We start from the raw sequence: 127345 nt of genomic DNA, 5'->3' as shown, positions 1-127345 counted from the left end.
CTACTCACTGAGCCACAGGTGCCGCCCGGACACACCATGTTATTAGCCCAGTGAGCAAAGTTAATGTTACTATAAATGAGAGAGTAACATTATGGACCCACTGTTAGGATGCAGTGAGAGCACACAGTACCTCGGTGGGATTCCTGCCCAGGATACACCTCGGTGTAATCATGATCTAGTCTGTAAGACAGACCCAAATTGAGGGACATTCTACAGAACAACCAGCAGGACTCCTCAAGAGTATCACTTAAGACAAACTGAGGAGGGCTCAGTGGTTAGGGCACCCGCCACATGCACCGGGGCTGGTGGGTTCAAACCCGGTCGGGGCCTGCTAAACAACAATGACAACAATAGCTGGGCATTGTGGCGGGCGCCTGTAGTCCCGGCTACTTGGAGGCTGAGGCAAGAGAATGGGTTAAGCCCAAGAGTTTGAGGTTGCTGTGAGCTGTGACACCAAAGCACTCTGCCAAGGGTGAAATAGTGAAAAAATCTCTCTCTCTCTCTCTCTCTCTCTCTCTCTCTATATATATATATATATATATATACACAGTTAAAAGAAAACCATTCCTACTTCAAGGGGTTGTCAGGAGGGTTAAGTAAGGGAATGCAGTTAAAGTTCCTGCCATAGAAGAAATGAGGTAAGAATTCTAAATGTCAGCTGTTGCTCTCACTCAACTAAAAACTACAGAAGGAAGTCATTGTTTTGATCACAAATTGTTTAAAATTTCAAGAAAACACCAATGGCCGTGTCTGGAGGGTCAAGAATTGAGCTGGTGTTCCTACTTTTTCTTGACTAGAAAAAAACAGAATCCACAGAGAATATGTTGTAGGTAATCCTTAAACCGGGCTTTGTTGCACCCTTTGAGGAGGCAAATCACTCTATCCCCCAGCTGTGGAGGGTAAAGGGGTCTCACTCAGGGAAGTGAGAAGGAAGCTGGAGGAGCTGACTCCTGTAGACAAGAAGTCCAGGCTGGGTGCCTTTCTACATGAGATAGCAGTCTGTTCTAAGAAATTTCTTCTCCTTGTGGATGGCTTCCCTGCATTAGAAATTGCTTCCATAAGGTGGGTGATCACAATGCCATCCTGTTCTTCTGGTGTTGAACACAGCATGGTTCCACAGTTGGAGTCCCCATTTCCCCACCACTGTGTCCGACCTTTAGCCTGTTACTGTGAAGTATGCAATCTGTGACCAGGCTCTGCTGCTAACAAGGTATTTCAGTTGTGAGCTGTTGTAGTCTCCTACTGAACACAGAAAGGTTTATTATGTCTGTGTGTTTTCCTTCCAGAAAGACTTTGAGCCCCAGGCCGATTTTGTTTTTCCTTTTTGCTTAAGAAGAAACAAAAACAAAAATAGCACACTGAAGGGATTAAAAGAAAATAAACCATCATTTCAAAGATCCTGCTTTCCAATCATGACATGAAGTCTAGCAGGCCTAAAGGAAAAGATGTGATCATATGAGTATCACAGACTTTTCCTTGGTCAAGATAACATAAATGGGGGTGGATGTAAGTATTAAGGGGTAGAGTGATGGAATTCCTTTGTGGTGAAAAACCAGTTCTTTATCTCCATTGTGGTAGTTACATAAATCTAGCTGATAATGTGGGATAGAAACACACATTCACATAAAAGAATGCATGTAAAAACTGGTAAAATCCAAATAAGGTCCTGAGTAGGGTTAATATATATATACATATATATATATATTTTTTTTTTTTTTTTTGAAGAAATGAGGTCTCACTACATTGCCTAGGCTGGCTTAAACTCCTGGGCTCAAGGCATCCTCTCACCTCCTCCTCCCAAATGTAAAGATGTGCACCAATGCACCTAGCAACAGTGAGATTAATTGTATTGTTCCAGTGTCAGTTTCCTGGTTTTGGGAATGAGATGCTAGCATCTGGAGAAAGCTTGATGAAAGGATGTTGGGCTTTTTTTGTTTTATTTTTGCACTTCTTGTGTATCTACAGCTATTTTTTAAAAATAACATAAGCCTGGGCAGCACCTGTGGCTCAAAGGAGTAGGGCACCGGCCCCATATGCCAGAGGTGGCGGGTTCAAACCCAGCCCCGGCCAAAAACTGCAAAAAAAAGCCATAAGCCTGTTTGAATGTAGAGGAAACGGATCAATACTTGGAATTACACTCCTTTCCTAGACTTAATCAAGATGAAATAGACTTTCTGAACAGGCCAATTTCAAGCACTGATGTCAGAGAAATGAAACAAAAAAATCTCCCAACAAAAAAAATGCCCTGGTCCGGATGGCTTCACACCAGAATTCTATCAAACCTTCAAAGACCTTATACCTGTACTGCAGAAATTATTCCAAAAAATTGAGGAGGAAAGAATCTTCCCCAACACGTTCTACGAAGCAAACATCACCCTGATACCAAAACCAGGAAAAGACCCAATTAAAAAGGAGAACTTCAGACCAATTTCACTAATGAATATAGATGTAAAAATTCTAAATAAAATCCTAGTGAATAGATTACAGCTTATCATTAAAAAAGTCATATATTGAGTGGTGTCTGTGGCTCAGTGGGTAGGGCACCAGCCCCATATACTGAGGGTGGCAGGTTCAAACCAGGCCCCAGCCAAACTGCAACAAAAAAATAGCCAGGCATTGTGGCAGGCGCCTATAGTCCCAGCTACTTGGGAGGTTGAGGCAAGAGAATCACCTAAGCCCAGGAAACGGAGGTTGTTGTGAGTTGTGACACCATGGCACTCTACCAAGGGCAATAAAGTGAGATTCTGTCTCTACAAGAAAAAAAAGTCATACATCACGATCAAGTAGGAGTCATCCTAGGGATGCAAGGCTGTTTTAACATATGCAAATCCATAAACATGATTCATCATATCAAGAGGAGTAAAAACAAAGACCATATGATCCTCTCAATAGATGAGAAAAAGCATTCAATAAAATTCAACATCCTTTCCTAATTAGAACACTGAAGAATATAGGCATTGGTGGCACATTCCTTAAACTGCTTGAAGCCATCTATGACAAACCCACAGCTAATACTATACTGAAATGGAGTAAAAATGAAAGTTTTTCCACTCAGGATTGGAAGAAGACAAGGGTATCCTTTATTACCACTACTATTCAACATAGTGCTGGAAGTTCTAGCCAATACAATCAGGCAAGAGAAAGAAATTAAAGGCATCCGGGCGGCGCCTGTGGCTCAGTGAGTAGGGCGCCAGCCCCATATGCCGAGGGTGGCGGGTTCAAACCCAGCCCCAGCCAAACCGCAACCAAAAAATAGCCGGGCGTTGTGGCGGGCGCCTGTAGTCCCAGCTGCTCGGGAGGCTGAGGCAGGAGAATCGCGTAAGCCCAAGAGTTAAGAGGTTGCTGTGAGCCGTGTGACGCCACGGCACTCTACCCAAGGGCGGTACAGTGAGACTCTGTCTCTACAAAAAAAAAAAAGAAATTAAAGGCATCCAAATGGGGGCAGAGGAAGTGAAACTCTCCCTCTTTGCCGATGATATGATTGTATACTTAGAGAACCCCAAAGACTCAACCACTAGACTCCTGGAAGTGATCAAAAAATACAGTAATGTTCCAGGATATAAAATCAATGTCCAAAAATCAGTAGCCTTTTTATATGCCAATAACAGCCAAGATGAGAAGGAAATCAAGTCCACAATACCCTTCTCAGTAGCGCCAAAGAAAATGAAATACCTAGAAATACACCTCACAAAAGAGGTAAAGGAAACTATCAACCCATAAGAAAAGAAATAGCAAAGGATATTAACAAATGGAAGAACATCCCATTTTCATGGTTGGGAAGAATCAACATTGTTAAAATGTTTATACTTTCCAAAGCAATCTACAGATTCAATGCTATCCCTATTAAAATACCAACATCATACTTTCAAGACTTGGAAAAAATATTTCTTCACTTTGTATGGAACCAGAAAAAACCTGGTGTAAAAACAAAGCCGAGGAATCAGCTGGCTTTACGCTGTACAACAAGGCCATGGTGATCAAAATAGCGTGGTATTGGCACAACAATAGAGACACAGACATTTGGAACCAAATAGAAAACCAGGGGATGAAACAAACATCTTACGGCCACTTAATCTTTGGTAAACCAAACAAGAACATCCACTGGGGGAAAGAATTCCTAGTCAATAAATGGTACTGGGAGAACTAGATATCCACACGTCCACTGAAACTGGACCCACACCTTTCTCCACTCTCAAAAATTGATTCAAAATGGATAAAAGACCTTAATCTAAGGCAAGAAACAATTAAAATCCTCAAAGAAAGTATGGAGAAGGACTTTATGAGGAAGACTTCTGTGACAATCACAACAAGAAAAATAAACAGGCTCGGCGCCTATGGCTCAAGTGGCTAAGGCGCCAGCCACATACACCTGAGATGGCAGGTTCGAATCCAGCCTGGGTCCACCAAACAACAATGATGGCTGCAACCAAAAAATAGCTGGGTGTTGTGGCAGCTGCCTGTAATCCCAGCTACCCAGGGTGACAGCTTGAGGCTCTGTCTCAAAAAAAAAGAAAAAAGAAAAGAAAAATAAACAAATGGGACTTAATGAAACTGAAAAGTGGCTCAAGCGGCTAGGGCGCCAGCCACATACACTGGAGCTGACAGGTTCGAATTCAGCCCGGGCCTGCCAAACAACAATGACAGCTACAACCAAAAATTAGCTGGGCATTGAGGCGGGTGCCTGTAGTCCCAGCTACCTGGGAAGCTGAGGCAAGAGAATTGCTTAAGCCCAAGAGTTTGAGGTTGCTGTGAGCTATGACTTCAAAGCACTCTACAGAGGGTGCCATAGTGAGACTCTGTCTCAAAAAAAAAAAAAAAAAAAAAAACAACCTGAAAAGCTTCTATACAGCTAAGGCAACAACAAACAGACAACCTACTCATTGGGAAAGGATATTTACATATTTTGATTCAGACAAAAGCTTGATAACTAGGATCTGCAGAGAACTCAAATTAATAAACATAGGCTCGGCACTTGTAGCATAGTAGTTACGGCGCCAGCCACATACACAGAGGATGGCGGGTTTGAACCCGGCCTGGGCCAGCTAAACAACTACAACAAAAAAATAGCTGGGTTTATGGCAGGCGCCTGTAGTCCCAGCTACTTGGGAGGCTGAGGCAAGAGAATGGCCTAAGCCCAGGAGCTGGAGGTTGCTATGAGCTGTGTGACGCCACGGCACCCTACCAAGGGCGATAAAGTGAGGCTCTGTCTCTACAAAAAAAAAAAAAAAAAAAAGTAAAAAACAAATGGTTAACAAACATATGAAAAAATGCTCATCGTCTCTAATCATTAGAGAAATGCAAATTAAAACCACTCTGAGATATCATCTAACCCCACTGAGAATGGCCTTCATCACAAAGTCTCAAAACTGCAGATGCTGGCGTGGATGTGGGAACACTTTTACACTGCTGGCTGGACTGCAAACTAATACAACCTTTTTGGAAGGCAGTATGGAGAACTCTCAAAGAACTCAAGGTAGACCTCCCATTTGATCTTTCAATCTCATTGCTGGACATCTACCCAGAAAAAAAAAAAAATCCTCTTACCACAGGGACACTTGCACTAGACTGTTTATTGCAGCTCAATTTATAATTGCCAAAATGTGGAAATAGCCTAAATGCTCACCAACCCAGGAATGGATTAACAAGCTGTGGTATATGTACACCATGGAATACTATTCAGCCACTAAAAAAGATGGAGGCTTTACACCCTTTGTATTAACCTAGATGGATGTGGAACACATTATTCTTAGTAAAGCATCACAAGAATGGAGAAACAAGAATCCTATGTACTCAATTCTGATATGACAATTAAAGTCCTAGTACATGGTGGGGGGTCGGGGATGGCGAGAAGTGAGAAAGGGAAAGAGGGAGGGGGTGGGGGGACAAGGGGTGTAGTACACCTTTTGGGGGTGGGACACAATTATAAGAGGGTCCTTATCTAACAAAGGCAATCAATGTAACCTGGTTCTGTGTACCCTCAATGAATCCCCAACAACAAAAAAAACATAATCCAGTTTGAAAGGCAAATGACAAACCAGGAAAATATCTGCAACTGATAATGACATAGATGGGCTCTTGCCAGTTAGAGAAGAGATTGAGTACTTCCAACAGGAAAGGAAACAGGCCCGTAGCACAGTGGTTATGCCACCAGCCACCTGCACTGAACATGGCGGGTTTGAGCCCAGCCCAGGCCAACTAAACGACGACAACTGCAACAAGAAAATAGCCGGGTGTTGTGGCAGGCACCTGTAGTCCCAGGTACTTGGGAGGCTGAGGCAAGAGAATTGTTTAAGCCCAAGAGCTTGAGGTTGCTGCGAGCTGTGACGCCACAGGACTCTACCAAGGGCAACATAATGAGATTCTGTCTCAAAAAAAAAAAAAAAATATATATATATATATACACACATATAGGAAAAGAATCATACCTGTGAACAGGCAGAGGGCCCTCTCACTACTTGAATCCCTTGCAGCAGTAGAGATGTCAAGGGGCCCATCTATTAACTGGGAAGAAATGCCTCTCAACCTGTCCACTTCCAAAACCTGAGGCCCTCTGCTAGAGAACATCCATCCTTTTGTAACTGCCTAGCATGCCTCTTCCCTTCCTGCTGGCTGGGGTGTTAGGGACAGGAATATGAGCAATGGATACTGTCTCATGACAATTTGAATATTGACTAAGTGGGACAGGACAGAAGGTTCTGGTGAAAGTTGCAGGTTTCCAGCTACCAAGCCTCCTGGGGCAACCCCACTAACCCCCCTTCCCACCAGTTCTGTCTCTCTGTGCTCTTTGCCTTCTTTAGCCAGAGCCAGATTCTGAGGCTTATGGCTGGTCCCCTGCTGCACTTAATTTTACAGTGGATTGAGGGAACAACATTTTCTTATTCCTGAATGATTTTAAATATTCAATGGCTGAGCTTCCTACTAGTATAATATATTGAGACTGGAAACACATTTCAATTTGCTATGTGTATGACAAATGACTGATTTCCTTCATATATAAGAGCATCCTCAAATCAATGAGACCAAGTCAAAAGAAAGGTGGGCAAAAGACGCGAACAAATGATTACAAGAAAACAGATGACTTAAAATGTGAGATCTCCCCATGTAAGAAAAATGAGTTAAAATTGTAGTGAGATGCTACTTTTCACCTGTAAGATGGGCAAAGAAAAAACTATTTGATAACACATAGTATTGGTGAAGCAACCAAGAGAACAGGCACACTTTTCTCTTGGTAGGAGTGTACTTTGAGGCACTCTTTATGTAAGGCAATTTGGTAATATTCTGCAAAATTAAAAGTGAATATGCCATTTGCTAATTCTAGAAATTTAACTGATAGTTGTATATATATGTCAAGTTTTATATATATATATATATATATATATTTACACACACACACATATATATACATACACATTTGTTGCAAGATCCTTATACCAGGGGTTGGTCAGTTATATATAGCCTGTGGGCCAAATATAGCCAGCTGCTTGGTTTTGTAAATAAGGTTTTATTGGTACACCTATTTATTTACATTTTACCTAAGACTGTCTTTGTGCTACAATGGAAAAGTTGAATGGATAACACACAGGTTTGTCCAAAAAAACCTACATTTACCATCAGAGGCTGGATGGCTCACACCTGTAATCCTAGCACTTGGGAGGCTGAGGCGGGTGGATTGCCTGAGCTCACAGGCTCAAAACCAGCCTGAGTCAGAGTGAGACCTCGTCTCTAAAAATAGCCAGGCATTGTGGTGGGTACCTGTAGTCCCAGCTACCTGGGAGGCTAAGGCAAGAGAATAACTTGAGCCCAAGAGTTTAAGGTTGCTGTGAGTTATGACGCCACAGCACTCTACTCAGGGTGACAAACTGAGACTCTGTCTCGAAAACAAAAAATAGTAAATATTTACCATTGGGTCCTTTACATAAATGTTGCTGAGTCTTGCTTGTACCAACCAAAAACTGCATAATTGTCTGTTTATTATAAGATTGGCAAAATAAATCACAATACATACATAACAGAATAAAATGCAAACATTAAAAAAAAAAGGCAAATCTAGCACAACAGCATGATACAGCTACCAAGATACATTCAGTGGGAAATTTGGTACAGATGAATACACATTGTCACCTACCTGCATGTGGACATATACGCAGAGACTATTTTTTTTTTTTTTTTTTGAGGCAGTCTCTCAAGCTGTCACCCTGGGTAGGGTGCCATGGTGTCACAGCTCACAGCAACCTCAAACTCTTGGGCTTAAGTGATTCTCTTGCCTCAGCCTCCCAAGTAGCTGGAACTACAGGTGTCCGCCAGAAAGTCCAGCTATTTTTTTTTGTTGCTATTTGTCTGGGGCCAGGTTTGAACCTGCCACCCTCAGTATAGGGGGCCAGTGCCCTACTCACTGAGCCACAGGTGCTGCCCTGCAGAGACTAATCTTGATACACACGATGGGGGGTTATCTCTAGGGAGGAAGAGGGTGTCTTGCCCTTAAATATTCTTTTATACTATGGTTTTCCTTAAAAACCATTTTTTTTTTTCAGTTTTGGTCGGCGCTGGGCTTGAACATGCCACCCCTGGTATATGGGGCCGGCACCCTACTCCTTGAGCCACAGGCGCTGCCCAAAACCCATTTTTTTTTTAAGACAGAGTCTCACTTTGTTATCCTTGGTAGAGTGCCAGAGTGTCATAGATTACAGCAACATCAAACTCTTAGGCTTAAATGATTCTCTTGCCTCAGTCTCTAAGTAGCTGAGACTACAGATGCCCACCACAACACCCGGCTATTTTTAGAGATGAGGTCTGGCTCTGGTTCTGGCAGGTCTCGAACCTGTGAGCTCAGGTAACCCACCTGCCTTGATCTCCAGGAATGCTAGGATTATAGGCATGAGCCACCGCCTAAAACCCATTTTTTTTTTTAAAAAAAGGGGGTGCTTCTCAAAGCAGTGAGAGGGTGGATCAAGCAGGGCAGTCTATCCCTGCTGTTGGAAACACAGCCTGCATGCCCTGAGCGTGGTCAAGGTTTCCCTTGTTGGTGTCTTGGGTGTTAAGTATGAAAAGGGGCTTAGCCTGCCCCTCCTGGCTAGCATCTCATGATCCTGGAAGCACAGAGACTCACGTACAAAAGGAAGCATTAGCAACTGGAGCATTAAGCATGAAAGAAGCTACGATTTGGGTCATGTTGTGTGGCCAAGCAAGGCCACACCTAATGTCCTGTGCTGGGTACCTATAGAACAATTGATCTTTCTGGACCTCTGAGGACAAGGACTGCTCTCATAGCATTAGGTGATACCGTCCTCCCTGGACCAGTTTGATCAGGGGTGGGCATCTTCCAGCCAGGTTGGCAGGACACCCCACTTGGGCTCATCCCAGGGTAGCCCCAGGTCTCCAGTGGTCCCTGGTAACTGGCAAGACCACAGAGATGGCAATAGCTGGTCTCAATCACTCTCTTGGAAGCCCCCTCCCATTCAGAGAAGCCCCAGGACTCAGAAGGAACCTCAGGCAGGGGGCAGGTTTCCATGTGGAATCGTTTAATGAGTCTACTTTCTTACACACATAATTATAAAAGAATAAGAATCGACAAAAATATTTTCTTTCCATAATATGTTAGAGGTGGTTTGTTTCTGTTTTTTTTTTTTTTTTTTTTTTGGCCCACCCCTGGCAGAACTCTTCATGGGAGGGAAAGGAAGGGGGAAGTATAACCCTGAGGTGGGGATGGTTCCAACTCTCAACCCTGGAACCCCTGGTGGGTATGGGCCAGGCAGATATGTGCGGCTGGACAGCTGGGCTGGGGAGGGGACAGCAGCCGCTGACCAGCAGTGCGCTGAAGCTCAGTGAGTTTCAGTGCCTGCCTGAAAGCTCAGGGAGAGGTGGGGGTGGGAGAGTGCAGAGCCCCCCAGCAGGCCTTGGCTGTTCCTCCTGCTGGGCCCTCATGACTTTCTACTCAGGCTTTGGGGCTCACCAGGGGCTGGGTTGAAACCCCCACTGCCTGGTACAGACTACGAGTCTAGATTTAGGCACCTCTTTGCCGTCTTTTAAATAGTTATGAAAAATGCCCCCCAAAACAAAACACAAACATGAAGTGGGGACCTGATGGGGAGGATAGGCGATTGCATGCTTCTGTGCTGGGGGTGGTGGCCAGGTTAAGAGATCAAGAGGCCATGGGGAGCCACGGTGGAAGGCGTGCAGCTCCTCCGAGTCTCTTCGGGCCAAGGCAGCCTGAGCTCTGGTCTCTCTGGTGCCCAGCAGGGTGTGGCCTCCTTCTTTTAGAAGGTGGGGATGGCCTGAGGCCATGCCTTGTAGGAATTGGCCATCATCTGTCTGTCCTGTCAACCAAGAAGCAGCAGGCAAAACCCCAGGAGCATTAAGAAAATGATAAAAGGCGTTGGGGTGGCAAAGGCAGCGGCTCCTCAGGGCAGCAGGGCTGGCCAGTGGGGGTAGGAGAGGCACCTCGTATGGGCCTGAGGGGGTGCTCGGTCCCTCCTGCCTGGTCCCCGGGTGGCAGTGCAGCCTTGAAGCCACTTGTGCTCTGCTGTGATGGCTCCGGGTGGCAGGCAGGGCAGCCGAGATGGCCCACGACTGACTCAGAGGTATTCTTGTAGAAAGTGCAGCAGTGTGACTTCATAGTGCTCACCTGACTCTGGGCAGCGAATACTGTGTCTCTCGTTGGGGTAGATCTGTAGGGAGAGACAAGGCAGGCTAGGGCACCATGGGGCCACCCAGGACTCTCCCCTTACCAGGCACATGGTGCAGACAGGAAAGACAAATGAGCTCTGAAGCCCATAGATCTGGCTTCCTGTCCCACCTCTACCACTGACTAGTGGTATAACTAGGCCCTTCTCAAAAAGGGCATGAATGCAGACCTTGAAAGCTTGTTGGGAGGGCTTGGTAAGATAAAGTCTATAAAACCACGTACTTGCCAAGCCTGCTGAAGAGGGACAAACCCAACTCTGCAGAAGAGGCTGAGGCTTCAAATCTCAGAGACACCTGGTACTCTCACCCTAACTTCCACTTCACTGAAAGGCTACCTTTGAACTGCACACAATAAGCTCTAGATAACAGGATGGCCACTCTCTCCTCCAGACTTTGTGTTTTCTGGGTCCTGCTATTAACCAAGGGCTATTTAGCCAACAAAGGGACAGGGACAGGGAACTACCCAGTCTCCTCAAACCTGACTCAGCCGATTCCCAGGGCCTTGGGTGGACAGACATAGAGTGTACATCTTGCCTCTGGCTATGAAGTGGGGTCTCCCATGGTGTTGATGGATATATCAACAGCTCCCCATTGCCCTCTGAGGGCTGGCAGGACAGACTCTCCCAAAGAACACTGGGGTTGGCTGGCAGCAAGGCAAGGTGGCTCATTCCTTGCCACCTCCTGCCAACAAGATGGATTTCCAATCATCTTTTCCTCTCCAGGACCATGCTGCCACCCTGGTCCATTAGCTTGAGAATGCACCAAACCACCTGTTAATCTCCCCTCTTTTACCCTTGCCTTGGATGAATCATCAGTTGGACAACACGGTTCCAACTAGGTTCTTGCAGCCTAGACCTCTGCAAGACCTTGCCAGCCTGACAACAAAAGCAGCCTTTGGCCAGGCATGGTGGCTCACGCCTGTATCCTAGTACTCTAGGAGGCTGAGGCAGGTGGATTGCCTGAGCTCACAGATTCAAGACCAGACTGAGCCAGAGCAAGACCTCGTCTCTAAAAAAGCTGGGCATTGTGGCAGGTGCCTGTAGTCCCAGCTACTTGGGAGGCTGAGGCAAGAGGATTGTTGAGCCTAGGAGTTTGTGTCTACAATGAGCAATGATGATGCCATGGCACTCTAGCCTGGATGACAGAGCGAGACTGTCTCTAAAAACAAAACAACTGGCCTCTGGGTCCTATAACCTGTCAGCTCCTGGGCCCCCCTCCTGTTCTAGCTCAGGCTCTGGCACCACCTGGGACAGGCCCAGCTGACCCCACTTCCAGCCATCTGCACATGCTATGCCCTTGCTGTCACATCACCCTGGGTCCTAGTCACTTGGTTCCTCCCCCTTAGCTGGGAGGACAGGGGGAGGGTCTGTTTGGTTGTCTACTGAACTCCTAGCCCTTTCAGCAACCTCATTCCACCACTCCAGGCCCTGGCATGTGGCAAATGTGATTTGTGAATAAAGAAGGCCTGTAGCTACCAGCTACTTAGTCCAGCCATTTTGGGGGTGTCTGAAACAGAAAGTGGGGTGTGGTCCATGCATCTCCCAAACACTGCCCTACTCCCAGCCCTGGGGCAACCTTGCATGCTAAGTGCTTTTCCTGAGAGAATTCACATGAGATCGCACAGGATCCCAGGAGGCAGAGTTTTCATGCCCATAGTGCAGATTGGGAATTGAGTCCTGAGGCTGAATGCTACCTCAGCCACCCAGCCTCTGGGAAGGCAGTGGGCTCAGGGTTTCAGGCTTGGAAGGGCCACCTGAAGTTCTATCACAGTCCCTCCTGACTCTGCACCCACCTATAGCTGCTTGAGACTGTTGGTGAGGAACATGTCCCAGGTCAGCTTGGAATGTGGGGGCTGGGGAGGTCCTGCCAAGAGGTCAGCTCTTCACCCCACAAGGGAGCCTGGCCCCTTTACAGAAGCCCTATCCACCTCTACTGAGGCCCTGCCATTCCCTGAGCTCTCCCCTTTACAGAAGCCCAGGCCTCACTGAACCCTGCCCCTCACTGCAAAGGCCCTGCCTAGCTGGCTCCCGCCTGCCCTGGTCTCCTGTCCATGCTACTCTCTCCTACATGTTTCTGTGTCCACACAAGGGCCTCCCACCCCTGGCTGCCTCCTTACTCATGCCAGCACCCTTAAATGTTTCCTGCCCAGGGAATTCTTAGGCCCCCGATCCTCTTAGTAAGGGACTGCTGGATGCTTTCAGCACTCTGTGGTTGCTTCTAAGCAAGTTTCTATGTCTGTGTCAAAATCCCAGTTTCAGAAACCTCCTTCCACCAGGCTCTGAGCTGGGGAAGGTGTGTACCCCCTGCCCTACCCCTAGGAGTGACAAATGCTTGATGGATGTATGGACAATGAACACTGGGAACCAGGAAGCACAGGGCGGGCAACAGCATGAATGCAGGGAGGGGAGTGTGAGCCCCAGGTCCTCCAGAGCCTCTGCTTCTGGAGGCAAACATAGTGGGAGGCAATCCCATCAGACCCCACTGACCACACGGTATTGGGTCCCCAAGCTCTCCTGACTCCTGGGGAGGGATCCTGAAGCACCCAAGAGCCACTCACCTGGAGCTGGTAAGGTTTTCCTGCCCGGATCAGCTGGGAGACGAGGAAATTTGTGTGGAAAAAGTGCACGTTTTCATCCAGGAAGCCGTGGAGGATGAGCAGGCGGTTGGGCCTGGGAAACAGGGTAAAGGATGTGAGGCCAGGAATTGAGACTGGTGGGTCCACGCCTCTGCATGCCCTGGGCTGGTCCAGCCACTGTCCATGACCCAACTAGTCTGAGTCTCTCCCAGCCCCAGCTTGATGTTGGGAATAGACCCATAAGCCCAGCTTGATGTTGGGAATAGACCCATAACTGGTAAGCCTGGAAGACCCGTTTGCTCCCAGGCAGGGAGGGAACAGGAGCATGCATCTGTGTGGGCAGGGGGCTTCTGCAGCACACTGCTCCACACTGCAATGTACAAAATAACGTTCTAGAACTGCACCACCCAATACTTAAAATGTAACAGGAATGACTGAGGAACATAGTTTTTTTTTGAAGACAGGGTTTCGCTCTATTACTTAGGCCAGGGTGCTGTGGCCTTATAGCTCACAGCAGACTCCAACTTTTGGGCTCAAGCAATTTTCCTCCCTTGGCCTCCTAACGTGCTGAGACTACAGATATGCAGTACTATGCTCAACTAGAAAATATTTTTTTGTGGTGAAATTCACATTAACCTAAAAGTAATCATGCAAAAGCACACTATTCAGTGGCATCTGATGTACCCACAATGCTGTACAACCATTCTCTCTCCCTAGTTCCAGAACATTCCATCATTCTGAAGCCAAGTCCTGTTCCCATTAGCAGTTACTACCATCCTGGGACAGCTGCTAATCTGTGCTCTGTCTTGATCTATTTATTAATTTAGTTAATTTGAATGTAAACTTAAATTTCAATGGCCATGTGTGGTGACCAGCTCTCATATTGGAGAGCAAAGTCCATAGCTGTGATTTTGGCAGTATGTGCCGGCCCCTACTCCAGGCCCCAGGAGCAGCCACCCTGGGAGAGCAACACAGGTGGATTTTAAACCCCCTCCTATCCCATATAGCTGCACAGAACCCTGGTGAACACTAACCAGATGGACACACCAGAAAGTGGCAACTCCATTTTTTCTCCATGAGAAAGTAAGGCCAAGGCCAATGTCAAAAGTGTGAAATGTGAACTGGTCCCACAGCCCTGGATGCTGTCACCGTTTAGGACACTATGTCCTGTGTCAGAGTGTCAAAACCCAGAAGACAGAGGCTATTTAATGTCTTTACTGATAGAGAGGGCCCAAGGCTGACACTTGCTCACAGGGGCTTCTTTTGAGGAGCAAGGGAAGCTGAATGCATGAAAAGTGCTATGACTCTAGTTCCTTCTGCCTCTCTGAAGGCGGGGCTATGCACCTCCCTCCCTCCATGAGCAGCCCTGGGTGCCCCTTCCTTCGAAGTGTGGTAAGGAAAGAGAGCTGGCAAGAGAGTGCTTCACAGCACACACAGGTAGATACCAGCTTTGCCCAGGCCACAGGGGAACAGGAGGGGTGGTAGGATAGACAAAGAAACAGCAGGTGCCAGAGGGATGGCATCATGTGGCAGGAGAGCACTTGGGAGGAATGTAGGGTGCAGGGTGCAGTGTCCTTACTCATTGGGGAGCTTTTCCACGTGCAGGGCCACGGAGCCTGCCTCGTAGCCATGCTGGTTGTTCTCTGGGATGTCCATGTAGCGCTCTGTGTATCCCGTGTCATATGCCATCCAGACTGTGACTGGGGCACCCGCAATGGCGACCTGGGGACGGGAAGGGGAAGAGAGAGAAAGGGAAAGAGAGGCGTTGGTCAGGGAGCCTGTGCCCGCCAGCCGTCCCGGGGCCTCCCCGGAGCACAGGAGCCGTCATGCACTTGGGGCTGGCAGAGAGGGGCCCTCAGACCGTGTGTTCCTGTGGGCCATGTGCTGCTCCAGGGTGGGCAGGGCACCACGGGTGGGCGGGTGAGGGCCCTGCTCCCCCTGCCCTTCCGCCGCCTCCTCCTCCTCATGGCCGCGCCCCCACAGCGCCCTGAGGTGCCACCGGCCTGGGGGCCCCTCCCGCCGCTCTTCACACCATGCCCCACCTCTGCCCATCCGAGGCCGGGGTCCCGGGCTCAGCCTCCCACAGAGAGCTGCTGGCAGGGTTTTGTGCAGCCGGATGCCATCCTGGGGTCGGCGGCGGGCAATGAGGAGGGGGGCTCGGCCCCGTGGGGCTGCTGCAGGGAGAAACAGCCACGTGGCAAGGCCCCTGCCGAGATGCCTCCGGGGGGTGGCGGGCGGGTGCAGACAGGGGAGTGGGGAGGTGCAGGGCATAGTGGGTTGGCTGGGGGAAGGACCCACCTTAAATACCTGGGGCTTGTGGATCAGCCCCATGAGGGAGAGGAAGCCACCATAGGACCAGCCGTGGATGGCAACGCGGCTCAAGTCGATGAAGCCGTACTTCTCGGCCACGAACTGCAAGCCCTCCACCTGGTCCTCGATCTCCACCTGACCCTGGGGATGAGGCCGGGCACCTCTCAGCAGCCTCCTTCCAGGTGTGCCCCTGTGGTCCCACTTCTATCTTTTTCCTCTGGGAGCACAGCTGGCTTTCTGGGGACCACCTGTCTCCTGAGGCTACCCCCAACCTGGCTCTGGCCCTACCCTGCCACCTCCTAGGCCTCAGTCTGCTCACCCCACAGCGGGGCACTACTGGTGCCATCACTGACACTGTCACCACCATCACTGCTGTTATGGTTTGGGTGTCTCTATCCTCTCTAAAACTCACACTGAGACCCCCACTGAGGCCTTCTAGGGGTGGCTGGGCCATGAGGGCCCCACCCTCAAGTGTTGGGACCAGGCCTACTAGAGGGTGTCGGCCCCCTTTCTGCCCTCTCTGCTGTGTGAGAAGGACACAGCACTCTGTCCTCCAGGGCCTGCACTAACAAGGCACCATCTCTGAAGCAGGGAGCTGCCCTTACCAGACATCAGCCCTACTAGTGCCTTGACTATGGACTTTTCCAGCCTCTAGAACCATGAGAAGTAAGTATCTCTTCTTCATAAATGCCCCAGCCTATGGGACTTTGTTATAGCAGCAGAAACGGACTGGGATGACAGTCACCACCCAAAACTCACTGCTAACGCTGCTTCCTGGGCTACCAGCCCCTGCCATGCCCAGCCCTCAGTACTTCTAGGAACCGAGACTGTGGGGCAGTCTATGACGCTTCCAGGCCATGAATTCAGATGCCAGGTAGTATGCATGTGTCCCCACAGAACATGGCTTAGAGCTGAGCAGCAAAGTGGCTGTCTCCTTTAAATCCAAAAGACCAAATCACTGTGCCCAGGTCATTGAGGCCAGAACTGCCCTCTGCTGCCCCAAGCTGCCCAAGATAGGAAGCGTTCAAGCAACCGGAAGGGAAGTTACCATCTGGTTCTTCAAGGCTCCTTCGAACCGAAGGCCGCGCTGACACGAGCCCCTGCCATCGATCACAACCACGGCATAGCCCAGGGATGCCAGAGTATTGAGCCGAAGGTATTTGATCCCCTTGAAGGAGTTATTCACCAGCTGTACCTGTGGGAAGCAAGGCATGGATGCGGTGCTTGGGGTTCTGGGTCAAGTCTAGTCAGAGTCACCAGCAGGATAGGGACAGGTACAGCATGGGGACCCAGAGCCTAATTACGTGCCTGTACTTTGTCAGGAGGTGCTGGGCACTTGAGAGTGATAAGGTCAGACATGGCAACTGTGCCTTCCCAGGGAAGACCACTCTGCTACTACTGTAGTAAAGGACTGGTCTTCTTCTAGGGTAGAGCCATCCTGGGCCCTGCAGAGTGCTGAACAGCATCTGTTTCCACTTGCCCCATGCCTGGAGCACCCCTTCCTCAGCTGTGACAACAGCAAATGTCCTCAGATGTCAGCCAGTTTTCCCTGGGAGGGGGCCAAGGCTGCCTGGGTGAGACATCCCACCTTAGATGGATCCACCTACCCATCTATCTGCCTGGCCCTGACCCCTGCTCAGGGATTGGGTGCAGGGTCCCCTTTGTCCCAAGCTGGTGACCAGGGAGCTTCCCAGAGGGATAAGAAAGAGAGCAGGCAAAGGCAGAAGGGGAGGCTGTCTGGAGGGAGGGAGGGAGGATTGTGGGAGCAGATGCTGGGGCAGGGGAACAAGTCCCCTCCCCAAGCCCTGCATGTCAGGATCAAGCAGCAGAGAGGTAGAGGGCACTGGGAAGGTGGCTATGGGCCTCCCACTGATCCGCCCCTACCGGGCACCCACCTGGGGGCCTCCGTACACAAAGAGGACAGTGGGATGCTTCTTCCCCGGCTGCACGGCATGCGGCTTGTAGATCATGCCGTAGAGTTGCACGTCAGCACGTGTGTGGAAGTGGAAGATTTCTGGGGGCACGTAATCCGGGGGGCAGCCTGCGGGAGATGGACTGGCTGTGGCTGTGGGGCTGAGGGTGCCCGGCTAGCCAAGGAAGCCACGACCAACCAAGCTACATCCAGCCGACACCCTCACTCCAGGCCCAGAGGGTAGAGCCTGAGCACCCCTCTTGTCCTAGGCTTTCCAAGGTTGAAAGGGCAGAACTTTGCAGCACTCGGAGGGCCACCAAGTGTGGATGAGTGTGGAAATTCAGACAGCAGTTCCTATGGTGAGAAAGTGACACACACACCCCCCCCACCTCCTCCACCCTCTGCTTACCCTCAGCAGGTCAGCTATGACCACAACCATCATTAGCAGCCCCAACACCTGCCAGACCCCCCGGATGTGTCCACAACTCTGAAATTTGACTATGAGCTAATCTGACGGCCCATTTCTCATAAATTTTTCCTTAAATAATTTTTAGGGGGTAAATTTAGGTGAGTCAATTTATAGGAAGATAAGTAAAGGGTAATTTAGATCTGTGGTTGGGACGGATTTGCTGTAAAGGGACAGAAGGTGAACATTCTCTGCTTGGTGGACCAGACCCAGTGTCACCTACCACTGTTGCGCTAAAGCAGCCATATTCCATGTAAATGACTGTGTGGCCAGTGTGCCAACTCCTAATAAAGTTTGCCTTCAAACATGCTACATTGTAGGAGTTCTGTGAAACCCAGGGCACCCAGGTTTTTATCTCTGGCCCTTGGACTCAGTTTCCTCACCTGTAAAGCCAGGGCCCAAGTGCCTGCCTATCTCAGGACAGATGGAATAATTGTCATGGAGTTTGTGGAGAGAAAGCTCTAGGTTTATTTCTGTTCCGGGGGTTATGGATCACAAAATGCTTTCTGGCCCACAGAATACCCCACATATGCCAGAACTGTTTTCCAGAATGTTCTAGAAACCCACCAATACAGCTAGGGTAGGTCATCCTATTTACTGAGTGATTTCAGAGCACCAGGCAGTGTGCTGGGGATTTAGTTTTCATTCTACATACTTGCACATATTTCATTGATAAAGAACTTTTTCTTTTCTGTCACCCAGGCTAGAGTACAGTGGCCTTATCATAAGTCACAGCAGCTTTGAACTCAGGGCTCAAGCAATCTTCCTGCCTCAGCCTCCCATTAAAAACATATTTTTTGTAAAGGCAGTCTTGCTATGTTGCCCAGGCTGGACTTGAACTCCTGGCCTCAAGGGGATCCTGCTGCCTCAACTTCTCAGAGTACTGGGATTGCAGGTGTGAGCCACTGCACCCAGCCCAGATAAAACATTTAAGGGTGAGAAACTGAGGCCTAAGGCCTTGCATCCTTTGTGTGATGCAGTACAGAACTAGAACCTAGGGCCACCAAGCAGTGTCCTGCCCGACCTGTAGGCTCAAGGAGACTCTTTTGTGACTGGCCTCTCACTCCTTTCTCAAAAGGTTTAGGAATGTCTGCTCTGTGTAGGCTATAGTGGCCAGCCACTTGGCACACAAAGACACCAGTGAAAGGCTCTCTAAGTGCTGCCATGGCCAGGATGCCAGAGTCAGGGAGGAAGGTGAGACAGAAGCCTGAGCACTAGGGCAAGTTCTGGGCTGGCCTGGGCAGACACTGGGTCTCCATATGCACTGACTGTCCTCATTCCAACTGTTTTTTTTTTTCTGTTGTTGTTGTTGTTGCAGTTTTGGCCGGGGCTGGGCTTGAACCCACCACCCTCAGTATATGGGGCCAGCGCCCTACTCACTGAGCCACAGGCGCCCTCTCTTTCCAACTGTTTACTTGCCACCTTCTGACTGGCCTGGGGGCTCCCCAAGGACAGACTGTATCTCGCTCATCACAATTAGGCAGATAGCTGGCATAGAGTTAAGCCACTGTCCAGTGACCTGTGAGCTCTTTTAGTGCCACTCAGACTTGAGACTGCATTAGGGTGCACAGCCTCAGATGCTGAGGCCATTGTGTATAACTCAAGTTGAATTCCTAGGCTTCTGGGAGGCCATGGGTGCTGGGGGAGAGGGGGCCCCAGCTGCTGCCTCACACACCAGTGGGGCTCCGTGTACCAGTACAACTGGACCATGTCCCACTTTATAGATGACCCAGCTGAGGCTCCCGAGGGGAAGGGGCCTGGGGTTACTCACTGGCTGCCTCCATCATGCTGGCCCAGAACCGGGGCTGCTTGTGCAGAGGATCACCATCAGGGCCACTCAGCTTGTAGACGTGCACGCACGGTGGCGTGCTCACACTGCTGTAGTGGCTGACGAACATGTCAAAGTTCTGCAGGCAGAACAAGGGAGCACTGAGCTCTGCAGGATGCCCTGCTCCTGGGTGGCTTCCTTCCCCTGGCTCTGACCCCTCTGCTTGGGCCTCCATTACTGAGTTCTGTCTCTTTATCACACCTACTCCACACTCTGTTACTACAATCTCAAAGCTCCACCCACTTACGACAGGTGGGTGCTGCTGCTGTTACCCCCATTTTGTATATAAAGAAACTGAGGCCAAAAGAAATCCATTCCGTGGCCAGGGGCCCACAGGCCTGCCTACCTTGCTGATTCTGCAGCCTGCAAACTGCTACTGACTCTTGCCCTAGACTAGTGTTGGCCCTCTACATATCTACTTGCTGAGGTTCTAGGATGTTCTGAGAGGCTAAGGGCCACCTCCCACCTCACATGGAGTGGCAGCAGCAGCCTAAGTGGATAGCCTCCAGGGCTCCATCACTCTACCTGGGGGTGGCAGTGGGCACACCACCTCCTTCCTCCCCTTACCTAGGAGGTGTGTGTGTGGGATGCTGTGGGGTACCTGTGGACGTAGGGAGGGGCCCACCTGGCTCATGGAACAGCTGTGGGAGAAGCCGGGTGTGGTGAGGCGCACAATCTCCCCAGCCGACTCGTAGCTGACCACGTAGAGGTGGTGCTCCAGGGGTGTGTCCTTTGTGCCTTGGAAGTACACCAGCTTGGTCTCCTCATTGACCCAGATCTGCAAGGGGAGAGGGAGCACCTGTGACACATCCTGCCCTGGGCTTCCTGAGCCTCCCTGTCCCATAGTAACTGGGCCCGTGCCCCTTGCCCTGCCCTGGAGGGTGGGCCTGGCACTTTGTGGATGGGGGAGCCATCCTCCCCCAAGTCTGGCTGTAGCCCACTGGCCAAGAGCACACCCTGATCTAACTGAGCAGGTTCTCTCCCTGACCTCAGATGTCTAACTCCAAGATGAACTGGGAGGCCCTTTCCAGATCCAGGACAGGAAGGCAAGAGCACAGCACTGGGATAGAAGCTGAGGGAGGGCCTGGTCAGCCCATCCCTCCAAACAAGTGCTCAGGGCTCAGAAGTGGGGATGTTCCTAAGAGGTGCAGAATGATTCTCAGGTAGGGTCCCCAGGAACAAAAGGAGGAAAGCTTGAGCTGCTCAAGCAGCTGCAGCTTTCTCTAATGTGTGCCCCACCATCACCTTCTCAGAAGCAAGTGCTGCCACAAAGGTGAGGTGAGACCTGACTTTGACCAACTGCAAAAAGACAGAACCAGAAGGCCACAAAGGTCTGTGGGATTGAGGACCTGCTCTTGCCCTCTCTCGTGGATAGGACATCACCCCATTGCCAGGGCCCAAGAAGCCAACAGAGGTGGCTGAAGGGACTACAAGAGATATAAAGAAACTGAGGACAAATGGACTTCTGGGTGGGAGGCAGTAGAGACAGACTTGCAAGTTTGGGTGCAGCTTCAGCAGGGCTCACACGCTGCTGGGGGGATGTGACCTACAGCCACTTGTCTAGTGCCTCCCTGGAAGCTTGGAGGCCAAACACCTAAAAAGAACACATCCTTTGACCTAAGAATTATACTCCTGAGAACTGTTCCTGACAAAATCACAGCAAGGTGTCAAAAATCTGGGTATAAAGATGCTTAACTTGTTTTTCTTTTTTTATTGTTGGGGATTCATTGAGGGTACAAAGAACAAGGTTACACTGATAGCCTTTGTGAGATAAGGACCCTCTTATAATTGTGTCCTGCCCACAAAAGGTTTAGCACACCCCTTGTCCCCCATCCCCTCCCTCTTTCCCTGCTTAACTTGTTTTTTAAGACTAAAAAAATAACAGCAAGTTCAATCTCAAAGAGATGGGACAGGTTCTGTCATTCCAGCAAACTTGCTGTGGCCACATAAAACAATACTTTTGGAAAAACCCAATCACACTCCTTAAAGCAAGAATACTGTGTATTTTCCGCAGAGACCTGTCCACACAAGAAAGATGACAGTGGTTATCTTGAGGGAGTCTCAGAAAGGACTCCCACTTAAGTTTCACCAGGAATGAGTGAATCTGTTCCTGATGTATTTGTTGTTACCTTTCTAGAAACAGAGGATGTTGGTGGAAAATCCAAAACCCCATGTGATGATGTCCTGGTTTTGCCACAAAGACAACATGGAAAGATGCACAAACAGGGGACACTTTCCAGGTAATGGGACCCCTAAGAGTGGCTCAGAGCCACTCACTGTGCTGTTGAGGCTCACTGCATCTCATCCTCCAGGAAGGCGTGGCTTAAAAGGTGGAGTGCACAGTCCCAGACAGGGACTTCAAAGGACAGGTCATATCTTTTTTTTTTTTTTTGCAGTTTTTGGCCGGGGCTGGGTTTGAACCCGCCACTTGCGGCACATGGGGCCAGCGCCCCACTCCATTGAGTCATAGGCACCACCCCAGGTCACATCTTTTTTAATTTTTAAAATGTATCTGCTTATGTTTTTCTCAATTTCAGGATAGAAAGATAAGGTGTGCAGAGGGCAAAACATTCAAAATGACACAGGGAGGTAATAATATTAGTTCATATGTGTGGCAGACACCATGCTGAGGGCTTCAAATTAAAGTACTTTAGGGCCAGGCCTATAAACCCAGCACTTTGGGAGGCTAAGGCAAGAGGATCACTTGAGGCCCAGAGTTCGAGATAGGCCTAGGCAACATAGTGAGACCTCATCTCTACAAAAAAATAGAAAAAATAGCCAGGTGTGGTGTGTGCCTGTAGTTCCAGCTACTTGGGGTGTTGAGGTGGGAGGATCTCTTGAGTTCAGGAGTTCAAGGCTGCAGGGAGCTGTCCCACTGTACTCCAGCCTGGGTGAAAGAGCAAGACCCTGTCACAAAACAACAAACAAACATAAAAAAAATACCTCCCCAAATTACAGTACTTCAAAGTAGGGTCCTCACAGATATGTGTGTGTGTGTGTGTGTGAGAGATAGAGAGAGAGAGACACACACACAGACAAGACTAGGCTGGAAAGGTGGAAAGTTTGGAGCCATTTAATCCCCATTTTACAGGTGAAGAAAGTTGAGTCTTAGCCAACCAGCCAGCCAACCAGGGCCTGATCCAGGCTATGAGATGGGGCAGGTACTCCAGGGCCCAGCTGCAACCACAGCACAGCAATGGGGAACAGGTGACCACCAACCACCCCTTCACTTTTTGGGAACCAACCTTCTCACCCCGAGTCATGCACAAAGGTGTGGATGTGAAATTGTACAAAAAGGAAGCTGTGCTATTGATTTATAACTTGCTTCTGTTCTGGGAGTTCAGTGATGCCAAGTCTGTGATAGGCATTTGAACAAGCCCAGTTGTACCATGATCTATATGACTGTCGGGTTGACATAACCCAGACCCAGCCACGGCAGCCTCTGCTTGCTGGCCCAGGTTTTTACAGACAGCCATCCTACTGTGTGATGCATAGTTCTGGGCACACATCACACAAGGGCTCTGGGCTGATCTCGTAGGGTCCGCAGCTCATCTACCAGATCAGATGAGATGCACACTGACACTATAGTAGGGGCTGTCTCTGCCCCCAGAAAGGCTAAGCCATGCTGTCCCAATGTGCTACATGGGGGTCCTTGGCTCACCTTCTCCTGCCAGCCCTGGGCAAGGGTCTGTTGGCTTCTCCACCTCCAAACTACGACAACACCCAGCTACATCTCCTACCAGCCATTTGCTCCATTTTCTTCTTCGTATCTAAGTCTGTGGTCTAGGAGGCATTTGTTTTGGTGTGAGAAAGAAATTCAGAGGGTGTGATTAATAAGCCCCTATTGCAAAATTTGGAACTTAGTAGAACCAGCCCTCAGTAAAGACATTGAGGGCACAAGTCAGGCCTGTCCATATTTTTTATGATGCTGTTTGGGGCCAGGAAAGAGACACCTCTCCTCTCTGCAGCTGCACCTCTTGTTTGACAACCTCCTGGGAACTGACTGGCCAGGGAATGGCTATGACCAGAAGCTGAGTGTCCCTCCACAGTAAGCAGGAAATGTCCCTGCTAATTGCGCTCCTGGGGAGAAGTGAAATCACAGAGTGGAAGGAAGATAACTGAACCCCTAGGCAGCATGGAGAACAGGTGAAGCCCTACCCACCAGGGTCCTGGCTGGGGTGACCACTGAGGGTAAGGACAGGCCCTAACTTTACCGGCAGCTGGCTGGACCTCCAGCCCCCAGCCTAGGTGCTCACATGATGAGGAAAGGGCAGAGCACAGTGCAGGGAGTAGCCAGGAGGGAAGACAGTAGCCATAGGGAACTGGAGGGTGTGTGCATGTGTGCCTGTGTGTCACACACGTGCAGACTGAGCAGACTCTGGTACCTTGGAGCCGTGCCTTGCCAAAACCTCCCATTCACCGCTGGTCAGAGCGATTTCCTCCTTAATGGGGCACTTAAATTCACCTGGAAGTAAGGAGAGGAAGAAAGGTGAAGGGACGCAGGGACCCACAGACCAAATGTCACCCAAGCAGACTTGCCAAGAGCCACTGAAACCCAGGTTTGTGGCATGCTTGGATGCCAACTCAGGCCATGGGGGATGGGAAGGGTAACTGGCTGGGCCCAGGCCATGGTATGGGGTTGTGAGGCCAGTTTGTGTCCTGAGGATGGCTGACCCGGTATTTCCCATGCAGAACCAGGAATCTAGATTTTATCAGAATTTACCAGTTTTAGGACCCTTTGAAGGCCAGCATCTGTGTGTACAGCCACCTTCTGGGCCCATGACTTAAGACATTTGGGATTCTATAGAACAAGACTTTGATTAAAGCATGGTAATTAATAATACAGCACAGATGTGTTTTGATACATATCATAAGTACATGAGACCAATTTGCAGGTGAAGGCTCATTTTTCCTTCTTAACTTTTTAGGTCTAAAGCAAAGTGTCACAAATGTTTCTCTCAGGAGGGACAATGGCCCAGGAAGAGCAATGGCAGCTTCTTCTGGAGCCACTTGTGACAAGGCTGGTGGGGAGAAGTTGCACCCCAGGGCCCTGCCACAGAACTCCAGCCTGAACCCCTACACTATTGCTTGGGATCCGGTGATACTTCAGTCTCCTCCCCACCCTGCGACCCCATCTGGGATATGCATGGCACAGATGCAGTCCCTGAGCAAGTGCTGGGAAACCTGGGTAACAACCTCAAAGTCTGAGAGGTCACCTGAGGGCACCATGGCACCCTGGAGAGTTAGTACCACCACCCCCCAAACCCCCACAGCCAGCTACTGCCAGCTCCACCCTGAGACTACCTGGCCCATTATGCAAGGGGAGGCAGAAATGACTTTTAAGCAAAATCCCAGTGTTAGGGGGCAGTGGCTAAACCAGACAGACCAGAAAGTAAAACACTGACCAACCAAATCAAACTCCCTTCTCCCTTCAGTCTGCGACAGCCACATTTAACCTAAGGGAGGAAAGTCGCTCCTCAGCCCATGCCTGACTCAGATCCTCAGGGGCTTGAGGAGATGGCAGCTACTTGGGTCTGGTGTGTGTGCTCTGTCACTGTGCTGAGAGCTCACTTGGGGTGGTCCTGCCCACCAGGGACAATGGGCAACATCTGAGGATGTGTCGGCTCACATCTGGGGACCCTGGCACAGCTCTCTGGCTATACCACCTACCTGGCTGGTCCCTTCAGTGCTCTGCTGTCTTGAGGCTGCAACACTATTTGTGTGCAAGGATGCCTACACTTCCACCATGAACCCATTCTGCGCCCCTGAATGACAGGTGCAGGAACCATCCCACCCAGCACTTCTGCTGCTGGGCACTTCAACTTGAACACACTCAAACCCAACCCAACTCTGGATTCTTCTCCACTAAAGCAGGCCCTCTCAGAGTCTGCCTCAGCCAGGACCTCTGCAAACCACATCACTCAGCTATCAGAGCATACCCACAATCAGATCTGTGGGTACAGCTCAGCCACTACCACAGTTCTAATCCTGCCCCTCCCCTTGCCCCTCAGCATGTACTCTACACAGCAACCAGAAGAATAGCATGTTAAACCGATACAGTAACAATGACTTCCTGTTTCCCTCAGGAGTAAAAGCCCAAATCCTCCCTGCAGCCCACCAGGTCCTGCGTGATCCACCAAGTCTGTTCCCTCTGTGCCCTCCCCTCCTTCTCTCCCTCCTCTTCACTCTGCTTCAGCCTCCAAGACGCCTGATTTGGTCCTGTCCCAGGGCCTTTACACAGGCCTGCCTCTGCCTGGAGTTTGCTGTATGGCCCCACCACCTTCTCCAGGTCTCTGCTCATGCCCAGAAACATGAGCAGGAAACATTCTCCTGACCTCCCATTCTAAAGAGAAGGTTCTTCACTCTAAGCCAGCGGTTCTCAATCTGTGGGCCGTGACCCCTTTTTTCCATTTGTAACAATGCGGCAATTAGGAAGGTTGAGAACCACTGCTCTAACCTCTTACTCTACTGTGTTTCCCTTTGCCACATTCACTGCACCTGAGATGGCATCTTTAATTGTTTTGGGTTATTGTCTACCTCTTCCACTGGAATGTGCCACAAGAACAAGGACTTTTCCTTTCTTTTTTTTTTTTCAATTATATCCTTAGCACCTAGAGTGGGGTCGGCAACTTTTTCTACAAAGAACCAGGAGTAAGTACTTTTTCTTAATTGCTTTTCGAGACAGTTTCTGTTGTGGCAACGTAACTCTGTGGCACAAAAGCAGCTGAAAGCTATAAACTAGCGGGCATGGCTGTGTGCCAATAAAACTTTGCCAGACTGGACTTGACCTATGGGCCATAATTTGCCAACTCCTGGTGGTGCTAAGGCTTAGCACATAGTAGGTGCTCAAGGCTGGCCCTTACTCCTCCTTGCCTCAGCTCCTGAGGGGCATGCTTGGTTGGCAGGGGTCAGTCATGAACAAAGGGCGCACTGAACCACAGATGACTAATGCCACAGGGTCAGTGGCGCTCATCAAGCTCTGCTCACCTTCTCCAGGGCTGAAGGGCTCGCTCCAGTCGTAGCCCTTGGGTTTTAAAACAGCAGTGACTTTGTACAAGTGGCAGAAGCCAGTCTTGCACTCATTGGCGCGAAGGAAGCAGAGCTCTTCCTCTCCCTCTGACTGGGGGAAGGGATAAAAGATGTCGTGAACCTGTCCAGGCAGGAGAGAGGAGACATGTCAGAGGCGGGGAGACGAGGCTCTGACAACTGGCCAGGCTGGCTTGCCCCCAGACTTTCCCCATCCCTGGCCAGAAAAAGCAAAACCCTGAGCTCACTTCCCCACACAGGGGCAAGCCCCATCCATTGCTGGCCCCACGCCCTCCTGGGGATCTGGGAGGGAGGTGGCCTCACTCCAGGCAGGGCACCCGGCTGGTCCCCTTCTTACATTGATCCAGACATTGGTGACCTCTTCATACACCATGTACGGCTGGATGTTCTTAGGGACAGCTCTAGCGAAGGCCAGCCGCTGTTCCTCGCTTTCAGTGGCTGGGATGAACAGGGCTGGGGGGAGGAGGACCAGCTGGAGGCGCTGTTGGGGTCTGTCTAGGAACATGGCCCAGGCACTGAGAGGAGAAGATGGGAAGGAAGCCAGGAGGGAACCTCAGTGGCTCTTGGAGAAGATGCCAGGGGACACAGCATCCATCCCTCCAAGCTTGATGCTGTCCTTTATTTTCTATTTTTCTTTATATGGACAATCTTTTAATTTAATTTAATGGAATTGATTAATTTATTAGAGACAGGGCCTCCCGGTCACCCAGGCTGAAGTGCAGTGGTGTCACCACAGCTCACTCCGGCCTCACATTCCTGAATTCAAATGACCCTTCCACTTCAGCCTCCCCAGTAGCTGGGACTACAGGCATGTACCACTATCCCCAGCTAATTAAAAAAAAAAATTTTTTTTTTTTTTTGGCTGAGTGTGGTGGCTCACGCTTGTAATCCTAGCACTCTGGGACGCTGAGGTGGGAGGATCACTTGAGCTTGAGACTAGCCTGAGGGTGAGATCCCATGTCCTACTATAAATAGAAAAAATTAGCTGGGCATTGTGGTAGGTGCCTGTAGTCCCAACTACTTGGAAGGCTGAGGCAGGATCACTCGAACCCAGCAGTTTGAGGATGCTATGAGCTAGGCTGATGCCACAGCACTCTAGCCAGGGGCAATGGAGTGAGACACAAAAACAAACATCAGAAAAATTAGCCAGGCATGGTGGCATGCATCTACAGACCCAGCACTCTAGCCCAGGTGACAAGGAAAGACTCTGCCTTAAAAAAAATAAAATAATAAAATAAATTTTTTAGAGATGGGATCTTGCTATGTTGCCCAGGCTGGTCTTGAAGTCCAGGACTCATATGATTCTTCCTAACTGCTTGCTGAGATTTCAGGCATGAGCCACCATGCCCAGCCTAATTCAAATTTATTTTAAATGGAGACACATTAGTACTATAAACAGAAAAGCAGCAGTTGGACCTAAAGAAAGCGACAGAAACCAAGTGACAGAGAAACATTACAGGGGTATTAAATCCTAACTAGAGATCGTGGTCTGCCAAAGGCACTGAGCCTGCAGTCTGTTGTAAAAAAGGCCTGGCAAATGTTTAGGAGAGAGGGAAGCACATTTTTTATTTTGTAAAACAGCACCAAAATTCTTGGCTTTGTGGGCCACACGACTTTTTTCACTGCTACTTAACTGTGCTGTTGCAGTGAGAAAGCCACCACTGACAATCTGCAAACGAATGACGGTGGCTGTGTGCCAATGAATCTTTTATGGGCTTCGTAATGTGAATCTCATGTCATTTTCACGTTCTATAATTCTTTCGATTTCTATCCCTTCTGGCCCCCATCATTTAAAAGTACAAAAGTCCTTCTTCGCTCAAGGGCTGCACAAAAACAGGTTGAATTCAGGCAGTGGGCTGAATTTGGCTGCTGTGGTTTGTGGCCCCTTGGTTTAGAGAGGTGTTAAAAAGATGTTTCTCCTTGACTGTTGGAAAACAAGTAAAAGGGAGCACCTCTGCCTTGTGACTCAGCGTTTCTTCTGACCTGTGTCCTGGGGCTACTTGAAATCTCCACTGCAAGTCTGAGCCCAGTTTGGGAAATTGTGTCAAAATGTTCAGGTGGCACTGACTCTGGGACTTAAAATTTAATTTGGTGTCCCCTGCCTGGCTGAGGTTAGGAAGAATCTCTGCAAACAAGGGGAGGCAGGGAACAGAGCCATTCTTAGAACTGCCCTGGTTATGGCTCTACAGGAAGACACCAGAGCAGACGGCATGGCAAGGAAGGCTGCTCTGGAGGCCTACCCAGCATCCCCAGACCCCAAGTGTGGGTTTCTCGAGTCATATCAAATACAGACACTCACTACTTGCCGTCCCGGGTCCACCCAGCCCTGGCAATGTATTCCACCTTCGGGAACAGGCAGCTGAAGGGTTGCACCAATTCCTTCTCTTGAGCCGAGACGATCTAAAGGGAGACAGATGGGCGTCACTTCCTGGCATGCCCACATGCTACCCACAGGAGATGGCTGCTGTGGCAGGCTGAATCCTGTCCCTCCCTGGATACAAATGTTGGAGTCCTAACCCCCTAGGACCTCAGAATGTGATCTTCTTTGGAAATAGGGGTCACAGCAGATGGAATTAGTTAAGATAAGGCTGTACTGGTCCAGAGAATAGGCTCTATGACAGATGTCCTTATTAAGAGGTTGACAGGTGGATATAGTCAGGCATAGAGATACTGTATTGTGAAGAGACAGGGGAACAGATGGCCCTATACAAGCCAAGGGAAGGCCTCAGAAGAAACCACCCATTGTTGACTCATTGAGTTTGGATATTTAGCTGCTAGAACTATGAGATGATAAAACTGCTAAGTTTTCTGGTCAAGAGTGTAAAAGAGGTTTGCTGAGGACCTAATCATGCCAAAAATAAAACCTAGCCTCCAAATGATGAAAATAGGTGTATTTTATCTCACATGTCTCCCCAAACACACAAGATGTCATTTTTGCGAAAGCAGGTGAGGGCCTCCCCAGCCTGTCTAAGCTCTTTTATCTACTGACATAGGGGGATTCTCAGGTCACCTGGCAACCCCATGGTCAACTGCACACCTCCATCCCAGTCTCTTTGGCCCACAGCTCTGTCCCTCAGCAGTTTTCTAACGTGATGCTGCTTAACATCACAACCACTTCCACGTTTTTGTGGGATTTGCAATTTCCTGAGAGGCCCAATTGGCACAGGACCCCTTGTCAGGACCCTGTCAGGAACCTGACAGGCAGGAGAGATATGACAGGCCAGCAGCAGGTAGTTGAGAGAGACATGATCCCAGAGGTTATTCACTAGAGACGGCTTTGATGTGCAGTGATGACACTTTTACTGCCTGGGGCTGCGAGGCCCTGTGCAGCAGCTCCCTGAATGATGAGATGCTGATGAGGGCATAGACAGAAGGATCTAGAACTCCTCCCATCCCACAATAGCTGATGGGTCCAGTGAAGTGACTCATGAGGACCTGCCCAAAATGCTGGGTGAGAGAATGCCCTCATCTGAGGTCAGGGTCCCTCAGGCATCTGCCCCATGAAGTTTTCTGTTCTGGAAGCTCAGAGAGCTGCAGGGATGGCCCACATCCAGGTACACAGGGAGGTAGGTCTGTGCCCATAGTGGTGCCTGGGAATGTCTTTTTGTATTCAGAGCACCTACCAGGAGGGAGGAGGATGGCCTGCTGATTCCACCCAACTCCCTACCTGGCTCCTTCTTGCTATTATCTGGAAACTTCTTTTGGACACACCAGGCCCTCTTACCTTGCCCTCACTGTCAGTCTGAAATTCAGCCAGTTTCAAGGCAATCTTGGGATTCTTGCTGCCTGTAAAAACGGAAGCAATGTGAGTGCCTGGTAGGTGCTGTCTATGTGTGCTGAGAGCTGGTATTTGGGTCCAGGGCTTCAGGAGGATGTCCTCAGACAGTTAGCACAGCCAGTAAGGCACAGGGCACAAGACATTAGGCATCCTAAGGTCTGCATGTCCACATCACCTTCACTAGTATGGGCTCTACGCCCTTCAGGTGGGGACTTTCTGACTTTAGGCCTGGTCCACACTCCTGATAGCAACATGCCACCCAAGTTATTATCTAAGAGCGAGGGCCAGACCCTGCACTGGGAGTTAGGGCTTGCCAGGACACAGACACAAAGAAGACACCTTCCCGGCCTGGGGACAACTTGAGAGATGGTTGCAAAAACTGGATGTATCACAATGAAATTACTGACAGTGCGAAAATGTGGTGTGCAGGCCATGTGTAATTAGGGCTTGTATGAGACAGATGGTTACAGGCCAGGATGACTCTAAGAGGTTTCTGAGAGGTGGTTCTTAGTTTGGGTTCCCAAAGAGAGGATGGGTCACAGCAAAGTGGGCAAAACTTATTTTTCAGTTAGACCTAGGACAAATCTCAACACTGGCCCTCCCAGCGTTGGCACACTGGTGGGCAACATCTCTGAGGTTCCGTTTCCTCATCTGTGAAATGAAGGCAAAAAGATCGATGTAGCTCACTGACAGTAGGGAGTGGAGATATCACACAGAAGCTTCTTTTTTTTTTTTCAGAGACAGTCTCACTTTATCGCCCTGGGTAGAGTGTTGTGGCATCACAGCTTACAGCAACCTCCAACTCCTGGGCTTAGGCGATTTTCTTGCCTCAGCCTCCCAAGTAGCTGGGACTATAGGCACCTGTCACAATGCAGGCTATTTTTTTGTTGCAGTTTGGCGTGGACCAGGTTCGAACCCACCATCCTTGGTATTTGGGGCCAGCACCCTACCTACTGAGCCACAGGCGCTGCCCTCACACGGGAAGCTTCTATCTAGCATGGCACAAAGCAGATGCTCATGAAACACCAGCAATGATGATTCTATTATACACCTCCACAGGGGTGCAAACAGGAGGCCTGAATGTTGCATCTAGCCTGCATGTGTATTCTGTTTGGCTCAGGAGGTATTATAAAGTAATTCAGGAAACTATGATTTCATGTGAGAGTCTGGCTTCTGAAAAATTGGGAATTTTCATATGGTGAGGAGGGGCCTGCCCCACTCTCTGCCCTCAGGCTCCTGGCCTCCTGCCTTAAGGCTTCCTCCAACTAGCTTCCTCTGCTCAGTTACTTTGTGCCTGGTTCCCAGGGCCACATCATGATGGGGGTCCTGGTTTTGCTCAGTGAGGGAGCTGAGTTGGCATAACAAAAACAGGTATTACAGAGGGACAGAGAAAAGTAACTGAAGACACCAGGACAGAAAAGGAATGACCTGGAGAGGTGATAAGGATGAGACAGCAGCTGGAAAGCCAAACCCTGTGGCCCTGTCTGGCTATATCTGGGCTTAGTAAACTATAGCCCGAGGGGGCCAATCCAGCCCACGCTGTTTTTATATGGCTAAACCTCCTTCTTATCTTTTAAGATGGTTAGAAAAAAAATTCAGAAGAGTGATATTTCAAAGTCATATGCAATTCAAGTTTGAATTATTGCAATTCGAGCTTTGTCCCTGGCACATAGCCACATAGGATGCCCTGTGCTTGCTGCTTCTGTGCTACAGTATCAGAGTCCAGCAGAGACTATCTCCGCCCTGAAGCCTGAAATGTCTGCTCCCTGACTCTTTGCAGAGATAGTCTGCCATCCTTTTAGCTATCTAACAGTGGGGCCTAGGTATGCTGGGGACAGGAGGTATCCCCCCCTAAAGCAGAAACCTTCCCCTGCACCCCCACAGTGCCCAGCACATCTCACTAGCACAACCTGGAGGCCTCAGACCACCAGCCCAGCCCCGCTCATCTTTATCCCGGGGACTCACCTGTCCTAGGATATCGGTACGAGTCTGTCTTCCTTTCCTCTAGTGCAGGGGAGGGTACATGGATGATCTCTACCTCTGACTCATCCACTTCCTCGTACAGGATCCGCAGTGTCTTGAGGCCGTCTGAACCTGGGTGGGGGAAAAGGTAAGCCACTGAGGATGCTGGGAGGCAGTCTGGAGTCCCTATCCCCATCTGCCCTTCCTGTGATGGGGGGCCCTGCTCTACTCCAATAGGGTGATCTGGAACCCCCGCTCTGGCATTCGCTAGCTGGTATGCCAGGTCCTCAGTTTCTTTACTTGTATAATGAGATTGAGAAGAGGGCTGTTCCCAGGACAAGAGGGCAAAGGAGAAGGCCACATAGGGTGCACTGGGGTAAAGTGCACCTCTCACCCCACTCCCAGTGTAACAGGGATGTCAGAGTCATTAAGCAGCTTTCTATGCACTGGTATTGAAAGATTGAGATAATTTAAGTGAAAGGAGCAAAGAGCAGGAAAGTACACAGACTATGATCCCAGCAAAAAAAGGGAGTAAAGGAGCATTTTTAGAAAATGGAAAAGGATCTACCTTCCCAGGAGGCCGAAGGGCACCACCAGTACCCGGTGAAGCGGTCAAACTCTTCCTGAATGACAAAGGTGGCCACACCCGCAGACTTTGGGTCCTCTAGGACGCTGGATAAACCTGGGGTAGGAAGGGAGAGCAACTTTTTAACAAGGTACAGATGGGAACCCAGAGCTGATTAGTTCAAAGTTGGGGTCCCCAGCCACACAACAAAGATATTGGGCAGCTCTGTCTCTGGGATGGGGGTATCTTGGGTACTGCAGGGTGCTGAGCAGTTGTCTCTGCCTCCCCAGAATGCCCAAGCTGGAGGACTTCTGCCTCTGTGGGTAGGAGTTCCTGTCACCCCCAGAGCTCAAGGCCTTTGCCAGGAGCATCCCTCCACACCAGGTGTGCCAAACAAAAACACTGCTGGACATGGCCAACTGTACTGGTTTAGAAAGAAAGGGATGCTGAGGCTGGGACTGTGGGCTGGGGAGGACTGAGAGCCGTGATATGATGCCACTCAGCAATGATACATGCCAGGAAGGATGAGGTCACTTCCAGTGAGCAGGGGAGAGAATCTGGGAGGCAAGTGAGAGTTAGATTGGGTTAGACGGGGAAGTGAGGCAGGAGGGGCAGGAGTGGAAATACACAGCGAGGATCCAGCAGAGGCCAGACTGCCACGCTGAGCTGCTACCTGTGCAGGAAACCACAGGCCAGGCAGGGATTTGGCAGGTGTTCCTGTGAGGGCCCAGAGGGCCTGCCAAGGAGGGTGACCCAGTGAGGTCAGTGCATAGGGAGATGCCACAGGAGGCGAGTGGGTTGGGAACAGGAGCTCTTCTAAAAGGTAGAGTGGCAGCTTTGCTCAGGTGTAGTCTCCATGAGTCTTGGCATGGCCATGGGACTGGCCTCACCTCTGTGGCAGAAGGTCAGCCGCCGCTCCTCGCCTGTCTCTATGTTGGCCACCCACAGGTCACTGTTGTTGATGAAGGAGAAGAAGGTGGGGTCAGCAGGGCAGATCTTGGGGTCCATCCTGGGCCCGGTGCACTGGGTCTTGATTTCTAGTGGCTTCATGGGGGACACCTAAGGACAGAGAGGCCCAGCTCAGAGGGGCAGGAGCTTGCTGCCAGCCCCATCTGCCCCCCAGGGCTGGTGCGCACCATGAAGCCATTCTTGCCCCCATCGCGGCAGTGAAAGAGGCTATTGCTGGCCTGGAAGAGGAAGAGGCCGCTGTCGCTGTGGAAGTCATAGGAGGTGATGCCGAAGACTCCCAAGCGCTTCCGCTCCCTCAGGAGCTCCTCCTCCCTCGAGTAGACCCCGTGGTGGGGCGTGGCCTGGGGACACACAGGGGCAGGAAGCAGCATCAGCAGTCAGCAGCAAAGGCCTTGAGCTCTGGGGGTGACAGGAACTCCTACCCACAGAGGTGGAAGTCCTCCAGCCTGGGCATTCTGGGGAGAAGCCAACTTGGAACATCATTAGAGATAATGTTCTGTACTAAGCACAGCCCGCTAGAGCCCCTGACATGGAGACAGAGCGGGGCCATGCCAGGCAGCCTGGCCCCATAGGACTGGCCAATTGTCCTATGTGGTGGCAGGTGTAATTCCAGGGCTCACCAGCAGCTTCCCCCACTCTTGAGCCCCTTCCCATGGAACTTTTCCAAGGCCAGTAGGGCCCCTGGAGTGGCAGCTCCCTACACCACACCCCTAGTGTGTTCTCCTCTGCCCTTCAACACCAACCTTACAGGCTCCCACCCTTTTCACAACCACTTCTGGATCTAAATCTACCCAAAACCAAAGATCTGTCCATTCTGCAGAGGCTGGGTCCAAGTTCAGGACCACAGGGATAACCAAATGCCTGACCTGACCTTGGTAGGCAAACTACCACACACACCACGCGGTAGTAGAATTCTGAGGCCATACAGAAGGATATCACAAAGTAGAGACACATTTTTGTTTTGTTTTGTTTTTTGAGACAGATCTCACTTTGTCACCCTCAGTAAAGTGGTGTGGCATCAGATTTCACAGCAACCTCAGAGTCCTGCGCTCAAGTGAATTCTCTTGCCTCAACCTCCTGAATAGCTGGGACTACAGGCACCCGCCACAACTCTCAGCTATTTTTAGAGGAGGGGTCTCGCTGTAGCTCAGGCTGCTCTGGAACTCATGAGCTCAGATGATCTGCCTGCCTCAGCCTTCCAGAGTACTGGGATTACAGGCATGAGCTACCGTGCCTGGCTTTTTTTTTTTTTAAGACAGCATCTCGTTACTGCTCATTGTTTATGTCAAAGAAAAAAATATAAAAAATAAATAGACAGTGTCTCACTCAGTCACCCTTGGGTTGAGTGCCATGACTTCATAGCTCATAGCAACCTTAAACATCTACTTCCAATGATCCTTTTGTCTCAGCCTCCCAAGTAGCTAGGACTATAGGCACCTGCCACAACACTGACTAGTTTCTCTATTTTACGTAGAAATGGGGTCTCAGTTTGCTTAGGCTGGTCTCAAAGGAGATTCACCTCCCTTGGCCTCCCAGAGTCCTAGGAATACAGGCATGAGCCACTTCATCTGGCTAAGAGACAAATTTTTTAAGCAAAATTACCACGGAGAGGTGAGGAGAGCTACATAAGCATGAGTTTCTTGGCTTGGGGATCCACAGGGACAGGTCAAAGTAAGAGCTATTGAACTGGCAAGGAGAAACCTGGAGCATACCATTCTCCCAGCCACCCTAGTGTTGTTGCACTGACAATTGAAAAGAACAACACACCAATGCATACCACTTCTGACACCAAACAAAAAACAAAAACAAAAAAAACCCCACACTCAAGTAACCCCTAGAAAGAGATTATTAGCTGGTCTCTATGTCAGGACCTGGTGCCAAGTTAATTCCAAGTCTTTGATGGTGCAGTGGCTTGAGGGCAGATAGAGGAGAAAGGTCTGTGTGAATGCAGGGTAGGTGCGTTATAGCAATAGTGTAGGGCCTACAGCCTGTGTCCTCTGAGAAGTACTTTGCCCACATCCTCCCCTAGGGGAGGGTCCAGGACCCAATAGCACAGCTCACCTGGAAGTGATCCAGCATCTGCTTCCAGGACAAGAGCAGCAGAGCCTCTTTCCGGACTTTCTTGGGAATCTCGGAGTAAAGGAGAGAGTTCTCTCGGCTGCCATAAGGCATTCCTGAGGGGAAGACAGGGGAAACCTGGAATGGGTGACCTTGCCCAGGAAGGGTGGAGGGTTATTGGCCAAAAACTGGTTCCCCTTTGCTGTTGGGCCATTCTGCCAGGCTGCTGGCAGCACACACACCCCCTCCCCCCAGCAAGCCATGGACCCCAGGTCTGAGTTTGTTGACAATGGGGAATCCCACCTCTGAGATGTCTGTGCTAAATACCATGTTCTCTATGATTAAGAAAGAATACACAAGAGAATGAAAAAAAGGGCAGTCAGGGATATACAACTCACAGCAAGCTGTGTTTAGCTCGTGAAGGTTCTGCTTTACCAAAGGTGTATGCAAAGGCCAAGAATCAAATTAATCTAGGATTAGAGTAAAAGCAAAACCTACAAAAAGGAATTGGGAAACATGTACCTAATCCAGTGTTTCTCAATCTCACTACTGATGACATTTGGGGCCAGATGGTTTACTGAGGTGGGGCCCTCCTGGGAACTGCAGGGTGCTGAGCAGTGCCCTTGACCTCCACCCACCCCAGGACAGGAACATCCCTCCCCCCAGGTCATGACAACCATTAATGTCCCCAGATATGGCCCAGAGTCCCCTGGGGGGCAGGATCACTCCTGAGAATTGTTGATCTAACCTCACCCTCCCTATAAAATGACAGTAGTGGCAGTAGCTGCAGAGGGAGGCTTTTGTATGGATTAAATGAGGTAAGAAATGTAAAGCTCTTAGCACAGTGCATGAGTCACTCAGAGTTCTCCACATATTTCATCAGCAAGCTGTGGCTTTTCACATACTTGTGCCTCTGAGGTAAGGAAGGATCTTATCATTGAAAGTGCTATTGTGTTCTTTTTGTTTTTTGTTTTTCATATCCCCTACTCTGAAATGCTGTCATCTTTAGTGGTAGGTAAAATAATGATATATCTTACAATTGATTGTGTCTTAGATTCAACAGATGATGGTATAATTGTCACTAGTAAAGAGAATGGCAGGAAGTAGAATGACTATCTCTGGGAAGCCTCAGTTTCCCCTCTCAGGTCACGAGGTTAGGGGACTAGGACAAGGCTTCTTCAAGGGTGGAGCTGGCCAGCAGCACACGGGATGTTCTGTGACAACCTATGAAAGTGATTTGGCTAAACAATGAGTCACAGAGAGCTTCGGGCACCAGCCCCTCTTTGCTTCCCCTCGACTCTGAGTTTCTGCAGAAGGGAGATTGCACTCTTCAGGAGCTCCCCACACTCGCTCACTTTTGAAAGTGAGAGAACAGGAGGACCACAAGCTCAACACCTCCAGGGTTGGAGCTTAATGAATAATGTCTATGCCATTTATATTTACTGTTACAGGTCCCCCAGATCTCCCCCCCACACACACATACTTTTTTCCTGTTCTTGACCATTCTGTGGCCAAGCCAGCTGTGGGCTATTCCCAACAGGCTAGAACCCAAACAAGGGCCTAGAATGTTCCCAAGTGCTGATAAAGGTATTTAGGTTATTGCCCACCACACTGAAACTGGCCCTGACCTAAATTCCCTAAACCCTCCTACAAACTCCATTCCCTGATCCGCAAACCTAGGTAGAACACCTGTTTCACCTGCTGTCTGTGGTGAGGGGTCACTGTGGCCCACTCTGTACATAAGTTCCTCCAATAAATGATAGCCCTAGCATTTAGTGCTCTTTCTTTAGAATCCCAACTAGCCCCTATCCCAGACGGTTTAGTTCCTTCCCTTGTGGAAGCATCCTGGCTGTGGTTTTCAGGGCAATTCTAGCTGGCGGTGTGGCAGGAACAAGAGCAGTTTCTGGTTACGGCAAGGACACAGGGTTCTGCGTTTGATAAAGTGTTTGTGAAGTATAGTTAGTAATAGAAGAATGTATTTAAAGAAAAATAGTAGATGATTAGGTTTCTTTTCAAAGTGGATTTACAACAAATGCAAAGTTAATTTTGATGTGTGGGTTAGGAAAAATCGTGCAGGGGCTTGAGTGATTGGCAAAGGGCCTGAGTGCTAGAAACACAACTCAATCTCTAAGGACCCTTGAAACCACTGAGGTTCAACTCACTCATTTCCGGATAGAAGCACACATGACCCTGCCCATGCAGGCCACCCAGGGCGAAGAGGGCCTTCTTTCTTCCCGGAATCACAAAACAAGTACAGATGGGAATCATGTCATGAGATTCCATTTATATGAAATGTCCAGAACAAGTAGATCCACAGAGACAGGAGTGAATTTGTGCTTGCCAGGGGCTGGGCAGGGGATGGGAGTAACTGTTGATGGGGACAGAGTTTCTTTTTGGGGTGATGTAAAGTTCTGGAACTAGATGGTGATGATGGTTACATAGCTCTGTGAATGTACTACTAAAAACCACTCAGTTGTGCAATTTTAGAAGTGTGAAATTATGGAATGTGAATCATATATTGGGGGTGGAGGGGGATAGGGTCTTGTTACATTGTCCAGGCTGGTCCCAAACTCCTTGGCCTCAAGGAATCCTCCTCAGCTTCCCAAGTAGCTAGGATTACAGGCATGATCCACACTGCACCTGGCTCAATTTTAAAAAATTAACAGCATCCTGGCTCAGAACCTATAGCTCAGCAGCTAGGGCACCAGCCACATACGCCGGAGCTGGCGGGTTCAAATCCAGCCTGGGCCTGCCAAACAATGACAACTACAACCAAAAAATAGCCAGGCGTTGTGGCAGGCGCCTGTAGTCCCAGCTACTTGGGAGGCTGAGGCAAGAGAATCACTTAAGCCCAAGAGTTTGAGGTTGCTGTGAGCTATGACACCACGACACTCTACCCAGGGCGACAGCTTGAGACTCTGTCTCAAAAAAAAAAAAAAATTAACAGCATCCTGGGGCATTAGGGAGGGCTGGAAGGGTACAGGCAGCTGTTTTCAGTGAGCAAGCTGTGCTCGGGGCAGTCCCTGTCACAGGGACGCTTTAGAAGATCCGAAGCCTTCCAAATAGGAAGTCAAGGGCGTGGCCTTGCCAAGGACACTGAAGCCACCTCCCCTCCCTGGCTGATTAATAAGTGATCACACCAAATGGCTCCAGCCAGCACATTCTTTGGATAAGCTGCTGTTGGCACCAGTGACAGTGATGACTAGCACTTGAGGCAAAGGGTGGAGGTGACCAACGGCACTACGGATTTCTGCTGCCCTATCCCTCCTCTGATCCTCCTGCCAGCTCTGCCACCCACACACACCTGCTGCCAACCTATCAGCCACCATCCTCCTAGTGACCCTGGCTTGTGCAAACACTGCTCCCAGGCACCATGGGCTGTGGCTGGCCTGGTGGGGACATGCGACCCAAGCTAGGCCTGAGTCTCCACTGGATCTCAGCCTGGGAATTCTTGTCTTTCCTTGTAAGAGAGTCTCAAAGCTGTCCAGGATCCTAAGGCCTCTTCTGGCCACAGAAGTGGGGAGAGGCTGATCCACACAGGGCAGGAGGGCAGAGTCGGGAGTATCCCTGACACTGCAGTTTGAGTCCTGGGACCAGAGCCACCCCTGGCCCCTCTTGCTGGCAGGAGCAGCATGTTTCCTACACCCAGTCTACTCTGGGATCCATCATGCAGATCCAAAAGAGCGTTCCCAGAGAACCCCAGTGATTAGCTCCACATGCCCCAGATGGCAAACCTGGTGCCTGCTGAGGATGCAGGGATCCTGGGGAAGAGGCAGATCACACACTGGGCCTTGCCTGGAAGTTTGCTGGGCACCAGGCTAGCACAAAGACACGTAATAAATACTCAAGGGCTATAGAAAGGTCTGCCCCAAGAACTTGAACGTAAGTGAGGTCAGTGCTGCCCTGATAGCATTAAGTGACAAATACCGGATCAGCTGAAGGATAAACATCACCCTGAAAGGGATGGTGTGACTTCTGAGCTTCTGCAGGAATATCCTGGGGTCTCTGCCAGGTGTCACTCTTACCTGGAGCTGGACCTGCCCACCGTGGTGGGGCCCCAGGCACCTCCTGTGTACCTTAAGGTGCCCTCAAGGGCACCTCAAGGACCTGTCTACTCCAATCCCAGACACATTCCCCAGCCTCAGCCAATTGGATGATCTATGCTGGCCCAATCTGATTATTTTCCCTGGAAATTTGGAGAAAGTGTTTATTTCTCCTGGTAGCTGGAACCTCAGACATGAAGCCCCAGGAGGGTAGGACCGGCCCAAGGAGAAGTATGTACTCCAAGCAGATGTCTGGATCCTAGAAGGCTCCCAGAGGTCCAGTGGGCTACTGCCCTTGGGTCACTGAGACACTCCTACATCTTCCCTAAGAGCTGTGCTATGTGGCTCAAACTAGTTTGGAAGGTTATGTGTCCCTTTCAGCAGCTCTGTGGATGAACAGTGACCCCCACGGAGAGATGTCCACATTCTGGGGTCTGGATATGAACATGACTTCATGTGGTTAAGATGGAACAGTGCAGCTGAGATGAAGGAAGGATCTTGACTTAGAGGGATTAGCTTGGATTATCCAAGTGAACCCAATGTCATCATAGAGGGAAATTTGGACAGATAGAAGAGATGACAGCTGTGTGACCACAGAGGAAGAGACGCTGGTGCTATGGAAACAAGCCCATGGATACTAGCAGCCAGACTGGAAGAGAGAAGAAAGTTCTTCCGCAGTCCCTGGGCAATGTGGCCCAACCATCACCTTGGTTTCAGCCCTGTGAAACTGATTTTGCACTTCTGGCCTCCAGCACTGTGGAAGAACAAATTTCTGTTGTTTTAAGCAATTAAGCTGGTGGTCACAGGAAACTCCTACAAGCACCCCAACCAGGATGGAAACCCCAACATGAGCAAGTGGCTTAAGAATGTACTGATATCCAGGGCTTGGGAGGCCACAGAACTATAGGAGAAAAAGAGAAGTGATGGCCCATTACAGCCTGGGTCTAGGATAACTTCAGTCTCAGCAGCCCTGTACTCTCTTGGGTAAATAAAACTTGAGGTATTTCCATTCCAATTTTTCCTAGGGCCAGACAGTACATATTTTTGACTTTGTGGGCCATATCATCCCTGTTGTAGTGACTCTGCTGCTGGAGCTCGAAAGCAGCTGTCAACAACAGGGATTGAATCAGAACCAAGAGAATCTGGTTTCTGAAGACAGATGTCATTTGCCAACCCTTGTTCTGGACTATTTCAATTCTTTGTTTGCCAAACTACCATCTGATTTCCACACCAGGCTATCTACAGAGACGGACTGCATCAACTGTGGGAAAAGGACAGCCATCTGGTGTTCATCTCAGTCACTGTCATTAGCAGAGGCTGACACTCCTTCCCTCATTCATTCATTTGAATATTGACTGAGAGCCTAAGCTCTCAGAGCCGGCACTGTCTTGGGGACTGAGGCTATACCAGTGAGCCACATGGACAAGAAGTCTCAAGCCATATGGGCTAGAATAATCCAGTACTACCTCCACCCCCACCCAGCAGTTTGCAACTGGAGTTGATTCTGTTACCCAGGGGACACTAGGCAAAATCTGGGACATCTGCAATCATCACAACTGAGGCACAGCTGCTCCCAGCATGAAGTGGATGGAGGCCAGGGACATTGCTCAGCACCTCACCTTAGAGAACACTCTGTCCCCAAATGTTGACCATGCTGAGGTAGAGAAAGCCTGCCTTTGGTCAACAGCTACGTGTCATGTTGCTTTCCAAGGCATGGGTTTGGCCAATTCCTACAAGGACCTCTTCCTTCCAGGTCTATGAAGCCTCTGAGTGAAGCAAGACAGTGTCCATTCACTGGACAGTATCTACTGTCCAGCTCCCAGAAGCCTAGCCCTGATCTGCCTGTCAAGGAGGCTGCCAAGTATGTGAGGCCTAATCTATGCCCTAAGGGCTCCATGGTCCAGTGGGTAGCACAATCCCACATAAGCCGCATCAGATGATGTTGCAAGTGTTGCTCACAGGGCATCACCCAGAGGAGGCAGTGGCTGTCCAGGGATTGGATGAGGAGAGTAAGCTTGTGGAGAGCTGCTTCTCTGTGGGACCATAGCAGATGTGCATATACCATAAGGCAGCTTTCACTGAGCCTCATGATCCTTCTTAATACATGGCTCTGTGGCCAGCTCCTCCTGCATCACATGTGATTCCCCACTGGAGATCATTAAGCCTGACATGTGTGTTATGCGCCCCACCCAGCACAGACTGGGTGACTAAGAAGTGACTCAGGGGGAGGGCCCAGATGACTGGTACTGGAAACAATCTTCAGGCTCAGAGCCACTTGGATCAGCCTTGACCCATGGCACCCTGGCAAGCAGAAGAGCAGGACTGTCCTCTGCTCAGCACACCTGCACAGCCATCCCCCTTAGGGATCTTTCCCTCTCTGCTTCAAGCCTCCTCCAGACCTTTGCTGCAGTTAAGTGCCACCTGTGGATATTAAAGCCTCATGGGACAGTATGCCAAGGACCAGGCCCATCTAGGTGTATCTTCTCACTCACAGGACCTGTTGACTTCTGGAGAACTAAGGAGTTGGGAACAGCAGTCCCAGGAAGTGCCCTGTGGGCCTGGCTTACCTAGATAGTAGAGGCGGTGGGAATGGGGCCCAGACTCATCTGTCTTCTGCACGAACTGGAAATCGTGGGGTGCCTTGTTGACGATAAGGCCTGAGTACTTGCGGCTGCCATGGATGATGTTCCGGAGCCCTTCCCATGAGTGTTTCTGCACCTGGAAGCGGGCCGCCGGCTCGTCCATGTCAACTGTGTCGCCCCGGTCAGCCACTGGGGCCTCAGTGGTGGCAGCCATCCCCTGGGCCCCCTCAGAATTCAGCGAGAAGCTGTGAGGAGGGCAGGAAGATCATGAGAAGAGAGGACCCTTTTACCTATAAGCTGTCCCTGGCCCCTGTCAGACATTCAGATTCTTCTAGGCAAGTGTGTGTTCTCCCAGCCCCCTAAATACAAGTTGCTCCACTGTTATGTACACTACTGTTTTTCAGATCCAAGCCACTGTCACTACTGTGCTGCATGACTGAAACTGTCTCCCACCTGGACTTTCTCCTCCACCGCAAGGACTGAAAACCCTTCTTGTTTCTGTATGGCTCCCAGGATAAAAGCCAGGCCTTAACATGACCTAGGTTTATTGCCAATTCCAAGAAACCCTTGAATCTCACCTCTCTCATCACTGTATCCTAGTCAAACCAGGCTTTTCTCTGCTCTTCAAATAGGTTGGACTTGTTCCACCCCAGGGTCTTTGCATGCGCTGTCCCTTCTGCCAGGAACACTATCTTCCTCTCTTTGCTTGACTAACTTCTAATCAGATCTCAGCTTAAATATTTGGCAGGTCCTTGGAAACCTTTTGTGACCATCCACATCAAAGCTGGCTATTTTCCTCTCTTGCAGGCTTTGTCACAATAGTTATTTGTAAAACACCTGTTCCCTCATGTCTGTCCCTTTCATGGCTGTGTCTGTAGACAACAGTCAGTGCTCCATGGAAAACTGTGGAACGAATATATCTCACTGAGTCCACTGGGAGCCACGCTTGGGCACGAACAAAGGCCTAAGTGTAAGGAATAAAAAGCCAACCTTGTCAGCTTGCTGTCCAGAGGGGAGAATCTTGTGCTTCCCTAAAAGTACCAGAGCAGCAGTCAAATATCCCAAGGGAAATGTCAAAAATCCAGACAAGAGGGTGAATGTGCACATTCTTCCCCCTCAAAACTTCCCACTGTCTCCTCCCACTTGGGAGCCTCCATGCCTACAAAGTAGACACTGCAAACAGCTCCTGCCATGCAACCTTGTCTCTCCCCACCCCCCTTTGCCACTTAGTACACTTCTTGACCAGACTGGACCAGCCTAGCAAATATTTGTTTTAAGGAAATCTAAACATGGCTGCAGTGACCCAGTTCTGGAAGAGCCAGTGTGGTCTGGAGAGGATGGAACTGAGACAAGTCTTGCTTCCCCCTACAGGTTCCAAGGGACTGATGGTCTTGCCAGATACTCCCAGCTCTGGCCTCAGACATCCGTTCTCAGGGACTCACATAAAGGAAGTGAGAAAAGTTCTGTTCCACTCAAGGGCCAGGACAGCAGGGGCCGACTTTTAGAGAAGGGAGGGAGGGTCTCCCCTGCCTCCTGATACCTTCCAGTTCCTGGAAGACTTTGCCCCTTGCTAGTGAAAGCCCCAGACAGCAACCACCATGAGAGAAAGGATCCTGGCCTGCTTCAAGAGGGAAAGGGAGAAAGAGGATGTGACCAAGCACCTTTGAAAAATCAGGCCCTGCAGCCATCATCTCACTTAAGCTTGTGACATCCCATTCCTCAAATGGGAAAACCGAGGATAGAGGACAGAGGGGCTCACTCACAACTAGAGCCAAGTGAATGAGAAAAAGAGGTGGAGGTGAACTGGCTCCCAGCCTAGCTGGCTGTCAGCACCAAGGGCTGAGATTGTAGAAGGCAACATCTTCTGTGTGACATTCATGTCCTATGTGAAAGCCCTAGAAAGAAAGGACAGTAGAGGGCCTCCCAGCACAGGGAACATGCAAAAGACCCAAGGGGCAGGAGCACCATTAGCTCAGTTCCCCTTGAGATGGTTCTGAAGACACAGACCATAGGCCATCAGTGCTTATAGGGTCATCAAGTCAAATAAGCCAACCCCAGAGAGAAGGTGGGTTGTTGTGGGTCATGCACAGGATGTCCTGGTCCACAGAAGGGCTCTGCAGTTTCCCTTCAGGGCAGTGGGGAACCATGAGCAATGTTAGGCAGGGGCTGGGAACAGCACTGGTTGAGCACTCAAGAACCCATAGGGCCCTAGGTGCTGCTAGCAAAAGTCCAGAAAACTGAGCCCAGAGAATTCCTTTTGCCAGCCTAAGCAATACCCCCACCCCCAAACTGTGTTGCCCAATTCAAGCCCTGCCCACAGAAGAAAAATAAAAAGTGACCTTTTGAACTCCCAAAGGGGACCCCATAAACTGAAAGCCTAGCAGTAGAACTTACAAAATCATGTGGCTTATTTCCATAGCAAAGAACAATAAAAATTATCTTGCCTCTGATCACCACAGATAGCCCAAGCAGCAAAAATACGATCCAGGAGATGAGATATGAAATGAAACATCGGGAGAAACTTTTAGAATCTTCTAGATGTGGCTAGAAATCTTTAGCTTAAACTTCCAGGCAGGCGGAGATATGGTGCAAGAGCCTGGTCTCTGCACACTCCCTCCCCAGAAGCAGATCCTGGACTGCACAGGAGCCAGGGAGGGAGCAGGTTAACCGGGCCAAGTCAGTTCCAGCCTTTTTCCACCTAGTGCCAGTCTGGGCTGTGGTTCCAGAGTCAGAGTTTACACAGCTGGGGAGATGAAAGCAGATTCCAGGCCACTTAACTCAGGTCCACCTACACTTTCCTTCCACCAATCGACAGGGTGCGCTTACCACCTGGGACGCCCCCAGCAAACAGCTCCGGGCTTCCTGGCATGGTCACTGTCAAGGCTGAGTGGAAGATCTGTGTGTGATCTCTGCCTGAGCTGGTGCTTCGAGGGTGGGCCCAGCATCCACCCTGGTGTCTGCCAGGGACCCAAGGGACAGCAGTGATGAAGAAGGTATACAGAAGCCAAGAAGGAACTGTGAGTTCTCGGCACTTGCGGTTCTGAGGGCTCAGGCCAACCGTGAAGTGATAAGACAGATAGGAAGGTGGGCACTGGGTAAAGGGATGTGTGTGAGTGGTAAGGCTCAGGGGTCCTACCTATGTTCTGGAGGGGTAACACCTCAAAGTGGTGTTTCAAGTGGCTAGCCTAGGCCAGGCAAGTGTTCTTGCAAGCGAGGGCTTCTGAGGAAACAGCACGCCACTCTCTGTTCCATGAGGGCTGCTCCCAACACCACCTGGGCCCAGCATGTGCACAGATGAGGGAGACCAATTGTTTTCTGTAACTGACCCAAATGCACTTGCCCACCAGACATGGATACTGCTCGTTTTTTAGAACCAGCCTCCAGGGAATCAGAGCACTTCGATCATCCCTGTCTCCTCAGACCCCATAGCAACAAACAAGGCTGACAATACGAGAAACCCAACACTGAGATAGGTTCACTCAGATGAGGAATTCCTGTGATTGTTTCATCTTGTGCCAAGCCCTGGTATGTGGAATTTATCGATTGTCCTGGGCCATACATGTATAATCACGTTTAACCCACACTGTAACCTTGGGAGGTAAATTCTGGGATCTTCTCCATTTTGGAAACTAAAAAAATTGGGCTCAGTGAGGTCAACCGGCCTGCCCAACATCACCCAGCAGGGAAGGGGAGTACAGCCTAAGTCTGCTGGACTCCAAAACCCACACCCATAAGGCCAGGCCAGTGGTTCTCACCTCGGGGATAGATTCTGCCCCCAGCAGACACCTAGATGTCTGGGGCATTCGTGGTTATGACTTGGGGGTGCTCCTGGCATGGGGTGGGTGGAGGCAGGAACACTGCTCAGTACCCTGCAATGCCCAGGACAGCCCCACCCCAGAGAAAGATCCAGCCCCAGAGTCCACAGTGTGGAGGCCGAGAAACACTGCCCTAGGACATGCTGCTTCCTAATGCAAAATAACCACAACTGAGCCTCTGAGAAATGCAGAAATGCAAAGCAGAGGGAGAGAAGGTGGTTCTTTGACCTAAGACTATTAGGAATTTTGGAACCTTTGCTCCATCCCCACTAGTCAGGGCTCCACGCCCTCCTTACCTTCTCCAACTTGCTGTGTTCTCCGTGTCCAGGCGTAACTTCTTAACCTTCCGCATCAACCACTCAGCTGAGCTCAGGAGGGTGGGGGTGCCTGTGGTCAAGGGAAAGGAGAGACCATAGGGTTGCAACTCCCAGCATGGAAGACCATGAACTGTGTCCCCTTCTTCCCCTCACCATTTCTCCAGGCAGTCCTAAGAGCCTCCAGTGACCAAAGGTACCCTGATGAGGCAGATGCTTCAGGCCCAGCCCTGAACTTTGAGCGGTGCCAAGCATTTGCCAGAAATCTACATTTTACTCAATAAAAGAAGTCCCTGAGAGTTTCATGTGTCTCCAGGGATGCCACCAGAGGGGCACTTGCTAGAAACAGGATAATCCCAAATTCCTCACCATGGCTGCTCCCTGATGGCCTTTGTGACTTCACCTTCTCCCCTCACCCTTGGTAGGGTGATCTCCAGCCACACTGGCCATCTTACTCTTCCCTAAACACATAGCTCATTCCCACCTCCCAGCTTTCACACCAGCTGTCCTTCTGACCAGCAACTCCCCTGTGTTTTGTATGACTTGTTCCTTCTTATCCTTCTGGTTCCAGGGTCACCTCTTCAGAGGTCTTTCCTGAGCACCTAATTCAAAGTCACCCCTGTCATGACCCCTAGATAAAAATACCAGCCTCATGAATAATTCCTTCCAATGCTACCCTCACCCTAAGAGTGATTCTGCCTCTTCTGGGACACTGGATGATGTCTGGTGACATTGGTTGTTACAACTGGGGGTGCTACCAGCATGGAATTGATAAAGGCCAGGGATGCTGCTCAGCACCCAGTGCCCAGGACAACCCCACCCAGAGAGTGATCCTACCTCAAAAGTCAACAATGCCAAGGCTGAGACCCCAGTATTTGTTATTTGGGAAAAAATTGAGTTCCATTCCTAGGCTCACACTAGATACCAGAATAAACTCTTGATGGGCAAATAGTACAGATCAGGGACCCCCCCACCCCCAGCTCTTGGAACTCCCCTCTTTTCTCCCTCCCACTCAGGGTGCAGATTTAAATGTGCACAGCCTCTGAGGACCTCAGCAGGGCAGGTGAACATGGGACACAGAGTTTCTGAGAGATCCATGGAATCCCCACACCCAAATGCTCTTAACTGGGGATGATGTGGCTCCCTGGAGACACTTTTGGTTACCATGACTGGGAGAATAGGAAGAGGCATATGGTTAGTCAAGGATTCTGCTCAGCATCCTACAATGTACAGGACAGTCCCCTTACTGCAAAAAATGATCCAGTCCCAAAAGGCAACAGTGCCAAGGCTGATACACCCTGTTCCAGATGAGTGGGCACTCCATACTGGAATGCCAGGTGCACAGAGGCAGGCCCCACCTGTCCTGTTCCCACAGTTCCCCTTGAGCCCAAACTGTGCAGGCACACATGAAGTATTCAATAAACGTTATTGGTTCAATGAACAAGTCATTATCCTTTCTAGTTTATCAGTGCCCAACCACCTTCTCAGGTGAACCGTGCAACACGATGGGCAGTTTACCCAGGTACTTAAAGAGAAGACAGTAATGGGGCACAAGGCAAAGACCACAACAAAAGAGGTAAAGCAAAATATCATCACAAAGAAGCACTGACTTAACTCTCAGTCCAGTGCTGAAAAGTGGGGATGCTAGTGTCAAGAGACATGGATTCAAATCCTGACTCTGCCATACCCAAGCTGTGTATGACCTTGCAGAATGGAGCCTATGGTCTAGGATTACTGTGAAGATTAAATGACAATGCATGCATAAAGCTTTTATAATATGGTGTCTGACACAACAGAAACTAAATGACGGCTAGTACTGTCAACTAAATAAGCTATTTAAAAATCACACCAGGGAGAGAATAAAAGGAATTAAAGTCCCTTTCAGAACTAGAAACCCCAATATTCACTGACTGCCTTAGGCACTATGTTAAGTGGGGGAGGGATGCATCTCCACTTCCACCCAATCCAGCTGGAATCGGGATGTTCCCCTTTCTCTCTCCCTGAAGCCTTCAGAAGGTTCCTCCTGGGGGCAGCTGGAGGGGCACATGGATGGAAAGAAAAGTGCACAGCAAGTGCACAGAAAGCTGCAGCCATACCCTGGGTCTGAGCCAAGTGTCCCTGAGGGCAATGAAAACCACTTCCTACAGATCTCTATTCCAAAGCAGGCAGGTAAATCCCACCAGCCTACACCTCAGCCTTCCTGGCTGCCAATCCCCAGCACAACTGACCTTTTAAAGGGTCCGGAGAGCCTCCATTCCAGTGGCAGGCATGGGACACAGACCTTGATGGAATAAATGTGGTGGGTTAATGGAAGAACCGGCAAGCCTCTCTTCCACTCCAGAGCAGACTGTCAGGCCTAATTTTACCTGGCAAGGTTCTACCCAGAGTTCTGTTTGTGGGCCCTGGACAGAATTTGGGAGGGAGGCCATTCCATGGGGCCCAATTACCCCAGGACCTAGCTGAAAACTACAGGGATTGGTGACTAAAGTCCACACCTCCCGGGCTTTCTTCCCAACTCCTCGAAAGCAGGTTGGTTCTTGCCATTGAGGCAAATGACTTCCTCCCAACTTGTGAGGCACAAGTAGGGGAGGCTCGAGTGGGGGCAAAGGGAAGGCGGCTTAGAGGCAGCGCTGACGGGGAAGTGTCAAGGCTGGGCTGAAACTGTGTGGGGGGAAAAGTGCTAGAAGGGAGGTGAGAGAAGGTGCTAAGTTTCAGGACCGGGAGAGACGAGGTAGGGGGCACATCGCAGGTCCCGGGAGGTGGTCTCTGTTGACCTACAGGGTTTGCACGGGAAAAGGAAGGAGGTCAGGTCTTCAGACCCCGCAAGGAAGGGGTGAGGGAGTTGCGGGCTGTCAGCGAGAGCGTTCTCGGGCGCGGTCACCCCGGAAAGGGCCAGAGCCTGGTGGCCTAGACAGCAGCGGGATGGGCGGGGAGTCCGGGCCGGGAAGGAGGGCGGCCGTGCGGGGGTCCGGACGGCCAAGCGACTGCGGGGGAAGAAGACTGAGGGGTCAGGGCGGAGGGGAAGCGGAGCAGGGGCCGCAGGGTCCCGGAGGCCGGTCCATGGCGGAACCAGGGTGCAGGGAGGCCGGTCCACGGCGAGGCCAGGGTTGGGGCCAAGGCGGAGCCGGTCAGTGGCGGGTTGGGGGCCGCGGCCGGGGCGGGGCCGGGCGCGCGGACGCTGCTCACCGGGGCGCGGGGCGGCAGCCGGGCTGGGCAGGGCGTCCCGGGGCCGGCAGCGCTCACGTTCGCGGCTCCATGCCCGGGACTGCGGCCCCGGAAGTGGCGGGCGCGGGGGACAGCGGTGGCGGCGGACACTGGGGACCCGGCGGCTCCAGCCCCTTTGACCCGGAAGTTGAGCTGCCCAGGCGGCGGCCTGGGATTGGACACTGTCGGGCGCGCACCAACTATCCCGCGGCGCCGGGGGGAGGAGCGCGCAACTGCGGTACTGCGACTGACGGTGTGAACACTCCGCAGGCGGCATTTTCCGGTGGGAGGGAGGACTTGTAGGGAAAGACACCCCCATGTTACTTGGTATTACCCAGCACAACTAGTGACACTCCTCTTAAGAATTTAAGAGAACCCGCTTCTTAGCGGGCGTTGGTGGTATAGTGGTTAGCATAGCTGCCTTCCAAGCAGTTGACCCGGGTTCGATTCCCGGCCAACGCATCGGTTATTTACTCTTTTATTTTTTTTCCAAAAACTTTCTACTAAACTCATCAGTCGAGAATTTTTGTTAATTACTTTGAAATCACTTTACAATCCCATAAAAATTCCTAACGGGCAGGAGGAAGGAGAAAAGAAAGGAATCGGACCAGAATTACTGTTACGATTTGAAATATTAATAATTCGTAAAATTCCAAAACAGCGGAAAAAGCCGAAAAGTTTTCATCGCGTACCAGACTGGGGCTTTTCGTGTAGCGAAGCAAACGTGATGACTGCTATACTAAGGAAACTTGCAAAGAACAGAGGTCTTTGAAAAGTCATATATAGACAATGCACACTGTATACAATAACAATTAAGATTGTTACATTGTAGTGCTTGATAGGAACAATGTTTGGCTGCGTTCGGTATTTCTGTTTTTTCATAATACCTATCACATTGCTTGATGTAGCAGAAGCTGAAAGGAGTAAAGTGTAAAGAAAATAAAAATCAATAAACACCCTCCCAACACACACACACACGTAGTACTTGTCACCTTTCATTAAAACAATCCAAGACGAAAATGGCCTACAGACCCATTCAAAAGCTAAATCAACCTTTCATTGGTTTGGCTCATAGATGGAATCTATACTTAATATCACAGAAGTTTCTACAGATATTCACAATTTTGCTTTAGATCAAACCACTTTATAAAAGAACTCCATAAAAACAATGTGTGTCTGTGTGTGTGTTTGCACACGACATGCAAGAAATTTGGAAGCAAAAACAAAACAAAAAAAGTCAGAAAGAAGATAATTAAAACAGCTTTTTATCTCGTTATCCACAGCTAACTTATTACAATTTAGACCAATCTTTTTTTCTTTTTTAATTTTTCCTTTTTTAAAGAGACAGTAAGAAGATGGAGGGGACAATGGCAAGAACTTAGGATCCCACACTGTAAAATTTCAAATACATCCACCCCTGGCAGACATGGGATTTAGGCTGGTGAGTGAAGCACTAGCTCCACATGCAAAAATTGGGGGGGGGAGGGGCTCCTAAAAACTCAATAATCAAGATAAATAACATTTTAATGCAATATTCTAAAAATCAAAACTTTTTTTTCTTTTGAGACAGAGTCTCAGTATGTGGCCCTGGGTAGAGTGCCATGGCGTTATAGATCACAGCAACCTCAAACTCTTCGGCTAAGCAATTCTCTTGCCTCAGCCTCCCAAGTAGCTGGGACTACAGGTGCCCCCCACAAGGCCCAGCTATTTTTTTGTTACAGTTGTCATAGTTTTTTTTTTTTTTTACTTTTTTTTTTTTTTAGCAGGCCCGGGCCAGGTTTGAACCCGCCAGCTCCGGTGTATGTGGCAGGGGTACCTAGCCACTGAGGTACAGGTGCTGAACCTAAAAATTAAAATATTAGACAAAATATCTGGGCATGGTGACTGTCGTCTGTAGTCCCAGGTACTTGGGAGGCTGGGGCAGGAGGATTGCTGGAGTCCAGGAGTTTGAGGTTGCTGTGAATTATAACGCCAGGGCATTCTACCCAGGGTGATAGAGTGAGCCTCTGTCTCAAAGAAAAGAAAAAAGAAATTGGCAAATAATCTAGCAATGAACCAATTATCAAAATTTTAAATCAAGACAGCTTTTTGAAAACATTTTTTTAAGACAGAATCTCACTTTGTTGCCCTTGGTAGAGTGCAGTGGCATCATAGCTCACAGCAACCTCAAACTCCTGGCTTTAAGAAATCCTCTTGCTAGCTGGGCATTGTAGTGGGTGCCTGTAGTCCCAGCTACTTGGGAGACTGCAGCAAGAACATTGCTTAAGCCCAAGAGTTTGAGGATGTTGCGAGCTGTGGCGCCAAGGCACTCTATAATGAGAGAGTGCAACATAATGAGACTCTGTCTTAAAAAAAAAAAAAAAAGAGAGATCCTCTTGCCTCAGCATCCCAAGTAGCTGGAACTACAGGCACCTGCCACAACACCGGCTATTAATATTTTTGGAGATGAGGTCTCTCCCTGGCTCAGGCTGGTCTTCAACTCCTGAGCTCAGGCAATCCACACACCTCAGCCTCCTAGAGTGTTAGGATTACAGAAATGAGCCACTGTGCACAGCCTTGCCTCAGTTTTTTATTTTTAGTAGGGATGTAGGGGTGAGGGTAGGGTCTTACTCCTACTCAGGCTGGTCTTGAACTCCTGAGCTCAGGCAATCCACCCACCTCTGTCTCCCAGAGTGCTAGGATTACAGGCATCAGCCACCCTGCTCACCTGGATGGGCAGCTTTTGATTTGTGGTTTGCCAAGTCATATTGGAATGTGAAGCAAGAATAAAAATATGTGCCTCTCTCTTCCTGTTTTATGTATTTTAATGGTTATTTTTTCCTAAGGATGTTGTTGAAAACGTATTGAAACATTAAGAGTAGGTATATTGAAACTCACACCTTTAAGAATTTATTGCAATTTTACTTTTCTGGCTTTGATAGAAGCAAACACGTCAATAACATCTTTGACATCTACTCCTGGGTGTAAAAATTACAATCTTGCAGAATGTGGTGGCTTGTGCCTGTAATCCCAGCACTCCTGGATGATCCCACCCATCTCTTGAGCTTAGGTGTTCAGAGACCAGCCTGACCAAGAGCGAAACACCCCACCCCACCCCCAACCCCCTAACTCCTCGTCTCTCTATAAAAACAGAAAAAGAAAAAGTTAGCTACTAAAAATAGAAAAATTAGCCATGTGTTGTGGTGGGCACCTGTAGTCCTAGCTACTAAGGAGGCACAGATAAGGAGGATCCCTTGAACCCAGGAGTTTGAGGATGCTGTGAGCTGTGATGATGCCACTGCACTCCAGAGTCGGTGATAGAGACTTTGCCTCAAAAAAACAATTTTTTTTTTACTTAAGGCACTTTTACTTGGGCACGTTCAGCATGAAGATCCAAAGATACAGCAGAAATTGACTATTTTATGATTAGGATCACAAAGTATAGACAGCTGTGTAGAAATATGCTTGTACAAAAAGGGTATGATCTAATGCTGACGGGCTGAGTGGAGAAATCCAGCAAGGCCTGTCTGTCTAGAGGAGTCTTCTTGGCCTTTCTGAGCAGCATCCTTCCTTCTGGGTGTGGAGCAGGGCCCTCTCTGGAATGGGGATCTGATTTTGATGACCTATAGTCAAACAAGGTCAGTCAGAGAATTTTTTTTATTTTTTAAAAAAATTGTTTCATATGAATTCTTTCATTGTGTTATGGTATGTCAATATGTTATCAGAGTTATAGTTTTTATTTCTACAAAACATCTTTAATACCACCTATCTCAATTTCATTTATTTTTAAAAATTTCAGATTAATGTGGGGGTACAAATGATTCCGTAGTTTGCATTTTTAAAGTTAAAGTACGATTTATAGGTGAGTTCTGCACCCAGGTAGCATGCCATATACCTGTGCAGTGTGCCCATTGGATGGGAATCTACCTAATCTACCCCCTGCCTGAAATTCATTGAGTTTTTCTCTCATGTGACTACGTAGGTATTAATCTGCTATTTCCAATTCAGTACTGCATATATGTGATGTTTATTTTTCCATTCGTGTGATACTTCACTCAGGGTAATGGTTTCCAATTCCAACCAAGTTGTTACAAAAGTTACATAATCTCCATGGTTTTTTATGGCACAATAGTATTCCATGGTGTATACTACAATTTATCAATCCATTCCTGTGCTGAGGGCACTCGCCATATCCTTGCTGCTGTGCTGCTATAAAGGAATTTCTTTATGGCCAGTTTTTGCACAGAATAGTTTCAGGTTTCACGGCCAGCTTTTGGGACAAGGGGTTCTGGTTTTTATGACCTGCCTTAGGGAAGAGGGGTTCTAGTGTGTGTGGTTAAGACTCAGGGGAGAATGGAACTGAGAGGCAGGAGGGACGTAGAAGGTTATAGGAAAACTTTTGCCTCTGAGGCTTTCACTTTAGGATTTTCTGAGTTCCATCGGGGAAAGCTAGAACCTCACAGAGGTGCCTGGCCCAAAAAGGATGGTGATTCCATGTTTCCACTAGGTGTCACTGGAAGTATAACTGAAGTATAACTGGCCTCATGAGGTATTCCCCGACCCTAACCTCTTGACTTTCCCCACTCCCCTATCCTCTCTTGGGCCCCAGACTCTAGAACAGGGGTCCTCAAACTGCGGCCCGCGGGCCACATGAGGCGGTGTGATTGTATTTGTTCCCGTTTTGTTTTTTTACTTCAAAATAAGATATGTGCAGTGTGCACAGGAATTTGTTCGTAGTTTTTTTTTTTTTTTTTTAACTATAGTCCGGCCCTCCAATCGTCTGAGAGACAGTGAACTGGCCCCCTGTTTAAAAAGTTTGAGGACGTCTGCTATAGAATCTTAAAGGCAGAAACTTCCCTCCCCCAACATGCTCCCCATATTTGCAGACATGTATCTGTCCCCCAAATAGGCCTTCCTGTGGTGTCCAGCCATTCTAAAGGACTTCAGTGATGGTTCCAGGGAGGAAGAAAAGAGAAGAGAAGAAAAAGGAAGAAAATAAAAGCATGGAGGGATTCAATGTTTCCAGCCTGGGAAACATTTCTTGCAAATGCTAGCCATGTCAGATCCCTTTTTATATCCTAGAAGAACACGCATGGAATAATGGAAATGTGTGTTAAAAACTGTTCTAAGAAAATGTCACATTCTTAACTCCTCCCAACAACAGGCAACATCATCCCCTTTTTGATAAATGAGGAGACTGAGTCATGGAGAAGTTAATTTAACATGTTCAAGGAGACAGAGAAGTTAAGTAACTTGCCCACAGTCACACAGCAGAATCAAGATTTGAAGCCAAACTTTGGCTCCAAAGTTTGTGGCACAGAACTAGACTGCCTTTCACATAGATGAAGTTCAAAGTAATCAAGGTAATTACAAATTAAATAATGGCCAGTAGGGATGGCTCACTCCTGTAGTCTAAGCACTTTGGGAGACTGAGGCAGGATGATCACTTGAGGTCAGGAGTTTGAAACTAGCCTGGGCAACATAGCAAGACCTTGTCTCTACAAAAAACATAGAAAAATTAGCTAGGCCTGATGGCTGCGCCTGTAGTCTCAGCTACTCAGGAGGCTCAGGTGGGAGAATCCCCTGAGCCCAAGAGCTGGAGGTTGCAGTGAGCTATGATGATGGCACTGCACTCAAGCCTGGGAAACAGAGTGAGACCCTTTCTCAAGAAAGAGAGAGACGGAGAGAGAGAGAATGATACCACCCCACTCCTCTGATGGTGAGGTCAGAGAGCTAGCCAAATGGGAAAGAGCCTCCCAACAAGACATTTAAAGTTCAAAGAACAAGCAATGGATGAGTGGGTCTGCTTGTTCTTTCTATGGGTAGACGTGAAAATAGACAGTCTCAGAAATTGCTAGAATCAAATATGAGATATTGCTGAGAAGAGAAGTTTCTGGCAGTCAGACTAGAGTGGAAGAGAGTCTCTCTTTTTATGATGTACCCTTTTGTACGACTGAATTTTTGATGAGCCATGTGTTAGTTTCTTTATGAAAAACCCATTAAACATTGTAAAAATGTCAAATAAATGTTTCTTATGTAGTTTATGCCTTCTGTAAACTGGTATCTCTATTTCAATTAAAAATAGTTTAGAAAAGTCAGGCAAGGTCTGTATTGCCAATGACTCAGGAGGTCAAGGAGGGAGGATTGCTTGAGGCTAGGAATTTGAGACCAGCCTGGACAACATAGCAAGACCCTATCCCTGTGAAAAAGTGAAAGAAAATGAGCCAGGTGTGATGATGCTCACTTGTACTCCCAGCTGCTTAGAAAGCTGAGGCAGGAGGATTACTAGAGCCCCAGAGTTCAAGGTTGCAGTGAGCTATGATCTTGTGCCATTGCATTTCAGCCTAGACTCTATCTTTGAAAAAAAATTAGTTAATAAAATAATGTAGTTGCTAGTTAACTAATGTTTAATGATAGTTTAAAAACCAATAATTAAATAATGATAATTAAGGTGTTGAGATGCCAGATACTGAACCATGTGTTTAATTACTTCCTTATAAGTGACCCTGTAGGATCAGGAATCTCAGCCCCATATTACAGAGAAGAAAACTAAGGATCAGAGACTTAAGTTACTCAAGGGGCTGTGTAGGGGAGAGAGAGAGCTTGATTTCATAAAGCAACTCACTCACTTTACCCTACACTGGACCTCTGCAACAGTAGTATTTCGCCTAGCACTCTGGAAGGCAGAGGTGGGTGATTCACCTGAGCTCAGGAGTTCGAGACCAGCTTGAGCTAGAACGAACCTCATCTCTAAAAAAATAACTGGGCGTTGTGGCAGGCGCCTGTAGTCCCAGCTCCCTGGGAGGCTGAGGCAAGAGGATCTCTTGATCCCAAGAGTTTGAGGTTGCTATGAGTGGCACTCTACCCAGGGCGACTGAGTGAGACTCTGTCTCATTTAAAAAAAAAAAAAAAAGGAAAAGAAAGAAAAAACAAAAGATAAAAAACAGTGGTATTTCAATTAAGAAGATATTTTGCCACTGGAAAATGCTTGTAAATTAAATAATTTGTTCCCTCAGTGTCATAACCACAGAAATCTTGTTTATTTTATTTTATTTTTAATTTCAGTGTGCTTGTTCATGTTTGTTTGAAGTACTCCTTTTTTTGTTGATTTTCTTCTTTCTCCTGCGGTGCTGGCTGTTTTTGATGTTGTTGGTAGAGACAGGGTCTTACTCTGGCTGACTGCTGCTCATATGGGTTTTGAACCTCTGAGTTCAGGCAATCCACCCGCCTCGGCCTCCCACAGCGCTGGGACTACAGGTGTGAGCCACCACGCCCGGCCGAAATCTTGTTTATTTTTAATGCTACTGTGGCAGTTCTTCCATTGATTATCCAGGGAGGTTTGAAGTACCTGGGAACCCTTCATTCTAGCCCATCTTTACAATTTTCATCAATTTATGAAATAATGCCTTTTTTTTCTTTTTTTTTTTTTTGAGACAGAGTTTCACTCTCTTGCCTCTGGTAGAATGCTGTGGCATCAGAGCTCACAGCAACCTCAAACTCTTGGGCTCAAGTGATCCCCTTGCCTCAGCCTCCTGAGTAGCTGGGACTACAGACACCTGCTACAATGCCCAGCTGTTATTTTAGAGATGAGGTCCTGCTGCATTTCAGGTTGATCTCCAACCTGTGTGCTCAGGCAATCCACCCCACTCAGCTTCCCAGAGTGCTGGGATTACAGGTGTGAGCCACCACACCCTGCCCAGAAATGGCGTTCTCAAGCAAGAGAGGATGGCAAAGTAGGCTCATTATTTTGTGTTTCACTGATGCAAGAATGACAGAAGAGGAGGATGAAAGGAGGGTGGGCTTTTCCTCCCTCCAACTCTCCCTTCCTTCCTTCTCTCACCTCCCTGCAGCTCAAGACCACTTAGCTTCATTCAGGGGTACTCTTAGCTCTGCACAAGCAAACGGCCACCGTTTTTCCTATAGAGGGAAAGATGAGACATGGTGGGGGTCTCGGAGGGTGAGGATGCTTTTCTTATCACCCCATGTTTGTTCACCTCCCCTCCCTGCCATACACAGAATCTACTGGAATTTCCCCAGCACTGAGTTTCTCTCCTTTAGGGGGTGTGATAATCATAGTTTCAATGTGTGACCATGCGGAGATCACTTTCCTTCTCTGTGCCTCCACTTCCTCATCTGTAAAATGAAGACAATGTTAGTGCTTTCTCATGGATGGGCTATTGAGGGGAGTACATAAAGTAAGGGCATGGGGCTTGGCACAATCAGGTGTCCATGGTAGTTTTTTTGTCGTCGTTGTTTTGTTTGTTTGTTTGAGATGGGTTTTGCTATGACACCCAAGATGGAGCGCAGTGGTGTCATCATAGCTTATTGCAGCCTCAAACTCCTGGGCTCAAGTGATCCTCCTGCCTCAGCCTCCTGAGCAGCTGGAACTACAGGCACCTGCCACCACACCTGGCTAATTTTTAAAAATTTTGTAGAGACGGGGTCTCCTTCTGTTGCCCAGGCTGACTTTAAACTCTCTCCTCGTCCTCCCAAAGAGTTTGGATTACAGTGGTAAGCCATTGCACCTGCCCTTCTCTCAGTTCTGAATGAGGGTTCTTAAATATTTGGGGCCTGGACTCTCTGCAGGGCCTCATTCTTAAAGAATGAGGATGGAGCAAGAACAGACTGACATGTGACTGAGGGTCCCCACAGCTGGCACCATTGACTTTTCCTGATCACCAATCCCTTCTTTTTGCCTTCTGTCCTTTTCCTTTTTTCTTTCTTTCTTTCTTTTTTTTGAGACAGAGTTTTACTTTGTTGCCCTTGGTAGCGTGCCATGGCATCATAGCTCACAGCAACCTCAAACTCTTGGGCTCAAGTGATCCTCTTGCCTCAGTTTTTCTGTTTTTAGTATAGATGGAGTCTCAATTTTTGCTCAGGCTGGTCTTGAACTCATGAGCTCAAACAATCCACCCACCTCAGCCTCCCAGAGTGCTAGGATTACAGGCGTAAGCCTCAGTGCCTGTCTGGCAATCTCAAACTCTTAGGCTCAAGCAATCCTCTTGCCTCAGCCTCCCAAGTAGCTGGGACTACAGGCACCCGCCACAATGCCTGGCTACTTTTAGAAACGAGGTCTCGCTCTGGCTCAGGCTGGTCTTCATCCTGTGAGCTCAGGCAATCCACCTGCCTTGGCCTCCCAGAGTGCTGGGATTACAGGCGTGAGCCACCACACCTGGCTGCCTTCTGTCTCTGAAACCAGCCTTAGTGGGCTGCATCCATGGACTCCCACACCCTGTGGCTTCCAGTTGGGTTTCCCAGTGGCGGAAATAGTAGGAGACGGGAGGGCTGGAGAAGGAGGTTATTCTCCTGGCCTCTGCCCTGTTGGGCCACTGGCCAGTTCCTCCACCTATGGTTCTTAACTGGGGGCAATCTCATCCCTCTGGGAAATATTTTACAATCTCTGGAGACATTTTTGGGTATCATGACTTGGGGGCTCAGGGTGTGCTATTAGCATCTACTGGGTAGAGGCCAGGGAGATTGATCAAATTCCTATAACACAGGGAAGACTCCCATTGCAGAGAATTATCTGGTCACAACGGTCTACAGTGCTGAGATTGAGAAACCCTGGGCTGGGTGATCACTCAGAGATAGGCAGGACAGAACTTAGGAGGACTGATAGCCCGGTGCCTATTGGTCTTCCATCCAGGGCTCCATCCAGGGCCATCTTCAAGTGGGGTAGGGTCACCCGCACGATGTAGACTCTCTTTCATTGCTGATCACTTAAGCTAAATGTGTCTTGAACAAAGTAACAGAGACAGTTACCGTTTATTGAGCGTTTAATACTGTAGGTTGAGACAGCTGCTAAATAATTCACACGCATTAATTCATCTGATGCTCACAGCAATCATGAGATAGGTATGGTTATCATTATTCCCATTTTATTGAGGAAACTAAGGCTCAAAGAGGTTAAGAAATTTGCCCAGAGTTACTCGGAGAGTAGACAGCAGCATCAAAAACACAAGCCCAGTCCTTTGTGAGGGCAAAGTCTTCATCCCCATCATCACTGAATACTTTAGAGTGTCACCCCAGGAGTGGCTGTGCTGCCTCCCAGGGGACACTGGGTAATGTCTGGGGACATTTGTGGTTGTCATGATTTGGGAATGGGGGAGCTCCTGTCAGGATTGAGGTGGAGGCCAGAGACACCACTCAGAAAGCCGCAGTGCCCAGGATGCCCCCACCCCAGAGAACAGTGTGGCCCCAAATGTCCACAGTGCCCACAGGTACAAACCCTGGCCTGGCCCTCAGCTCCTCTCTGGTTCGTTCCTTCAGTTCTCTCCAGACAATTGGTATTTGCACTCCTCTTTCCCCTATAGCTCACTCATGGGTGGAGAGTCCCTCTTCCTAAGCTGGACCCTCTGGTTGGTTTCCCTCATCCCTAACCAAACCCCTCTAAGTGGAACCCCCTTACATGGATAGGGATGCAGGCCACCCTATCCTGCAAGGACCATGACACCCCCCACCCCCGGTACGTGTACCCCGCAATTACAAGCTCTGATTTTGAATTTGGGATAAAGAGCTAGACAGGGAAAAGACAGTGAGGAAGGGAGGAAGAAATGGCACTAGTTGGTGTCTCCAGGACATGGAGGGCATGGCCTGATCTGGCAACCAGGGTGCAGCTGGGCACCCACTCCCAGGAGGGTTCGACATTTGGACCATTTCCTAGACAGCAAACCTGAGACTTGGAGGGCCTTTGTGTTCTCTCCTCCCTTCCCTATGGCTGGGGGAGAGGGGGTTTACAGCGGAGAGGGGAGGCAGGTGGCAGTGTTGGGGGCAGGGAGACAAGCCAAGTAGGGGTCTGTTTATCTGCTGTAATTGTGGTCTCCCGGGCAGAATTAGACCAAATTACAGCATCCGCCAGTGAGCACAGGGAGCTCCCGGCTTTGTGTGCAGGGAGCAGGCAGAGACCGGCGGGGGCCTCCTCTTGACAGTGGAGCCCCCCAATTAACCAGGCAGGGAGGCTGGGAGATAAGGCCTGGCTCCCCAAACCCTGTAGGAGTTTCAGAGTCCAGATGAATTCAGCTCCACAAAAGCCAACTAAGGACAGTGGGGAGGTAGCGAGGGGATGTGTGTGTGTGTGGGAGGGGGGTGCCCTGGGACTGGAAGAAGGGAGATGGGGAAGGGGAGGGAAGGTTCCATGCTGGCCCACTCAAACTAGGGTAGGAGTGCATCTGGGAGGGCCCCAAGGTCAATGACACCTGTGAGGATATACATGCTGTGGGGGCATCACGATCCCCCCAAAACACAGAAGTGGGCAGAGTTCTGTTCCTCATCACACTTGTCCCCCTCCTCACTAGAGTAGGAAGGTGAGAACACACCCTGGGGCCCAGAGAGCAACCAAGTCCCTTGGGGTGAAGCAAACAGTGGGACAGCCCCAGAGCACTGCCCTTTCCACCTCTCCCCCCGCTGCGTTCTTTGTGGGAGGGAAGGTGGGAGAAACGGCACCAGCTGGTGTCTCCAGGACATGGGGGGCATGGCCTGATTTGGCCATGGGAGATACTGTCTTTGGTCAACAGGGATCAGGTCCTCTGTCCCTTCTGCTAGCCTACACTGCAGGGAAGTGGGGAGCAGGAAGGACCCTTGGGGAAAGCCCACCATGCCTCCTGGAAGCCCTCCAAGATTGTCTAAGGTCCCAATCCCCAGGTGTCCTTCCCCTTCCCACCTCTCGGAGCCACCACTCTCCACCTCCTGCAACCTGCACCCTTCTGTGAGTCCTGCCCCTGAGGCCTCCTCTCTTTGGGCATCGCCCCCTCTTTTGTGCTGCCTCAACTTACTCTTCCTGTCTCTGAACCCTGCCTCCTATTCTCCCTCCCCAGCTCCTTCTCCCTGAGCCCCACCCACACTCTTACCCCTTCTCTGGAACCCAGGGCTGCAAATCCTCAGCTGGCCCCCACTCTGAGCGGCTAGGTGATTCTTGCCCAGCCAGGTTTTGGGGTTTGTGGGGAGAGGAGCTCCCACCCACTGCCTCTTTCTCAGGGCCAGAGTGAGCAAGGTTGTGAGTCTGCAGAGAGAGAGGCCTTCTGGATGAGGTCGGCTGTGGACCGTCATTTGGGACCAGGAAGTGTCTGTGGATGTCTGGGGCTATATGGGTGGGTTCTGCACACACACACACCCTTCCTCACAGCACTGGCACGAGAGAGACACAGAGACAGAGATGCAAAGCTGACAGACAGAGAGACCAGAAGGGGCAGGGAGAGAGAGAGAAAAGACTGGGCTAGGGAAGGAGAGTCAGGGGGAGAGGGCAGAGGGGAGAGGGGATGCCCACCTACCCATGGAGGATTCACCCTCCTAGTCTCATGTACTCACAAACACCAGTAAACACAGGCGACACACACCATCAGACACAGGGACACACCTACATAAACGCACACAGTCAGATACACGCAGAGTCCATGCAAACATACCGAGATATACACCATATCACACAACTACACACAGAGTTACATGGAGCACAGAGCAATACACACAAACACACACACATCTAGAAAGCACCGTCGGACACAAAGACGCAGACATATCAACACAGACAGGCAGTCACACATTGACACACTTAACGTAGGTGCACACTGTCAGACACACACAGAGTCAGCATAAATGGGCAAGGTACACACAGACCCCTATATAGACACATACCATGAAACACGCACACACACAGACGTGGAAACACAATGATATACATAGGCACACACAGAGTCACACAGAGTCACCTCTGTAGACAAACATCGTCAGGCACACAGATAGAAACACACACACGAACACATATCCTGGTGCACGACAGCCCCCGCTTGTCCCTGTTCTTGGTACGTGTACTGGGGTTTGGAGTTTGGGGTCTGCTACTTCTCCCCTGCACAGGGGGCCTCCCGATCTCAGTCTCAGTGTCCACCCCTCTGATCGGCAGTCCTGGGCCCCGCACGTGTACTGAGCACCTGCTAAGTGCCTGGCCCAGGCATCTACTCTTCTCTTAGTCTCCACCCATCTCTTTTGGTCTCTTTGTCTTTCTCTGCCCTCTCCCTGTTCCTGTCTTTTTGCTCCCACCCTATCTTTGTCTCTCCCTGGCTCTGAGCCCCTGCCTGAGCCTCTGACCTTAAAATTTATTTCAAGGATATTCTGCTAGGTGTCCTTGTAAGAAGAGGAAAAAACACACAGATGGAGAAGAAGGCAATGGTAAGACAGAGGTAGACACTGGGGTGATGCACCCACAAGCCAAGGAACACCAGATGTGTCAACAACTACCAGAAACTGGGAAAGAGGCCTGGCAGAGCTCTGTCTTGGAGCAACCAAGCCACCCGGCACCTTGACTTAGGACTGCCAATTTCAAGAACTGTGAAAGAATAAAGTTCTGTTGTTTAAGCTACCAAGGTTCTGTTCTTTGTTGTACAAAGTTCTGTTGTTTAAGTTACAATGACCCTACGATACTAATACACCTCATATTTTTTTAATCCCCAAAGTCTTTTGTGTTTGTTGTAAAATCTTTGTTGTTGTTTTTTTTTTGAGACAGAGCCTCAAGCTGTTGCCCTGGGTAGAGTGCTGTGGTATCACAGCTCACAGCAACCTCCAACTCCTGGGCTGAAGCAATTCTCTTGCCTCAGCCTCCCAAGTAGCTGGGACTACTGGTGCCTGCCACAACACCTGGCCATTTTTTGGTTGTAGTTGTCATTATTGTTTGGTAGGCCTGGGCTGGATTTGAACACACTAGCTCTGGTGTATGTGGCTGGTGCCTTAGTCGCTTGAGCTACAGGCACCGAGCCTTGTTGTAAAATCTTTAGAAAGTGTAGATTCAATTTAGTAATTATAGACTGGGTGGCTGGGCAAAGTGGCTCACGCCTGTAATCCTAGTACTCTAGGAGGCTGAGGCAGGTGGATTGCTTGAGCTCACGAGTTCAAGGCCAGCCTGAGTAAAATCAAGAAACCGTCTGTACTACAAATAGAAAAACTGAGGCAAGAGGATCATTTGAGCCCAAGAGTTGGAGGTTGGGGTAAGCTATGATGCCACGGCACTCTACCTAGGGTGACAGCTTGAGACTGTTTCTCAAGAAAAAAAAAAAGACATTATAGGCTGGCATAGCTGGGCTCCCAGCCTGTCCCTGTCTCTAACTAACTGAGTACTCCTGGACAACTCACTTTACCATTCTGAACCTCAATTTTCTCATCTGCAAAATGGGACGTCCAATCATGTCTACCCGTTGTCCAGACAAACGGCGTAAATTGTTTCATGCGTAGGACATGGCACTCAAATAAAAGCAGAAGCTAAAAGTTCACAGGCAACAGACGTTGAGTTGAGTATAGCTTGATGTCATTTAATATTTAAAAAATAAATTTTTATTCTCACTATTACCACATATAGCCAGCAGAAAATAGCAGCCACTCATAATTCCACTCCCCCTTGGTAACTTTTTGATAAATATCCTTTTAAATGAAAAAAGAAAAGAAAAATGTGTTCTAGCACTCTGTGGGCTGTTTGAGTCTTGATTTGAATGAACCAATTTTATAAAAATGTTGTGGGCTCTGACAGCCTGTTCAATGCTATTAAAGGATGACTGCTGGGTTTTTGTTTTTTTTTAAGAGTGGTGAGGATGTTGGAATTATATATTTTTTAAAAGAGTTCTTGTCTTTTAGAAACTATTAAAATATTTGTGAATGAAATATGATGTCTGGAATTTGCTACCAAATTGAGACTCACGGGGAAGGCACGAGGGAGTTCACTAGGCTCTTTTGTTCCCTGTGTATTTGTTTGAAATTTCCCATAATAAAATGCTTTTAAAAGCATATAACCCAGTCATTCCACTCCTAGGTATTTACCTAAGAGAAAAGGAAGTTTATCATTGCAGAAAGACTCATTCTATATGCATTTCCACAGCAGCTTTATGTGTAATCAACTATTTATAATTAAGAAGTAATTTATCTGGTCTTTGTTCCAGGTTCGCTAACCACCAAATCCTTGAAATTTCCCTTAGTAACAGGAGTGCCTTTGTTATTCACAGTGGGCTTGGACCACAGCTGGGTGAGTAAGGAGGTGACTTATACATAACATGGAATCTATTCTGTATGTATATATACATATATGGAGAATACCATACATAATACAACGTAATATGCTGTATGTACTGGATACTATATATGACATCCTATAAATAGAATATAATCTGTGTATACATAAGGGATGATATGTACATATGTGCATATCATATAGCATAACATAGAATTACATGTATAAAATGTGTAATACTTATGTATATAGAAAGATGGAGAGAAGGAAATTGGGAAATTCTGTTTCCCATTTGCCTAGTTCCGCAGGGAAGCCCTTATTTTAGCTAATAGAGACATGTATTCTTGCTCTCATGCCCTTTTGCATGAGTCTTGATTATCTATTCTATTACCATGTATAGCCAGCAGAAAGGTAGCAGCTCTGTATGTTGTTCTGTGTCCTGCTTTTTTCATTTAGCAACTGATGTTGGAGATTTTTCCAGATCCATTCAGGGAGGGCCTCTTGCTTCCTATTTCACAGCCCCTTCCTGTTTCTCAATATTCCCAGTTTTCTCCATGAGAGATATCACAGCCTTCCTGACTTAGGAACACTTGACAACGCTTTAGAAACATGCCTGGGTGCATTTTTTTCCCCCTTCATTGAAAGAAAAAATTTTCAGGGACGGGGCGGGTGGTGTCTTGCAATGTTGCCCAGGCTGATCGCAAACTCCTGAGCTCAGGTGATCTTTCTGCCTCTGTCTCCCCAGGACCTTGCCCTACAGGTGCCACTACCCTGGGCTTCAGGCTATACAGAAGGTGCCACACAAAGTATACACATTTTAAGAAAGGAACAAACTGTATTACAATTGTAATAATACGTACTGATGAATACAAGTCACGTTGGACACCTCTTATAATTGGAGAAGTTGAATGTGACTTGAGTATTACAAGTTTGTTCCTTTCTTAAAATGTGTGTACCTCTCTTGGGCACCGTGTGTGTGTGTGTGTGTGTGTGTGTGTGTGTGTGTGTTTGCATCTATAAATTTCATTATTGTCTGTCTTCCCAAGCTAAAATGTCACCAGTAGAGAATTTTACGTATCTTGTTTTCGGCAGTGTCTCCTAGCTTTAAGAAGAGGAGCTGGCACACACTGGATGCCCAATAAATACTTAGGAAAGAACAAATAAAGAACAGATGGATGCATTTTTTTTTTGTTTTTGCGTTTTCACAGATGAACGCATTTTTGAAACAGTTGTATTGAGGAATATTGCTATACTTAAAGTATACAATTTGATCCATTTTACATATGTCTATTCTCATGAACACCACCAAGATATATATATATATATTTTTTTGAGACAGAGTCTCACTATGTCGCCCTCAGTAGAGTACTGTGGTGTCACAGCTCACAGTAACTTCAAACTCTTGGGCATAAGCAACTCTCTTGCCTCAGCCTCCCAGGTAGCTGGGACTACAGGCGCCTGCCACAATGTCCGGCTATTTTTTGGTTGCAGTTGTCATTGTTGCTTAGCTGGCCAGGACCGGATTCGAACCCGCCAGCCTCCATACATGTGGCTGGTGCTGTAACCACTGTGCTACGGGCGCTGAGCCAACACCATCAAGATATTGAGCATAGATACATCAGCTCCCAAACTTTCCTTCTGTCCCTTTGTTACCCTCCTTCCTACCTTTCCCTATCTCCAAGCAACTACTGATTTATCTTTTTTCCTTTTCCTTTCCTTTTTTTTCAGAAACAGGGTCTCGGTCTGTTTCCCAGGCTTGAGTAGTCCCACAAGATTCTAATATGGGATTTTTGCTGTACCTTTTTTATATTTAGATACATTTAGAGAACAAATACTTATTATTGTGTTTCTATTGCCTACAATATTCAGCATGGTCACATGCCCTGCAAGTTTGCAGCCCAGGAGCAATAGGCTCTATCATGTGTAGCAGGCTCTACCATCAAGGTTTGTGTACACAAACCCTTGATGTTCACACAACCACAGAATCGCTTGACACATTTCTCAAAATATATACCCGAAAAACAACCCATGACTATATATGTATATTTGTCCAAATAAGAATAAAATCTCAGAAGGACTCTGTGAGACTGAGGTGGGCAGATAGACTGAGCTCACAAGCTTGAGACCAGCCTGAACTAGAGCGAGACCCCATCTCTAAAAATAGCCGGGCCTTGTGGCAGGCGCCTGTAGTCCCAGCTACTTGGGAGGCTGAGGCAAGAGAATCGCTTAAGCCCAAGAGTCTGAGGTTACTATGAGCTATGACTCCACGGCACTCTACCAAGGGTGACAAAATGAGACTCTGTCTCAAAAAAAAATTACAGGAGACAAAAGAAACCAGTACCACAGTAACACAGGTTGCCTGAGAGAGGCATTTGTGTGAGCAAGGAGGGACTTTTCAACATAAGCATTTTTTCACCTTTGAAACAGAGTCTCCTTTAAAAAAAAAAGAAACAGAGTCTCTTTCTTTTTTTTTTTTTGTAGAGACAGAGTCTCACTTTATGGCCCTCGGTAGAGTGCCGTGGCGTCACACAGCTCACAGCAACCTCAACTCCTGGGCTGAAGCGACTCTCTTGCCTCAGCCTCCCGAGTAGCTGGGACTACAGGCACCTGCCACAAGGCCCAGCTACAGAGTCTCTTTCTTTGACCCAGGCTAGAGTACAGTGGTGTGGGGATAGCTCACTGCAGTCTCCAACTCTTGGGTTCAAGTGATCCTCCCACCCCTGCTTCCCAAAGTGCTGGGTCTACAGGTGTGAGCCACCATGTCTGGCCCTCAACATAAAATTCTGTGCCTGTGGAATTTTGCCCCATGTGCATGGCATGCCTATTCAAAAATAGATGCAATTAAACAAAGAAAGAGGTCACACGAAGTGTCCCATGCCTGTAAATCTTAACACTCTGGGAAGCTGAGGCAGGAGGATCGCTTGAGCTCAGAAGTTCAAGACCGACTGCAGCAAGAGCAAGACCCCATCTTTAACCAAAAATAGAAAAGTTAGCCAAGTGCTTTGGTGGGTGCCTGTAGTCCCAGCTACTCCGGATGCAGAGGCAAGAGGATCACTTGAGCTCAAAGATTGAGGATACTGTGATCGGTGGTGACGCCACAGCACTTAGGGTAACAGAGGGAGACTGTCTCAAAAAAATATAGTAATAATTAATTAATAAAAATGAAAAAGAAATAGTGGTAGGCTGATATATACAGAATTGGTGTGAATAAGTTAAATGAAATGGCACTTTGAAAAGTAAATCTGTAGGAGAGACAGAGGGAGAGATGGGACAGAAACAGATGGAAATGGAAATCCTCCCCTTTCCATTCCCATCAGAAAATGTTCACTAGGCCGGCTCAGTGGCTCACACCTGTAATCGTAGCATTCTGGAAGGCCAAGGCAGGAGGATCGCTTGAGCTCAGAGTTCTAGACTAGGCTGAGGAAGAGCGAGACCCTGTTTCTACTAAAAAAAGAAAAATTAGCCAGGTGTTGAGGAGGGCACCTGTAGTCTTAGCCACTTGGGAGGCTGACATAGGAGGATCACTTAAGCCCACAAGTTTGAGCTTGCTGTGAGCTAGGCTGATGCCAAGCACTCTACCCAGGGTGACAGAGTGAGACTCTGTCTCAAAAAAAAAAAAAGTCCAGCATCAGTGGCTCATGCCTACAATCCCAGCACTCTGGGAGGCTGAGGCAGATGGATTGCTTGAGCATAGGAGTTCAAGCCCAGCCTGAGCAAGAAGAAGACCCCATCTCTAAAAAAAATAGTCAGGCATTGTGGCAGGCACCTGTAGTCCCAGCTACTTGGGAGGCTAAGGCAAGAGCATCTCCTGAGCCCAAGAGTTTGAGGTGGCTGTGAGCTGTGATGCCATGGCACTCTACCAAGGGCGACAAAATGAAACTCTGCCTCAAAAAAAAAAAAAAAAAGAAGAAGAAGAAGAAAATGTTCACTAAGCTGTTCTGTCTAGAAAGTTCCTGATGTGAATGTAGAGAACCCTTACTCCTTTTAATTTAAACACTTTAAACAAATAAGAGAATGTCGTGACGTTATGGGTGATTTTTATACTCCCCAGCCTGGTGCCGCCATGTTCCTCTAACCTGTCTCTTGTTAATGAATATGCATTGCTTCCTTAATTATTTCAGTAATTGCTTCCAGCAAGAATACAACTTTAAAAATGTTTAGAAGGAGAGTCGAGGTCATAGAAGGTGAAAAACAAGATCAGGAGCCAGAGGAGGCATGAGAAGTGACCATATTAGGTTTGTAAGGTCCCAGTAAGTGCTGGGAGTGATGTGAACCACACTGCTGTGAACATCCATGTGCATTTCTCTTGGTTATATCCCCAGGAGTGAAATCGTTGGGTCAGATGATGATTCTGTTTGACATTCTGAGGAACTACTGAAATACTGTTTTCCACAGAGGCTGCCCTGTTTTACAACCCTATCCCTCAGAAGTGAATGAGGGCTTCAATCCCCCCCATCCTCAATAACACTCATTATCTGCGGTTTTCCTTGTTGTTGTTTTGAGACAGGGTCTCACTCTGTTGCCCAGGCTGGAGTGCAATGATGTGATCAGGCCTCCAAATTCTGAGCTCAATCAATCCTCCTGCCTCAGCCTCCCAAGTAGCTAGGACTGCAGGTGTGAACCACAATGCCCAGCTAATTGTTTTATTTTTAATAGAGATGGAGTCTTGCTGTTGCTCAGGCTGATCTTGAACTCCTGGCCTCAAGCAATCCCCCTGCTCTGTGACTCCCAAAGGAAACCACTGCATCCAGCTAATTATCCTGTTTTTTGATTCCAGCCATCCTAATGGATATGGGGTGGAACGTCCCTGTGGCTTTGGTTTTTGTTTTGTAGTTTTTGGCTGGGGCTGGGTTTGACTCCACCACCTCTGGCATATGGGGCTGGTGCCCTACTCTGTTGAGCCATAGGTGCTGTCCCAGTCCTTGTAGTTTTAACTTGCATTTCCCTAGTGAGAACTAGTGATGTTGTCTTTTTATGCACTTAATGGCTATTTGTGCATGTATATCTTCTTTGGAGAAATGTCCCTTTAAATCACTGGCTTTTTAAATTCTTTATTCTTTATATTGGTCTTTCCATTAATGTAATGTCCACAACCATCCTGCCAGGTAGAGATCTATTCTCCTCCCCACTTTACAGATGAGGAAACTGAGGCTCAGAGACAGGACATGGCCAGGCATGGTGGATTATGCCTATAATCTCAGTGCTTTGGGAGGTTAAGATAGAAGCATTGCTTGAGGCCTGGAGTTCAAGATCAGCCTGGCAACATAGCAAAATCAAGACCCCTTCTCTTAAAAAGTTTTAAAATTAGCCAGGCATGGTGGTGTGTACCTGTGATCCCAGCTACTTGGGAGGCTGAAGCAGGAGGACTGCTTGAGCCCAGGAGTTTGAGGCTGCAATGAGCTGTTATGCCACTGCATTCGAACCTGGGTGTCAGTGAAAGACCCTGTTTATTAAAAAAAAAAAGGATGAAGAGGACATGACTTAGCCAAAGTCACAGAATAAGAAAAGTCATAGAACTAGAAACCAGGTCAGTGTGAGCTCAGTGACTGTAGTCTAAGGTTTGAGGGGAGGTCACCTTCCATCCTTCTAGGGGGCTCAGCTGAGCTTGGCTGAAAGAGGTGGCATCTTCCAGGTCTACCTGACAAGTGGCCCATGATTTAGTGGGCAGAGATATAAAGGTGGGGGAATCCCTGGTGACTCAGCCTTGCCCTATGGCCCCTGGTATGGAGGCTTCCACCAACTGGAAAAGGGCCAGGGGAGCTCTATTCCAAGACACCACAAAGCACAGGCCCTCAAGGGTCCTCCTTCCAGTAAAGAGCTCAGCTCCCTGGAGAGGCGGAGACTTGACTCTGACTCACTCCTGACACTCTGTCCCCAAGCCTACCAGAGCACGTGCCCACATGTCAACTCATGGGCCACATAGGCAGATGAAGGGACACAGGCTCACACACTCTGAGCCATGAGCAGACACACACACGCTACTTCTGTGTCCAGCTTAGCTCAGCAGCCCCTCATGTTCCCTCACGGCTGGACCCCCAAACGTGTGTGTGCATGCTTATGTGTGTATGTGCATGCTGGAGTATGGCAGAAAGACCACATTGGAGCAAGAAGGCAGCAGAGAAGAGAGAAATGGAGAGACGGGGCCAAATGGGAGCAGACAGGCACAGAGAGATGGGGAGGGCAGGAAGCCCTGGCTCTGGCCTGGCGGAATTGCTGTCGCATTGCAGTTCTCTCAACAGGCACTTGAGACCAACATTTTCTAGAAGAGAAGACATTATGATCACATTTCTAGCAACAATCATGGAGGCTCAGAGGGACCTAGGAGCAGCCCAGCTCTCTAATGTCTGGCTCTGGAGGTCTCAGAGCTCTCCATGATCTGGGGAGAGGGGACACTAGTGTCTCTTAAGCATGGAGGCCAGTTCAGCCCAGGAAAGTCTGGCCACTCTGTCCTTAGGGCACCATCTGAATTATCAGTCCTGTTAGTTTGGCTTGCATGCTTGTTACCTTCTTTTTCTTTACTTCCATAAAAATAATTTTGATATGGTTTTGCAATAAAAATCCAAATTGCCAGCTTCTGGCAGAAAGATTGGGCCATCTTGCCACAGTGGGTGACACACAGCCATGAATAGAGGCAGAAGCAGACTGTGAGGCTGACCGCAGGTGACCAAGTCATTTGTTGGTGGTTGTTGGTGTGGCATCTGTTTCTTTGTGCCCTGAAGGTCTGTGACTCTGTGTGTCTAGGTGTGTCCTCATGCCACATGCCTCATGCCATGAGCGTGTGTGATGTGTGTGCAGCAACTCACTCATTTTGTGCCTGGGTGCCCTTTCAGTCTCTGTGCAGCTCTGCACTATGTTTAAAGCCCTGTTTACTGGAAAGTTTTAGAGTCACGATAGTTTCAGCCTGAGTGTATATAAGGGAGTGTTTTGTGCCCCTGTCTGCGTGCATATGGATATATGTCTGTGTGTTAGTGTGTTCATGGGCTTGGGAACGAGAGTCTATGCCCCCATACGTGGTTGTTGAAAGGATGTCTTGTTAATGAACTAGTTAATAGAGAAAAGGGCGGTGCCTGTGGCTCAGTAAGTAGGGCGCCAGCCCCATATAGCGAAGGTGGCAGGTTCAAACCCGGCCCCAGCCATACTGCAATAAAAAAATAGCCAGGTGTTGTGGCAGGTGCCTGTAGTCCCAGCTCCATGGGAGGCTGAGGCAAGAGAATTGCCTAAGCCCAAGGAGTTGGAGGTTGCTGTGAGCTGTGACGCCACGGTACTCGACCAAGGGTTAATAAGTGAGACTCTGTCTCAAAAAAAAAAATAAATTAATAAAAAACTAGTTAATAGAGAAAGAAAAATTATTACAAAGAGTAAGAGAAATAAATTTACAGTATATAATTGTCTCTTTGGAGGGAAAACTCACAGCCCAACTGTCTCCTTTGTTTGGTTTGATTAAACACCTGGGACTCAATTCATTGTCTTTATGTTTAACTTGTTCTTTCTAAGGTTTCGTTTTTATGCTCTCAACCCTACAGTTGTATGTGGGATTGTGTGTCTGTGCCTGTGTGTGCATGGACACATGACTGTCTCTGACATGTTCACTCATCTGTGCCCCAAGACTTGTGTGTGACCCCCTCCCCAGTGTGACTGTGTCCGGGATCCAGTGTGTTTGTGGCTTTCGGTGCATACCTGTGTGACTCTGCAGGACAGTGTCCTAGGGGCCTAGAAAGGCTTGGAGGCTGCCTAAGCAGCGGGGGTTGTCAGTGGTACTGGGGTGACCTTGAGTGTCAACCGTGTGTATCCATAGAAGGAGCTTCTGGGGTCCCTGCTTCTCACCCCTGAGGCAGCCTGGTGTATTTTTCCAGGACACACCAGGGGAAGAGCTCCCTCATAGAGATGTGTCCCCAGCCCTCTCTTCCCCTCCTCTTTGTCCTCTGCCTGCCCAGCTGATGGAGGGAGCAGGAGAAGTGGCCATGGGCTGCCATCAGCTGGCATAGTTTTAAGTGGCCTATTTCCTGGGAGGCTGGGCATCCTCTGCCAGTCATTAGGGTAATGAGCCCATGGTCCCCCACCCTCCACCCTGGTAACTGTGGAGAGGTATCTATGGGCCCCAAGGCTGCCTTTTCCTCCTATGACACCTAGAGGTGGGAAGATCTGTGGAGTGGGGGGAGCCTCACAGACCCAGACTACAGCCAGATGGTGGCAGTGGCAGACGCAGAATACACAGAGGTTCAGGCATAGGGTCAGTGCAGGTTGGAGGGACACAGATAAGAGGGAGAAAGAGCCAGAGAGAACCAGAGACACCCGGGGGAGGGGGGAGCGTGGAGACTGAGAGATCAAAGGCAACAGAGACCAAAATGAAGAGAAGCCAGTGGTCAGGCCAGGACAGAGGGAAACGAGTCAGAAAGGATGTTCCTGGGCAGGGAGGGAGAAACAGGCAGATGGGGAAAGAACAGGATAGATGGAGGCTCACCTATGATCACCGGGGGAAGAGGGAGCTAGGGGAGAGGCAAGTGGGACAGAGAGAGGGAGGTGTCAGGGGCAGGGAGAGTCAGACACAGAGAGAGCGAGAAACAGAGAGTCAGAGAGAGAGAGACAGACACTCATAGAGAGACAGAAATAGACATGGAGACGGAAAGAGATTAGAGAGACAGACAGACAAAAACAGAGAAAGAGACAGAGGCGGACGGAGACAGAGAGATGGAGTCACAGACAGAAAGAGAAAGATGAGAGAGACAAAAAAAAGACAGAGGCTGAAGGAAACAAAAAGAGAGAGAAGACGCAAACACACAGATGGGAAAAGGTAGAGGGACATAGGGAGGCAGAGACTGAGAGACAGAAACCAAGAGACAGAGAGAGAGAGAGACAGACACACACAGAAAGGGAAAGACAGAAAAACCAAGACGGAGAGGAACAGAGAGAGAGAGAGCGCGTGTGAGCATGCAGGGGAGAAGACGGAGAGGAACAGAGAGAGAGAGCGCGCGTGTGAGCATGCAGGGGAGAAGACGGAGAGGAACAGAGAGAGAGAGAGCACGTGTGAGAAGGCAGGGGAGAAGACAGAGAGGGAGAGAGAGAGAGAGCGCGTGTGAGCATGCAGGGGAGAAGACGGAGAGGAACAGAGAGAGAGAGAGAGAGAGCACGTGTGAGCAGGCAGGGGAGAAGACAGAGAGGAACAGAGAGAGAGAGAGAGCGCGTGTGAGCATGCAGGGGAGAAGACAGAGAGGAACAGAGAGAGAGAGCGCGTGTGAGCAGGCAGGGGAGAGGACAGGGAGAGAGAGAGCGCGTGTGATCATGCAGGGGAGAAGACGGAGAGGAACAGAGAGAGAGAGAGAGAGCGTGTGAGCAGACAGAGGAGAAGACAGAGAGGAACAGAGAGAGAGAGAGCACGTGTGAGCAGGCAGGGGAGAAGACAGAGAGGAACAGAGAGAGAGAGAGCGTGTGTGAGTATGCAGGGGAGAAGACAGAGAGGAACAGAGAGAGAGAGAGCGTGTGTGAGCATGCAGGGGAGAAGACAGAGAGGAACAGAGAGAGAGAGCGCGTGTGAGCAGGCAGGGGAGAGGACAGGGAGAGAGAGAGCGCGTGTGATCATGCAGGGGAGAAGACGGAGAGGAACAGAGAGAGAGAGAGAGAGAGCGTGTGAGCAGACAGAGGAGAAGACAGAGAGGAACAGAGAGAGAGAGAGCACGTGTGAGCAGGCAGGGGAGAAGACAGAGAGGAACAGAGAGAGAGAGAGCGTGTGTGAGTATGCAGGGGAGAAGACAGAGAGGAACAGAGAGAGAGAGAGCGTGTGTGAGCATGCAGGGGAGAAGACAGAGAGGAACAGAGAGAGAGAGCGCGCGTGTGAGCATGCAGGGGAGAAGACAGAGAGGAACAGAGAGAGAGAGCATGTGTGAGCATGCAGGGGAGAAGACGGAGAGGAACAGAGAGAGAGAGAGAGCGCGCGCATGTGAGCATGCAGGGGAGAAGACAGAGAGGAACAGAGAGAGAGAGAGAGCACGTGTGAGCATGCAGGGGAGAAGACGGAGAGGAACAGAGAGAGAGCGCATGTGAGCATGCAGGGGAGAAGACGGAGAGGAACAGAGAGAGAGAGCACGTGTGAGCATGCAGGGGAGAAGACGGAGAGGAGAAAGACACAGCACGTGAACAGAGAAGGAGGTGCAGCCAGGAACAGAAAGGTGATGGCAATCTGCACAGGAGCGACGAAGAAAACAAGAGGAAGAGGCTGTGCCTGGTGGGAAGGAAGACAGAGGGCTCTCCCTGGGACAGAGAGACCAAACACAGACGCAGGTGGGGACGCAGCCCATAGAATGATAGAAGCAGGCCCCCCCATTCTCCTGAGCACATTTAGCAGTAAAATGAATATTTACCAGGTATCGTGCCAGGCAATGTGCAAAGCTCTTCATGGGCCTTATTCCTTTTCTTTACCTAAACAAATGTTTATTGAGAACCTACTGCATGCTGGGCATTGGGCTAACCCCTGGGGACACAGCATGGGAACAGACAGAGGGAAGTCCCTGACCTGCTGGAGCTGAGCTTCCAGACAGAACAGCAATGACTCAAGAAATGTGTAATCATAGTCTGTGGTTACAGATGTTCAGCTGGAACTTGACAGGCTGAAGCAGGAGGATCACTGAGCTCAGGCGTTGGAGGCTGCTGTGAGCTATGAGGATGCCACTGAGCTCCAGTCTGGGTGACAGAGGGAGACCCTGTCTCTCAAAAAACAAACAACAAAAAAAATGTCCAAGGCTCAAGACCCTCCTCCAGAAGTTAAACATGGGCTCGGGGCCCATAGCTCAGTGGATAGGGCGCCAGCCACGAACACCAAGGCTGGCGGGTTCGAACCCAGCCCAGGCCTGCTAAACAACAATGACAACTGCAACAAAAATATAGCTGGGCCTTGTGGCGGGCACCTGTAGTCCCAGCTACTTGGGAGGCTGAGTCAAGATAATCACTTAAGTCAAGGGTTTGAGGTTGCTGTGAGCTGTGATGCCACAGCACTCTACCAAGAGCAACATAGTGAGACTCTGTCTCAAAAAAAAAAGAAGAAGAAAGAAGTTAAACATGAAACTGCCATATAACCTAGCAATTCCACTCCTAGGTTTATTCCCAAGAGAAATAGAAAACCTACATCCAGGCAAAAAAATTGGCCATGAATGTTGATAGCAGCATAAGTCAAAATAGCCCCAAAGTAGGAACAATCCAAGTATCCATCGATGGATTAGTGGATAAGCAAAATGTGGTTCCTCCACACACTGTGGAACATCACTCAGCCACAGCGAGGAAGGAGGCTCTGACACAGGATACAACGTGCATGGACCTTGAGGACATCGTGCTCAGTGAGAGAAGCAGACGCAGAAAAACACAAATGTGTGTCCTTCATTTATATAAAGTGTCCAGGACTGGCAGATCCGGGACAGGAAGTGGATTTGTGGTTGCCAGGGCTAGGGATGGTAAGGGAGTGACTGTTGATGAGGATGGGCTGCTTTTAGAGGCAACAAAAATGTTCTAAAATTAGAGTGCAGTGATGGCTGCACAGCCCTGTGAATATACTAAAACCCACTAAATTGTATACTTTAAAGGAATGAATTGTATGGCGTGCGAATTAAATTTCAATAAAGCTGTTAAAAAGAAAGTATCAGTAGACCAACAAATGCATGACCACACAAGAGAAAAACACAACTGTTGGGAGAGGGGAGGAGAAAGAGAGGAGGGAGGAGGATTGGTGTGCTCTCACCTAATTAGCACAATGTAGGGGTATATGGCACACCTCTTGGGGCAGGGGTACAATTTAACTTGGACTTTACCTAACAAATGCAAACAATGTAACCTAATCATCTGTACCCTCTATTAATCTGAAATAAAAAATCAATAAATAGGGCAGCATCTGTGGCTCAAAGAGGTAGGGCGCCGGCCCCATATGCCGGAGGTGGTGGGTTTAAACCCAGCCCCAACCAAAAAAAACTGTAAAAAATAAATAAATGTATCTTTAGATCCAAGCTGGAACGTATGAGATTCATGTGAATACAGTCTCCTCCTAGCAGCCCTTGAGACAAGTATTTGGGGACAAATAGTTGATGTGGGAGCAGAGGAAGCCCCTGATGGGGAGGAGGTGTTGGGGGAGGGAGTAAGAGGATCCCGCACCTGCTGGGGATCTGAGGGAAACTACAGCTCCAAATTGTACCTCCCAAGAGACAAGAAAGCGGAGTTATTCATCAGCAAATTCCTATGTCTCACTGTTTGAGGGTCCCGCCTGGGGCAACACCTGTCCACCCATGCTGGTCAATCACAATGCTTTGAGCAGAGAGCACTCAACTAGGGAGGTTCAGGAAGCCATTGGCAAATGACGTCTAGGATGCTTTGAGGGAATAACAGTTGGGGCCCCCACAGTGCCTAGATTAGAAACATGAGAACCGTCCTCTTTGCTTGGCCTTCAAACTCCATCCATATGCCCAAATCAGTGGGCAAAAGTATGGTGAGAAACAGGAACAACTGAGCCCTCAGTTTTGCAGACAAAATCCACCAACGGATGCTAAAATCATTAGGCAGAAATTTGATGCGAAGGAGGCAGGGTATGTGACTCCATGGATCTTTCCAAAGATACTCATGAAGGACAAAGGGAAAAATAACAGCTTTCCAGTGGAGACTCTGGGCCCACCACTGATGAACATTAATGCCATCAATGATGGGACATGTTGGCTTCATGTGCCTCCTAACATGCTGCTCTGAGAAGGACACCACATCTCCTTTGTGGTATCCTTCCCCCAAATGCAGAATGAATGAATCAAATTATGAGAAGACATCAGACAAACCCAAACTGAGGGACATTCTACAAAATATCTGACGAGGCCTGGCACCTGTAGCTCAGCGGCTAGGGCGCCAGCCACATACACCAGAGCTGGCAGGTTCGAATTCACCCCAGGCCTGCCAAACAACAATGACAATTACAACCAAAAAATAGCCGGGTGTTGTGGCGGGCACCTGTAGTCCCAGCTACTCGGGAGGCTGAGGCAAGAGAATCACCTAAACCCAAGAGTTTGAGGTTGCTGTGAGCTGTGATGCCACGGTACTCTACCTAGGGAAACACCTTGAGACTCTGTCTCAAAAAAAAAAAAGTGTCAAGGTCACAAAAGACAAAGAAAGACTGAGAAACTGGCACAGCCCTGAGGAGCCTAAGAAGACCTGACAACTTAATTCACATCCAGGGTCAGGATCTAATTGAGATTTAATGAGATTTACATAATAATTTAATGATAATAGTATTAATAATTTAATAATATAAATCCTAGTAAGAGAAAAATTGGCAAAATTTGAATAAGATCTATAATTCAGTTAAATATCATTATAGTAGGACATTATTAGGACAATTAGTAATATTTAAATAAGGTTTTAAGAGGAGTTCATTGTGTTGTATCAATGTTAATTTCCTGTGGTTATAAAAGATGTTAAATTAGAGGACGTTGAGTAAGGCTTAAATAGGAATCTGTGTTGCTCTTGCTGGCAACATTTTATAAATCTAAACTTTCAAAGTAAAATAAAATAAAAAGAAATAAAATAAGACAAAATCTATCTAAAGTTTAGCCTCTGATTAACAGCCCTATGAGTGATTCTGGATGCAACTCCTCTGGATGCAGATGAGCCTTCAGATGACAGGGCCCCAGTCAAAATCTTTTTTTTTTTTTAAAGACAGGATCTTGCTCTGACACCCAGGCCATAGTGCAGTGGCACAATCACAACTCACTGTAACCTCAAATTTCTGGGCTCAAGCAATTGTCCTGCCTCAACCTACCAAATAGCTCAGACTACAGTCACGAGCCACCATTCCTGACTAATTTTTGTAGAGATGTGATTTTGCTGCATCACCCAGGCTGGTCTTGAACTTCTGGCCTTAACCAATCCTCCCATCTCAGCCTCCTAAAGTGCCGGGATGAGCACTTTGGGATGAGCCATGATATCTGGTCCCCAGCCAACATTTGTTTTTATTTTTCTGAGACAGTGTCTCACTCATTTGCCCTGGGTAGAGAGCCATGGCATCATAGCTCACAGCAACATCAAACTCTTGGGCGCAAGCCATCCTCTTGCCTCAGCCTCCCAGGTACCTGGGACTATAGGCACCTGCCACAATGTCTGACTATGTTTCTTTATTTGTGTTTGTTTGTTTTAGAAATGGAGTCTTGCTCTTGCTCAGGCTGGTCTTCGACTCCTGGGCTCAAGCAATCCACCCACCTGCCTCAGCCTCCCAGAGTGCTAGGATTACAGGCTTGAGGCACCACCCTTAGACTCCCAGCCAACATTTTGACCGCAGCATAATAGAACCACCCAGCTGCTTCTGGATTCCTGACTCACAGAAGCTGTGGACTATTAAATGTTCATTGTTTGAAATTGCTGCATTATGGGGTAATTTGTTACACAGCAAAATCTGACTATTAGAGTAGGGAAAGGACAATTGAAGAAAAGGGTTTCAAAGGCAATCTTGAAATGCCCTCTGTCTCTGTTTCTTTCTGTGTGTCTGTGTTTTTTCCTCTGTCACCGTCTCTCTCTGTATTGCTCCATCTTTCTGTCTTTCTGTGTCTGGCTCCAGCTCTGTCTCTGGCTGTATGTGTGTCTCTTTCTGGATCTCTGTGTCTCTGTCTCCATATCTTTCTTTGTCTCTCCGTTTCTCCCTTTGTCTCTGTCTCTCTTTGTCGTTATCTCTGAGTCTCACTTTCTGTCTCGTCTCTTCCTCTTTTTGTCTCTGTTCACTTTTGCCTCTGTCCCTCCCCATCTCTCTCTGTGTCTCCAGGCATCTCTCTCCTACCCTTATACCCCTTCAAACTCTGGGCCCCTGGTCTTGGGGAGGACCCCACGGCAGCAGGTGGTCAGACAACCAGACACCAGGGGATTAGCTGCTCTGCCCCACACTCCCCCAGCTGCCCCAGAGATCTGATCTTTTTCACGGCACCTTGATTAAATTTCCTGGCCTCCAAGGGGGAAGCCTACACATTTGGTGACGCAGCCTGATCCCTGTGCTCTAACGCACCTTCCCAGCCCCTTCCTGGGTCACCAGAAGGCCATATGCATGATGACAACCCTGCACCTGCCTGAGTCTGCCTGGCCTGAGCCCTATCCCTTCCCCAACACAACACAGCGCTAGAAGGCCACCCCCATCTGAAACTCTGGGGGCATCAACCCACGTTTTCAGTGACAATCTTATAAAAAAAAATCAGTAGTTTGCTTAGGTTTTTCTGATTTCTCCTGCTTGCTTTGAGAAGACATTCACACCAAAAAATGTGTGAAATTCATGTTTCTTTTTCTCAATCCCAGATTTGTTTAAGCTTTTTATTTTTAAAATAATGACAGGCTCCATAGGAAGTTGCAAAAATAGTACAGCCAGTCCCTTGTACCATTTACTCCATTTCCTCCAGGAGTAGCATCTTACATAACTACGGTAATTCTCAAAGTCAGGGAATGGCCATGGGCACAAGGGTGCCCAGACAACATCTCCACTTACAAATTTTTTACTTTAAGCTGTCATCTGGCACAGGCACTGGAGCATATGTACACAGCCTTCTGGGGTCCCACACCACACACACGACCCACGCGGTGTTCACCCCCCACAAAGTCACACACTTGTGTCCAGCACACAAGTCAATCACACCCCTTTACGTGCATGTGCATGTGGAAGCAGATTTAAATACCCACACAAACGCACACACACACACTTGTGTATGCATCTGGGGACACATGTGCACACCAACAGATGCACGCATGCACACGTCAGTCACATGCCTGGGAAGGACACTCAAAGACACATGGGACTCACCCGGTGTTCACAGGCAGCTCTGAACACCTGTGTGAAAGTGCACAAACAGGCATCACACCTGCATACAACACAGACACAGAGATGCACACGCAGATTCCGACAACCACACCAATATGCCCATCTCCACACACACAGCCACTCATGCGCACACGCTGCCTTTCACATACAGTAACCCATGCCGGAAACATCCACACAGAGAATTATGATCAATGTCGTCAGCACCCCCGCCCACAGTTGTACTAGTCACCATGGTTTCAGGAGGATGCTGTCTGCATTTGCCAGCTTCTCAGCCTCTCTCTCTTTCTCTCTCTCTCACTCTTCTCACTTTGGATTTAACAGACATAGAAACACATTCAGTGCTCTGGAAGAAGACATGAACAAGGGTGTACCAAGGCCTGCAATTGTCACCCTTACAGCACCATCCCCAGCTCTGTCCTTATTCTAGTGTTGGAGAATTGAGTATGGATGTGAGAAAGGGGGGCTCAGGGTTCTGTGTCCCTCTGCAGAGCCTTGGACACCCCAAGTTCTTCCCCAAGCCCAGACTTTCACCCTCCACCTCTCCACCCCACAATCTTCTCCACAGCCTTCTGTCCCTAGTGGACACTTCAGCAGTTAAACAACCTTGAACTAATGATCCATCTCTCCTAAGCCTGGCCCTCATCCAGTCTCACAACCATCCTTCCTGCTTCACAGGCCAGAGCCTTGGGAGTCCTCTCAGCATACCACCTCTTTCCTCAACCCAAATCCTACTTCCCCACACTAGAGTCAGGACCCTTCCAGCAATGTCTGTGGCTGACTATGATCCCACTCAATTTGCTCCACACTGACCTGGTTGCAGAGTCTAGAATAGATTATCCCTCCTTTTACCTCAGGGCCTTTGCACATGCTGTGCTCACCCCCAGAATACTCTTTCCCTGTCCACTTCTCTTAGTGGTGCTAATGTGTCATTCAGTCTCAGCTCAAAGGCTACTCCTCAGGGAAAGCCTTCCCTGGTCACCTATTATATGGTCACTTGTCATTCTATACTTGTCTTCAATACTCTGCATTAGAATTCGTCCTCACCATTTTGTCCCCCTTCTAGATTATAAAACTCTTTGGAAGCAGAAATATTTGTTTATTTTGCTTGTTGCTCATCTAGAACAATGCCTATCACAACGTGGGTGCTCAATACATATTTGCTAAATGAACAAATGAATGAGGACATTTTCAACCCTCAGGTCATGTCAACAGAAAAATGATACTGTCTGATGCGCCTAGGATTTTGATGTCATTAAAACCAAAAAAAGAGCCAGGAGCGGTAGTTCACGCCTATAATCCTAGCACTCTGGGAGGCTGAGGCAGGTGGATGGCCTGAGCTCAGGAGTTGAAGACCAACCTGAGCAAGAGCAAGACCCCATCTCTACTAAAAACAGAAAAATTAGCTAGGCATTGTGGCAGGGGTCTATAGTCCCAGCTACTAGGGAGGCTGAAGCAAGAAGATTGCTTGAACCCAGGAGTCTGAGGTTGCTGTGAACTATGATGGTACAGCACTCTACTCAGGGCAACTGAGTGAGACTCTGTCTCAAAAAAAAAAAATAAGAACCAAGAAAAGAGAGGGACAAAGATGGTCTTACCCATTTTAATTGGGATTTTGTGATTAGGAACAGAGCTTATATTATGTAGAAGTAAAATTTGTGAACAAACAGATTTGTATCCATATAGAAAAAGGTCTGGCAATATAGTCTCCGAAGTATAATGAGACTAACAGAAATGTTTACAATTTTTTTTTTTTTGAGACAGAGTTTCACTTGTCACCCTTGGTAGAGTACCGTGGAGTCATAGCTCACAGGAACCTCAAAATCTTGGGCTCAAATGATTCTCTTGCCTCAGCCTTCCAAGTAGCTGGGACCACAGGTGCCCACCACAATGCACAGCTATTTTTTTAGAGATGAGGTCTCACTCTGGCTCAGGCTGGTCTCAAACCTATGATCACAGGCAGTCCACCCACCTTGTTACTTTTCTTTTTGTGTACTTCTTAAATCTTTTTCAACAGTTGAATTTTCAAATTGCATTTTATAGTTGACAATGCAATTATCAACTGCCTTCCAGTTGTAGGTAAGTTGTAATTTTTTTTGAGACAGGGTCTTGCTGTGTTGCCCAGCTAGAATGCAATGACATGATCATAGCTCACTGCAGCCTCCAACTCCTGGGCTCAAATGATCCAGCTGCCTCAGCCTCCTGAGTAGCTGGGACTACAGGTTTGTACCACCTCACCCAGCTAATATTTCTATTTTTTTTAGAGACAGGGTCTCAATCACTGGTCTCAAACTTCTGGCCTAAAGCAATTTTCTCACCCCAGCCTCCCCAAGTGATGGGATTACATGAATGAGCCACTGCCCCTGGCCCCCAGTTCTAACTTTAAAAATACTTTAAGGTGAGCACATTTGCCGATAAGGCAGTTCTGCCTGAAACAATTTATCTTACGGAAAGAGATGATGAATGTGTGCAAAGATTTAGCCACAAAGAGTTCTACCACAAAGTTGCCTTATCTTTATGCAGAACCTAGATGTCTCCATAATAGGGCTCTTGCTACTTAAACCACAGGACAGGCTGTGAGCAATGGCTCATGCCTATAATCCTAGCACTCTGGGAAGCTGAAGTGGGTAAATTGCCTAAGCTCATGAGTTCAAGACCAGACTGAGCAAGAGCGAGACCCCGTCTCTGAAATAGCCAGATGTTGTGGCAAGTAATCTCAGCTACTTGGGAGGCTGAGGCAAGAGAATCACTTGAGCCCTAGAGTTTGAGATCCAAGACTTTGAAGTTGCTGGGAGCTGGGATGGCTCAGTACTCTACCGAGGGCAACAAAGTGAGACTCTGTCTCAAAAAAACAAACATACTGGGCAGCTGTATGGGAAAATACAACGCAGGAGAGAATTTCAAGATGTGAAAAGATGTTTCCCCTCTTTTAAGGGAAATAATGTGTGGGGTGATTCTTCTCTGTAAATTTAAGAACGAGAACAAGATACGTCTGCAACAAGTCAGGAGAGGATATAAAAAATGGTTAAAAAATTGTTAGCAGCAATTCCTGTGCCAGGGGTAGTTGGGGATGACTTTCATTCTTTGTTGTTTTTCTCTAATATTTAAATTATCTACAGAGAATGTGTCCTCATGTAGCAATAAATAGCCTGAGCACAGTGGCTCACACCTGTAATCCCAGCATTCTGAGAGGATCATCTGAGGTCAGGAATTTGAAACCAGCCTAAGCAAGAATGAGACCCCATCTCTACAAAAGATAGAAAAATTATCTGGGCATGGTAGTGCACACCTATAGTCCCAGCCACTTAGGAGGCTAAGGCGGGAGAATCACTTGAACACAGGAGTTTGAAGCTATAGTGAGCTATGATCATGCCATTGCACCCTACCCAAGGTGACAGAGGAAGACCCTCTCTCTAAAATAAATAAATAAGGCTGGGCACGGTGACTCACACCTGTAATCCCAGCACTCTGGGAGGCTGAGGCGAGTAGATTGCCTGAGCTCACAGGTTTGAGATCAGCCTGAGCTAGAGGGAGACCCCAGCTCTAAAAATAGCTGGGTGTTGTGGCGGGTGCCTACTCTACTTGGGAGGCTGAGGCAAGAGAATCCCTTGAGTCTAAGAGTTTGAGGTTCCTGTGAGTTATGACACCACAGCACTCTACTGAGGGTAACAAAGTGAGACTGTCTCAAATAAATAAATAAACAACAAATAAAATTCTTTGTTAAGAAGATGAAATGAATGCAGTGGTGAACGGCTGTTGTTATACATAGTAATCCATGGGTGGAGACCTTGTCTCAATCCCCAACCTGGGGCTGAGGACATAAATCAGTTTCTCCACTCAGCACCACTGTTATTTAGGACTGGATGGATTCTGGTCCTGGACAGCTGCCCTGTGCCTTGTGGGATGTTTAGCAACATCCTTGGCCTTTACCCATTAGCTGTTCACCTCCACCCTCATGCCTGTTTTATTGTACAACTAGGACAGCACAGCAGGGATAGTCACCTTTCCTGTCCCCTGCTTGATGCCAAAGCCCAGCATGCAGTAGGTGCTCAACAAGTTTTTGTTGAGTCTGGCTGTGGTGACTCACAGCTATAGTTCCAGCTACTTGGGAGGCTAAGGTAGGAGCCTAGGAGTTCAAACCCCATTTCTACAAAAAGTAAAAGAAAAATTAGCCAGCCAGGTACAGTGGGTCACACCTATAATCCTAGCACTCTGGGAAGCCAAGGTGTATGAATTGCTTGAGCTCAGCAGTTCAAGACCAGCCTGAGAAATAGCAAGACCCCCATCTCTACTAAACATAGAAAAACTGAAGCAGGAGGATTGCTTGAGCCCAAGAGCTTGAAGTCGCTGTGAGCTATGATGCCAACGCACTCTACTCAGAGTGAGACTCTGTCTCAAAAAAAAAAAAAAATTATCCAGGCATGGTGGTGGATACCTATAGTCCTATCTACTCAGGAGGCTGAGGCAGGAGGATCACTGGAGTCCAGGAGTTTGAGGCTGCAGTGAGCTCTGATGACAGAGCAATGTCGTGCCTATAAAATAATAATAATAATAATAATAATAATGTTTGCTGAATGAATGAAAATGAATCAGGAGCTCATTGAACAAACCCAAACTGAAGACCATTTCTAAATCCTGTCTCCTGACAATGCCAAATGTCCCTGGTTCGGGGAGGGTACAATTCCCACCCACCAGTTGAGTGTGACTGGTGTAGACATATCAAACACAAACCACACAGACTCTCTCTATTTCTTGGGCCCCAGAACTGGCGTCAGAGGTAAACTTGAAAACTCAACAAGGGCTGTGAGGGACACAGGGATTAAAAGGCTCAATCCTCCTCAACCAACCCTCACTTGCAGGCCCTTCACCTGCCTGGGAGCTTCAAACAGCTGCGCTGAGCTGAAACTTGAGCCCCTGCTCTCACAGCTGGCCACAGAGACACCCAGACCTGTGGAGACACAGTAGATGAGCCAGAAACAGTCCTCTGGAGGGCCAGGTGGGCCCCGTTCCAGCCAGTGGACTGTCTGACCATGACTGGGATTGGGAAATCTCATGCTTGTGAGACCAGAGACCTTAAACTCCAAGAGGCTCATCATTGCGGCTTGAGCTTCACTGGTGTCTTTCAGCTCTTACTTGTGTAGATAAGGACTGTTTGATCTCCTGATTGTGGATTGCTTCAATCACTGTCATTCTTTTAAATCACCCATCCTAGATTAGTGGGTATCACCTAGGTGTGATACTGTCCTCAGGGGATACTGGACAATGGAGACTTTTTTTTTTTAATAAATCTATAGTTTGATTAAGATAAAAACTGACTGTGTGGTATGAAGCTTACATTTAAACAAAGTTTTCGCAGAAATCTAACACATGCCTAAAATGATTTAACAACTTAGTTCTAATTGCAAGTCTAGATGATGTCAAGAACAAATGGATCTTGGGATTTGAGACAGAACATTTTGGGTATCATTTAATTCTTAGAATTTTTTTTTTTTGAGACAGAGTCTTCCTCTGTCTCCCTCAGTAGAGTGCCGTGGGGTCAAAGTTCACAGCAACCTCAAACTCTCAGGCTCAAGTGGTCCTCTTGCCTCAGCCTCCCAAATAGCTGGGGGTCTCGCTCTTGCTCAGGCTGGTCTCAAACTCCTAAGCTCAAGCAGTCCACCCACTTCAGCCCCCCAGAGTGCTAGGTGTTTTTTGTGTTTTATAGTGAGCCACTGACCCAGTACGGAAGCTCAGTCTTCTCCTGAGACCAGGGATTTGGAAATTATTCAACTCTTGAACTGGTTTGATGAAACTTGTGCTGTCAGTGACTGAACTCTGCCACCAATAAGTTTTAGAGTTCAAAGTTCAAAAACTACCCCAGGGAGGCTCCAAGAGTTCTTTGCCCTAAGAGCATAGCCCTTGTCTTCCCAGCTCTCCCATCTCCTTGCCTCAGCCTCCCAACACCCTCCACTTCCCCAACACCTCAGCCAGTGACTTGGATGAACAAACTGGTATCTATAATGTCATAACTGGAAAAGAAAGGGCTATATTGTTTAATTTCAGGAATTAGCTCTCCTGAGTCAGAATGATCTCCTGATATATACTCTCCAGTAAAAGACTTTCTCGCCTCAGTTTCCATCTCCAAAATGGCAGCTTTGGTAACTTACAACCTGGCTTACTCCTTTGTGGGAGACAGCATTAAGCTCTGGCAAGGAACAATTTGGCTCGTAGGTTTCAGGCATTCACAGCTTTTAAAAAGTCTCTCACAGGGGCAGCGCCTGTGGCTCAGTCGGTAGGGCGCCGGCCCCATGTACTGAGGGTGGCGGGTTCAAACCCGGCCCCGGCCAAACTGCAACCAAAAAAAAAAAAAATAGCCGGGCATTGTGGCGGGCGCCTGTAGTCCCAGCTGCTCGGGAGGCTGAGGCAAGAGAATCGCTTAAGCCCAGGAGTTGGAGGTTGCTGTGAGCTGTGTGAGGCCACGGCACTCTACTGAGGGCCATAAAGTGAGACTCTGTCTCTACAAAAAAAATAAATAAATAAATAAAAATAAAAAAGTCTCTCACAGTCCTCATTTATGGTGCCAAAGACATTTTTGAAAAGACAAAATCTTATGGACATAGAAGCAAATCATTAGTTGCCTGTTCATTTCCTTATTTCACCATTTCCCCAACTGGTCCCCAAATTTTAACCAAAATGATCATCTCCCTTCTTTCCCATCCCATTCCTCCCACCCCAAATAAGACACCACTCACATGCCGTGCTGTAAAACAAAGAGTTAAAACCATTGGGAAGAAGGCTGTGAGATGCTCTTTGAAGATTTACAAAGATCTACAAAATTGGCAGCGCCCGTAGCTCAGTGGGTAGGAGGGCACCAGCCACATACACCGAAGCTGGTGGGTTGGAACCTGGCCCAGGCCAGCTAAACAACAATGACAACTGCAACCACACACACACACAAAGCCAGGTGTTGTGGAGGGCACCTGTAGTCCCAGTTATTTGGGAGGCTGAGGCGAGAGAATCCCTTAAGCCCAAGAGTTTGAAGTTTCTGTGAGCTGTGACGCCATGGCACTCTACCCAAGGTGACAGCTTGAGACTCTGTCTCAAAAAAAAAAAAAAAAAAAAAGATCTACAAAGTTTTTGCTCTCCCACACACCCAATTTTTCAAGTTTTGTCCTTCATAAAAGGCCCTTTGCTTTTTCTCAGAAAAGAGCAGATGGGTTGCCTTGACACACTTATCCCCCTTCCCCTCCACTGGGTGGGTGTGCAAACTGTACAAGAAACATTTTTGATTATCAGAACTTGGGATGTTCCTGGCATTGAGTGGATAGAGGCTAGTGATGCTGCTTAACCCAGGATGGCTCCCACAGCCAAGAATCATCTGTCCCAACTTTCATTAGTGCTGAGGCTGAGGAACTCTGAACTAGAGTCACGGAATAATAGTACTGCTAAGAGTTAACTTTATTTATTATGCATTCAGTCCTTACCAATCTCATCATGTGTTGTTCCATTGAATTCTCATAATCTCTGTAAGTGCTGAATACTCTGATCAGCCACATTTTCCAGATGAGGAAACTGAGGCCCAGAGATGGAAAGTTTCCAATTCCAGGTCACACAGTGAGAGAACTGTAGAGCTGGGATGTACAGCCAAGAAAGCCTGGAAACCACAGAGCGGCACCACATCCCACCCCCATGATGGTTTTATTATATAACTAGGAAGACAGAGCAGGGATCCTTGCTTGTCCTGTTTGCTGCTGTGATGGCAACACCTGGCATCTAGCAGATGCTCAATAGATGTCTGTTGAATGAATGAAATGAATGAGACGTAATCAGATACACCCAAACCAAAAGACTATCTACCAAACAACTATTCAAATGTTGGATATGACACAGATCACAAAAGAACGTAATGGAGACAGGTGGAGAAATTTGAATATGGATTATATATTGGATAATAACATCAGATCAACATTAAATTTCATGAATTTGTTGTATCTTGATTACTATGTAGAAGAACAGTCTTGTTCTCAGGGGTGCTGAGAGTCCCTCCTGGACTTATTAACAATAACCAAGTGTACATATTAAAATGTTAACAACTGGTGAAGTGAAGAAAAAGGTACTGTAGAGGTCGTGGTACTATTCTCGCAACTTTCAATATTCTTTTCAAAATAAAAAGTTAAAAACCAACATATGGGACCAAACAGGAAAGAATTACTGATACATGCAACAACCTGAAGGAATCTCCAGAGAATTAAGTTGAGTGACAAAAGCCAACCTCAAAAGGTAACAATCTTGAAAGGGCAACATTGTAGAAATTGAGGTGGAAATGATCTAAATGTCCTCCGAAGATAAATGGATAGGCAAAAGGTGGTGTATACATATCACGGAATATTATTCAGCCTTCAAAAAGAAAGGAAATCTTGTCACTTGTGGGTGAACCTTGAAATGAACCAGTCACAAAGACGAATGCTGTGTCATTTCACTATAAGAGGCCCCTCAGATTTACAGAGACAGAAGGTAGGAGGGTGGTTACTAAGGGCTGGAGGGGAAAGTTTCAGATTTGCAAGATGAAAGCTTCTGGAGATCTTTTGTGCAACAACGTGGATATACTTAACACTACTGAATCATACACTTAATAACAATTAAGATGGTAGATTTTATAGTACATGTTTTTTACCACAATTTAAAAAATGCACCTCTCTCCTCCTCTGCATCTGTATTGGTTTCCAGAACAATTAGAAGACAATCACACATCTGGACAGCAAGGAGCCTCCTGCCAACATCTGGCAGCTCCTTCAGTTCCTCTGGCAGCTCACTCCTTCCTGCCACACTTTGCCATTATTTGTCCCCAAATATACACTCTTGTAACTACCTTCTAGCCTTGCCTATACCCAGATTACATTTCTAGCAAGTGATCAGATGGCTAGCTCATTCTTATCCTCTCGTGTCTCAGCTGAAATATCACTTCTTTTTTCATAAAAATCTTCCCTTGACCCTTCTCTCCAAACTCAGGTAGCTCTTGTCTCCTGAGTCACTCTCCTCTGTATTAGAAGGAGACCTACTTGTACTAGTAAGAAACAGAATATAACAAAAGCAATAGGATGCTCAAACAGTACACAAATGTACATAGCAGCATGATTCACAATGGCCAAAGGATGGATATAACCCAACTGCCCATCACCTGATTAATGGATAACCAAATGGGGTGTATCCAAAGGAATAGTATTCAGCTTTAAAAGGGAGGAGGAAATTCTGATTCACGATACATGGATGAACATTGAGGACATTATACTAAGAAGCCAGTACTGGAAGGACAAATATTGTATGATTCCTCTTATATGAGGCCCCTAAAATAGGCAAATTTATACAGACAGAAAGTAGATTGGAGGTTCCCAGAAACTCAAGGAAGGGAAGTGGGTGTTTTTTTTTCTTCTATTTTTTCAGTCACAAGCTCAATATCAGGGATCGGAGAGTTTTTGTTTAATGGGAATGAGTTCCTGTTTGGGATGCTGGAAAGGTTTTGGAGATGGGTAATGGGGATGGTTGCACAATAGTGTGAATATACTTAATGCCCCCAAACTGTACACTTAAAAATGGCTTAAATGGCAAATACTATGTGATTTTGTCTTTGTGCCAACATAATTCATTCAGTCTTTGTGTACTTATGCAAACCCAGTGGGGGATCCTGCTATACACCTGGGTTCTATGGTACAGCCTATTCCTCCTCAGGTGCAAAGCTAGACAGCAGGTTACTATACTGAGTACTGTAGGTGTTTTAACAGTATGGTAAATATTTGTGTATCTAAACATATCTAAACATAGAAAAAGTACAGTAAAAACATGATATAAAAAATACTATGTAAAAAATGGTACACCTCTGGGGCAGCGCCTGTGGCTCAGTCGGTAGGGCGCCGGCCCCATATACCGAGGGTGGCGGGTTCAAACCCGGCCCCGGCCAAACTGCAGCCAAAAAATAGCCGGGCGTTGTGGCGGGCGCCTGTAGTCCCAGCTACTTGAGAGGCTGAGGCAAGAGAATCGCTTAAGCCCAGGAGTTGGAGGTTGCTGTGAGCTGTGTGAGGCCACGGCACTCTACCGAGGGTGGTACAGTGAGACTCTGTCTCTACAAAAAAAAAAAAAAAAGGTACACCTCTATACACAGTTCTATTAAAACCATAGGAGATCGGGCGGTGCCTGTGGCTCAGTGGGTAGGGCACTGGCCCCATATACTGAGGGTGGTTGGTTTGAACCTGGCCCTAGCCAAACTGCAACAAAAAATAGCCAGGCATTGTGGCAGACGCCTGTAATCCTGGCTACTTGGGAGGCTGAGACAAGAGAATTGCCTAAGTCCAAGAGCTGGAGGTTGCTGTGAGCTGTGACACCACAGCACTCTACTGAGGGCGATAAAGTGAGACTCTGTCTCTAAAAAAAAGGAGACCACTGTCATATATGTAGTCTGTTGATCAAAATGTCACTATGTGGTGTATGACTGTATATTTCACCACAATAAACACACATGCACAGATGCATGGAGTAACAGGATGTCATTTCCATGATTAGGTTATAAAACACCGTGACTTCTACCTTGCTAGCAGACTCTGGTGTGTCCTTGGTTTGCATATTTTAATGAAGCAATCCACCATGTTGAAGACACCCACATGACAAAGAAGCAAGGGCAGCCACCAGCCTTGAGGAACGGAGCCCTTCCAACAACCATGTGAGCTTGGAAGTGAATCTTTCCTCCTCATATCTTCAGAAGAGACTTCAGCCTTGGCTGACACCTGATTACAGCCTGTGGAAGGCTCTGAGGCAGTTAAACCACACTGGGATTTCTGAACCATAGAAGCTGTGAGATAATAAAATATATGTTATTTTATTTTATTTTTTTGAGATGGAGTCTTGCTCTGTCTCCCAGTCTGGAATACAGAGGGCTCATTATAGTTCACTGTAGTCTTGAACTCCTGGGCTCAAGTGATCCTCCTGTCTCAACCTCCCAAGTAGTTGGGACTACAGATGCTTGCCATGACACTTAGCTAATATTTCTTTTTTCTTTCTTTCTATTTTTTTGGAGACAGAGTCTTACTTTGTTGCTCTTGGTAGAGTGTTATAGTGTCATAGTTCACAGCAACCTTAAGACTCTTGGGCTCAAGTGATTCTCTTGGCTCAGCTTCCCGAGTAGCTGGGACTACAGGTGCTGGCCAAAACGCCCAGCTACTTTTAGAAATGGGGTCTCACTCTGGCTCAGGCTGGTCTGGAACTCTTCAGTTCAGGTGATCCACCCACCTCCGCCTCCCAGAGTGCTGGGATTACAGGCATGAGCCACCGTGCCTAGCCTTCAGCTAATTGTTCTATTTTTTTTTTTGTAAAGACAGAAAGATCTTGCTTGCTCAGGCTGATCTCAAACTTCTAAGTTCAAGCGATTCTCTCACCTTAGACTCCCAGAGTGCTAGGATTACAGGCAGGAGCCACCATATCCAGCCTATTATCATTTTAAGTTACTACATTTTGGGGTAATTTGTTATGCAGCAATGGATAGCCAATACACTATTATGAATAATCATATTATTATTAGAGGAAGTAGTTTGTTTTTTTTTTTTGAGACAGAGTCTCACTATATCACCCTCAGTAGAGTGCTGTAGCCTCACAGCTCACAGCAACCTCAAACTCTTGGGCTTAAGGAATTCTCTTGCCTCAGCCTCCCAAGTAGCTGGGACTACAGGCGCCCGCCACAGTGCCCGGCTATTTTTGTTACAGTTGTCATTGTTGTTTAGCTGGCCCGGACTGGTACATTCATGTGCATGTACAGCCTCGGTACATGTGGCGGGCGCCATAACCACTGTGCTACGGGCGCCAAGCCTGGAGGAAGTTTTATAGCGAATGAGTATGGGAGCTTTAGTAGACAGTCCCGGCGGGGGGAGGCCTGGCTTCCTAGCTGGGTGCTTGCCCCGCTCGGACCTTCCATTTTCTCATCTGTGAAATGGGAATCCCAACAACGCCTGCTTCATTGGGATGTAATGAGGCCGAAATGCAGACAAAATGCTTTGCTCAGGCCCTGCATGAAAAGAGTGGTCTGGTGCAGGGACTGTGGTGATAGGGGTGGGGCGGGGTGGGGGGCAGGACTGTCTCTTCTCTGTCCTGTCTGGCGCCTTCAGAACCTGGCGCACTTTCTTCAACTGTTTGTTCATTTGGGATGTTTGTGCCTGTGTTGTGTCTGTCTGTCTGTCCTTCCGGTGTCCCTCTGTGCACATTGGCGCTGTTTATGACCATGACACCCCTGTGTCCACCACGTGGATGTCATGTCAGGGGGTGATGTGGTCAGAGCGGCAGAGCCTGGGAGCAGTAGGGGGAGGGAGGCCACGCTCGCCTCCCGCGGAGCCTGAGACCCTCAGCGCAGCCACTTCTCCCAGCACTTGGCACCGAGGACGCGCGCGGCGTTGCCTTGGCAACGCCAGGATGCCCAGCAACAAGTCCGCGGCGCGCGTCACGTGCCCGGCGCAGACCAACCGGGGGCCCCGTCGCGAAGCAGGTCAGCCTGGGCCAAAGTCCGCCTCCTGCTTCCTCTCTCCCGGAGAGCCGCTCGGAGCTAATTACCGTAATTGCGGAGGGAGAGCTCCGGGCGCGCTAGGGCTGGGGTTGGGGGCTGGGCAGACCCGACGGGCTGAGCGGAGAGGGCTGGGGAGAAGCCCGACCCTCCTCCTGCAGCCTCTCTGCTGCCTTCAGAGCGCTCATTAAGCGCCCACTGTGTGCACCTACTTGGGGGGCGGAGGAGAGTTGGAGTGTTTCCTGTGGGACTTAGGGACCCTCGCCTCGAGTAAATCTAGATCTGAGGGAAAGAGAAACAAATTTTAAGACTGGGGGTCTCACAGGAGATATTTAATCTCTGTTGCCTGTATTGAATAAATTTAATTGCATGAATGATACTCCCCCTCCCTCCCATTCCACTAGGTCTCAGTTTCTTCTTGTACAAAAACAGGAAAGGTTTAACGTTCAAGGGAGAGTATAAAAGGACTTGGCTGTAGGTAGACAGCTTAGAATCTCATCTCTGCCAATAACCGCTGTGTGGCACTAAGTGAGTCCTTTAACGTCTCCGAACCCTTGGTGCCTCCTCAGTTAAAAGACAAATAGGAAGATCATAATATTTATTCGTGGGAGCCGGCAGTGTTTATTGATAGAACCGTGAAGCAAAGTATACAGTAAGAACTTAATAAACAGCAGCTAATCATCACCACTATCTCAGCTCTCAGTTGTGTATTGTGAGATCTTCCAAGTGTCATTTTATGACACTGAAACTGAGTTTTTTTCTGTAGATAAAATGAAGGAGTTAGATAAGCAGCCTCATGTCACCTCTGGGGTTTGTTTCCCAATGGTGGTGGTGGTGGTTCTTGTATTTTTTCTTTTCTTTTTAAAAATTAGCTCAAATGGGAGACTTTCATGTGAAAGGCCCCTGTGGGCATTTGAGTTTTTTATTCCAGGCTGGATGATCTCTTAAATCCCTTCTAGTTCTTTGCTTTGTTGATTCTTTTATTGACAAGCATTGAGCATTTAGTGTGTATCAGGCTCTTCTTCTGGCTCTGAGTCCTCAGCCTCACCTTGGAGAATACAGAGTCCAAGGAAAAGCTGTATCATTGACAACAGAAGTGGCCCAGAATCTCAGTCATTTTTTCAGTGTCTCCAATGCTGGCTCCCACCTCCAGGCTTTCGGCTTTTGCACCTGCTCTATCCTTTGACCTGGAGACTTTCCCCTGATCAGGCTCTTTTCTCACATTTCTGTCTCTACACAAATGGTGCTGTTCACTTTCCTGGGTGTGCTCCGCTTCATCACTGTAGCTGTCAAGACTTTTCCTGCACCACTAGGATAGGCAATCACAGGAAGGGCAGTTACCGTCAAGGGTTGTACTCAGAATTTTGCTAATACTCAGGTGCCTCTGAAAACGGAGAAGGGAGAACACAATGTTCATCTGAGGTCCTCCCAGGACTCAGAGCTGGAGAGGAAACCAGATCTACAGAAACTGGCCTCTTCAGTTCAAAAGTCACCTTTGGGAGATTGGAGGCTGGTCTCATCAGAGAACAGATAGCCGGCCACAGAATGTGACTGAAAGTGGGGACTCTGGTTTCCGACAGCAGCTCTCCACCTTTCCCTGCTTTGTGAGCTTGGGCAAGTGTCTTGACCTCTCTGTGCCTGCTTCTGCTGCTGGGAAATGGGACTAACATCACTGAGCTTGGGAAATTATTGTTATTATTATTATTTTGAGAAAGAGTCTCATTATGTTGCCCTTGGTAGAGTGCTGTGGTGTCACAACTTACAGCAACCTCGAACTCTTGGGCTTCAGCAATTCTCTTGCCTCAGCCTTCCAAGTAGATGGGACTACAGGTGCCCGCCACAATGCCCAGCTATTTTTTGTTACAGATGTCATTGCTGTTTAGCTGGCCTGGGCCAGATTCGAACCCACCAGCCTGGGTGTATGTGGCCATCGCCCTATCCACTGAGCTACAGGTGCTGCCTGAGCTTGGGAAATTACTGTGAGGATAAAATGAGGTAGAGAATGGCAGCACCCAGTAGGTTTTCAATAAATGGTAGCTGCTATGAAACTGAAAGGAATTTATTGAAAGGATATCGTGAAAGTCCTAGAACCAACAGGAAAGCTTAGAAAATTGGCTTTGGAGATAGGTGCCCAAATAAGACCCCCTCAAGGGAGCAGCATGTTGATGGAAAAGAAGCCATACTCTGTAAAATAAATTAAAGAGGTTTATTCTGGGCCAAATTTGAGGACCATTGCCCAAAAACACCTAAGAAAACTTGAGCAAGTAGACTTGCAGTGGTTACAGTTTGGTTTTATATATTTTAGAGAGACAGTGACTATAGGTAGAGTCATAAATCAATACGTAGAAGGTGTATATTGGTTTGCCCTGAAAAGGTGGGACATCTCAAAGTGGAGGCTCACAGGTTATTCTTCAGCTGACAATCGGCTGAAAGAGTTAGGCTCTGTCTAATGGACCAGGAGTCATGGAAAAGGAATGCTGAGTTAAGATAAATATCTGTTAATCAGAGACAAACTATAGGACATATGCTCAGACTCATGTGGCTTGTTGTGTATATTGAAGAACTACAGGTGTGTCTTGCATGGCCTTAAGGCCTGTTAATGAGTCCAAAGGACGTCTCTAAGAAGGGGTGCATGGTCTCCTTTCTTATGGCTAGCAACTCAGTTTTAGGGGATCCCTTTGGCTAAGAGGAGATCCAATCTGTCATCCATTGGGGGACAGAGGCTTAAGATTTTATTTTTAAGTTGGGCATAGTGGCTTACGCCTATAATCCTAGCTCTCTGGGAGGCTGAGGCAGGTGGATTGCTCAAGCTCAGGAATTTGAGACCAGCCTGAGCAAGGAGACCCCATCTATACTAAAAATAGAAAAAACTAGCTGGGCGTAGTGGTAGGTGCCTATAGTCCCAGCTACTTGGGAGGCTGAGGCAGGAATCACTTGAACCCAGGACTTTGAGGTTTCTGTGAGCTGTGACACCATAGCACTCTACCCAGGGTGACAAAGTGAGATTTCATCACAAGAAAATAAATTATTTTTGAGTGCCAATAGCTCAGTGGTTAGAGTGCTGGCCCTGTGCACTAGAGGTGGAGGGTTTAAACCTGGCCCCAGCCTGCTTAACAAAAAAAAAAAAAAAATAGGAAGAAAGAATAAAAGAAGAAAAGAAAAAAAAGGTGAGGTGGCTCATGCCTGTAATCCTAGCACTCTGAGAGTCTCAGGCGGGTGGATTGCTTGGGCTCACTACTTCCAGGCCAAGCTGAGCAAAATCGAGACCCCATCTCTACTAAAAATAGAAAAACTGGCTCAGGGCCTATACCTCAAGTGGCTAAGGTGCCAGCCACATATACCAGTGCTGGTGGGTTCAAATCCAGCTGAGGCCTGCCAAATAACAATGACAACTACAACCAAAAAATAGCTGGGCGTTGTGGTGGGCACCTGTAGTCCCAGCTACTTGGGAGGATGAGGTGAGAGAAACGCTTAAGCCCAGGAGTTGGAGGTTGCTGTGAGCTGTGATGCCATGGCACTCTACCAGGGCAACAGCTTGAAACTCTGTCTCAAAAAAAGAAAGAAAGAAAAGAAAAAAATTATTTTTGTTCACAACCAAGATATGATGGAGGAAACATCCAGCTCTACCCCCAGCCATCCCTGTCTCTCTCAGTGACCATTAGCTAGCAATCTGAGTTCTATTTCCCTTTTCCCCATCTTTCAAACAGGGACAGAATATGTTGTAGCTCCCTGGAGGGTGAGGGGGTGAGTTGGAGCAGAGAACCTGAGAAGGTTCCAGAAGGTTATGGAAAGTCCAAACTTGGTACAGTATCATCCACAAATATCTATTGGTGCTTCATATTTGCAGACATCATGCTCAGTCAGAGCTGCAAGAAACCATGAGAAAAACAAGAAGAGCATCAGAGAGAGGGATAAGAAAGCCAGATTCTAGACATGGCTGTGTTCCTACTGCATGAGCCAGAGAAAGTTGCTGTCACTCTCTAGGCTTCAAGGAAATGAGGGATCAGGGCTCTGTATTAAGAAGACCTGCTTCCAGATCTTTTCTCTGTCCCTTGCTTCCTGGGTGTCCTTAAAGAGAGTATCTCCACCTCTCTGAGCCTCAGTTTCTACATCTGAAAAATGGGATTCAGTCATTTTGCTGTAGGGCAGCTACAAAGAGATCATTCATTCATTCATTTAATTGCTGTCAATTTCAGGCACTGGGCAATACAGTGGCAATTAAAGTGGGCAAGCACTGGCTTTTATATGACATCTAGAGCTCTCAGCATATAGAGCAGCAGCAGCAGCATCATTATCATCCTCATCCTCATCTGTAAATACTTAGCACAAAATAGAAGCTCAGTAATGCTAGTTCTCTTAACATTGCAATAATTTCAGGACCCTCATCACAAAATTCGCTTCTCCCACTAGGTCTGAAGTGTTAATGTGCCTGGAGCTTGGGATGATTGTCATTCATTCAGGAGGCCCAGGACTGAGACCTTCATTAGGGATTCCCTGGGGCCTCAGGTGGGAAGGGTGACCTGTGTGTGGTCCTGTTTGTGTGCTCTGTCTCTTCTGGATAAATGCCTCCATTAATCTCCCCCTGCCCAGGCTGGGGGTCAGGTTTCAGGGCCCCAGGCAGATGTTGTCCAGAGTAGCCCTGTTTCCTTAATCCCCAGGGCTCCAGCAACTGTCCTTAAAAGAGAGAATAACAGACCTGCTGAGGTCACCATCTGTGCAGTCTTGATTTGTAAATGCTCATGAGGGTGGTAGGAAAGAGGTCTCTATAGTAACAGCTGAGGAAGGGGCTGTGTGTGTGTGTGTGTGTGTGTGTGTGTGTGTGTGTGTGTGTGTGTATGCAGGGAGGAAGATCACCCAACATTCGTATTCCTAGCTTTTTTATTCTACTCTGATGAGCTATTAATTAATACTCATTGCAGGTGTATTTTCCCCAAAGATAAAGAGCTACTGTTCCTAACTGAAGTCTCCCAGGGACATTTTCTAAAGAGATTCATTCACTTCTACTGGCCGCAGGCACCTGTGTCTCTCCAGGCAAATGTTACAGAGCCTGGAGACCCAGAGGGAAGAAAACTGAATAAAGAGGCCTCATAGCCTGAATAAGAAAAGGTCTGGTGCACAGAAAATTATTAGAAAATTACCAGGTATGGGCCAGGCAAAGTGGCTCACACTTGTAATCGCAGCATTCTGGGAGGCCAAGGCAGGAGGATCCTTTGAACTCAGGAGTTGGAGACCAGGCCAAGCAGGAGTGAGACATAGTCTCTACTAAAGACAGAAAAAGTAAGTCTGGGCGTGGTGACTCACGCCTGTAATCCTAGCACTTTGGGAGGCCAAGGCAGGTGGATTGCTTGAGCTCAGGAGTTCACGACCTGCCTGAGTAAGAGCAAGACCCTGTCTCTAAAAAGCTGGGTGTTATGGCAAGTGCCTGTAGTCACAGCTACTTGGGAGGCTGAGGCAAGAGAATCGCTTGAGCCTAAGAGTTGGAGGTTACTATGAGCTATGACATCACAGCTCTCTACAGGGGGCGACAAAGTGAGACTCTGTCTCAAAAAAAAAAAAAAAAACAAAGAAAGAAAGAAAGAAAAATTAGACAGGTGCAGTAGTGCACACCTGTAATCCCAGCTACTCAGGAGACTAAGTCACGCCAGATCTGAGTTTTAGATTGTGGTCCCTTCTCCAGGTATTCTGCCTTGATTTACCCCTCCTTTCCTCTACCTGGTCAGGAGACTATTCTGGGTTTCCACAACACCCTGTGTCTCCTATATCACAACTTTGTTCATTCTAAACCGTAATTGCCTGGGAGTATGTCTTGCCAGCTAGACTTCATTGTCGAGGATTTTGACTTTTTCTCCTAGATCTACTATTCAGTCAAAAAAGAACATGTTTCACAGAAGGTATATAGATGCTACCTTATGTATTAAAAAGAGGCAGAAGACAATACACATTTATTAGATGGCTGAAAAACCACACACAAATACCTGCTGATAAGGACACAGAGCAACTGGAGCTCTCGTCTACTGCTCATGGAAATGCAAAATAGCAACCACTTTGGAGAATATGTTTGACAGTTTCTTATAAAGTTAAGCATACATTTACCACATGACCCAGCATCCTACTTCCAGATATTTACCCTAGAGATGTAAGAACTTATTGCCCACCCAGAAACCTGTACAGGAATATTTATAGTAGATTTATTTGTAATCTCCCAACACTGAAGATGTCCTAGAACCCAATGTCCCCAAGCTGCTGAATGGCTAAACAAACACATAATGGAATACTACTTAATAATAAAAAGGAACTAACTCCAGATTCACACAATAATATGGATGAATCTCCAGTGTATTATGCTGCGGGAAAGCAGCCAGACATAAAAGGCTCCAAACTGTTTGGTTTCATTTAGATGACATTCTGGAAAAGGCAAAACTATATGGATCAGAGTTTCCAGGAATTCAAGATGTGGGAGGAAGGACAACAAAGGGGCACAAGGGAACTTTTTGGGGTGATGGACCTGTCTGTATCTTGATTAAGGTGGTGGATATATGACTGTACATAGACATACATATGTCAAACTTTATGTAACTGTATTCCTAAAATTTATAGAAGTATACATCTAAAAATATGAAAATGGCTGTGTATAAATTATGCCTCTATCTACCTGACTTGAAAAAAAGAATTCTTGCAGTTCTCAGAGGCACATGCCTATAGCTCCTTAAGAGGCTGAGGTGGGAGGATGCTTGAGCCCAGACATTAGGAGTTACAGTGAGCTGTTATCACCACACTGCACTCCAGCCGGGTGACCGAGCAAGACTTCATCTCTAAATAATAATAATAAAAGTTAAAAAAAATGGAAAATAATCATTGGAAAGGTAGCAAAGGTGCATGTGAGGAGAGAATACACAGGCTTATGTACACATGAAGTACCTCTAGAAGGGGACAGGGAGGGGAATGGACAACTGACAAGAGCTTAGACCTTGGGGTTGGCAGATTGGGACCCTCGTCCCAGCTCTGACACCCCTCATTGCAATCCTCAGCCAAGTGCTCCCTCTTTAGCTGTCTGCAAAATGGAATATATCATCTCAGCTCTGTAGCCTAGAAGAGTTGGCAGGAGAATCCCAGAATCCTTGGTGTAAGGGGTTTCCTGGCTCTCTCTCCTGGAGGAACAAGGAGGACCCCAGAGGAAGCAATGTGTGTGGGATGAGAAGAGCATGAGCTTCACAAAGAGCCAGGTCACAGAGCAATGTTCCAATCCCAGCTCTGTCGCTTGCTTTCCAGGCGGCCTTGGCTAGGTACTTACCCGCTCTCTGCCCCAGTTTTCTCATCTGCAAAATGGAACAACAATGGTAGCTATCTTATGGGGTTGCCCTGAAGCCTTAGGAATACTTAGCAGGTGGAATGTTTGTCATAGAGCTTGACACAAGGTAAAAGCTCAACAAGGGAGAGACAGGATGACAGATTCTCCTGCGTGACCTGAAGAACTGTTCTTTAATCCTGACCTGAATGACGAACTCACCACTCACCTCTCCTGATTGTAGTGAATAATTTCACAGTGAAATTATTTTGTTCTTTTATTTGTTTACTTGTTGTCTGTTCTTCACTAAATGGAAGATAAAAATCACATCAGCTTGATTCCCTGCTGTATCCCAATGCCTGGTACATAGGAGGCATTCAAAAAATATTTCTTGTGGGGTGAATCACTGCATAAATATAGGTATGGGGTGCCCATACCTAGAATGTTGTAGGAGGAAGGGACTTAAAACATCCTCTAGTGGGCAGCACCTGTGGCTCAGTGGGCAGGGTGCCAGCCCCATATACTGAGGGTGGCGGGTTTGAAACCAGCCCGGCCAAACTGCAACAAAAAAAATAGCCAGGTGTTCTGGTGGGCTCCAGTAGTCACAGCTACTCGGGAGGCTGAGACTAGAGAATTGACTAAGCCCAGGAGTTGAAGGTTGCTGTGAGCTGTGCTGCCACGGCACTCTACCGAGGGCAATAAAGTGAGACTCTGTCTCTAAAACAAAAAAGAAAAGAAATCCTCTAAACAAAGTCTTATTGTACAAAAGGGGGCCAAATTGACAAAATTCAGCATCCTTTTCTAACAAGAACGTTCAAGAAAATGGGCAAAGATGGCACATTTCTTAAGCTGATAGGAACATCTATGACAAACTCACAGCTAACATCATACTGAATGGAGTAAAACTGAAAACATTTCCACTTAGAAGGATGTCCACTATTGCCACTACTATTCAACATAGTTCTGGAAGATCTAGCTGATGTAATCAGGCAAGGGAACGATATTAAGGGCATCCAAATGGGGGCAGAGGAGGTAAAACTTTCACTCTTTGATGATGATATGATCTTATACTTAGAAAACCCCAGAGACTCAACCACAAGACTCCTGGAAGTGATCCAGAAATACAGTAACGTCTCAGGGTATAAAATCAATGTCCACAAATCAATAGCCTTTGTATATGCCAATAATAGCCAAGTCAAGAAACAAATTAAGAATATAATACCCTTCACAGTAGCATCAAAGAAGTATCAAAGAAAAATGAAACACCTGGGAATATGCCTAACAAAGGAGGTGAAGGATCTGTACAAAGAAATTTCTGAAATAAAGAAATAGCAGAAGCATTGTGTTGGGTGCCTGTGGTCCCAGCTACTCGGGAGGCTGAGGCAGGAGAGTTGCCTAAGTCCAGGAGTTGGAGGTTGCTGTGGGCTGTGACAACACAGCACTCTACCAAGGGCAATAAAGTGAGACTCTGTCTCTTAAAAAAAAAAAAAAAGAAAGAAAGAAATAACAGAAGACATTAACAAACGGAGGAATATCCCATGGTCTTGGCTGGGAAGAATCAACATTGTTAAAATGTCTATACGGCCCAAAGCAATCTACAGATGCATTCCCCATTAAAACACCAACATCATACTTGGAAGAACTAAAAAAAAATAGTTCTTCATTTTGTATGGAACCAGGAAAAGACTTGTATAGCCAAGGCAATTCTTAGCAAGAAAAACAAAAACAGAGGCATCACTGTGCCAGACTTCAGGTTATATTACAAGTCCACAGTGATCAAAACAGCATGGTATTGGCATGAAAACAGTGACATAGACCTATTGGCCACAATAGAAAACCTAGAGATGAAACCAGCGCCTCATCACCATCTGATCTTCAATAAACCAAACGCATACACTGGAGAAAAGGATATTCAATAAAAGGTGCTGGGGGGAGGGCACCAGCCACATGCACCAGGGTTGGTGGGTTTGAACCCAGCCCAGGCCTGCTAAAACAAACAAACAAAAAAATAGGTGGACATTGTGGCAGCCGCCTGTAGTCCCAGCTACTGGGAAGCTGAGGCAAGAGAATCGCTTAAGCCGAAGAGTTTGAGGTTGCCGTGACATGATACCATGGCACTCTGCTGAGGGCAACAAAGTGAGACTTTGTCTCAATAAAAATAAATAAATAAATAAAAATGGTGCTGGTAAAAGTGGATAACCACACATAAAAGACTGAAACTGGACCTTCATCTTTCACCACTTACAAAAATTGACTCACAATGGATGAAAGATTTAAATCTAAGACATGAAATTATAAAAATCGTAGAAGGTGTGGGGAAAACCTCTTGATGATATTGGCCTGGGGAAAGATTTTATGTAGAAGACTTCATTGACAATTGCAACAGCAACAAAAATAAACAAATGGGACTTAATAAAGCTGAAGAGCTTCTGTAGGCCATGGGTGGTGGCTCATGTCTGTAATCCTAGCACTCTGGGAGGCCAAGGTGGGAGGATACCTTGAGCTCAAGAGTTTGAGACCAGCCTGAGCAAAGTTAGACCCCATCTCTACTAAAAAATAGAAAAATTTGTTAGGCATTGTAGCACCTGTAGTCCCGGCTACTCATGAGACTGAAAGAAGAGAATCACTTGAGCCCAAGAGTTTGAGGTTGCTGTGAGCTATGATGCCATAGCACTCAACCTCAGGGTAATGGAGTGAGACTCCATCTCAAAATAAATAAATAATGGAACCAGAAAAAAATCCATATAGCCAAGACAATTCTTAGTAATAAACACAAATCTGGGGGCATCACCCTACCAGACTTTAGGCTATACTCAAACCCATAGTGATCAAAACAGCCTGGTACTGGCATTTGGAACCAAATAAAAAACCATGAGATGAAACTAGCGTCTTACAGCCACCTGATCTTTGATAAACCAAACAAGAACATACACTGGGAAAAAGAATCCCTATTCAATAAATGGTGCTAGGGAGCTGGGAGAACTGGATAACCACATGTAAAAACTGAAACTGGACCCACACCTTTCACCACTTACAGAAATTTATTCAGATGGATAAAAGATTGAAATCTGATGCATGAAACAATAAAAATCCTCTAAGAAAGTGTGGGGTAAATTCTTGAAGATATCAGCTGGGGAAAGATTTTATGAAGACTTCTGTGGCAATTGCAACAACAACAAAAATAAACAAATGGGACTTAATTAAACTGAATAGCTTCTGTACAGCTAAAGAGAAAACACCCAAAGCAAATAGATAACCTTCAGAATGGGAAAAGATACTTGCATATTATAAATTGGACAAAAGCTTGATAACTAGGATCTACAGAGAACTCAAATTAGTCAACAAAAAAAGAGCCAACAATCCCATATATCATTGGACAAGAGACATGAATAGAAACTTCTCTAAAGAAGACAGATGAATGTAGGTGGTGCCTGTGGCTCAAAGGAGTAGGGCACCGGCCCCATATGCCAGAGGTGGCGGGTTCAAACCCAGCCCCGGCCAAAAACTGCAAAAAAAAAAAGAAAAAAAGACAGATGAATGGCTAACAAACATTAGAAAAAATGCTCATTGTCTCTAATCATCAGAGAAATGCAAATCAAAACCACCCTAAGATGTCACCTAACCCAAGTGAGAATGGCCCATATCACAAAGTTTCAAAGCTGCAGATGCTGACATAGATGTAGAGAGAAGAACACCCCCATACACTGTTGGTAAGATTGCAAATTAATACAGCCTCTTTGGAAAGAAGTATGGAGAATCCCCCAAAAAACTCAAAATAGACCTTCCTTCCATTTGATCCTGCAATCCCATTACTAAGCATCTACCCAGAAGAAGAAAAAATCATTTTATCATAAGGACATTTTCACTAGATTGTTATCACAGTTCAATATACAATCACCAAGATGTGGAAACAACCAAAGCACTTTCAACCCATGAATGGATGAATAAACTGTGGTATATGTATACCATGGAATACTATTCAGCCATAAAAAGATGAAGACTTTACATTTTTGTATTTACCTGGATAGAATCCGAGAATATCCTCTTTAGTAAAGTACAAGAATGGAAAATCATGAATCTCTTGTGTGGACTTATACAAGCCCACACAAGAGAAAAATTCAATTTAATTCACATTAGCAGGAGGAGAGAGGAAGGAGGGAGATTGGTGTGCTCCCACCTAATGGGCACAACGTAAGGGTGTATGGGTCACCTCCTGAGTGCAGGACACAACTACAACAGGGACCTCATCTAACAAACACAAATTTTGAAACCTAATTGTTTGTACCCTCATATTAATCTGAAATTTTAAAAAATGGGGCCAAGACACTGTGCCATGCACATCACCATAGCAGACAGTGAGTGAGTTAGTCAGTGTTGAGAGGAGAATCCTGGAGTCTACGAGTCATTTTTTTTTTTTTTTGAGACAGAGTCTCACCGTGTCAGCCTCGGTAGAATGCTGTGGCGTTACAGCTCACACAACCTCAAACTCTTGGGTTCAAGCGATTCTCTTGCCTCGGCCTCCCTTGTAGCTGGGACTACAGGTGCCCGCCACACTGCCTGGCTGTTTTGTTTGTTTATTTGTTTGTTTTTAGCAGGCTCAGGCCAGGTTCAAACCCACCAGCCCTAACCACTAAGCTATGGGGGCTGAGCCTAAGAGTCATCTTACAGCAAAGCCCACTTTTTTGCAAAAAGAAGCCTGGGAAACACAGATAAACACAATGCATAATCTTGAATTGGATCCCACCTTGGGGGGGAAATGCCTTAAAGGACAGTATTGAGACTACTGGGGAAATCAGACAGCAGTGTTGTAACAATTTTAACTTTGTGGGTATAATCACTATATTATGGCTCTGTAGGAAAATATCCTTGATCTTAGCAGGGGATGCATGCTGAAGTATTTAGGAATGAAGGGAGAATGTCTGCAACTTACATGTTTGGGAGAAAGAAAGAGAAAAGAGATCTATGTAGAGAGAAAAATGAATTTAAAGCAATGCAGCAAGATGTAAACAATGGGTGGGTGAATCTAGGTAGAAATGGTAGTGGATTTCATTATTCATTTGCACTATTTGTGCAACTTTCTCATAGGGTTGAATTTTGCTGTTGTTGTTGTTCAAATTTGAAAGGTTAGAAAAAGAAAAAGGAAGGGACCAAATAAACCAGCCATTTCTGCCCCCCCTTCCTTTTACAAAAAGCTCTCTCCTCCTCTTTTGGATCTGTGAAGCCAGAACTGGTTGGCCGCTGCATTCATCTATATGCCCCTAGTGTCCTAATGCAACAAAAGTTTTTTGAGCAAAAAAAAAAAGTGGAATATCAGGCTCGGCACCTGTAGTTCAGTGGCTGGGGTGCCAGCCACATACACTAGAGCTGGCAGATTCGAATCCAGCCCAGGCCTGCCAAACAACAATAACAACTACAACTAAAAAATAGCCAGGCATTGTGGCAGGTGCCTGTAGTCCCAGCTACTTGGGAGGCTGAGGCACGAGAATCGCTTATGCCCAAGAGTTTGAAGTTGCCATGAGCTGTGATGCCACAGCACTCTACTAAGGGCAATGTAGTGAGACTCTGTCTCAAGAAAAAAGAAAAAATGGGTAGAATATCTTAGAAAGAAGAGTAACTACATAATAACTACATTGCTGGAAAACTTACCACAGACATTATTTCTAGTGCCATGCCAAGCAACATTGGTGCCCAAGTCAAAAGAAAAAAGGAGGAAAGCTGATCCTTTCTTTATTTAAAATTTTGATATTCTGGAAATTTACTAAATTTAGAATATAAATGTCTTAACACAATAACTAAGAAAATGCTGTGAGGGCTATGTTAACCAGTTTGATGAAAATATTTCAAATTGTATATAAAATCACAAAACCATAGTGAGTCTCTACCAACATCTAAAACAGCAGGACAGAGCATCCCCAGAGGAAGAAGAAAATGAACAGAAAAAAAGAGTACTTCAAACGAAGAAGAATGAAGAAGCAAGCTGAAATTAAAAATAAAAAAATTAAAAGAAAATTTTTTGGATATTCTGTTCATTGTGAATTTTTCCATAAGTTTTGGTTTTTTAAAACATTGTTTGAAGATATTATTTATTTTGACTTAGTGCCCGTAGCATAGTGACACTGGCCACATGTACCAAGGGCGGCAAGTTCGACCCAGACTGGGCCTGCTAAAAACAGTAATGACAACTGCAACAATGATAACAAAAAATAGCTGAGTGTTGTGGCAGGTGCCTGTGGTCCTAGCTACTTGGGAGGCTGAGGCAAGAGAATGGCTTAAGCCCAAGAGTTTGAGGTTGCTGTGAGCTGTGATGCCACCGCACTCTACCAAGGGTGACATAGTGAGACTCTGTCTCAAAAAAAAAAAAAGAAAAGATATTATTTATTTTGATTACTGAGTTTTTTGGTGCCCTTTTAAATTTTGCTCCTGAGGGGGGTTTACTCTAATCCTAATCTCTGCTCTGATCCTTTCCAAAATGCAGTCCACATCATATGATTAATTCCTCATCACAATATTCTAAGAAGATATCACCATTATCACCACCTCAGAGTTGAGGAAACTGAGGCACAGATAAGTTCAACGTTTGTGCCCAATGTCCCAAAGCAAGTAGGAGAAAAATCTAGATTTGAACTCTGGTTTGTTAGTTTTTGGTTCAGAGATTTTCCAGTAAAGCACTACAATAAACTTAATTATGACTTAGGTTATGAATCAAGTATTTGTAGGTCCCACCTCTGCCCCAGGCTTTTCTGACCTGTTTTCTTAGACTCAGTTTCCCTATGTGGAATTGGACTTTAATGTTCTCACCATCCCCTACTTTCTCTCAACAGTTTACCAGCCTTCTCTTTCCTGACTCAGAAATAGCACAAATAGGGAGTGGGAAGAAGCATATGCCAATCAGGATTCCTGAACCAACTAGGAGATGAGGAACCCAGGAGGGGGTTGGGCCCAGTGGGAACAGTCAGGGGACAACAGTGAGTGCCCACTCCCCATCAAAACAAACAAATAAACAAACAACAAAACCCTCGCCCAGTTTTTGAGCAGATGCCAGACTTGTATTCTGAAGCCGAGGCCACAACCTATGAGGTAATCTTTGGAGCTTCATCGTGAGGCAGAATCCCATTGGCAGGCTAGCGAAGCCCCTCCCATGGTTCCTGGCGCCCCGCCTTCCCTGAATCCCATAAAAACGCACATCCCGGCCTTGGCAGTCACCGGACACATGCCTCTGCCAAGAAGACTGAGAGCAGGTGAGGCACACGGGGAAAGACTCCACCTGCGTTGCTGGGGGGGGGGGGTGTTCCTAGGGACCTGGGATCCCTAGGATGGGGCTAGTTTCCAGGGCGGCGCATGAATATTTTTACAGAAAAAGGACACAAAACAAGGGATTTTGATGGGCTGGAAAGCAGATACCAGCCAGCCTGGCTACCTGGTAGGTAAGATCCGAGCACATGCCATGGGATGGGGAGCAGGTATGGGTCCTAGTTGCGATCTCTCTGTGTTGCCCCTCTCGCCATTCTGAAGCTCCCCTAGGAAGAGGATCCGAAGGGGAAAAAACTGGATAGGGGTGGGGGGGTGGGGGACCCGGAAAAAGAGAGGTGCAAGTTTTCCTCAGCACCGTGGACAGCTCTCCGCTGACAACAGAAGGCCAATGTCATTTATTTCAGCACCGAGTCTCCGGACAGCACCTCTTTACTCGCCTCTCTGAGAAGGAATCCGCTACATGTTTCAGCACCCAGGCTCCATACAGCGGGTTCCGTTTGGGCGCCAGAACCGCGTATAGCTCCTTTGGTAACCCCAGAGCTCTTTTTACCCTGAGTTTGGGGGAAGACGGCAAGGGAAAGGGTGGTTTGAGGTGCTTGGAGTTTCTAGAGACTTGCCCCTCATTTAATGACATTTTTAACCAGTTGTTTTCAAGATAAGCAGGTGAAATAAAAGCTCACACAGAAGTCTGCCATTCCCAACAGGTAAGATGGCCAATTAGGGTAACAGGTGCCTGTCAAGATGACATTATTGTGCTCTTTCCAGACTTCTTGAGAAACATTGTGCCAAGAGTTTTACATCATGCATTTTCAACCCTAGGACATTTGAAGAAACTGAGGCCCTGAGAAGGACAGAGAAATAACTATCTCAAGTGCTCTCAGCTGAAGGGTGAAGCTATGAGTCAATCCCACATCAGTCCAACTCCAAGTCCTATGTCTCCAACATGTCTGGGTGGGAGTTGGGGCCTTGGAGATCAGATCCTGCCTCTCTTCAGGTGAACCAGGAATGGAAGACAGGAGGTAGTATAGAAGCAAGAAGCCCAGATGTCACAGCCTGGCTCAGGTGAGCAGAAAAGGGCTGGGCCAGGGTCTCCGACATGGGGCTGAGAATGTTGAAGAACACTAGAGTGGCTGTGGTCTAGTGCTGTGTGGAAGACTAGTGATTTTGTTGTTCTGATATACTATGACAACAAGTCACAGCCGGCCTCATAGCACAGACTCCTGTCGACCTTCACCTGAAATGGACAAGCAAGAGGATTGGGTTGGGGGAGGAGTTAGGAAAGAATCACTTCCACCAAGGGGATGGCTGGATAGTCTGTGGGATACAGGCATGGCCAGTGGAGGGAATCAAACAAGGGCATGCACCCCATGAACATACAGCCATGTGCCCCCACAGGTCTGGAGATAGAAAATATCTAACTCTAAACTCAAGGCCCTTAACCACCTCATGTCTCTTCCTGGAGGGAATTGAAGGGAATGGCATTTATGGCCCTCCCTAGATCAGTGCTCTGAGGGTACTTTTCAATAAAAACTTCAGAAATAATGGTATTTTCTCCCCCACCCGTCAGTTTTAAGGATCTATAACAGGACAAGTATGAACTTGTGCCTGGTGGTGATTCATAGCATCATCAAAACTCACCCCCAATTCAGTGCAGCATCCTAATCAAGTCACAGCCTCCACATGGAACTCAGCCTCAGGACCTCCGCCTTTGCTGTTCGTTCAGATTGGAATACACTCCCCCACCCAGAGCTCCCAAGGGTTGACCCTGCTTTCTAATCCAAGCTTCATTTCATCAAGGGAAACATTACTTGTTGGCTCCCTACTCCTATGTGATGTTTACAGATAATTCTCATAGACCTGGGATATTGTGCCGGCAGCACGAGTCCATTAATTTTCACATTATCTATTTACATGTCTGTCTCTGTTACACTGTGAGCTCTGGGAGGGCAGTTTGTTTTTTCAGGGCCATGTCCCCAGCACCCAGTCCAGGGCCTGATACACAGCAGGCATTCAATAAACATGTGATGAATCAATAAATGCCTCTAAGAATAAACCAATACATCAATCGATAAATGAATTGATGGCTTCAACACACACAGGAAGATCCATTTAGGTCTCCCCCACAGAGATACTATAGAGTGATGGTTGCTGCAGGTGTTTATTGGGAGAGTATAATTAAATTTGTGGACACTCAGGGGCCAGCCAGCCAACTAATAGCCCCAGGAGAGAGCCAGGCTCATTTAATTAGCAATTACGAGGCATTGATTCCTCATTAGCTCTGGCAACCCCCATCTCCCTCCTCAGCTCCAGACAAATGAAATCTTTCTCTCTCCCAGGAGTACCGCCTCAGTGGGTCCATTAACGAGCAGAGAAAATAGGATTATAAGACACCTAAATGCCAGAGGCTCTTCATGAATGGGGTGGGCAGAAGGAGGTTCAATGTCTGGGTTAAGTCTAATAGTGGGAAATTGTCTGGTATATTTAGAATTGCCCTCTGGGAATAGGAGAGCTCTCAGGACAAGGCACAAAGATATTACTTTGGGGGGCCCCCATTGTAAGAAGAGATTCTGCCTTGGGTGTCTCACAGTCACTCCCAAATTAATCATTTCAAAGTAAACACCCAATCCACCCAGTCACAAATGCACCCCTCGCCCCCCATGTCCCCACCAATGTGGCAGCACCTTAGCCAGGCATGGAGCCACACACCTATAGTCCCAGCTAGTCAAGAGGCTGAGGCAAGGGGATCATTTGAGCCCAGGTGTTCAAGACCAGTCTGGGAGATACAGCAAGACCCTGTCTCTAAAAATATTGTTTTATTTTTAAATATGGTAGCCTCTCCACACCCCAAAGACCCCTCCACTCCCCTCAAACACTCCCCATATTCTCCAAAGCAAGTCACTCTGCTTAGATCTATCCTCTCTCCTCTGGCCTCTGCCTCCATAGCCTGCATGCCCTGATCTCCCGTGGCCTCTCCCTACTCCACCCTCAGCATAAACACACACACTCCTTCTCCACACGCAGGGAGGGGACTTTCTAAAACCCAAGTCTGATCAAATCCCATTCCTGCCTTTAACCCTTCCAAGACTTCCAATGACTGCAGGATAAAATTCAAATATCCTCAAATATTTACATGATCCAGCCCCTACCTAATGAGAGTATTTGCTTATTATGTTCCCACCAATTACACTCAATCACTAGCCCAGTCAGGGCTACCTGTTGTCTGTTACTTTATTCTCTAACTTTAATGTGAGGATGATGCCCTGAGAGGGTCATAGAGAATGCAGATTCCCAGGACCCTCCAAGTTTCAATAAGGTATCCGAGAATCTGCATTAGGATAGCTTCCCCATTGATTCTTTGTTGTTGTTGTTGTTTTTCTTTTTTTTTTGCAATTTTGGCCGGGGCTGGCCTTGAACCCGCCACCCCCGGTGTATGGGGCCTGCGCCCTACTTCTTGAGCCACAGGTTCCACCCCCCCACTGATTCTTATTAAAGCCACACCAACCTTTTATTTATCCCAAAGACCCCTGGGAGGGTCCTCATTCATCTCATCAATTTCATCTGTGTACCCCTTCCCCATGCCCAGCTTAGTGCTGGAACCCAAAAAGTATTCACTTGGGGAATAAATGCTTGTGTCTGATTCATGTCACCTTCATCAGGCAGAAAATCATGGAGGACACCCTTCTGATGGAGATGGACCACCATTCAAATTTACCACTCCTCCTTGGGCATCCCAAGAACCCATCTTGCTGCTGAATTCTCAGGGGCTACAGAAACTTAAAAGGTGAATGAGATAACATCCTTGTCCTTTTGGACTTGGCAGAGGAATACATTATGCCTGCTGTCTTGATGGAAAAAAGGGGAGACATATACTCCCTTCTACCTTGCTCACAGAGCAGTTAAAGTGCAATGCTAACCACCCAGAGTTAGCCTCAGAATTCACAGGTTGCCCAGGTGTGGTGGCTCCTACCTGTAATCCCAGCATTTGGGAGGCTGAGGCAGGAGGATAATTTCAGGTCAGGAATTTGAGACCAGCTTGGGCAACATATCAGGGCCCCATTTCTAAAAGTTTAAATTAGCTGGCATGGTGGGTATGCACTTGTAGTCTCAGCTGCTCAGGGGCCTGAAGAAGGAAGATGAGGTGATCCCAGGAATTTGAGGCTGTAGTGAGCTATGATGACACCACTCTACTCCAGCCTGGATGACAGAGTGAGACTCCATCTCTAAAAAAAAAAAATCCACAGGTTAAAGTCACAGTTCTCAATAAGACTGCCCTCACTTCAGACACCAGAGCCATCAATCAGTCACAAGTTCAGGAGTCTTCAGGATGTCTACACTTCTGGCCAACTGGCTACAAATTAAGGGCTTCCCACAACTTCCCCAGGTTTGGTAGCCTCTAATTTCTAATTAGCTAGAAATGACTACAAAAATCTCAGAAAAGTGCTGTCCTTCCTTATAAATGATACAAATCAGGACCAGACAAATAAAGGGACACAAAAGGTGGGGTGAGGAAGATCTCAAACACAGACCTCCATGGAATCAAGACATGCCACCTTCCTGAAATATCAATGTGTTCACCAACCAGGAAACTCCACTGAACCTTGAAGTCCAAAGTTTTTATTGGATTTTTATTACATAAGCATGTTTGATTGAATCACTTTGCCACATGATTAAACTCAACTCCCAGTGAGGTTGGGCTGATATCATGTGGCTCAAAGCACAAACCCAAATGCAATTAGTCACATTGTAGCATGACTGACCCCTAGCCTGAGTCATCTAGCATGAAGTCAGGTAAATCAGGTGTGGTCCAAGCCCCACTCATACCTAACAGAGACATTTTTATCACTCGGGAAATTCTAATGGTTTAGGAACTTCCTTTTGGGAACCCAAGATGAACCAGATAAAATATTAATTATATAACATACTCCATGAGAATTAACAGGTGTTTGTTTTCAAAAGGTGGCGCTCACAATAACAATACAGCAGGATCAAACATGGCCTCCAGTTTGAATCTAAGGGGAAACCCATAAAACCAGAAGCATTTCTCCATAGTGCAACATTCATGGTGGTGGCTTTCTGCTTTCAAGTTTGTACAAAAATGGTAACAAAGAACAAGGAGGAAGGGGAAGTAGGGAAAGTCTATTCCTTAAGTATGTAGCTGAGGTGACATCAGTTAATTTGTAAAAACCATAAACCAATGTCATGTCACTTCTGGTTTTCTGGTCAGAATTATCTGTTTGAAACTGAGTACACCTGCTCTGCTCTCATAGGTAAATAGGCACCATCTTTGCCTTAGGCTTTTAGGCCAGCAGTATCAGACACAGCTCACCCCTTAAATTCAACTCTAGAAACATGTTCTCTCCCCAGCCCTAACAGATATATGAGATATTTCATCTGAAGGCAAAAACTTTTGAGGATCCTACTGTATTTGGTCAGTGTCCAGTTACCTTAATTTGTGATTTAACAAAAGCAGAGTCTGAGACAAGGACCTGGTTTGTGGCTTATTTGGGAGATCATTCCAGAAAATAGGGGCAAGGGAACCAGAAAAATGAGACAAAGATGAATGGAATGCCAATATACGTGGGCATAGTCAAGTTGCTCTAACAGAGATTCAAAATAACAGTGGCTTAAACAACATGGACGTTTATTTCCTTCCCTTCAACCCAGTAATTCCATGACGAGATTTATATAAAAGAGAAATTAATATGTATTTCCTACAGAGAGAATTGCTCAAAATCATTTATAATAGCTTTATTCAGAGTAGTCAGAAACTAAATGGGGGATAGATAAATGTATCGTGGCACATGCACACTATGAACTACTATTCAGGGGAAAAGGGGGAAAGGTGATGATGTACACAGTGACACAGACAACTGAAAAATTCATGCTGAGCAAAAGAAGTTGGACACAAAAGAATATGTAGAGAATGATTCCATTTATGTGACATCTGGGAACAGACAAAACTAATCTATGTTGATAGCTATGGGCTGGCAAGGAATGAACCGGAAAGAAACTGAAAGGAACTGTCCAGGGTGCTGAGGTTTTCTCTCTCTTGATTAGATGGCTATGTGGATGTCTGTAATGGTCACAACTCTTAATCTGTACCCTTAAAGTCTACACATTCTTACTATATGAAAAATTAAGATCAGGCAAGGTGCAGTGGCTCACACCTGTAGTTCTACCCCTCTGGGGGGGGCTGAGGCGGTTGGGTTGCCTAAGCTCAGGAGTTCCAGACCAGCTTGAGCAAGAGAAAGACCTCATCTCTAAAAACAGCCAGGTGTTGTGGCAGGTGCCTGTAGTCCCAGCTACTCAGGAGATGAGGCAAGAGAATCGCTTGAGCCCAAGAGTTTGAAGTTGCTATGAGCTATGACACCATGACACCACAACACCACAGCACTCTACTGAGGGCAACAAAGTGAGACTCTGTCTCAAAAAAAAAAAAAAGAAAGAAAGAAAGAAAAGAAAAGAAAGGAAGGGAGGAAGGAAGGAAAATTCAGCTTGATTTTTAAGTAAAAAAAAATTACTTTGTGTCACACAACAATCTGGATGTATGCAATTCAGAGCTGGTTTGGCACTCCATCAAGACAGCCTTGGCGCCTGTAGCTCAGTGGCTAGGATACCAACCACATACACCAGGGCTGGCAGGTTTGAACCCAGCCTGGCCTGCCAAACAACAATAACAACTACAACAAAAAAATAGTCAGGCATTGTGGCAGGCCGTTGTATTCCCAGCTACTTGGGAGAGAGGCTGAGGCAAGAGAATCACTTAAACCCAAGAACTTAGGTTGCTGTTATCTGTGACACCACAGTACTCTAAAAAGGGTGACATAGTGGGACTCTGTCTCAAAAGAAAAAAAGAGAGAGAGACAGAGTCCTCCAGATCATTGCTGCATAAAACTATCATCCAGTGTTTTACACTCATCTACATGTCCAATGTCATGCACCATTTCTTGGAATATTGTCATTTTTAAATGTCAGATTAATATCAGGGTACAAATTTTTAGGTTACCATGTTTGTGTTTGTTCGGTAAGGTTCTGGAATATTGTTGTTACTTTGGGAGGTTAAATGTGCTCAGCTAGAAATTAGGTGTTCTAATGTTGAGAGAGAACAGTGGTTGAGGACAACTGGTAGATCTCTACCACAGATACCTTAGATAGCTGAAAATATGTTGTTCACATTTTTCAAGCCAGTTTCCAGAGGAGAACCCCCTGAAAGCCTGTATCTCTAGGCTCAGTATTTCAGAATGGAGACAGTAGTTCCTGAAAAGAATTATCAAGCAGGGACATCAGTGTCCAGGCTGCTGATTCAACACCCTGGAGAGACAGAAAAGGACAGGATAAATAAAACAGGCAGTACAACCTACAATAGATGCAACACAGTTCCAAAGATTAAAAGTACTTCTAGGGAGATGAGGAGTTTAAAACATGGAGTTATCCACTTAGGAAATGTTAAAAGAATGAAACGCCCCAGAGAGTATATGAGTTCTTGTCCTTGAGGCATGATTTGGGTTGAAAATTAAAATTAGCTAACCTTAGTGCCTGACTGATGGTTTGCATTATAATAAACTACTCAGGGATGGCAAGGGCCAGAGACCCACATGTCAATGTCCTTAGCACCAGGCAAACCAGATGCAAAAAATGTCATTTCAGGTTCTTTGATAATATTAGAGACCTTTAAAGCAACAGTGGAGCAGGGAGGGTAAGGAGGCCGAGCAGGGAATGTAGGCAAGTGCTTCCTCTCTCTCTCGGCCTCAGCTTCCTCATCTGTAAAATAAAGCCAATTGTGGCTTCTCTCTTCAAGTTGTTGTAAAGATCCAGGAGATGTTGTATGTAAATGCATGACTCCATTCCTAGTGCATAGTGAGTGCTCAATAGATGATGAGGAGGAGGAGGATGACAATAAATAGTTGGGTAGGAAGAAAAGTACAAATATGGACAGATAGTGGATTGAGAGATAAGTGGAAAGAAAAGAAAAGAAGGAAGGAAGGAAGGCAGGCAGGCTGTATCAATCAGGATAGGCTAGGATTTACTGCAGTAATAGCAAAAAAAAAAATCAGCAGCACCTGTGGCTCAAAGGAGTAGGGCCTCGGCCCCATATGCCAGAGGTGGCAGGTTCAAACCCAGCCCCGGCCAGAAACTGCAAAGAAAAAAAAAAAAATCCCTAAAATGTCAATGGCTTATAATTATCACAAAATTTACTTTGTGAACTTGCTGAACAGCCATTGAGGATTACCAGGGGGACACCACTCAGCTGTGTCACTCAGGGATGCAGGGATGATGCCACCACTCTCTCGAGTACTGCTAGTCTCTGTGCTAAAGAGCCCCAAAGAGTCTTATGCCAACAATTAAGAGCTTCCACCAAGAACTGTCATATGTCTTCTCTCATGACTCATCAGCTAAAGCTAGTCCCCTGGGCCCCACACACACGGGGGTGGGAAGTAGGATCCTGCCATGTGCCCAGAAGGGTGAGGAACCTGAAATATTTGATGACAAGTCCTAAATATTCCCACAGTAATGTTTATTGTGTTCTCGCGTCCTACCTGTAAGGCTGGTATTATTTCCCACGTTTTATGGATGAGCACACTAAGAATAAAATCCCTTCTTAAGGCCATACAAGTTCCAAGTGTGAGGACAGAGCTCCCACCAGGCGGCTTGGCCCTGGAGCCATAAAGACAGTGCACAGACATTGCAAAATGATAACCCTGCAACATCCTCCTGAAGCAACCAAAAGAGAGAGAGAAAACACCTACCTCTCTCTCTCTTTGCCAGAACTTTGCCCCTGTGACTCCTCAAAGATGGACAGTCCAACTGTACCCATGTCCCTCCCTACCTGTTGGAACAAAGGAGGTAAATGCCTATTCTTCTCACACACTTAGGGTCAAAAAACTGTTGAATGAATGTTAAGAATTGAAAGCTGGGAACACTGCACGTTGCAATATTATTCTGCTAGCTAATGCTTCCTGAATGCTCACTGTATGTCAGACACTGGGTATTTTGCTTTTTGCTTGTGTTAGTTTTGTTTCTTTGTCTTCTTTTTCTCCTCCTCCTCCTTCTCCTCCTTCTTTTCTTTCTCTCTCTCCTGTAATATAATTTTTTGAGTGCTGTCTTGACCCAGTTTTAAGGCCCTGGGTAGAGGTTGATCAATTCCTCCTGAACAGACGATTAAGTTCAAACCCCACACACTTTCTTTATGGCGTTCTCACACTCTCAGCCAATGTCCCCAGGCGTGAATTGCCCTGGGTTCAGAAACAAGGCAGCTAAGGACAGCCCCTTATGCTCCAGAGCCAGGGACTTAACTTTCCCCAGCCCTGCCTGTCGTCCTTAAGCTTCCTCCTGACCATCTGCATGGCCTTACCTGATAGTGTTCTCTCATCCTAAGGTGTAAGAGCTTCAGCTTTCACGTCAAGTGTCATTGCATTGGGTCCTGGCATCAAAAAAAAAAAAAAAAAAACCTTTAAATCTTATGAAACAAATGCATAGAACATAAAATTTGCCATTTTAGCCATGATAAAGTGACAATTCCGTGGCACTTAGTACATTCACAGTGTTCTCCAAACATGACCTCTATGTAGTTCCAGGACATTCTATCACCCCAAAAGGAACACTGTCCCGGGCAGCACCAGTATCTCAGTGGGTAGGGTGCTGGCCACATACACCAAGGCTGGTGGGTTCAAACCTGGCCAGGGCCAGTTAAAACAACAATGACAACTGCAACAACAACAATAACCACAACAAAATAGCTGGGCGTTGTGGCGGGCGCCTGTCGTTCTAGCTCCTTGGGAGACTGAAGCAAGAGAATCACTAAAGCCAAGAGTTTGAGGTTGCTGTGAGCTGTGACACCACGGCACTCTACCCAGGACGACAGCTCAAGACTGTCTCAAAAAAAAGAAAAAAGGAACACTTTTCCTATTAGCAGTCACTCCTTATCCCATTGTTCACAGCCCAGCAACCATGAATCTACTTCCTATCTCTGTGGATCTGTCTGCTCTGGACATTTCATATAAATGGAGTGTCCTGTGTCTGGCTTCTCTCAATAAGCTGATGTCCTCAAGGTCTGCCCACGTTGTAGCCTGTGTCAGAGCCTCCTTTCTTTTCATGGCTGAGTGATATTCCATTGTGTGAATGGATCACATTTTCTTTATCCAGAAACTAGTTTTTTGTTGTTTATTTTTTTTGAGACAGAGTCTCACTTTGTTGCCCTGGGTAGTAGAGTGCCATAGTGTCATAGCTCACAGCAAAAACCTCAAACCTCTCTCTCTATATATAAATATATATTATATATATTTTTTAGAGATGGGGTCTCACTCTGGCTCAAACTGGTCTCAAACCCATGAACTCAGGCAATCCACCCGCCTTGGCCTCCCAGAATGCTAGGATTATAGGTGTGAGCCAACGCACGTGGCTCCAGAAACTTGTTTTGATGGCTTCAGACGCATCACCTCCTATGATGTAGGTATACTTATTGTAACCATTTTTTTTTTTTTTTTTTTTTTTTTTTGTAGAGACAGAGTCTCACTATACTGCCCTCGGGTAGAGTGCTGTGGCATCACACGGCTCACAGCAACCTCTAACTCTTGGGCTTACGGGATTCTCTTGCCTCAGCCTCCCAAGCAGCTGGGACTACAGGCGCCTGCCACAACGCCCAGCTATTTTTTGTTGCAGTTTGGCCGGGGCTGGGTTTGAACCCACCACCCTCGGCATATGGGGCCGGTGCCCTACTCACTGAGCCACAGGCGCCGCCCTATTGTAACCATTTTACAGAAGAAGAAACTGAAGCTCAGAGAAGTCAAGCAAGTTCTCAAGGTTGCATAACTGTCAAGTGACAGAGCCAGGATTCAAATCCAGGCAGTTTGCACCAGTATCTGAAAATTAAATCATTGCCTTCCACCTCTCTGATAGTCTGGTATTCATAAATGAGGTGGCAATTATGATGTGTCCCTCTGTCATTTTCCCAGGGGAGGATGCCAAGATGCAAACAGGAAGAGGGGCTTGTGGTGATGACCCAGTGAGTCATCTGCAGCCAGGGCTGAATGGAAGCCTCAAGGTGGGGGGAGGTGGGCAGAGAGAGCAGCAATATAAGTCCAGTTCCAAAAACCTTGAAAGTCCTCTATGTCACCTGCTTGGCGCCCTGTATATGGTTCAGAGAATTTCACTGTGGAGGGGGGAGATGAGGGAGGAAGACAGAACTTAAATCCTGCATCATGCAAGGTCTGCTGTTCCTCTCAGCCCCAGTAGTGGTTGTCTCCCACCAGGGAGGTTGGAGAGGGGGGGTGGGTCCACCAGAGAGAGCCTTGATTATTTTCTGCACCTTAATGGGTCCTTCAAAAGAGAGTGGCTTGGGTTTCCATGGCAACAAGCCGGCAGCATCAGAAGGAGATGGCTGAGTTTCCGCCCCCGATCCACATCTGGCTCTGGAATTTTTTTCCCTTAGTCCCTGACATTCCAGATAAGTTGTGGGGGTGCCCAGTCCAGGACAGAGTGGGCAGCTGTGTGGTGGCCATGGAGAAGGAGCACCCCGGCCCTGCCCCTCTCTGGTAGTTTGGCCAACTAGGGGTAGGACAATGGCTCCTGTGACTCCCTCCCCATGCCCTGTCCCTTATCCCTGTGTAAACCCAGGGATAAGGAGGGGAGGGAGGGAGTCACAGGAGCCATTGTCCTACCCCTAGTTCTTCTAGTCCTACATTTCGTTAGTAGAGAGGGAAGAGAAAGGTCAGAGATAGAAATAGTTAACAAGACTGGACAGGGTAAGATGATTGGTTAAAGAGTCTTGTCCTCATGTGGTGCCTGTGGCTCAGTGGGTAGGGCGCCGGCCCCATACACCGAGGGTGGCGAGTTCGAACCTGGCCCTGGCCAAACTACAACAAAAAAATAGCCATCAGGAATTCTGGGAATTCTTAGGCTGACGTAGCAACCCTCAGCAGAAGCTCCTGAGCAAAGGAAGAAAAACTGGACGATCGGACTCTATGAAGCCAAAGATGGGGAGCTGAGCCAAGAAAGAAGTTCGGCAAGCTGTAACTCCAAGGAAGAGCATTCAAGGAAACAAATTTCAGGTACAAAACCATCAACTAGAGGATGGGAGACCCCTCCCCCTCCTGCCACAGGCTACCTGTGAAAGAGCAGGGAACAAAAAGACCTCTCATTTTACATTGCTGGAGAGAGCCTCTAAACTCCATGTCTCTTTCTCCAGGGAGGTCCAACTTATGAACCTAGACACCACCCCACCAGGCATAAAATTGAACAGATATTTTCCCCCACAAGTCCAAACTCCTAGTCCACCCTTTCCCCTCACATAGCGGTCTGAAGTTTTGCCCTCTGCAGAGCACAGAGTGTTTGCTCTTGTCCTGAGAGATCTGAGCATAGTGTGGACCGCCAAACATCAGGATGGAATCTGTGACTAACAGGGAAGAAAGAGGGTGTGGGAAGAAAGGGACACTCAACAGGAGGAGGAGCAGTCCCCTGATCATGACTATGCTCAGCCAGTGGTGGTGTTGACCCTCAGTTTGGGCTGTGTCTGGTGGGATGGGGTGCAGAACCCCCGGCTCTGACGGCACCCACAGCGGGAGAGTGGTTGCCCTGTGTGGACTGAGTTCGGCAGACAGGGCTGGTCCCCAGTCCCTGCTGGGCCTGTGAGCAGAGACTTGCTAGGTGTGGACTGAAACCTGAGAGCAAGGGCATGGTCCCCTTATTCCAACAGAACCCTTGAGCAGAGGCTTGCTGGAACCAAGACCTGAGGGCTAGGGAGTGGTCCTGTCTCCAGCTGGGCTGGTGAGCAGAGGCTTACCAGGTGCAGACTGAGACCTGCAGGCAGGGTGCAGTTCCCTGCGAACAGAGGCTTGCCATGCAGTTGACTGAGACTGGTAGATGGGGGTAGATGACTCCAACTGGTCTGGCAAGCAGAGGGTAGCTGGGTGTAGCCTGAGACTAGAAGACAAGGGCGTGGCCCCTGGCTCAAACTGGGCCTGTGAGCAGAGAAGCAGACAATAGTGTGGACTGAGTCTGGTGTGTGGAAGTGTGGATCCCTGGCTTCAATTGTGCTGTTGGAGACCATTGAACCCCTCTCTGTAGAGCAGGGTTTGCACTTCTTGAGATAATTTAATTGGAACCTGTGTCTGGGGCTGTCCACTCAGCAACGTTCTGAGGTTGACCTTTGAAGTTCTGTAGCAGATAAGAACTGAAGGGTGTGGGCTGGGCACTGCAGCTGTTTGTATCTCTTCACAGTTGAGATTTAAACCTAATACGGTGGCTTCTTAGGATACGATAGAAGTTGGCTAATATCAAAACAGAGCTAGCTTGTCTATCTCACCAAGTAGGTCCTCAGACTCTCTGGCCAAGACTCTGAAAGGAGCCTTCACAAGGTTGTAGGAGATAAACCACAATTACAAAGCCTAGTGCTTTGGTAAGGGGCTGTCTCTACCACCTGGGAACCCCAATTCAATCTCAACCTACCAGTTCTAATAACCAAACGGTTGATAACTCTGGCAGAATAACTCTGGCAACATGAATAACCAGAGTAGATCAACCCCCCCCACACAAGAAATGACAAAGGAGATAAAACTGAAGATGCCATACACAGACAAATGACAGCAATGTCAGAAGTTGAATTCAGAATGTGGATTGCAACTAAGATAAATAGAATGGAAAAAAAGATAGAAATTGAATTCCAAAGAGTAGTTCTAAAGTTGTCTTAAGAAATTAATGAATTCAGGCTCGGCACCTGTGGCTCAAGCGGCTAAGGCACCAGCCACTACATCTGAGCTGGTGGGTTTGAATTCAGCCGGGGCCCGCCAAACAACAATGATGGCTGCAACCAAAAAATGGCCGGGCATTGTGGCAGGCACCTGTAGTCCCAGCTACTTGGGAGGTGGAGGCAGGAGAATCGCTTGAGGAGTTGGAGGTTGTTGTGAGCTGTGATGCCACGGCACTCTACCCAGGGTGACAGCTTGAGGCTCTGTCTCAAAAAAAAAGAAAGAAATTAATGAATTCAAAGCCCAAGTCACTGAGGATATTGACATAATGAGAAAAGAGATAACAGAGCTCAAAGAAATGAAAAAGTTATTTGAGGGCGGTGCCTGTGGCTCAAAGGGATAGGGCACCGGCCCCATATGCTGGAGGTGGTGGGTTCAAACCCAGCCCTGGCCAAAAAAAGAAAGAAAAAGAAAAAGTTAGTTGAGCTGGGTGCGGTGGCTCACGCCTGTAATCCCAGCATTGTGGGAAGCTGAGGAGGGAGAATTGCTTGAGCTCAGGAGTTCAAGACTCGCCTGAGCGACAGTGAGACCCCAACTCATGAAAAAAATGAAAAATCCCAGCCGGGCGCAGCGGCGAGCACCTGTAATCCCAGCGATTTCTGGAGGCTGAGGCAGCGGGGTGCCCGCAGCCCAAGTCTGAGGTTGCGGTGAGCTACCACGCCCACTGCACTCTGCTCAAGGGCATACAGTGGGACCCTGTCTCAACAACAACAACAAAAAGTAAAGAAATAAAAAATAAGCAATGAAATAAAATGAAAAAGCCAAAATAAAATAAAATAAAAAACAAAAAGTATTCTACTCCAAAATACAGTAGAATCCTCAGTAATAGAGTTGACCAGGCAGAAGAAAGAATCTCTGAAACTGAAGACAAAGCTTTTGAATGTTCCCAAACACTCTAAGAGGCAGACAAATGGAGAGCAAAAACTGATCATTCCCTGAGAGAGTTGTGAAATCACATCAAAAGATCAAACATTCGTCTTATAGGAATTCCTGAAGGAAAAGAGGATAGCCCCAAAGGTACAGATGCTCTACTCTAAGACATTTTGGAGGAAAATTTCCCAAGCATTGCAAGAGATACAGAACTTCAGATAGCAGACAGTTCCAGAAGCCCAGCAAGACTCAATCCAAATAAAGCATCTCCTAGATACATTGTGGTTAACTTTGCCAAAGTTAAGACAAAAGAGAAAATTCTGCAAGCAGACAGAGTAAGAAAAGCATCCCCTACAAAGGGAGAAGTATCAGAATAACTGCAGATCTCTCAGCTGAAATGTTTCAAGCCAGAAGAAGATGGTCCTTCAGTCTCCTAAAACAAGATGGTCCTTCAGTCTCCTAAAACAAGATGGACCTTCAGTCTCCTAAAACAAAACAAATTCCAGCCTAGGATTTTGTATCCAGCTAAACTGAGTTTTATTTGTAATGGATGGAGAAATCAAAAACTTAAATGACATAGACATGTGGAAGAAACTTGCCATAACTAAACCAGCTCTCCTGGATAGTCTCAGACCCATCCTCCACAACAACCAGCACAATGCTCTACCTCCAAAGTAAACTTGCCCAGAAAATTTTGAACAAAACCCAACTTCAAAACCCTTCCTTCAGTGGTGAAAGGATTAAAAATGTCCACTGGACATCCAAAAATCATGACACCCAAAACACAACCAGGCTTATCAATTCTCTCAATTAATGTGAATGGTTTAAATTGTCCTCTAAAGAGGCACAGGCTGGCTGACTGGATACATAAACTCAGACTGGATATCTGCTGTATACAAGAATCTCATCTTACCTTAAAGGATAAAAATAGACTTAGGGTGAAGGGATGGAGTTGTATAATACAGGAAAATGGAAACTAGAAAAAAGCAGGGGTTGCAATTTTAGTAGCAGATACAATTGGCTTTAAACCAACAAAGATAAAGAAAGATAAGGAAGGTCACTACATATTTGTCAAGGGAAACACCCCACATGAAGAGAGTTCAATAATTAACATTTATGCACCCTACCAGAATACTCGTCAATTCATAAAGTAGACCCTAATGGATATGAACAACTTGATATCTTCCTGTACTACAATAGTTGGAGATTTTAACACCCCTTTGACAGTTTGGATAGATCCTCCAAGAAGAAACTAAACAAAGAAATATTAGACTTAAACCTGACCCTAGAACAAATGGACTTTACAGACTTCTACAGAACATTTCACCCTAATAAAACTGAATATGCATTTTTCTCATCAGCCCACAGGTCATCCTCCAAAATAGATTATATCCTAGGACACAAGTCTAACCTCAGCAAATTTAAAAGTATAGAAATTATTCCTTGTGGCTTGGCGCCTGTAGCTCAAGAGGCTAAGGTGCTAGCCACATACACCAGAGCTGGTGGGTTTTGATCCAGCCCGGGCCTGCCAAACAACAACAACTACAACCAAAAAATAGCTGGATATTGTGGTGAGCGTCTGTAGTCCCAGCTACTTGGGAGGCTGAGGCAAGAGAATCACTTAAGCCCAGGAGCTGGAGGTTGCTGTGAGCTGTGATGCCACAGCACTCTACCCAGGGAGTACAGCTTGAGGCTCTGTCTCAAAAAAGAAAGAAAGAAAAGAAAAGAAAGAAAAAGAAATTATTCCTTGTATCTTCTTAGACCACCATGGAATAAAAGTTGAACTTGGCAATGCCTGTGGCTCAGTGGGTAGGGAGCCAGCCCCATATACTGAGGGTGGCAGGCGGAAACCAGCCCTGGCCAAACTGCAACAAAATATGGCCAGATGTGGTGGTGGGCACCTGTAGTCCCAGCTACTTTGTTACCAAGGCAAGAGAATTGCTTAAGCCCAAGAGCTGGAAGTTGCTGTGAACTATGATGCCATAGCACTCTACCAATGGTAACAAAGTGAAACTCTGTCTCTAAAAAAACAATAATAATAAGTTGAACTCAACAGAAATCCTCATACTCAAAGTCATGGAAACTAAATAGTCTTAGGCTGAATGATAGCTGGGTCAAAAATGACATCAAGAAGGAAATCACCAAATTTTTGGAACAAAATGATAATGAAGATCCAGATTATCAAAACTTGTGGGATACTGCAAAGGCAGTCCTACGAGGGAAGTTTGCAGAATTGGAAGCCTTCATTAAGAAAACAGAAAAAGAGGAAGCCAATGACTTAATGGATCATCTCAAGCAACTGGAAAAGTAAGAACATCCCAACCCCAAACCCAGCAGAAGAAAAGAAATAACCAAAAATTAGGGCAGAATTAAAAGAAATTGAAAACCAAAAGAATCATCCAGAAGATCAACAAAACAAAAAGTTGGTTTTTTAAAAAAAATTAACAAAATTGATAAACTTTTGGCCAACCTAGCCAGAAATAGAAAAGTAAAATCTCTAATACCATCATAAATGATAAAGTAGAAATAACAACAGACACTTCAGAAATTCAAAAAAATCCTCAATGATTACTACAAAAATCTCTATTCCCAGAAATGTGAAAATCTGAAGGAAATGGACCAATACCTGGAAGCACGCCACCTTCCCATACTCAACCAGAAAGAATTAGAAATCTTGAATAGACCTATATCAATCACTGAAATTGCATCAACAATATGAAATCTCCCAAAAAAGAAAAGTCCAGGACCAGATGGCTTCACATCTGAATTCTATCAAAACTTTTAAGAGGAACTAGTACCTATATTATATAACATTTTCCAAAGCATAGAAAAAGAAGGAATACTTCCCAACACATTCTATGAAGCAAATATCACCCTATACCCAAACCAGAAAAGGATCCAACAAAGAAAGAAAATTACAGACCAATATCATTAATTAATATTGATGCAAAAATATGCAATAAGATCTTAGCAAATAGAATTCAACAACATATCAAAAAAAATGATACATCATTCCAGGGTTACAGGGTTGGTTCAACATATGCAAATCTATAAATATAATACATCACATCAATAAAATAAAAAACAAAGACCATGTGATTCTCTCAATTGACACAGAAAAAGCCTTTGATAATATCCAGCATCCTTTCATGATCAGAATACTTTTAAAAAATTGGCATAGAAGGGACATTTTGTAAACTGATAGAGGCCATCGACAGCAAACCCACAGCCAATATCATATTGAATGGTGTAAAATTAAAAACATTTCCACTCAGATCAGGAATGAGGCAAGGATGCCCACTTCTCCACTGCTATTCAACATAGTAATGGAAGTCTTAGCCATCACAATCATGCAAGAGAAGGTGATCAGCATATCCAAATAGGGTCAGAGAAGATCAAATTCTCACTCTTCACTGATGATATGATCCTATACCTAGAAAATCCCAGGGACTCAACTTCAAAACTCTTAGAAGTGATCAAAGAATACAGCAGTGTCCCAGGATACAAAATCAATACTTATAAGTCAGTAGCTTTTATGTATGCCAACAATAGTCAAGCTGAAAAAACAATCAAGGACTCTATTCCTTTTACAATAGTGCCAAAAAAGATGAAATATCTGGGAATTTACCTAACAAAGGACGTGAAAGATCTCTATAAAGAGAACTATGAAACTCTGAGAAAAGAAATAGCTGAAGATGTTAACAAATGGAAAAACATACCATGCTCATGGCCAGGAAGAATCAACATTGTTAAAATGTCCAAATTATCTAAAGCAATTTACAAATTTAATGCAGTCCCTATCAAAGCACCACCATCATACTTTAAAGATCTGGAAAAAATAGTACTTCATTTTATATGGAACCAGAAAAAAACCTTGAATAGGAAATACATTACTCAGAAATAAGAGTAAATCAGGAGCAAATCTGGTATCACGTTACCAGACTTCAGGCTATACTATAAATCTATAGTGATCAAAACAGCATGGTACTGACAGAAACAGAGTGGTAAAGTCATGGAACAGAATAGAGAACCAAGAGATGAACCCAATAACTTATCGTTATTTGATCTTTGACAAGCCTATCAAAAATATTCAGTAGGGGAAAGACTCCCTATTTAACAAATGGTGCTGGGTGAACTGGCTGTCGACCTATAGAAGACTGAAACTGGACCCCTACCTTTCACCATTAACAAAAATTGATTCCCACTGGATAAAAGAGTTAAACTTAAGACATGAAACTATAAAAATACTAGAAGAGAGTGTGGGGAAAACACTTGAAGAAATTGGCCTGGGAGAATATTTCATGAGGAGGACCCCCACCCCCTCATAAATTGAAGCAATACCAAAAATCCATTGCTGAGATATTATCAAACTAAAAAGCTTTTACACAGCCAAGAGCACAATAAGTAAAGCAAACAGACAACCTTCAGAATGGGAGAAGATTTTTGCAGGTTATGTTTCCAACAAAGGTCTGATAACTAGAATGTGCAGAGAACTCAAACTAATCAATAAGAAAAGAACAAATAACCCCATTTCTATGTGGGCAAGAGACTTGAACAGAAACTTCTCTGATGAAGACAGGCACATGGCCTACAAACACATGAAAAAATGCTCATCATCCTTAATCATCAGAGAAATGCAAATCAAAACCACTTTGAGATATCATCTAACTCCAGTAAGATTAGCCCACATCACAAAATCCCTAAACTACAGATGTTGGCATGGATGTGAAGAAAAGGGAATGCTTCTATACTGTTGGTGGGAGTGCAAGGTAATACAACATTTTTGGAAAAACATTTAGAGAACACTCAAG

General features: G+C 47.1%; 1 protein-coding gene and 1 non-coding gene across 4 annotated transcripts; one reads left to right on the top strand and one right to left on the bottom strand.

Moving 5' to 3' along the window:
• Positions 1-9496: 9496 nt before the first annotated feature.
• Positions 9497-50228, bottom strand: DPP9 (dipeptidyl peptidase 9). Of its 3 annotated transcripts, XM_053579394.1 has the most exons (22): positions 50091-50228; positions 49133-49185; positions 46887-46977; positions 42761-43020; positions 36154-36266; positions 34260-34433; positions 34014-34182; positions 33127-33240; positions 32562-32690; positions 30543-30604; positions 29118-29218; positions 27156-27333; positions 26759-26921; positions 24157-24236; positions 20397-20549; positions 19715-19850; positions 17461-17606; positions 16614-16760; positions 15554-15706; positions 14835-14977; positions 13238-13349; positions 9497-10664 (listed from the first exon to the last, which is right to left on the bottom strand). In XM_053579394.1, exons 3-22 carry the CDS (start codon positions 46940-46942, stop codon positions 10572-10574), a joined length of 2682 nt encoding a protein of 893 aa, XP_053435369.1. In that variant the 5' UTR covers positions 46943-46977; positions 49133-49185; positions 50091-50228; the 3' UTR covers positions 9497-10571. The 3 variants fall into 3 exon arrangements, with proteins under 3 accessions (XP_053435369.1, XP_053435378.1, XP_053435390.1); XM_053579403.1 differs by lacking the exons at positions 9497-10664; positions 13238-13349 and adding an exon at positions 15298-15429 and having other exon boundaries at positions 14841-14977; XM_053579415.1 differs by lacking the exons at positions 9497-10664; positions 13238-13349; positions 14835-14977; ... (3 more) ...; positions 19715-19850; positions 20397-20549 and adding an exon at positions 20556-22658.
• Positions 50229-50498: 270 nt separating this feature from the next.
• On the top strand, positions 50499-50570 carry TRNAG-UCC (transfer RNA glycine (anticodon UCC)). The gene has a single exon. It is a non-coding gene; the product is annotated as a tRNA-Gly (tRNA).
• Positions 50571-127345: the final 76775 nt, after the last annotated feature.

This window comes from Nycticebus coucang, chromosome 2 (assembly GCF_027406575.1).
Source record: "Nycticebus coucang isolate mNycCou1 chromosome 2, mNycCou1.pri, whole genome shotgun sequence".
In the NCBI taxonomy this organism is placed as follows: domain Eukaryota; kingdom Metazoa; phylum Chordata; class Mammalia; order Primates; family Lorisidae; genus Nycticebus; species Nycticebus coucang.
The sequence above is the reverse complement of the archived record's forward strand: the minus strand, read 5'-3'. Positions and strand labels throughout refer to the sequence as shown.

Coding starts and splice junctions, on each gene's coding strand:
- DPP9 (XM_053579394.1), bottom strand. CDS start 46,942: ATGCGGAAGGTTAAGAAGTTACGCCTGGACACGGAGAACACAGCAAGT. Junction 34,183..34,259: donor GGGGCAAGAATGGCTTCATG/GTGCGCACCAGC, acceptor CTCTGTCCTTAG/GTGTCCCCCATGAAGCCACT. Junction 29,219..30,542: donor AGACTGACAGTGAGGGCAAG/GTAAGAGGGCCT, acceptor GTCTCCCTTTAG/ATCGTCTCGGCTCAAGAGAA.